General features: G+C 40.7%; 1 protein-coding gene across 1 annotated transcript; it reads right to left on the reverse strand.

Annotated features, from left to right (window-relative positions):
- Positions 1–31489: 31489 nt before the first annotated feature.
- Positions 31490–100959, reverse strand: TRDN (triadin). The gene is made up of 7 exons (XM_077811726.1): positions 100755–100959; positions 85688–85846; positions 83801–83830; positions 59923–59979; positions 50360–50425; positions 35809–35868; positions 31490–31752 (listed from the first exon to the last, which is right to left on the reverse strand). Exons 1-7 carry the CDS (start codon positions 100957–100959, stop codon positions 31490–31492), a joined length of 840 nt encoding a protein of 279 aa, XP_077667852.1.
- Between the last annotated feature and the right edge of the window lie 43220 nt (positions 100960–144179).

The raw sequence follows: 144179 nt of genomic DNA on the forward strand, positions 1-144179 counted from the left end.
TGCCACATAATAGAGAGGAAAATATGAACCACAACAAATACTAGCTGATATGAGCACACATTACATACAGTATATTGATTTGGAATGCTTTCTGTTGTATTTAAACTGTTGGTTCACTTCCATTAGAATCCACTTGTTTTAAACGTAAATGATTTCATTGTACAAAAGGAAAAAAATGATGTACTGTATTATGAAGTACCATGTGTCTGAAGGAAAAAAAGGTCACTGATAGATGGTGCCCAGACACCAGCACGGTGATTTATACAAGAGAACCACACTTCCATATATCAAGGAAGATTTATCAAAGTTTGTATTGGCTTTAGTAATGTAGATATCCTTAGTTATTTCTGCCAGTGTTATATTCATGGACTGAGGCTGTAAACTGGAATTTCTCCTTGAGCCAGTTAGATGCCATATGTCATATACAGTATGTTAGCTAGATGCACATTTCTAACAAAAGCCACTCTCATGCTGAAACTCAAGCATGAGTTTCAGCATGAGAATCTGATGAGGTTCAACAAGGACAAGTGCAGAGTCCTGCACTTAGGATGGAAGAATCCCATGCACCGCTACAGGCTGGGACTGACTGGCTAAGCAGCAGTTCTACCAAAAATGACCTGGGAATTACAGTGGACGAGAAACTGGATATGAGTCAGCAGTTGCCAAGAAGGCTAACGGCATATTGGGCTGCATTAGTAGGAGCGTTGCCAGGAGATCGAGCCAGCGTTGCCAGCAGATTATTCCCCTCTATTTGGCACTGGTAAGGCCACATCCGGAGTACTGCATCCAGTTTTGGGCTCCCCACTACAGAAATGAAGTGGACAAATTGGAGAGAGTCCAGCAGAGGGCAACAGAAATGATTAGGGGGCTGGGGCACATGACTTATGAGGAGACGCTGAGGGAACTGGGCTCATTTAGTCTGCAGAAGAGAAGAGTGAGAGGGGATTTGATAGTAGCCTTCAACTACCTGAAGGGGGTTTCCAAAGAGGATGGAGCTAGGCTGTTCTCAATGGTGGCAGACGAGAGTACAAGGAGCAATGGTCTCAAGTTGCAGTGGGGAAGGTCTAGGTTGGATATTTGGAAACACTATTTCACTAGGAGGGTGGTGAAGCACTGCAATGGGTTACCTAGGGAGGTGGTGGAATCTCCATCCTTAGTGGTTTTTAGGGCCAGGTTTGACAAAGCCCTGGCTGGGATGATATAGTTGGGGTTGGTCCTGCTTTGAGCAGGGGGTTGGACTAGATGACCTCCTGAGGTCTCTTCCAACCCTAATCTTCTATGATTCTATGATTCTATGAAATGCAATTTGTGGGAAGAAAACAAAGCAAACTGGTGAGCAGAAACAAGAAAACCACACACAGAACAGCAGGGAACTGAACACATGTGGCAGAACTTCTATTTTGAATGAGGATGCACAAAAGAAGAAAGTAAAGCAACAGAGTTAGAGGAAGTGGACGAGAATACAAGAGACAGAAGCATATTCAGGTCAGAGCAAACAGGGCCATGGATAATGGGCTTGTTCAAAGCACAACCAGTGCCCCTACTTTCTCTAGATGGCAATATATGGAGTTGAGAGCAATGCTTCAAATCCATATGAAAATTCCAAAGGCAGATAAAATATAAGATTTAAAAGGGGCTTTGTCACTTCATGCCATGGCTGAGGAAGCTCTTGAAGTACATAACACTAGTTGACTATGTACCTACCAAGACCTTCATATTTTCTGATTTTTTTTTAAAACTCAGTGTTGTTTTTTGTTCCTCAGTCCTGGTTGCTCCACTGCCTTTGTAAAACTGGCCTGAAACTGTCAATTTCAAAATTCCCCATTGCACTTTGGGGAGTATTATCCATAATAGCATTAACTTTTTAAAAAGAGCCAGCCAAATCAGCAGAGTAATTATTTGGTCTTTCCCTTCCAGACTGGATTAGCAGCCTGGTCAGTTGCACCCAGAAGTTAATATCAGAGGGGATTAGCAATGCCCACCCTTGAAGAACATAGAAGGGTTTGCAATGCCTAGCCTTATTTCCCCCACATCTGAGACTTGCAACAACAGGTTAGATTTTTGTCGGGGGCGGGGAGGACGGGAGAGGTGGCAGTGACAGGCAGGGATGGATAGAATTTAATATATAATAACACTTAGTAATTATCCAAGGTCCACTGAAGAAAGTGGTCATTCTTTTCCAGTGGACACTGGATCTGGCTGAGACAGAGATTTTCATCTGAAAAGATCAAAATGCTTGACAAAGAGGGGTAGCTACGTCCATTTTTTCCAATGAGGTACCTGAAGTACAAAGAGGTTGAAACTGGGGCGAGATCACATAGTATGTCAGTGGCAAAACTGGGGACAGAACATAGATACATACCGACCACCTCAATCTAGGGAATTCATAAACCATATTACTTCCCATCAATTGTTGGATTGCCCCATGCCCCTCTTCCGGTGCTGTCTTTATCCTAACATTGACATTTCAAGCCCTGAACAATGGCTAATCTACTTCCAGGCATAAACAATAGTTTGGATGAGTGGATTCTCAGTCTCTCTGAACCAGTGTGCTGAGCCCTACAGTGTGCTCTCTTTACATCCTGAGAAATTGTGATAAATGAAGTGGTGGGGTGGGGGATCCTTTTATGGATGCCCAGCCAGCCAGTTAGCTATAAAATTCCTCTTAGTAGCTGTTCTCTACTTGCTTTACCTGTAAAGGGTTAACAAGCCCACAGGTAAAAGGAAAGGACTCAGCATCTGACCAAAAGAGCCAATGGGAGGGCTAGAACTTTTTAAAATTGGGAAAATCTTCCCTTTGTCTGGGTGTTGTGGGTCTCCTGGAAAGAGGGGAATAGGGAGCAGTTATGCTGTGAGAAACTGAAGGCCAGATATACAAATCATCAGATCATATCTAGAACTACTTATTTAACAACCCAGATATGTAAGTAGATTAGGAATGTTTAGAAAGATGTGATTAGGTTTATTTCTGTTTATTTCTTATTGGTTTGTGGACTCCTCTGTGCTAATCCCAAATGCTTTTGCTTTGCTTGTAACCTTTAAACCAGACCTCAAGAAGGTTATTCTTCATGTTTAAATTTTGTAAGTGGGGTATTTTTAATCTAGCAAAAGCCTAAGTTCCAGATGTATTTTCTCTCTTTTTGGTTTTAATAAAATTTACCTTTTTTAAGAACAGGATTGGATTTTTGGTGTCTTAAGAGGTTTGTGGATGTTGTTTAATTAGCTGGTGGCAACAGCTGATTTCCTTTGGTTTCTTTCTCAGCTCTTCCCCGGGGGTGGGGGGGTTGTGGGGGGGGGAGGTGAAAGGGCTTGAGGGTACCCCACAAGGAGGAATTCCCAAGTGCTCCTTCCTGGGTCCTAAGCGGTTTTTTGCCCTTGGATGGTGGCAGCATCTACCCATCCATGGTCAGAGAGAAGCTGTAACTTTGGGAGTTTAATACAAGCCTGGAGTGGCCAGTATTAATTTTTTAAATCCTTGCGGGACCCCACCTTCTGCACTCAAAGTGCCAGAGTGGGGAATGAGCCTTGACAGATGTATTCCTCTACTTCTACTCTTTTTCTTTGTTGTCAACCAGGTTTTAGGTATATTCCTGCTAACTGGCTAACAAATTTCCTAATCTGCTTCCTGTGTGCCATTTTATCAGAAGTCCTACATTAAATAAATGATGCACTAATTCTTGTTTACGCCAACATCTTAGTTAACACTTGATTTCAAAGAATTAATTATCATTTGCAAAGGCCTCTCTGGTTTTTCCTTATCATATAACACTCATGAATTGGTTAGTGCTTATTCAAGTGCTTTGCAAATTTAAAGTCCTAAATTTGTACTAGTTATTCTTACTGTCACCTAGGTCAGTGGTTTATTACTCAACGATTTCCTCCCAGTTCTGGAATAAGACTTCATGGACTACAGTCGCCCTGAGCACCACTGTCTCCTTTCTCAAACATAGATACCATACTGGTGGCAAAATATCAGCTATTTATATCAGACTTTTGTTAGTAGCTCTTCCTTCTTCATTTCCTTAAAAATTCTTGAATGAATACCATTCAGTCCTGGTGACCAGACCCTGAGCCTTAAAAAGAAATGAGTTGTGCAATTCTGTGCATACAATATGTCCCCAATTTGTGTTTGCCAAATGGGTGCCTAATTTGCACTCACAGTTACTGTAATTGCATGCGTAAATGATCTAATGACACACACAAATGACCGGTGAGACACATAAATGATCATTTCCATGTGCAATCTCAGTAATTGCTCATAATTTTGAAAATGAGGAACTTAATATTAATTTGATCCTAGTTCATGTTGTACAACAGTTATATTTAAAGATTTCCCTTATCACACAACAAATGGAGCAGTCTTTTTCCATTATGGTTAATTGGTGGATAACGGCATTTAGTGCTTAACACAATAGGAACCTCTTTTGCTGATAAGCAGGGTTCAAATGTTTTGACTCAAGTAGGCAGGACTGCAATCCATTTATACACTATAATGTGTCTCAGAATAACCACAGATTTATACTCTTGTCAAACAAGGGAACAGTGTATTTATAGAGAAATATTCATCCAACTTCATTTGGGGCAATGAGATAACAAGTCACTTGACTATTTTTGGCCAATCATTTTGACTAAGACTAATCATAAGATTACAAATATCTGTCTAATCAAATTTAACTCTTTGTTCTAGCCATAAATTCCACAGAAACCATTCCCTAGCTTTCTATTTACTAAATTTAGGTAAATTTTAATATGATTTTGTAGTTGTTGTAAGTCATGAGGCTTCAGTCCCATCTGTTTTTCTCTTACACTGTGAAACTTCTAGATTGTATAAAAGTAAATCCCCTTTGAGAGATTATCAGGAAGTGCCATGGTGTGACTGAATGACTGCACAGTATTTTGTGAATGCTGTTATGGTCTTGCTGCCTTGTCAGTTCTAGCATGCTATATCAGGCAACAGAAGCCAATGACATGGAGTTTACTGGTTTCAGAGGCTTTAGACAATAATTAGAAGGGGAGACAGAAAAGTGGTATAGAACCAGAAATGCAAGCTATGGTAATATTTTCAAAGTGATTAAATATAGTCCCATTTTAATAATAGAATTAGTATTACATCAATTTTACTAACATTATTATTAGGTGAGTAAATTACAAAATGCCATGACAGAACAATTAAAGATGATCTTTTTTTAGGGGGGCTGATGGTTTACTTTTACTTAGTGGGGTTAGCATTATGGGGAAGCAGCTGATGTGTAAGTCTGTAAATTTAACAAACATAGAGCAAGATATATTGTTCTCAACTACAATGGATTATATAGTAACATTCCTAAATAACAATTGCTGAAATAGTAATCCACCATTGTCATTTAATAATAAGGATGCTTGTTTACATTTATACAGCACCTTACCTCCTGAAACACCCCAATGCACTTTAGAAATTTAGCCCCACTCCTGCAATCTGATTCAGGCAGGAAGCCCCTGGTGCCCTCTTGTAGACTCACTAAAGTAAATGATCCTCCACACAGGGCCCTGGGCCAATCCATGCAGATCTGATTACACACAGTCAGAGTCTTAGGTCCCGATCCTGCAAACACTTAATCCCTTGAGTGATTTTGGTCTATAGGCTTGAACCTGCTCCATCAAAGTCAATGGGACAGTAGAATCAAGACCATTGAGTGAATTGACAAAGAAAAGAATCAAACTTGCCTTCAACAGCTGGTGCTGCAGGCTTCTTTCTTGGATTTTGTTCTACAAGTAGATGAGGAGGCACTGTTTCCTTTTGTCCTGCACATGAAGGGGTACGAGTTAAACAGTGTAGAAAATGAATCAAAACATTATTTTATATTATTTAGCATATGGGTCTTTAAACACCATGTTTCCCCTCACAGTGTGTATTATTCGTAACTTGGGGTATAAGCTGACATTTTAACAGAGCCACTAGCAGACTAATTTCTCTTCAGAGCTGTTTCTAGCTAAAATATTGCATTTTGCATAAAAATTGTGCATACCCAACAGACATCACTGAAGGAAAAGCATATCTTAACAAACACAACAATCTATTGAAAGAGACATTCTAAGTCTCTGAGGGTGATGTCATTCTAGCTGAGTGCAATCCTATATTTTTCAATATTTACAGTTCAATTCTTCTTCATTAGACTAAAAACAACACAAAAGATTAAAACTTTAATGAAAAGGTCACATATTCATAACCCTGTGTCTATAGTAAAAACATATCTTCTTCTACAAAACAAATGATCCTCAGTTGTTTCCTCATGTCCACTTGTTATGAAAACTGTTTGAAACACTGTTCAAAAATATTGTGTATTTTATCCTCAATTAACCAACATCAGGTGGGTCATGCAGTGTAAACATTATCTAGCTTTTGATCCTTACTGCCTACTGAAAAACCTTCACTAAGGTTTTTGAAAATAAGTTAGGTCTGAGAAAAACTTTGACAGAACACTATCTGCACACAATAAAGTAGACTTACTCTTAGTCCTATGCCTAACAGGTAGGCATAGAACTAAGAGTAAGTCTACTTTATTGTGTGCAGATAGTGTTCTGTCAAAGTTTTTCTCAGACCTAACTTATTTTCAACAAGCATTAACAACCAAACACGATTTTCCTCCCCTTGTTATTACTTATATTTTATCTTTTGTTTTGCAATGTTTGTTTTCAATTTGCTTTTTACCCCACTGTTGCTTTTTCCAGGTACATATTCCTAGAACTGTTTTTTTTGTACTAGTTCATAATAATTGTGAAAACCCGTTTGATTTTGTATTGTGCAAAATAAATAAATATATTATAATACTTATATGGGCACATCCCCCTTCAATTAGCATACCAGCAGCCATTCATTGCTAAGATGTCCAGCCTTATGGAGCTGTAACCTTAGCACTTCTTTTTGGACAGGGTGTCTCAGGGCAATGCTAATGAGCTATAAAGAGTTAATCTAGTTCAGCTCAGTAGGGATTAAAAGTTGTTCCTTCTATTGGATACCTGGTGGCCCCTTAGGTAAAATGAGTTGGGTGGGTCTCCATTCCAGCTTCCACATGACAACTCACAGCCACTCGTTGCACTAATTGATAGATTCAGAAGAGAAGCCAAGAACTGCATGGGACATGGAGACTTTGGCCTTATTTGCACAGTGCATTAGTGCATGCCAGCTGAGGTGTAAATTCTAGTGTGCACTAACTGTCCATGATGACCCTGATGGTGCGCACTAAAGTTCCCTAACGCATGTTGATGTAGTACTGTTTCAAAGAGTACTACGTCAACGTTCACCAGGGAACTTTTAGTATGTACTAGCAGGGTGCACATGGACATGTATTACAAGAATACATCCAGTCAAAATTCACAAGCCTATCAGCACCTTTCAGTAGTGCAGATACAGTAGACTGTGCAGGGGCACCAGTCAACCTTACAAGGTGTTTTGCGGCTGTTACTTCTAAAAAGAAAAAGTTAACTTACTCTCAGCAGAATGGGTACCACTGGATGTATAACAAAGTGACTGTATTGCAGCCTTACCGTGCTAAACAAGGAAAGTATGACTTTGTTTCTAAGATTACAACAAGTAATGGTTATTAAGAATGTTTTGTGCAATAGCACCAAATAGCAGTTATATAGCCTAAAATGGCCTATACCCTTACATTAGCTACTTACTATAATCCTCTTCTCTAATACCCCTGGGCCCACAGGCACTGCCCCCACAGCTCCCATTGGCCACAGTTCCTGGCCAATGGGAGCTGCGGAGTCGGCGCTCAGGGCGGGGACAATGTGAGGAGATGCCCCCACACAGGAGCTGCAGAGACATGCCGGCCACTGCTGGGAGTGGTGCAGCGTGGAGAGAGGGAGGCAGCATGGGCAGGGAGCCGCCTTAGCCCTGCTGTGCTGCAGCTGGCATGTCTCAGCGCACCCTTTAAGAGGAGGGGGAAAACGGGTCTCTGTGCGCTGCCTGAGGCCAGGGCAGCGCACGGAGCCACCTCCCCCTGCCAGGGGCATGCACAGACATGCCAGCAGCCAGCTGCTTCCGGGAGAGGCTTGGGGCCACCAGCCAGGAGAGACTTGGGGCCACCAGCTGCGCCACCAGCCGGGACTTGCGGGCAGGTTGTCAAATGAGATTTGTCCTGCATTTTGGGGGGGCCCTATCATTGGAGGCCCAGTGCCACCGCACTGTTTGTTTCATGGTAAATCCGCCTCTGCAGGACAGTCCTATTACTTCACTGTTCCTTGTTTTACCAAAAGTTCTAATGACTGCACCAATGTTAGTTAGTATAATCCCAATGTTATACCATTTACCACTAATGACTTGTCAAGTTCTTTTTTACAAGTTTTAAGCACATCAGTTATTAAAATTGACCACCTGACCTATGTATGAGGGTGTTTAAAACACCAAAGCTTCAACTCCACAAATCAAAAAGTTTCCCTGAGGCCAGAATGTTTGTTCCGAGTAGGTTTCCATATATCCTGATAAAAAGCTACTTTAATGTTTCCATGTGTTATTAAATGTCTATCTATTCACTTTGATGGGAAGGCAAAGGACAGTAGCCAAATAAATATTTCATCCATTCTTTTGATGAAATATGTTAAAGAGAAATCTAAGTCAAATTTCTTCTTTTCTCTGTCTCTGTGGCAAGACATAAAACAGAAATTTTGCTACTGCACAGAGAACTCAGAAACAGTAATGCAGAATTGGTCATATCTGATCAGACCATCCAGCCTCCCGATTTCAGCAGTGGCTAGAACTGGACAACAATTCATGCTGTAAATGAGGGGCAGGCAGGTGTGTTTTTTTTTAACTGACCACTGGAGGTGATCAGATTGCCTCATGAAGTAGCAGAAGTTATCAAATCATAGCTTAACACCCATTATTATTGGTTATACAATTATCTAACCCCTTTTTCAAAAGCAGCCATGGCTCTGAATTTGAACTTGTATGGCAGTGAATTTTAAAGGCTGATTAGATGTGTAAGAACATTTTATTTTGTTTTAAATATATTAACTGTTCGTTTCAAAGGAGCCCTTTTTATTTTACTGGGGGAGAGAACAAAATGGAAGGGCTGGTTATTTTATTCTTTGTATTCAGGGCCTGCTTTTCCTAAGAGTCAGACATGCAATTACATGCGTAAAAATGTGTGCACATTTGCATGCCCAATTTGCAAATGAGCTTATCATGATCATATCCACAACTGGCTAGTTCGATGGGGAGCTAGCCATTTGTGCACAAATATCTGACTTGGACATAAAATCGCAGCTATTGAACTTGCATTTCTGCATCTAACTTTTTTTTTTAATAATTTTTCAAGGACCAGTTATAGTTGGCGGAAACCAGAGTATGGTGAAGGGTTCTAACTTCCTGCATGCAGTGGAGTTCTTGTAAATTCACATAAAACTCACCTATCAGAAACATTGTGATTTAGCAATAACATCAAGACATTAGAATGTCCTTCTCCACTAACTGAAAGGAAGAAATACTACTGCAAGTGTAATTAGAGATGTCAAGATGCTAACATGGGTGGATCAGTCTGATTAAGCTGAGTCCTGTACTCTACAGTTCAAGCACCGACTTCATAGTTTATAAAGACTTTTAAGGTTAAAAAAAAGGATAAAAAGATGTCTGTGATTGGATTTATGACTATTTCTAAATTTAAGTAATAAATACAAGACATAATTTAATTATACTAATTTCCTTAATCTAGGGAACAGCTTCCTAGATGTGTGAAAACATTTCATGTCCAAAGCAATGATGCCAAACTTTACCTCCTATGATAGTAGTGAAATTTGTTTTTTGCCTACCCTGTTCTCGTGTGAAGCCAGTCCCTTTTCCATCACATGGGCCTTAGCTGGCGCAGAGTGCAGCCTCTAGAAGTACTACCTAATTCAAAATATAATTAACCAAAGAATCTTTTCTCCTAAGAACAGGCAACAGCAGAGAGCATTGCTATTGAATCCATCACTCCCAAAAGCTGACACCGGCACCAATAATGCCACAAGTAAAGCAGTGTTACAAAACACCTCTCCTACTCCTGCCCTGCCATCTCTCTCTCTCTCTTGTACTCAGGCAAATGCTCGGCCCAACAGATGCAACCTTGCAGTGTGCCCTACAGGTCACCAAATCAGGGCTTTGGCACAAAATCTCTTTAAAAGCCTGGTAAAAAGTTTTAAAATATATCTGTGCTTTGCCCACCGGGGACAGTTTACATTTAACACTGTGGAAACAGGTGATCCAGTTTAACTGACATAAGCATTCACCTTGTACCATCAGGCATTGTTAGAGCAAAACTCACACCAAATGTTTGCCGATGCTTGGAATTAGACATGCTAGAACTAGAGAGCAATGAAATCTTGACGGACTCCTGCTGTTCTCACTGGATTTCTAGTTTTGACCTGCAAGTTTCTTAAACTCTCTTCATAAGGCTAGTATTTTCTCCTTGAATGTTAGAATTGTCACTGTTCTGAGGAATGGTTTCTCCATTCAGCACATGTGTGCATTGGGAAAAGTGACTGGGGCAATTTGGATCAGCCTTAGGAAAGTACAGGCAAGTAGAAGTCACTAAAAGTATGTAATTACTTAGAAAAACATATATATGTATAGATTTGGGGGGAGGAGAGGACAGGAGGGAGGGGAGCCAATGAAACGTAATAAGAGGTCCACTGAATGGCCATACTTCTGTTAACAGGCAAGGCTTTAACTGGCATTAACATTACACTAAAAAGAAAATGCAACAGTTTACATCACATTTTTAATGAGTGACCATAATACACCATGAGCTTGATTCAGCACAATGTTGCATGGAATGACAGCACTGTAAAACTGGAGTGATGGGTTAGAGAATGAAGTCCTGTATTTATGGTTGGCTCCTCAGAGGTGCTGAGCACATATGACCCCCTCTTGCAGCCATTAGGAGTGCAATTTTTCAATACCACTCAGGATCAGGCTCTTAATTAAATACGTAATTGCCCAACAGCCAGTAAGCCTCTAATGTAGTATGAGGTCAATGTTTCTGGAGGATAAACACTGTCATAGGACTAGTATTTTCAGCAATTATCAGTAGCAATATAATTAATACTTTAAATTTCATAATGTTTCATTGGCTATCTACCAAACAGAACTATTATGATGTGTCAAAAGAGTGATTATACATTCAGTATCAAATCTAAATGTTCAATATATTCCACTTTAGTTTAAAATTAATTTAAAACACCACACTCAGCTTTGGGATGCTGGATAGAGTCCAGCAGATATCTTTTACTTAAAGCATGCTACCAAAATTTAAAAAAAAAATCTAATATAAATAACATAACAGCCTTGGGAGGTCATCCATCTATTAAGCTAAAAACAAGGGGCAGATGGTATGGGAAAGACGTGTGCAGTTTTGGAAATGTGATATGCTGACTGCTTTTTAAGGGAGGAGGGAAGGGAAAACCTCAGTGATCATCTCCTTTATAGTCATTTCACAATATGCTGAGAGTAGAAAGGAGTAGCAACAAGACCAGCTTCTAGTTTTGATATTGTACAATTTTTGTTTTCAAATATGTTTTTAATGCAAACATACTGAATTAAACAGAAATACTTTATTGGAACCCTCCTCCCCCACCATGCTGCAATCAGTCACCTGGAATCTGAATGGGCATAAGTTTCCACCCTCCCACAGATCTGACTTGGCCTTTATATGCACATTAGATGGTCCAGGAGGTCAATGCACTACCCTTTCACCTAGCCACAAATACTGATTAATGGGAATTAGTTTGGTGGTTTCATCCTACTCTCCAATGGACATTTATCCCATACAGTTTGGCAGACTCTGCAAAGGCAAGGTTCAGGGTATTTAAGAAAGACAGGCTTAAGATGCATTGGCAGACCTTCAGATGAACCTTTCACCAAGCCTGCCTTTAGCTAGTGCCATCAGTCATGACCATAAAAATATCTAATCAGTACAGTGTTGCTCAGCTAAATCTCCTTAGATCAGTATGTTCTTAGAGCTACTTTTTTCCTGAGGTTTTTAACACCGAGCTTCCAAAGTGCTTCCTTGGCTCAAATCAAATATTGTGAAAGCTGTAGGAGGTTTTGCTGTTCAAAAGAGTGCAGAATTCTGAGGAGGGCTTTTGTCAAGATATCGGAGTATCAAATCATACATCCTTCCTTGACCTTAAAAAAAAATAAGGCCAAACTGCTGAGAGACGTACACATTTCTAGCATCCTGTGGGCCCAGTTCTGTCTCCATTACTCAAGCTGAATATGACTGCTCCACAAGTAACTATTTTGTACTGATTTCAATCTAGCTACTTACCGAGTAAGGTATTACTCAGCATGAGTCAGGGTGACAGAACTGGTCCTATATGAGGACTTTGATACAGACATCCAGGAAAGGGTTCTTGGAAATTGACTAACAAGGTCAAGGTATCACTTTTAAAGGAAAAGTACACGTTTCTGTGACAGGTGTTGCACTGGGTTAGCATCTCACTTGTTGAGATATTATATTCCAATCTTGGTTCATAGCACACAAGTTAAAATTAATTTGGTTGTCTTATCCCAGTTACCATATCACAAAACCATTGCACAATTTAGCAGGTCTTAGAAGAGAGTCTTACAAATTATGTTTAGCAATGCATTTGCAGTTAGATCTTGGAGAAATAAAAAACATGGAAACTGAAAACTCTGTGCTTGTATAGTTAAAGTCATTATGATGTGTTGGTCAGAGGGGAGGAACACACAAAAACTCACACAGTGATTGGTAAGTGAAAAGTTACCTTTGCCCAGTGCAGGATGTTTGAGGATTTGGCATCATACAATGAGCCATCGTATAAAACACAAGAAATTCAGCACTTTGCACATATGCATACTTTTCATTATATGACATCTAGCACTCACTATCAGCAATCAAATAATTAAAGCTGAAATAATAGACAGTCTTGAAATACTTAACTAGTAAAAAATAAGCAGATTGGAGGAGACCCATGCCTTGCTGTGATGCGGTATAATATACATCAACTGATATCCTACAAAATCACCTCCCTAACAATTAATGGTTTGTTTGCATTTGAGTTTGCCTTCCGCATATCATCAGTTAATAACACAATTCATTAGTCCAGTCATAACTCAGAAACAGCTTAATGCTAAACAGATGCACCAAATCCAGTATTACCCCAGGAACTCTAAAGCCTTACCTCACCCTGAAGAAAGAGTTTGTCTACAAATTCCTGATGGGCAATGCCAGCCTGGCACTATCAAAGCCAAGTAATGCACACCAAATCCTGACTGGTACCGCTGAACAATGGAGGAATATTTAGTGGTAATAAGCAACATTTTCTCAAATCAAAATAAGTTAATTTGAATCCATATGATTCTGATTATGTCAAGAATTTCTATTTTTAAAACTGTTCACACGGTTTGTACATCTCTGACCAAGTTTAGTTGCGAGAAGCAAGAGAGGAACCAAAAGATAATGGTAATTATGTCACCTATTCTGTACATATTTTAAAACTACCTGAGAGACTGACTCTATAATCTGAATAATTTTCTGAAATTAGTATTTCAAAAATGTCAATTTTGAGTTAAATAGCAATGATCTGACTCAGTAAGCATTCTTTTGCTTCTGAAAGACCTAGGGTTGTAGTATTATTGGAAATCATCAGATGGCAGTGTTACAGACAACCCTACAAGCTCTGTTTAAGTGCCGTGTAGGAGTCAGATTATGGAAAAAATGCCGTGGTGCTAGTTGAGACGGAATTCTTTTTAGAACTGATTGCAGAAGTAGAATGTGTTCTCCCTGAATCTTTCAGACAGGACTATTTCCACACATGCATTGCTGCTGCCTACAGGATATATACCCACCCATAAAAAAGAAAAAGTTGTACTCTGAATGGTAGGGAGGGTAAGGAGAAATGTAAAGGCACAGAAATAGCTCTTTGAGGATATAAATGGTACTTGATTGCAACAGAGTTTATAGTAATTTCTCCATGTGCTGCTAAGCTTCCTCTTGCAGAGCTCTCCTTTCTACAAAGGCGCATCACTAGGGAGGATGGTTCGGTGGTTAAGGCACAGCATGGGATTCAGGAGACTGGAATTCAGTTCCTTGCTCAGCCAAACACTGATGATGTGACCTTAAGAAACTCAGTTAGCCTCTCTGTGCCTCAGTTTCCCATTGATTAAATGGGGATAGCAGCACTTTCCTAACTCACAGCCTTGTTGCAAGGATAATACATTAAAGATTGTGATGAGCTCAAATAATATGAATATGGGGGCTATCTAAGTTCCCAAGATGGAAGAACCCATTCTGAATCTTGATTTGCTTTGAAGCTCTTTTATTTGGGCAAGATTACCCAATAAAGTGGGTAAGTCCCCTAGATATATTAAAGGACCTTATCTCACCACACACCTGCTGCATCCTCTCACCATTTTAACATTTTCCTTTGGTTGAACATGATTTTAAACTTACTTCCTGGGTGTGACCATTACTACACTTCATCTAAATAAATGAATACAGTACTGGAAATATGGCCTCACTCTTTGGCCCTACCCAAAACCATTATGTGGTGTCAAAATATTACAGGAGTAAACTCTGAGGGAAGTGGATCATTTTTGCACAGTATAACTGTTGCCTAGTACCACAGTGCATACAAAACCCCCCTAGCAACTACATGAATGAATAGCATTTGGAAGAACAGGGTTCTGCTGTTAAGCGTAAGTCAAGCAGACAAGCACTGTTTAGGTCTAATACGATGTGTGGGTGTAAGGAACTTTTGAACTGTGCAGGATGCTAACTGCGTGTAGTAATATTGAGTGTTTTACAGGAAGAGGAAGGACACTGAAGTACTGAGGAGGAGGACAGCATTTGGTGAAGAAGATGAAAACAAACTTGACATTTTTTGGATAGGTATCAAGCTGTAGTGACTTTCATTTCAAGAGGCTGATGTAAGCATGTGTGCTAGAGAGTAGCTGGACATCTCTTAAAAAGTGAATGGAAGAGCGAGTGGGTGACAGATAGAAAACAATAATAAAGCCTGCAGGACAGATGTAGGAGGAAAAGACCTTTAAAACAAAGATGAAAGCAACAGAAGACAAGGCAGTGAAAGAATGTGTTACTTCGGCAGGGTAATTTTTCCTAACTCATTTTCTTTGGATGGCACGCCCCCACAGGATAAGAAGGGAGGAATTTCTGCACAAAGGGAAAATGTTTTAAGAAGCACAAAAGATGGTATTTGGTTTGGCAAAACCGTACGTCAGATTCCTTTTTCAGGATTTCGCCCCTTCAAAGTTAAACCCATGTATTATACCTCTCCCTTTTTAATTGACAGCTCTCTGGCCCTGTGAACAGAGACCATATTCTGTGCTGTTCCTTCTGGGCCTGACCCTACACTAGCAAGGAAAAAGCAAGCCTTGCCATTGACTTAAATGGATGAAGAATCAGGTTCTTCATGCAGTAATGAAAATGTAGGATGTGCCTGTGTAAGCTGAGGCTGTGAACAAGGCCAATGGGAAATTATAAGCAGGTAGCTGTGCGGTCTACGTTTTTCATGCTGTCCCGCAATATTCTGGCTTTGAAAGACATGCTTTAAAGATAAATTTGCCTAGATCCTAGCAATCTTCTTCCCTATTCAACTTGAGGGAGACCTTGTGTCATCAGGAAGCTGAACTTCCTTAAGTCAATTTCAGCACGAAGTTGCAAAGTTAATGGATTGGATTTGTCATGACCTCACCTACCTTTTTAGGCAAGATTTGCCTGCATTTTCTTCTCAGTTTCTGGATACGTTTCTTCTCTCTACATTATTCTTCTAGAAAACGGTCTAAATTCTGTAATTTCCATATACTTTTTTTTCACAAATTCCTAATGACCCAATATTCTTCAGAGAATATTGTATGGATATACATGTATGTAGCCCATTAGTGAGTGTGTCTTAGGTGCCCCTCAATATTGATCCACAGAGGATATGAGTTGTCACAGCCACCACCTATGGAGCTTTAAGGCAAGCCTTAGCAGCTCATGAAGTCCCCAGTTCAATTCCTGGTGCACTGCAGCTGTCACAAACATACACAAAATGTAGTTGTGAAATAGTGTAGGTTACACACTAACATACCTACCACAAAACAAGGACTTAAAAGGTTAAGCTTCCTGAGCGTACATATGTCCTCTGGCCACAAGCACATAGCTTATAACTATCAAAATTTATTTAACAATCTGAGGGCAGATGTTGCCAATGGATGGGGTTATTATGGACAAGTTCTCCGAAACACTTCCTACTTCTTACCAGTATCACCTCAACTTCAGCTAGCTGCTCTTAATATAATTATTGATCTCAGAAAGCCATTCAGAAAGCATGACTATGGTCTAAAGTTCACAGAGCCAGATCCAGGAATCTCAGCAATCCCAGGTGCCACTATGAGCCTCTGAGACCAATCACAGTTAGTGTCAATTAGAGCAACCCTCAGGCAACTCTCATTCACATAAAGTGACCAGCCTGGTATACAGCCATTTCAGGATCGCTTACATGAGCACAGCCACTATCTAGACCACTCACTATAAAGCCATCAGGTTAGAGAGAATCCAAAATAGCTGAAAAATTAAAAGGTGTAGAAATAGCAAGAAAAATTCAAAGGTGTAGAAACAAAGGTGGACTACTCAGAGATGTACATTGGCATTTCAATTAAAGAGAATATATTCCTTCATAGAAAAGTTGAATTATTAAGAATTTTTTCTCAGATAAATAACATGCAGATGCTGTGTTTTCCTGAGGATTTCTAGGGGGGAAGTTTGGTATAAATATATTATATTCAAAGAACTGTGTTAAAATAATATGACTATGGTTGAAATGTCAATAATTCAAAAGTTAGTAAATGTCAGAATTAAGGTTGCCTCTGCAACTTTACTTCAGCCCCCTTGAGGGTATACATTATGATACAGTCTTTCATGTTCACAAATTATTTTTTCCACAAAACCCCTGCCTCGTTCAGTGCACAGGACATACAGTGTTCACTTCCTGAGCACCTATTCAATATTTTGTTTTATCCTCATAGTTCAGTGTGTGGCCCCAACCCTTACTAAACACTATTCAAACCCTGCTATGAAGACAGAATTATTAATTTCCTCATGGGCTTTTCCATGGCACTCATCACTTTAATATCTGAATGCTTTACAAACATAAATTTATTTATTTTCACAACACCCCAGTGAGATGAGAGGATGGGATTATCCTCAATTTACAGATAAGGAGCCAAAGCACAGAGAATAAGGTCAAAAGTACCCACTACTTTCAGGGGCTGGGGAGGGGCAATTTGGGACACCTAAGACTCGATTTTTCAAAGTACTTAGCATTATATAGCACTGTATATACTGAAGCAGAGCTCCCATTGACTTTAGTTGCAATTGTGAGTGCCACCCATAAAATGCGGAGCATGCAATTATGATCATCTGTGAAAAGAATGGCTTAAGTGACTTGCTTAGCATTTCATAGAAACTCTGTGGCAGAGGCAGAGATAGAATTGAGTTTTCCAGGGTAGTATTCAGCTGTCTTAATCATCCATTCTCTGCCTCATTCACCACACACCTTCCAACCCTTTAGTTATGGGAAAGCCTAGACCCACCTGTCCTGGTAGTACTAATAGTACACACCTTCCAATTTCCAACAAATGAAGCAAGGATCAACAGACAACAGCCTCCTTTACTACATTACTACATCCTCAGAGCTGATGAATCCAGTGTACAGAATGAGGCAGGGCTCCATGGAAAAATTAGTACGTGAGCATGTAATTACAGATTATCAAAATGCATACGCATAAGGGGGTCAAATTAAAGTTGTACAGACAATCATAGTTCTGGCATTTTCTAACATTCAATTGTTTGACTTAATAAACTTAATGTTCTTCTAATTTGTTTGTATGTAATTTCCGAGGTTTTAAAAAAACATCCTCCTCCCTCCCCTCATCCCGAAATTCCATCATGTAGCTTTGTATTGACATCCATAAGGTTCATTGGCAGGTTTGGAACCTTTAGATCCATCACATGTACCTCTGCCAGTTGAGCTAACAGAGTAACTGATAACAGTAGTAGGGTTCATCCTCTAAGTAATCCAGTACTAGAAGAGGACAATACACACACTTTCACAGGCATTTGTTGACAGAAGAGGCATGGCGAGACTCAGAAATCATGGGTTCTATTCCAGGCTCTAGAAGGGAGTGTGCATTAGTAGATGCAGGTTCTTTTACCAGTTTTCCCTAATCTGGATCTCTTTGCCCCATCCCATCGAACTTCTCCCAGTTCTGTCTCTTTCCCATCTCTGGTTCCTTGTTCCAGTCCCATTCTCCTTCTCTACCCATTCCTAGTCTCCATGCCTTAGGCTACTCATGCAAGTCCCCATCTTCTTGCCCACCCAAGCCCAGTTCCCACTTCCCAGCTCCTCGTTCAATCTGCCTCTCCCGCCACCCCACTCTGCCTCCCAGTCACAATCTCCTTTCCCAGTTTCCTCACCCAATCTCAATCTCCCCCCACCTGTTCTCTGGCCCTTTGTCCCAGTCTCCTTGCCCAGATAGTCCCAGTTCCCCCTCAATAGCCTTACATCTTGTCAAATCTCTCTCTCCTTCCCCCACCCCATCCCTCCACTGGTTCCCAGTCCCAGTCTCCTTACTCAACCAATCTGAGTTTGTCCCCAGTCTTAGTCTTGTCCAACCACTCTTAGTCTCCCCCTCCAACTTCATCAGTTTCTCCTCTGCCATTCAGTTTCACCTGATGCCTTGTCCCACCAACACCTTTCCCTCCTCCCATTCCATCTCTTGTCCCATTGCATTCAAATCAGATGGCTTTCTCCTGCATATTGCCTGGACACCTGGGTAGAGAGTCATTGAGAGCAGAGGAGGGACAGGATCCCTGCTGTGAATCTTATGCTTGGCTTCACCTTGACCTGGAACAGCTGGGAGACGCCCTTTTGAGCCCTCATAGCCCTGGGTTGGAATTGTACTCAGTTTGCTCGGTGGGATTGGTACTTGCACAGTCTGGTCAGCACCAGGAGCTGTGAGTAGATGGATCATGCTCAAGGAGGACGGACTCTTCAGAAATTTTAGCTGCTTCTCAAGTCTCGACTGAGCATGTGCAACTGTGATTTTTTTAAAGGCTTATAACTTGGCCAGATTTGTGTGGGTTTTCACATGAATGGCAAAGGACACATCCCCGACACAAAGGCCTGCCAAACTGCAAGTCCTACCACCATGCCTGAGAGCACTACAACATTTCAAAGAAAAGGCCTTCAGCATTTTTGTCACACAGGAAAAAGTAACATTGTTTCATTATCCTCATTCTCAGAACTAGCTGGACCATTTTGACTGAAACTTTTTTTAATTTTTTAAATAATCAGCCTGAAGCAAATACTTGACGTGGAAAATTTCAGCCCAAATTGCTAAAGTTTCGCATAGTTATAAGTAACTGAAAATAGGGCCTTATAATGGAAAGTATCTGGCAACTTTAATAATAAATGGTGCTACCAGCCCAGCCAATAATGCCCAATTTAAATTCTATTGGTGACCATGCTCCATTCCTACAAATATCAAAACTTTTGTGTTCCAAATAAGGACACTGGCAGCAAAGTGCACCACACCACAACTATTGATGTTGGGGTTTTTTGGCAATCTACTAATCCTGAAATATTACCAGATTTGGGATAGAAAAAGAGGTAATATTTCTTTTGAAGGGTCATATGTTTCCTAATATACTGAAGACTGCTCAGATTTGTGAAAAGAAATGTATGATCTTAAGTGAAATTTCTATCTTAAGGTTTTATGGCCTCAATTTTGTTTCCTTGAAAACTCTGCCTGAGTGAATACGGAGAAAAATAACTTTTAAAAAATCTGATGAAGCTACAGCTATTTTCTGTTGTCAATTAACCTGTCAAGATAATACTGAGTCAGGTATTGAAGACAAGCAATTTAGCTCATTGGTGCCTCCATTTGATTGATTTTTTTAATCCATTTGAAATGCTATTATTATTTGTATTAATATTTCTTGCCAGAAAGCAGTACTAAGAATGAATAACTATTTAAATTTAACAGTGACTTTATATGGCGATTGTCAAGGATTATTTAATCTCTTTAATGTAAACACAGAAATTGTTTATTTCTAGAGCTTTATGGTTTGTTTGGTTTTGGTTTATAAGGTTTGGTTTATATTTTATATATATATATGCACTTGTTCTCCTTTTACCGTCCTCCTCCTCCCCTTCTTTCTAAAGAAGCTGGGACGGGGTGATGGGATGGATCATCACTTGACAATTGCCCTGTTCTGTTCATTTCCTCTGAAGCATCAAGCACTGACCACTGTAAGAAGACAGGATACTGGGCTAGATGGGCCATTGGTCTGATCCAGTATGGCTGTTCTTATGTTCCTAAACGATTTACTTTAAAGACCAAGATTTTTGAGGCCTTTCATATTTTGTTCACAATGTTTTGTTGTCTATGCCATTGTTAATTAATCTTAACTGAAATGTGACCCTGAATTTCAATATTCCTTATTAGGTGATTTATCATATCATATCTCTATATCTATATATATGATTTATTTAATAAGTTATGCTCATTTTGGCATGTATCCCATGCTTACGTAAATTGTTGTATGTCCACTGACTTCAATAGAGCTGCAACAATTTATACCAACAAAGAATTTCTCTCTCTGACTGCTAACTCATAAACAGAAAGCTCTGAACTTCTCAGAGTGAACTATTAAAGCAAGAGATCAGTTCTCCTCTATGGAAGCAGGATGTGAAAGATTCCCTGCGTAGTTGCTTCTGAAACAGTGAAAGTAATTTAGGGAATTTTGGCATCATTACACAGCAGTGCCATGGGAGTGCTGATAGTTATGGCCTAGCGTGCTAGCATCTGGATTGGATTCAAGATGGAATGACATAAGCAGGGAATAATGGGTCTCTGTTTTGTCTCTGTGGGTTGGTGTGGGGATCATGCACTGATAATGTTCCATTAAGGGATCTGTGTCATGTGAGAGACCTCCCAAGCAGATACAGCCTTTGCAGGGCGTCAGAGAGAAGAACCCAGTTTAAATAGCTTCTCTAGGTTTTTGCATAATTGAATCAGAAATTTAAAGAGAGAATATTTGGTTCTGACAGCTGAAATTATTGCAAGAATGGCTCATTAATAAATAACACCTAATTAGACAGAAATTATTCAATGATTAAGCCTTAATTTTCCATGCTTCTCATGTAGGTATTTAAATTACTCCTTAGTATTTCTTCCCTTTCAGACTATTTTAGAGTGTGTTCAGAATTATCCCAGCAGGTTCCTAGAGGAGTAAAAGACAGCTTTGTGTCATCAAATCATCCCCAATTATGTCATCAGCAGGAGCGAATACATCAACAAGTGCTCCATCAATCCAGCATTCTTTGGAAATTGATGTACAGCTACCTACTTATTCAAGGAGATGAGTCTAGTGAGGCCTTTGCAAATTAGGGGAACCCAACTGCTCCCTGCAAGAGAAGATGTGGAAGTTCTCAACGATCATTCACATTTTCAAAAGAAAAATGCGGGGAGGAAGTTTGCTGTTCATTGTATAGGTCTTAGCCTCCCCCGTTAAGCCCTGCTCCCAGTCAGCCATCTGCCAGGCCCCGCATCTGCTTTAGTCACTCTCTAATACAGAGGTGGGCAAACTGCTGCTCGCGGGACCCTCCTGCCTGGCTCCTGAACTCTTGGCCTGGAAGGCTAGTCCCCGGCCCCTCCCCCGCTATTCCCCCTTACCCGCAGCCTCAGCTCAGTGCACCACCGGCGCAATGGGGCAGCGCAGCCGCAGAGCCCGGCCTGACCGGGTGCTCTGTGCTGTGCGGTGTGTGGCTGGCTCCAGCCGGGCGGCGCGGCTGTAGCATCACCAGCCACCGGTGCTCCAGGCAGCGCGGTAAGGGGGCAGGGAGGAGGGGAAGGGGGGTTGGGCAGAGGGCAAGGGAGTTCGGAATGGTGGTCAGGGGTCTGGATAGGATTCAGGGCGGTCAGAGGGCGGGGCACAGGGGGGTTGACTGGGGGCAGACTTCCTGGGGGGGGCAGTCAGGAAGGAGGGGGAGTTGGATGGGGTGTCAGGGGGCAGTGAGGGGCAAGGGTTCTGGGGGCAGTCAGGGGACAGGGAGCAGGGGTGGTTGGATGGGGTAGGGGTCCCGGGGGGGCAGTCAGGAATGAGAGGAGGGGTTGGATGCGGTGGCAGGGCGGGGGTTCTGGGGGCAGTCAGGGGACAGGGAGCAAGGGGATGGATGGGGCAGGGGTCCCAGGGGGGCCATCAGGGAACAGGATGGGTTGGGTGGGGCAGGAGTCCCGGGGGGGGCGTCAGGTGGCAAGAAGCAGCGGGGTGGCGGGGGGGATGGATGGGACAGGGGCTGGGCCACGCCTGGCTGTTTGGGGAGGCACAGACTCCCCTACCCGGCCCTCCATTCAATTTCCGAAACCCGATGTGGCCCTCAGGCCAAAAAGTTTGCCCACCCCTGCTCTTATATGATGGGTGGGGGAAGTGGATAGGAAACAATATAGTGTACATTTGAAGAGAAGAAAAATATTGTCTCTGGCGTTCTCAATGAAACACTGGTTTCAAACAAACAAAAGCCATGTAAAGCTGGAGGTAGTTTCATCATGCTCGATTTCACTGTCCAAGACATCCAAAAGACAAGGGGGAGAGGGTGTCGGTGGAGGAAGAGGGTCTGGCCAGAATCTACTGCCCTTCAGCGATCCTTGGAGATCATTGCAACTCCTGGGAGTGTGCCATTTTACACCAAGAGCCAAAAAGACCCTTGCAGCCTGAAGCTGCAAAAGGTGGCAAAAAGGCACATTTTCTACCTCCCCCTAGCTCCCCTTCCAGCTCTGCCTACTGAGAGGTGCAGCTCAGAATCGAGAAGTACCACTTTCGCCCTGCAGTGCACAAATTAGAGAGCTCTATTTCAAACAGGAATTGATTCAGGGAAGTTCTATGGCCTCTTCTATACAGGAGGTCAGAATAGATTACCACAGTGGTCCCTTGTGGCCCTGGAATCTATGACATGCATTGCCATTGGCATGCAGAGACAGAGGGGAATACAATAAGCCCCTCCCCTTGGGTGACTGCACAAAGGCATTTCATTATAGCAACCCTTGTCTCCCTGCACTCTGCAGAGCACATGACATGTCCATTGGCGCATCCCCATGGGGAACAAGCAGGCAAAAAAGGAGGTGAGGATGAAGTGAGGACATGGCACCAGACAGAGCAGAGCAGCGCCAGTGCATGAAGGGGAGTAATCTGCTCCATTTTAAGAGAGCAATCCATTAGACTACATGTGTGCGCAAGTGCCCATCCACATGAGTGAGGATTTCACCCTCCGTAAGGACATAAAAGGGAAATCAAAGCCAAGTGAAGCTACTAACCCTGAGCATGAACTCTAGCAGGTGTGATATAAAACTCCGAGTAAGTAATAGCAAAGGTGTTATTCAGAACAAAGCTCCATTAATATAAAACTAATTTCAAATGCATCAGATGTCCTGTAGGTAACCCACCCTTTGACAGTCAGTGGGACCCTGATATGACGAGGACTACTTTGTGCCTGATAGTCACTGGCCTGAATGGAATCTGGTACAAAGAGAACCAATGAGAACTAATGTTGCTCAGCATCTCTGAAAATACAGCCACATATTTAGCTACCTAGCTTCAGACGCACCTGAGTTTGAAACTTTTGGCCTTAATTGTCATGTGCTATTCACCTTTAGACGTCTACTATAAGTAAATAGTTACCCCCTCTACATTAGCAATTTATTGAAGACCAGATGATGGACCTGTATTTATGCTAAATAGCACCTTATTCTATGATAGTCCAACAAGGATCAATGGGATATTCTTGGAGGAAAAGGCTACTCAGCGTGAATAAGTTCAGTAAAATCCACTAGTAAACAGTGACCCACTACACACATATGACACTGACAATTACAAAGACTCTCATGTTTCATGGAGCAAGCTCATCAACTAAGGTCAGGAAGGAACTTCCCCCTGTGATACAGTAGCACACAATCGGATAGATGTGTAGATCTCAAATTTTCTCAGAAATATTTAGTCTAGATCATTTTTGGGTACAAGGTACTGCATAAGATGGACCATTGGTCTCGTCCAACATAGCTACTATAGAGATCTGATCCAGCTCCCATTTAAATTAATGACTAAACTCCCATAGATTTCAGCTGTGCTGGACTGAGTGCTATGTTCCTATCTATGGCATTTTTTAAAAAAAATCTGCACAAACTAGAAACTGGTTAGAGCAGCTATAGATGAAACCTCAGTTACTAACTGACAGCAGTGCAATTCTTGAAGTAGAATCAGGATTAGGACCTAAGACAGTGACTGACTAGGGCAACAACTGACCAGTTTGGGGGTATAGCCATACTACAATAGAAACACAGGGAAGTCAGCTAAGGCACAATGGGAGCAGCCACCAGGGAGTGGGTGGGGAGGGGAGAGGGAGAATGTATCTTGGCAAAATATTTTAGTTTCACCAAGAACAGAAGTGTCAGTTTCACTCACTTTCTAAGCCTCCAACTGCAAAGTCTACAGGAAATTGACAAAAGGGACCATGTTTCTCTCTCATTACAAAAATGCCACCTTACAAACTTCAGGGAGATTGCACAGATGTAAAAAAGGGCATACGTTTTTCCAATATATCTTTAGATAGCCAGTCAGGAGGTTAAATTCAAGACTTAGTATTATTTAATTTTTATTTATTTGTCACACTGTCAAACTATATTGAAGGGTACATTTTTCGCTGTTCATTCTAGTATAAAATTTTAAGAAAACAGAAATCATTTTATATTGCCAGTGCTTAACATATTTGCCACCTAACCAGGTATATTAAATAAACTATATATTTTTCTGTACATAAAAATGTCCCATTATAATAAAAATAGACCATTTGGGAACACTGTTGGTATGAATGAAGTCCTCTAAAGCAACAACAAATATTATTAAACAATAATAATGTTTACTATTATTATGAATCCATGTAGTCCACATGATATCTAAGGATAGTACTCTGCTCACACTAAACCTAAGTAGATGGAAGTTCAAATTCAGCAGACATGGAACTTCCATCATATAAATACTAAACACAATTTTTTCTCTTCCATAAACATAAATATTGGATTTGACAGAAATTAGTTTTGGGCTGAAAGTGCTGCTATGCTGGGTGGAGTTGCAGTTAAACTCCTTAGTTTAGCTGTGCTGAGATCCCCTGGTTAGGATAACACATCAGCTATTCAATGTTCTAAAACATGAGCTCATGTGGAGATTAATTAAAATAGGTTTTAAGGTTAATTAGATAATAAGGACATTAAAGTTACTGATAATGTGACGCTGTTATTACTCTATATTTCTATACAGAAAAGGAATTTAAAAGACTGGTACAGTCTGACCACTGTGAAATGAACATGTTGGCTTAGGAAGAGACTATTTGAGCTGCAGCTGGTAGTGCCATTCTGGATGCTTTTTGTGGAGAGTATAGAACTCAGCATATCTGACCTTTACCTTGAATCACCTCATCAGAAAGAAGTGAGGTATGTGCTGGATGTTTCAGTGTTTTTCTTCACTGACTGTGAATGGAATGGCTTGTTTTATGGGAAATGCCTTATTTTACTATTCACAGATACAATTAAAATTGCTTAATAGCTACAATTCACTGGGTCGTACTTGAGGTGGTAAATAGATTCAGCAGGACTAAAAGTAATTGCCACTCAACCAGTTGTGAGGGATAGAGTACAGAACGAATCCCCTCTTAGACACCCTTTAATAAGGCAATAGTCAACATTAAAGAGCTGTAGAGTAACTTCATGAGTGATAAGAGTCATAGAGAAGCTCAAAGTGTATAGCTACCTGACTCCCCCCCAAAAAACATGTTTACACTGTGATGCTGCATCAGTATGACTATCATGATATTTTGAGACAATGCCATGAGGCAAACATGACAGAGTAGCATCATGCCACATTTTGGGGATTTTCAAAAATTCTACTTGATGCAGCCTCCCTCTCCACCCACTCCTAACCCTTCCAACTTCCTGGATGTTGGAAATGTCAAAACAAATTTACCTCAACAACCCTAGTTCCTTTACAGGGCAACCCTGCTCTGCCTCAGGGGTGTGTCAATCAATGTGGGGAGAGCTTCTGTGAAGGATGCTCGGCTTGAAGAGGAGCAGACAAAGCAAAAGAAGCTGCAATCATCCTTGCAAATGCCAGGAGAGCCATAAGTGAGATTTTGAAGAACCCCAAGAAGCTGTCTTAATATTAAAACTTATCAGGGTCTCTGAAACAATGATCAAGTTTTGCTAACCTTTTTGTCAACGTGATTGCAGTTCCAGACCAATGCCCTCCACTTGGATCTGCTTTCCCTGACAGGACCTGGGCCAATGTAATATTTTCCTGTCTTTTAATGGGAACAGGCTCTCTTTCCAGCTAGCCTTCTCCCCATCTTCATTTTTTTTTGGAGCGGGGGGGCAACAAAGAAAGGAGGGATGGGGAGTAACAAAACAGACCCTCTCCCCATTTCTCCAAAATCCTATGAACTTTGCAGGGAACTGAACACCCTACCCCTTCTCTTTTCCTAGCATGAGGCAGGATAACCTGCACATATTCCTCCATTTCTGCTGCTGCCCCTTCACTGCCAGTTGCCTCCTTCTGGGGCAGCTCAGCCCCACAAGGAAAGCACCTGTGTCAGGAAGATTCCTCAGGGCAAATAACGAAACAACAGGGACAATGCATAAAGCACTAATTGATAAATCTAGGTCTAAAATGGATGTGTAACCTCTTGAACAAATAAGCAGTTACACAAAGCTTGACTGAATTTATATCCCTGGATATTCAAACGTTGACTGTTCCCATAAAAACTTCAGCAAATTTTGTTTCATTTAAAGGGTATGTGTCCTCTCTCTGAGATTATGTCCTCTCTGAAATAGTGCCACTTCTATTGTACACTTGGCACCATGATTCTAGAAAAAAATATCAGTTAAATAAGATTAGGACAGTTGAACTGACTTAATGCCCTGGGACCAACTCAGTTCTCAGTCATCAACAGTGGTTCTCTCTTCATTTTGCTACGAAATGAGTGTGTGTTTGAAGAAAAGAGTGTGTGGTGTGTGTGTGTGTCAGAGGGGAGATAAAGCAAAAAAAGTGATAGATCAGATGAGAGATTTCATACATTAAAAACAATGAAGGTTTTCAATGCAGTTTCAGTTCTTGTGAAAATTAAGTATCCTGGAGTTATTGTTTGTGGAAAAAACATATTAAGATATTACTCCATTGTCCTGCACCTTTCTTGGCACAAAGGGATTATGATAGATTTTAGCATTTGCTATAGTTTCCCATGACTACACTTTTTGATTACCCTTAATTTTAATTCATGCAATTGCAGAATGAAAAGTTAAAAGCTCTAATAGTACAGCCATTAGTTCTTATGCTTTATTTAAAAATTCTATTTGCACACTGTTGCCATTTTGCAGCCTTTAAAAAATACAAAACAAACTTTAGTGCATAAAAAGCAGAACTTCTCAGAAAAACAAAGACTAGTAGAACAGAGTTCAACGATGTATAAAAATACCTGTATAAAAATCCCCTTGCGCAAACATGTCAATCACATAGCGACAGAACGCATATTGATCTAACAGAGCAGAAAGGAAAAAGAGCAATGAGGAAACTAAGTTTAAAGGCCTTTTTTTCCATGCAGCAATGAAGATAAAGCTTAGCAGTGACAAATCACATTTTTAGCTATTTTTGTGATGTTTTCTCTGGGTATTTTTTTCCAGCATTAAAGTAATTCTCTCTCTCTCCCTCTCTCTCTCACACACACACAAACACACACACACATGACTGTCCAGGGTCTTATTTCAGGCCACCAGGTCATAGACTTCAGAGTTAAAGCTGGAACTCTGTCTTTAAGTTCTCATTCTGTGTTCAGGTATTGAAGTACAGTTAGGGATGATATTCACCTGCATAAAGTTTGAGTAGTATTAAGGTTCTAAGTGGGGGAGGTTAGAGAAGTGGAATTCACCACTAACCCAGCACCAGCTGCACAGCTCCCCATGCTGCTATTCCTGCCTTTGAACTAGAACAACAGTCATAATCCTTCAGTGCTGGTTTCAACTTTAGGGCCCAATCTGGCAAACACTATCAAGTGTTATGCTTGTGAGCCAGAGTTTTGCTTATGGTTTTGCTTAAACCAGAGTTTTTCCATTAAAGTCAATGAGACTACTCACAGTGGAAAGGTAATGGCAGGAGCACACTCTTAGTTCTGAATTTCCTCACTTCAGTGGATTTAAGACAGAACCTTTATATTATGTCATCTTCAATTTCTGAACATGGCTTAGTGAGGAATTTAAATTTTTTATTCACTGGTTACTTTTAAACAGAAGAATCCAAAGTTCACTCTCACAGGCATGTTTGAAAGTTCAGTCCACCTGTAAACTGAGGAGCTGATTTTGCCGATAGACTCAATGGCTTCCTTAGACTCCATAATATTCCATGTTAAATTTTCTCATTCAATAACATTTTAGAATCATAGAATATCAGGGTTGGAAGGGACCTCAGGAGGTCATCTAGTCCAACCCCCTGCTCAAAGCAGGACTAATTTCCAATTTTTGCCCCAGATCCCAAATGGCCCCCTCAAGGATTGAACTCACAACCCTGGGTTTAGCAGGCAAATGCTCAAACCACTGAGCTATCTCCCCCCCCCCCTTTTCTAACAGAGTGTTTTGTTAATATGATTTTAGAACTTTTCAAAGTCCAATAAAAGAGAAAAAGAGAGAGAGAGAGAGTTTACTCAACAGGAATATAAACAGGGCCCTGTGTACACTGCAATTCAACAGCTGTGGAAGTTGCCACAGAATCATGTTCCAGATGCTAAGCTTTAATTTTTTTTTAAATGAAACTAAGAAGGTCAGGATACCTGGCATTAGGCTTCTCAGGGTATATCTACATCAGACATTAAGGAGTGATTGCAGTGCAGACTGGCATACCCACATTAGCCTTAATCTAGCTGGTGTGAGGAATAGCGGTAGTAAGGCCATGGTGGCATAGGCTCTGGTGGTGGCTAGCCATCCTAGTATGAGCCCATCAGGGGCTCTGGGTACATATTGTGTTTGCTGGCCTGTGCCAGGTTCCAGGCCACTGTTTCTTCACTGATACTGTCTTGTTACCTGTGCTTGTTAGATTAAAGCTATCACACCTTCATTTGTGGTGTAGATGTACTTTAAGTCTAAAAAGTGACCAAGAAATGCTAGCACCAATTGATTTCAACTTTAGGCACCCATTGTGAAAAACCTTGGTCAAAGTTTCTAACATTTGCAGGGGTGAAGAAAATCGTTCAGTTGTGGACTGAGTGCAAACTGATTGCAGGGATGTCTGCTTAAGTCTGCAGTTAGCTTGAAACAATAGCTCTAATGGAAAGGTAAACTGCCCCATTCATCTCAAAGATATGTTAATTTTGAACGCTAATGATGACAGTTTAAATGTCAACATTGTTTAACCATTGATGATTTTAGGACTAACATCCAGTTAGCGTACTTCTCCAATAATCCCAGACCGCCTCCAAACCTTCCTAGCCTAGGAGACCAAACAAAACAAAAAATCCCATTTATCCCCTACTCACCTATCAAACCGAGCAGCTTTGACAACTTCTGTTATGTAATTATGTGTTTTCAAAAAAAAATAAATAAAGATTACGCAAGCTTTTGAAAATTAAAAATGTAGAACCAACATAAATTCAATTAGAAACTTACATAACAGAAATTATAGAGTGCTGATGGTATTGTTTATGTTCATACTTAATTCCCCCAAATCTCAATATTTAATTTATCTCAAGCTGCTGCAAGATTTCCTGCCACTGCCCTGGAGTGCCGCAGAATTCCAGTCCCTTGCTGTAGAATTCAGGTCAAGCTTCCCATGGAGTACAAAGATCCTTGACTATAAACAGTTCTTGTGAAGCCTTTAAAGTCTATTGTATCATTCTGTAAAGGACCGCAAAAAAATAAATGTTTATCTGATAAATCCAAAAGTGGCTGGAAAAACTATTTTCTTAAAAAAATTCTACATATGAATTTATAAAGATATAATTTTGATTGAAAACCTAATAATCCATTCGGATTGGGTACAGTCTGTCTGTCAACAAACACATAGGGACTTTAAGGTATTTGGCTGGCACAAGGGCATTAAGTCTATGCACTAAAATAAAAATATTCTGTGAAACAAGAAAAGGACACATGAAAGAAAAATGAATCCTCCCAAAGGGCCCATCCAAAGCCTAATGAAGGCAATAGACGGGCTCCCATTGACTTCAGTGGGTTTGAGATCAGGGCCTAAAGGCATTAGTCCATTATTGACTAGAAGCCTGCAACATTTCATATATATGAAAGACCATTTTTTAACCTGAGGAAGGCAAAAACAGATCTGAACTAGTTTCTTTCCCCTTTATGTTACTGTAATTTTAAAACAGTCAAAAATGTTTAATTATTCCTAGGTAGAGATATTTTATGCTAAATTTCAGTCCTCGGAATTTTTTTTTAGTTACTTTGCCCCTGAAAATAATGTTTTGTAATGGAAATGCAGTCATAATGTTGAATTGCCATAACACAAATAACACTACTGTTGTATATGAAACAGTAAGATGATCATGTTCCCATTTATGTCAATGGGAAATTTTTGTCAATGATATCAATGCAAGAAACATGCCCTCAGGATTTCAAATAAAGATGCAATTTTCCATTGATACTTGATACTTCAGGGCCAAAGATTCATTTTAAGTGAAGGTTTCCTATTGAAAGAAGGATTTACTTCAGGGTTTCCACCTTGTAACGCCATCACACTGGAGGTGAATTGATTTGGAAACATCTGATATTCACCAGTGTTCTCAGATATGCTGCCGTCACTTTGAATCTGAACCAATTTCTCAGAGCCTGAGCCTGAAAAAGTGTTGAGTGCATCCTGCAATGTGCCAAGCTCCTAACATAGTGAATAGGAACTGAGGTGACTGACGCCTTGCAGGAAAAGCACAGCACCTTGGTGGATCAGCCCACTGGTCAAAACAATCAGGGTGCAGGAAGCTGCTTTAATCTCCTCACGTTCCATTATGCCTAAAAGGTTCCAGTGTTTCATGCGAAAACTAAATTTAGCTGGAATGTAAACAAATGTAAAAAATGCTAACTCAACAGATAATGAGTGTCAGGAAAGGAGCCATGTTTTTCCTAGGCCTCCAAATCTTTTCACAATTATTTTCAGAAGTCTAAAAATGTATATTTTAGGTAAAATATTCAGTAATTGTGAACACTGGTCCTTGTTTTCTCAATGAAACATTCACATGCAAAATGAATCTTTAGCTGTGTCACTAACAGTTGTCATGCTGGCGGCTTAGCTTAAGCATCTTTGTTTGTTTCGTTTCCATTTAGTGATCTGAGACCCAATGGGGATTGGCAGATACTATTTTTTTTTTTTCCATGTCTGCAGTTTGACTTTGATCTCTGCCAGCTTTAAGTTCACTGTCTCTGTTTCTTTCCCACTACTCTTTTAGGATCTTCAGCTGATTCCTCCTGGTTTTGTTTACCTTTCTTTTCTGATTTTGTTTCAGCCTTCACTGCTTTCTCCTCCTTCACTTTCGGTTTGGCCTTTATTAACCCAATGTCCTCTACTTTTGCTTCTGACTGCTTGCCTTTTTCAGCTGTCTTTGTTTCAGCTTTTCCATCTTTCACTTCCTTTTTAACTTTTTCTTCAACTTTGGTGCTCTTCGCTTTCTTCTCTTCTGCACGTAATAAAGAAATGTGTCAAAATCATTCTTTCCTGAATAAATAACATCAAGCACTTTTAAATTCAATTAATCATAATGTATTATTTCTTTAGTGCTAACAATTTACACAACAACAACAAAATACAGGTAGTCCCTGTCATGAACAGCTTACCGTCTAATCAAGATGGACACAGAGAACAAGACAGAATGGGAAGCCCAAAGGAACAAAGGCATATAAATCACTCTAAACAAACTAGTGGATAAAATACTAAGAAGTTCTATTCCTTTTATAAAGTGTATTAATGATATACAGTGCCTTTCATTATGAGGAGGGGAATAATGTTCTTCCTGCCATAGTAATGAGTCAAGTGACTCATTCTGGTGATGCCATGATCTTATTCTGTTACTATGGGCAACTCACAACCAGTTTCTGCCTCAGCTGCTCTATATGTAACATTGGATATAAGGACAGTGCTCTGCCTTGCTGGTATATTACATGGCTTTGTTGTTAAGGTTTGTTAAGTTCTTTGAGATCATCAGATGCAAGACGCTACACAAGTGAAATGTTTTCACTCTATCTGAGAGCACTTAGAGCTGAGCAGGAAATGATTTTCACATCTCATCGGAATTTGAGATATTGAAAATTTGTTACATTCTGAGTTGGGACAAAAAGACAAAAATCTAAAAGAAAATTGCAAACTGAAAAACTGAACAAAATTTCAGATAGATTAATCGACACATTTCATTTTGATAATTTTGAAATTCATTTTGACTGACTTTTTCAACTTTTTAATTATTTTTATTATCAGTTAGTTTACATTTCAATATGAAAAGCCAATTTTTCAAACTTTTTTCCAAACCAACCCTTTCCCACAGAAAGTTTCATTTTTGATGAATCAGTGTTTTCTGATGAAAAAAAATTTTCATGGAAAATTTTCTGACCAAGTAATGAATTAAGCTTCACAACACCTGCCTGGTTGGGAATTAGAAAATTATTATACTTCTTTCAAATATGTGTAAAAGGAGGAACACACAATGATTAAAGACCCTATCAATCACCCATTAAAGTCAATGGAGAGATTCCCATTAATTTCAGTGGAGCCGGATCAGGACCTACATGACTTGCCCACGGTCAGAGTAGCCAGTCAGTGACACAATCAGAAACAATCAGGTCTACTGGATCCAAGCTTTGCAATCCAAGCGTATATGTAGCCAGTCATTAAGAGGAAAGCATCTCTAAGAACTGCAATACGGTACAGTTTCTAGTTTAGTTAGGTCAGGCTGGGTCACACCTACAATACATAAGCTGCAGTTTTCTACAACATCGTATCTTAATAAAATCATTGTGATTATTAATAATATCTAGCCTTATCTGGTGAAGAACTGTTTTTCAGAGTCCTTTTTTATTCTTAAATGGCTCCCTCTAATTAAGAGCACCCGTAGTACACTTCTGCCAGTGCACAAGTAACCTTGCCAACCTTATGATACCTTGAATCTGGAGAGTGAGACCAAGTTTGCTAATAATGAATCATCCATGATTTTGTGTGGTAACGTTGTGACATCATCATAGGTGATGGCTCACTAACTATCATCATCAGGTGAATTCTCACTGCAGACTGTATCAGATTGGCCTCTAGACAATTACACATTAAAGATTGTGGAAGCTACTAAAAACAGTTTTCAGATGCAGTCATCCAGGGGCCAATCTGATACACAGTCCTCAGTGGAAATGTCAGGCACTTTACAGGATGGGGCACCAAATAGAGAACAGGTCTAATCAAGCCACATGCAGTTGTAGCCAGGTCAGTCCTAGGATATTAGAGAGAAGATAGGTGAGATATCTTTTATTAAAGCAACTTCTGTTGGTGAGAGAGAAAAGCTTTCGAAGAGCTCTTCTTCAGATCTGGAAAACTAATCAAGCCATAAGCAGACACTTCAAGCTGCATCAGGAGCATAATAAGTAGTGTGCACTAATTAACTTATTTGAGCATAAGCTTTCGTGAGCTACAGCTCACTTCATCGAATGCATTCAGTGCATTCAGCTGTAGCTCACAAAAGCTTACGCTCAAATAAATTTGTTAGTCTCTAAGGTGCCACAAGTACTCCTGTTCTTTTTGCGAATACAGACTAACACAGCTGCTACTCTGAAACCACTAATTAACCTGGTTTGTCAGAGCCCAAGCTCCAAATTCTGTTTATGTGCCTGTAAATGAAGTTGATGGGAGCTGAGAGCATGTGCCTGAGGGTAGAATTTAGCCCTCTCCAAGTGTGCTGCTTCTGAAACTCTCAAGGTTATTTGACCTTGAGGCAGAACTCTAGAAGTTGCTGCAAAATTCATGTCTCCCATAATGCGGTGGTACAGCAATTCCAGCTAAACCAAGGGTGGGCAAACTTTTTGGCCCGAGGGCCACATTGGGGTTGCAAAACTGTATGGAGGGCCAGGTAGGGAAGGCTGTGCCTCCCCAAAAAGCCTGGCCCCGCCCCCTATCTGACCCCTCCCACATCCCACCCCCTGACTGCCCCCATCAGAACCCCCGACCCATCCAACCCCCCTGCTCCTTGTTCCCAGACCACCCCCTCCCGGGACCCCCCGCCCAGAGGTGAAAGTAAGTCGGTACGGTTCGGTACAGCGTACTGGCAAAAGCTGGTACGCCGTGCCAGACAGGCTTCCCTGGCAGTGATTTAAAGGGCCGGGGCTCCAGCAGCTGCGGGGAGTCCCAGGCCCTTTAAATCACCGCCAGAGCCCTGCCGCCACTACCCAGAGCAGCGGCCGGACCCCTGGCCCTTTCGGCCACTGCAGGGAGCCCCAGGTAGTGACAGCAGGGCTCCCGCGGTGATTTAAAGGGCCCTGAGCTCCCAGCCGCCTCTGCAGCAGGTAGCTCCAGGGTGATTTAAGGGCCCTGGGACTCCCAGCCACAGCTGGAGCCCAGGGGCCTTTGAATCTTGATTTAAAGGCCCCACCTCTTCCGGTTGAGGCCACACCCCCGCTCAGTACTCCAGCATACCGGTAAATCCTTTCACCCCTGCCCCGCCCCTATCCAACCCCCCCCGCTCCCTGTCCCCTGACTGCCCCGACCCCTATCCACACCTCCACGCTCTGACAGGCCTCCTGGGACTACCATGCCTTTCCAACCGCCCCCTGCTCCCTGTCCCCTGGCTGTTCCCAGGAACCCCCCTGACCCCCTTACCATGCTGCTCAGAGCAGCATGTCTGGCAGCTGTGCTGCTGCCTTGCTACCCTGCAGGAGCATGCAGCCCCGCCGCCCAGAGCACTGACCGCATGGCTGCAGGGGAGGGGGGGCATCAGGGGAGGGCCCGGGGGCTAGCCTCTCTGATGGGGAGCTCAAGGGCCAGGCAGGACGGTCCCATGGGCCGGATGTGGCCCGCGGGCCGTAGTTTGCCCACCTCTGCGCTAAACCAACCACGGGGCCTATTAAACTGATTTTAACAATATGGAAACTGAAATTACTGATGACACTAGAAAACTACTGTTCATACAACAGCCAATTCCTAACTCCAAACAAAGTCACAACACTCCCTAAAATTCACAGGTGCTGGAACCAGGGATACTGGAGGTGCTGCTGCACCCCCTGGCTTAGGGTGACCAGATAGCAAGTGTAAAAAATCAGGACAGGGGGTGGGGGTAATAGGTGCCTATATAAGAAAAAGCCCCCAAAATTGGGACTGTTCCTAAAAAATTGGGATATCTGGTCACCCTACCTGGCTTGAAGTGGTTTCCAGTATATAAAAGGCTTACAGTTTGGTTCAATAGCTCTCAGCACCTCCACTATAAAAATTATTCCAACACCCCTTCTAAAATTCTTGGCTGATCTTGTAAGTGACATTTAGTAAGCCTGCTCTCGACTTTCTCTGTGATACAGTTACACATGGTTTTATTCTGATTATCTTCAGCGATCTATTTTTTGTATTATCTTAAAGAAGATCAACAAGTATATTTTATTTACTAAAAATTCCCAGTATACACATTCACTCTCTGCTTACTCAAAATAAAGGTTAAATTTTTCAGCATAAACTGTTGTAAAATTAAAATGTAATGAAAAGGAACAGTTACCTTTAGGAGGAGCTTTCTTTTCAACTTTTTCCTCTCTTTCAGGTTTGTCTTTTTGAATTACTAAAATGAATAAAAATTATACTTTTCTTTACAAAAATTGTTGTGAAAACTGACAAAAAAGAGTTGCCAAAACACAACATCACAGAATCATGACACATCTTGCGAACCTATGTCTATTTCATGTATTTACAGTTTACTTCACATTTCCCTCTTTTAAAAAGAGGTTCTGGGTTGTATGAGTCAGTTACGCACATATAAATTGGTGATGTTTTAGCAGCTATCAAACAGAACTCCGAGGTGGCATGCAGATTTAAATCACTTTTCCATGAGGTTTCATTCTGCAACACGGAAGCATATCAATATTCTACTCTGATACTTCTCTCCCTCCTCTCCCTGATTACCATTAAGCCATATTTTACAGGAACAAAACAGCACTGAAAGTTATCTTCACTTCATTCAAGTGGCAGCTAAATAACAGCAACATTCTCTTTTAACACATTCCACTCTGGAATGGACATTCAATGCTATGGTCTCCTGGGTGTATGCTTTTTAGCTGATGTGTTTAGATGGTGTTCTTGCCAATATACATTCTTGGGCCCCTTTATCAGGGAAAAAAAGCTACCTTGATGTCTGCTTACTCAACCTTCAGATTTCAGAGTAACAGCCGTATTAGTCTGTATCAGCAAAAAGAAAAGGAGGACTTGTGGCACCTTAGAGACTAACACATTTATTTGAGCAGAAGCTTTCGTGAGCTACAGCTCACTTCATCGGATGCATGCACCTTCAGAGGATCTCCTATGAGTAGGGGGAATTTTAAATGGTTTAGAACCATCATAATGGCTCCTACACCACAATCTCTCCCTGCAGCTAGAATTACATTCATTGCCTGGGCATCCTCATGCCCCAGTGATCCCCAGCTGCTGGAATGACCCTTAGCACTACTGGCAGCTGATGTAACACAGAACAAACCTCAGATAAGATGAGAAGTGGCCTGACACACACTGATGCAGGAAATGTGTTTGGGGGAGGGGCAGCTAAAATGAATGAGATGTGCCCTAAGCAGATCCACAGGAACTGCTGATGCACAGAATCCTCCCTCAGGATTTGGGGCTGGTCTACACTAGAAAATTAGGTTGATTTAATTACGTCAGTCAGGGGTGTGAAAAATCCACACCCGAGTGGTGTAGTTAAACCAACCTAAGTCCCCATGTAGACAGCGATAGGTGGACGGAAGAATCCTTTCATTAAGCTAGCTACCACCCCTTGGGAAGATGAATTACCTATGCTGACGGGAGAATCCCTCCCATCAATGTAGATCATTGCTACAGCTGCAGTGCTGTGCCACCGCGAGCGTTTTAAGTGTAGACAATCTCTTAGAGAGAAATGGGATGGAATGTCTCTACCTAGCTACTAATACAGCCAAAGCGCCAACCACTAACCAAACAGAACTCTTCACAAAATACATTGACCAGTCACGGGCACATTTAATACATCAAAAAATAGATGCATAGACAGGCAGAGCATACATTAGGGATGTCTGAACCTCATGGAGTTTGGGATGGAGACAGCTGGGTTTTTTTGCATTCTCAAGACTAAACTGAGTTTGTGAATTTTTATTTTCTATGAAGACCACCCCTGATTTACTTCAGGGCAATTCAATTTAAAAAAAAACATACTTTTCTAGCTAAGGAAAAGTTTGTGCTACACATTTAGGATAGTATATCCCAGCCGTATCCCTTCCCCCAAAGAGATACCAGATAGTAGCTGCCTTTTATTATTATAGTCACGTTTTCATTCACATTTTTCTCTCCACTCTCATTTCCTTTTTCCACACCTTTCCTTAGTGGAAGGTGAACCTAATAAAGTCTGATTCAAGCATTCCAATCCACTGTGTCACTGTGTTTGAACAGCTTCAAAATCAAGCAAAATTAATTTCCGAGAGCCCATTTTCACTCCATTAGCATATTAATGGTTCCAGATCTAATCCTAGTCTGACTAAAAAATAAGGAAGAGACAAAGATTAGAGACTACGTCTTCATTACAGAGTCAACTTGGGTGATCAGCACCAAAGTCTAAGCACCTAGGTTAATTTAGCATGGGTGCGAGTGTCTGCACTACAAAGCCCTACCCATGTTATCATGTCCTCACTCATTCTGCACTCACTTGTGTGTGTCTGGGGCATATCCCATGGTTCTTTGGATACACTCTAGCATTCATTTTCACTCAGTTGTGCCAACTGCAGGAGACACTGTCTGTCCTTTGGAGGGAATTTTGGGAAGGCCATTGGAGGACAATCAGTACTTGACGGATTTTGATTGAGTCATCATGGCGAAATAAGTGGGTACCAGACAGAGTTAAATCAGAGCCCAGGCTCAGTCTAACTGATATTCCCAGCCAAATCAGATAGCCCTGGATTAATGCACGTCTAACCCCAAGTCAGCTGTTTTTCTGTGTGGGTGGGAAGGGAGAGGAGATGTGGCTAAAACCTGGTTATGAGCCCAGCTTGTCTATGCAGTGAAGATGTACCCTAACCCAACCCAGTACAGCAGCATCTGGTCCCCAAAAAGCAAAGTCTTTAACACAACAGTAAATATGCAGGAACCCACAGTCAATCATCAAAGATTTATAAATGCTATGGTCAACAAAATGAATTGGTGGAGGAGGCTAAATGAATTCGGAAAGTCTCCTATCTGAAGTGTATTTAAAGATAGGATTTTCAATTGAAAGAATACCAAAAACCCACCCACACATGCCCTGTTGCCCCAGAATATGTGTGGTAATTGGAAGATACGTACATTTTATCCAAGGCATATTTGCCTTGCTAGAGAGAAAAAGTGCAATTTCTATCAGTGAAAAACTGCACAGATCATGTGCTGGAACAAAAAGGTTGTTGCAATAAATAAAAGCAAGAAAATGAACAGCTATTTTTGGATATAAGAGAAGACACAAAGCAAGAGATGGTAAACACCATCTCAGAAGAGTCTCCACTAAATTGAAAACTGATACAAGTGAGAAAGCCTTTGTTACAGTCAAATCCCTGAATCCAGTTTTGGAGAAGAGGACAAGAAGAAACAAAAACACAATACTCAGTTGCTCATTACTCTAGCTACGCAAGAATGGTTCATGGACTCCTTGTATTACAAAACAGTAGAACTAAGCAAGAAATATGTTGTACAAAACTTAAGATAGGAACTGCTCAAGGCCTTTAGCCAAATATAGGATTGCCAAATTTCTAATCGCACAAAACCGAACACCCTAGCCCTGCCCCTTCTCTGAGGCCCTGCCCCTTCCCCGAGGCCCCTTCCCCTGCTCACTACATTCCCTCTCCCTTGGTGGTTCGCTGTCTCCCACCCTCACTCACTTTCAGTGGGCTGGAGCAGGGGGTTGGGGTATGGAAGTGGGTGAGAGCTCCCACTGGGGGTGCAGGCTCTGGGGTGGGGCTTGGTATTGAGGGGTTTGGGGTCCAAGAGGGGGCTCCAGGCTGAGGGGTAGGGCTGAGGGATTTGGAATGTGGGAGAGGGCTGGGGGTTGAGACAGGGGGTGGGGTGCAGGAGGGAGTACAGACTCTGGGCTAGGGGTGAAGGCTCTGGGGTGGGGCCAGGGATGAGGGGTTCAGGGCATAGGAGGGGTCTTTGGGCTGGGATAGGGGGTTACGGAGTGGGGGGTGAGGGCTACGGCTGGGGGTGTGGGCATCTGGGGTGGGGCCGAGGATGAAGGGTTAGGAGTGCAGGGGGGCTCCAGGTTTGGGGGAGGCTTAGGTCTGGGGCTGGGGCATGGGGTTACCTCAGAAGGCTCCTGGTTAGTGGTTCTGTGAGTCTAAGGCAGGCTCCCTGCCTGTCCTGGCTCCGCGCTGCACTCCGGAAGCGTCCAGCAGGTCCAGCTCCTAGGTGTGGGAGCCGACAGGGGGGCAGGAGGCTCCACGCATTGCTCTCACCAACAGGTACTGCCTCCCCATCTTCCATTTGCCACAGTTCCCAGCCAATTGGAGTGCAGAGCCAGTGCTCGGGGCAGGGGCAGTGCGCAGAGCTCTGTGGCCCCTGTGGCTAGGAGCCAGACCTGCTGGGTGCTTCTGGGATGCAGTGCAGTGCCAGGACAGGTAGGGACTAGCTATTAGACTTTTAACGGCCCGGTTGGCGATGCTGACCAGAGCCACCAGGGTCCCTTTTCGACCCAGCGTTCCGGTCAAAAACCAGACACCTGGCAACCCTAGCCAAATAGGCCCAAGGAAAGATTAGTTTATCATCAAAGAAGTCATTCTGAAACAACTACACACTCTAAACAGACCTCCACACCCCAAAAAGGAAAAAAGAAAAACCATAAAATAATACTAAATCTAAAACTAATCAATAATTACCTTTTGGAGGTGCTTTTTCAGCTTTCTCCTGTTTTTCAGGCTTGGTTTTGTGAGCAACTGCAAATAAACAGACACAATATTGTACTTATTTAAAAAGACAAAGAGTTCAGATGAAATGAGTAAGCAAAAAACTATTTCAACTGACACCTGGATGCTGGGGCCTGATTGTGTGAAGAAGGAACAGGGCACATTCAGCTACCATTCACTTCAACTCACAAGGTTGTCCCCAAATTAGAGAGCTCACATTTTGTGACATTTATGGATGTAGTTCATCGGAGTTCTCATTTAAAGCTCTACTCAGGAGGAATGTTATGTTTCACTGACATTGCATGATCCTTTGCAAGAGGGCACACTGAAGGCAGCCTTGGAATAGAGTTCCACGGCCTGAGACACCTCACAGCTGAGAGTTACACTCAGGGCTTGTCTTCGATATCGGGGTAAGTCGACCTAAGTTACGCTACTTCAGCTACGTGAATAACGTAGCTGGAGTCAACATAGCTTAGGTCGACTTACCCCAATGTCTTCACTGCGCTGCGTCGACGGGAGATGCTCTCTGGTCAATTTACCCTACACTTTTTGGGGAGCTGGAGTACCGGGGTCGACCGGAGAGCGCTCTGCCATTGATTTGGTGCGTCTTCACTAGACCCACTAAATTGACACCCGCTGCATCGATTGCAGCAGCATTGATCTCCCCGGTAGTTAAGACAAGCCCTCATTTTGGTTGGAAGTAGTGCAAAGTAACAACAGTCATATAGTACATCATTAATATATGGAGATGGAGAGAGAACTAGCCATAAAGAGGCCAGGCACTACATGGAACTTCTCTTCTTTTTCTTTAGCCAGTAGCCCGAGTCACATTCTGTAGCCCCAAAGGTGGTTGTAGAGTTGGAAGTTCCAATGTGGTTCCTCTCTCTACCAGCAGCCAAAAAACCCCTTGTGGCAGTTTTAGAGACTTTCATTTCACTGTCCATTTACATTATAAGATTCTTATAAGGACTGAGTTTTCCCCCAGTATTGAACAGCACTGATCACACAATTGGCTTAACAAAAAAATAAAAAGTAAAAGGATTTACTAAGGAAAAAGATGTATTGATATTGTAAGTCAAGTAACATGAAATTGGACAGTAGATGTTTGTAGGACAGAACCATTACACTGTAAGCTCTTTACAGACACACAATACAGGCCCCTACTCTAAAAGCACCAAGCACAGTTTGGAGCATAAAATAAATGAGTAGTTCTACCTCAACTAGAAGTTATGGGCCTGATGCAGGAAATTCTGAGTGAAATTCTATGCTCTAACTTATGCAGGAGGCCAGACTAGATGATCATAATGGTTCCTTCTGGCCTTAAAATCTATTACAATCTTAGATCTGCTCCAATAGTAATAATAGTAAGAATGCAAACACTGAGGTTCATGCAAAGTTTGACAAATTCACAAATTGTGCCCAGATTGCAATTTTGCCATTCTTACCACTGCATAGACACTTTCGCAATAAAAATATTGGGAAAATGAACACATTCACCTCAGGACATCATTGTGCTATTTTCAATGTGTAAACCCATGTTAAATGAAGATAATAGCAAAGCTCTGTCTCAGGCTGACTTGTTTTTAGAAGGTGAAAAAACAAAAAGTGGAGGTGAAATAAAAGAGTGTTTAGTTTTCACCAGTCGTGCCAAAGCCGAAGATGTGATTCTACTAAATGCCAGCTTCACTGCTGGTGAGACTTGTTGACTCTTGCTAAGCTTTGTTTATGTGTTCAAATTATTTCAGCCAAAAGCAGTTTTGTCAATAGCACATCCATAGCTGGTTAACCTCCAGGTGAAGATCTTTAAGAACTGAAAGTCCATGAAATCACTGAAATCTAATTATACTGGAAGGTACCTATACATTTTTATATGGAAAAAATAGAATAATCCAGACGTACAAATATTACCTTCCCACTCACCTCAGGCAAGTATTTTTTTGGGACTGTCAAGTATAATAATGATCAGGGATTTATTATTATAACTCATCAACATAAAGGGCATGTGAGTAGATTTTGTACTTTGGATTTATTTTAATGGCATTTTCATAGAACAATCATCTCCTGGACTTAAAAGGTACCAATGAAGTAGTTCATATGACAGTGGGCATCTGGAGAGATCACGGAGACCACTCAAGATGTCAAAATGTATGCAGCATGAGAGTAGAGTCTGTAAACAGATGTACGCACCATCTCTAAGGTCTCCCGTGTTTGTTTTCATTTCCCATCCCTATCGAAATACAGCCTGCCTTGATGGCACAACAGTGGTACCATGAGAGTAGCTAATCAAGAAAAGCGAAGCTAACAGAGTTGACAAGTTGAACAACTGCCCTAGGAATGCTTCAGTTGGGTAATTTTGTTGTTTGTGTTTTTTAATTATGCGGTTGCTTCTGAAGCATGGATAAAAAAACAACAACATTTTTTATTGGCTACTAATGATAAAATCACCCTCTGCTTAATTACACATGTAATTGTGAGGGCATAATAATACCATGCTTTGTTTTATTTTAAGCTTCCGTTTCACAAATAAAAATAAAGTACATTCTTATGAATGGGTTTCTGTCTCTCACTTCTCAACACATCCAGGTCAGGCAATAATCCCTTCACAATGCACCCACTGGAATATTTTATAGTGTGGGATCCCATGTTTCGAAGTTAGGCATGCACAATTGCACCCATGCATTTGTGCATGCTTAACTGACCTACACAAATACCCAATATGCCTACGCAAATCTGACATCATGACCAATTGCATACCAAACTGGGTACGTGCATGTGAAAACACCTGTACACATCTGGTATATGGGGGCATATCATTATTCAGGCATACAGAAATGTATGCATGCACTTGTGTGCCTACAAGACAGCACACACACACTTGTATTTTCAAAACCTGTTATTTTTTACTGATGTTTCAAAATAATGTAATGATTTACATTTATTTAGCACTGATTCATCTTCAAAGTGTTTTTCAAACTAATTCATTAGTCCTATCTCTAATACTTATGTTGCAGATCTGCTTACTCCTTATCTAATGTTAAACATTTTTTCATGTTTCCCACCTCACTAACTTTATTTAAATTTTATCTTTGAAAATAATCAGAGAATACGCCATGTTTTACCTGAATACCCATATTTAATATACTTTATACTTGCAGGTTATCGTATCATTAAAACATACTGGGCCTGATTCTCCACTCCCTTGCATCTGATGCAGGCATCATCACCTGTGCAACATGTGTAACCAAATCAGGGTATTTGGGCCAGACATTCAGCTAGTGTAAACTGGCATAGCTCCACTGATTTCAATGGAAATACGCTGCTTCGCACCAGCTGAGGATCTGGCCCACAGTGCTTACGCTGACTTTTCACAGGTTTAAGGACTATATGATGTGCAAGGGAGTGGAGAAATCGGGCCTGGGGTACCCTGAAAAGTATTGAGAGATCATGAAGAGAAATAATTACCTATGGGTTTTTCTTTCTTTTCAGGTTTTTCTGGTCTTTCAGATTTGTCTTTCACTATGAAGAAATCAACATTTATATTTTTAGTAACATATTTCACAAACTCAGAAATTAAAATAATTCTACTGTAAAACACAAAACCAAACAGTGGCTCTGAGCTGCTAATTTGTACTATACCTGTTCATATACTCACCATAACATATTCTCAGAAAACTGCCAAGTGCAGGACTCAAACTCACAGTAAAGGGGTGCTGTGTGGCTCCAGTAACCACAACTTATCACCTTCAGCTCCCTACTTATTCTGAGGGCAGGCTGCCTGCACATGTGCAGATGACTTTCTATGATTTACCAGCTCAGCTTGAGCCACATAGTAGATCCAACTTTTTCTTGGAGTACTTTTTAAAATATTCCTCCCTCAAAGGGGCAGTGGGTTCTGGAAACTAGTTGAGACCAATTCTGAGCAGATGATATCAGTTTGAGGAAGATCAGAGAAATAGTTACATACACATACACACACACATGAAGATCAGAACAATAGTTATACACAAACACACACACACCATGTGCGCAAAAATAAGCACTGTAACATTTTGGCGTTCCATGATTTTTTAAGATGGCTGTATCTTGGAAACCCCTTGTTCAGATGACCTTAGACTAGGACCACCGACCCTACCTTGGACCTCTATGCAGCAAAGTAATTTTCAAGACAACCTGAGTAAGCATATGGATTTTGGAGCACTTAGAAAAGTCAGTTGTTAAACAGTGACCTAGTCTCGAGCTTAACTCCAGTGGACCTACCGCCAGACTATGATAAAGCTCCTTTGTCAAACAAGAGGAAACAGACGAGATCTGTTAGGGAATGTTAATTCCATATCTAACTGGAAACAAAAGTAAGAAAGCAGGGAGTATTGAGCCTCTTGCTTCCTTCAACAATAGGGTGATTGCTGCAGAATACGGGAGAACGCAAACTCCTGCTGTAACTAAATGACAAAAGATTTATGTGGGTGGCTAATTATTTCCCACGTCTATTCTATCTTTCCCACGCCCCCTCATTAAACATTTTCTTAATCTTCAGAATGGAAGATAATTAGAAATTAGAATAGAATATTGTGTTTTTGCCACAGATTCAAATCTCACAGATGAATTGTATTTAAATATATAACCATGGACACAGTGGAAATCACAGGGATCTCAGATATGCCACAGTGAAACTGTGTTTAGAGTAAACTATACTAGCAGTCCAGAAGTGTTTGAATATATCCCAATGTGAAAACGGCTATTTTAAAAACAGTGAACCTCCATTTATAGAGAAGTTTTTCATTAATAAAACAAACAACAGATTGACTTCACAGTAAATATGTGACATAGCTACAGCTATAGCTCATTAGCTAGACTATTTATTTGGAGCTAAACTGTAATTTGGACTACAGGTGCAGGGAAGTAAGTAAGAAGTAAGAATCCCCCTTGTACTGCTGTGTGGGCTACCTAGCCCTTGGCTCTGGCTTCACAGTACCCACTTACTTCCCACCCAGCAGTGGATGGAGCTTTGATTCTGATTCTCAACATACTAGAGTGCACAGGGAGTTCTGTAATTTGCTGTTGGCATAGGCCACATAGGTCATGGAACTAGGGGCTCTGGGGTGCTGCCACACCCCCTGGCTTGAAGTGGTTTCCATCATATACAGGGCTTACAGTTTGGTTTAATGGCTCTCAGCACCCCCACTATACAAATTGTTCCAGCACCCCTGATAGGCCAATAACAAATTACTATTCCCCAGTGCAAGAATGAAGAAAGGAAGAAATTCTTCCACAGAGGGATGTTGTTGAGGCACAGTGTCTCCAGGGGCTACTGCTATAATCTACTCATCATCCCTAGCTCAGGACTGGGCAAAAAGGCACAATCTAGCACTTAGATTTACAGGAACTCCTCACTTAAAGTCATCCCAGTTAACGTTGTTTCATTGTTATGTTGCTGATCAATTAGGGAACATGCTTGTTTAAAGTTGCACAATGCTCCCTTATAACGTCGTTTGGCAGCCTCCTGCTTTGTCCACTGCTTGCAGGAAGAGCAGCCCATTGCAGCTAGCTGGTGGGGGCTTGGAACCGGGGTGGACCGGCAGCCCCCCATTAGCTCCCCATTCCCTGTGCAGCAGCCAGCCACCCAGCAGGCTATCAATTGCCGGCAGTTCAGCTGTCCCTCTCCACACTGCCATGTGCTGTTTCTGCCCTCTGCCTTGGAGCTGCTCTCCAGAGTCTCCTGCTTGCTATGTGGGGGAGGGGGGGAAAGAAGGGGACTAATGTCAGGGTGTCCCCCACCACCCTGCTCCTGCACCCCGCTTTCCCCATCTTCCATAGAGCAGGGGGGACACACAACAGGGCTCAGGACAGAGGGAGCTTCCTGGCAGCAGCTGCCATCTCAGCTTGCTGATTAACTTAAAAAGGCAATGTACTTAAGAGTGGGGTCAGCATACTTAAAGGAGCAATGCGCATCTCTCTCTCTCATACACAGGGTGTGTGTCTCTGTCTCTCTCTGCCATGCTGTCTCCCCTCCCTCCATTCGTGCTGCCTTGTAGAGTGTGAGGCTACATTAACAACAATGAGTTAACCCTTGAGGGCTCAGCCAATTGCTAGATCATCATTTAGCACTAAGGCATCCCCTGGGAAATATCCCACCCTCTGACTTCATCACCTCAACCAAGCTTCACAATCATCATCACTGTGTACCAGTATTAAATTGTTTGTTTAAAACTTATACTCTGTGTGTGTGTGTGTGTGTATATATATATATATAAAAATATAGTCTTTGGTCTGGTGAAAAAATTTTCCCTAGAACCTAAACCCCCACATTTACATTAATTCTTATGGGGAAATTGGATTCGCTTAACATTGTTTCGCTTACAGTTGCACTTTTCAGGAACATAACTACAATGTTAAGCAAGGAGTTACTGTATATAGTACAAATGAAATAGAAACCTATATATTGCTCTAGGTACCATTTATATAAGAACATCAGAGCAGCCACACTGGGTCAGACCAAAGATCCATCTAGTCTAGTATCCTGTCTTCTGACAGTGGCCAATGCCAGGTGCCCCAGAGGGAATGAGCAGAACAGCCCATTCCCAGATTCTGGCAAACAGAGGCTAGGGACACCATCCTTGCCCATCCTGACTAATAGCACTGATGGACCTATTCTCCATGAATGTATCTAGTTCTTTTTTGAATCCTGTTATAGTCTTGGCCTTCACAACATCTTCTGGCAAAGAGTTCCACAGGTTGACTGTGCATTGTGTCAAGAAATACTTCCTTTTGTTTGTTTTAAACCTGTTGCCTATTAATTCATTGGGCAACCCTTAGTTCTTGCGTTATGAGAAGGAGTAAATAACACTTCCTTATTTATTTTCTCCACACCAACCATGATTTTATATACCTCTATCATATCCCCCCTTAGTCGTCTCTTTTCCAAGGTGAAAAGTCCCAATCTTATTAATCTCTCCTCATATTGAAGTTGATCTATGCCCCCAATCATTTTTGTTGCCCTTTTGTGAACCTTTTCCAATTCCAATATATCTTTTTTGAGATGGGGTGACTGCATCTGCATGCATTATTCAAGATGTGGGCATACCATGGGTTTATATAGAGGCAATATGATATTTTCTGTCTTATTATCTATCCCTTTCTTAATGATGCCCAACATTCTGTTTGCTTTTTTGATCACTGCTGCACATTGAGTGGATGTTTTCAGAGAACTATCCACAATGACTCCAAGATCTCTTTCTTGAGTGGTAATAGCTAATTTAGACCCCATAATTTTAGATGTATACTTTTAGATGTATACTTGGGATTATGTTTTCCAATGTGCATTACTTTACATGTATCAACACTAAATTTCATCTTTTTTTTGCCCATTTTGTTGCCCAGTCACCCAGTTTTGAGAGATCCCTTTGTAACTCTTCACAGTCTGCTTTGGACTTCACTATTTTGAGTAGTTTTGTATCATCTGCAAATTTTGCTACCACATTGTTTACCCCTTTTTCCAGATCATTTATGAATATGTTGAATAGTGCTGGTCCCAATACAGACCCCTGGGGTACACCACTATTTACCTCTCTCCATTCCGAACTCCTACCCTTTGTTGCCTATCTTTTAACCAGGTTACTGATCCATGAGAGGACCTTCCCTCATCCCATGACAGCTTAAGAGCCTTTGGTGAGGGAACTTGTCAAATGCTTTCTGAAAATCTAAGTACACTATATCCTTTGGATCCCCTTTGTCCACATACTTGTTGACCCCCTCAAAGAATTCTAATAGATTGGTGAGGCTTGATTTCCCTTTACAAAAACCATGTTGACTCTTCCCAAACAAACCATGTTCATCTAGGTGTCTGATAATTCTGTTCTTAAACCTGATACTGAAGTTAGGCTTACTGGCCTGTAATGGCCAGGATCACCTCTGGAGCCTTTTTAAAAAAAATTGGCATCACATTGGCTATCCTCCAGTCATCTGGTACAGAAGCTGATTTAAATTGTAGGTTACATACCACAGTTAGTAGTTCTACAATTTCACATTTGAGTTCCTTCAGAACTCTTGGGCAGGGGCTGCAGGTTTGTAGAAATTTTGGTGGTGCCCAGAATATGCAGAGCCTGCACCCCTAAACTCTGCCCCCCCACCTGCGTAAGGCTCTGGGAGGGAGTTTGGGTTGGGGGGAGGAGGTCTGGAGTGCAGGTCCTGAGTGGGGGCAGGATATTGGGGTGCAGGAAGGGTGCAGGCTCTGGGAGGGAGTTTGGATGCAGAAGGCGTGAGAGGTTGGGCTCCAGGAGGGAGTTTAGGTGGGGAAGGGGGTCTGGGAAGCAGGCTCTGGATGAAGTTTGACTGCTGGGTGCAGGCTCTGGGCTGGGGCAGGGAGTGAGGGGTGCAGCCTCCGTGCTCTGCTACCCCCGGACACTGCCCTCGCAGCTTCCCTTTGGCTGCAGGGACGCTTGGAGTGGGAGCAGTGCAAGTAGACCCAGACCCACCCCACCCAGGGGCCACAGCGATGGGCCGGTAGCCACGTGAAGCTAATAGGCAGGAAGCCACTCAGCTCACTGTGCTGCCAGTGGTGGTGGGGGGGGGGGGCGGCCCATTCTAAATCGCTCGGGGATGCGCAGGGTGGAGTGCCTGGGGCGGAAGGTCGGGCCAAGGGAGAGACACAGCCTCAAATATTGCTGGAGCCAAGCCCGGGCCAGGAATATTCCTTGTGCCCAGGCACCACGGGCCCATAGAACTCACCGCCTATGCTCTTGGGTGAATACCATCTGATCCTGGTGACCTATTACGGTTTAGTTTATTAATTTATTTCAAAACCTCCTCTAATGACACCTCAGTCTAGGACAGTTCCTCAGATTTGTCACCTAAAAAGAATGGCTCAGGTTTGGGAATCTCCCTCACATCCTCAGCTGTGAAGACTGATGCAAATAATTGGTTTAATTTCTCCACAATGGCTTTATCGTCTTTGAGTGCTCCTTTAGCACTTCAATCGTCCAGTGGTCCCATTGGCTGTTCAGCAAGCTTCCTGCTTCTGCTGTACTTAAAAAATTTTTTGCGATTACTTTTTTGAGTCTTTGGCTAGCTGTTCTTCACATTATTTTTTGGCCTTCCTAATTATATTTTTTACACTTCATTTGCCAGAGTTTATGCTCCTTTCTATTTTCCTCAATAGAATTTAACTTCCACTTTTTAAAGGATGCCTTTTCGCCTCTCACTGCTTCTTTTACTTTGTTGTTTAGCCACAGTGGCACTTCTTTGGTTCTCTTACTATGTTTTTTAATTTGGGGTATACAATTAAGTTGAGCCTCTATTATGGTGTCTTTAAAACGTTTCCGTGCAGCTTCACTTTTGGCACTGTACCTTTTAATTTCTGTTTCACTAACTTCCTAATTTCCATATAGTTCCACTTTCTGAAATTAAATGCTACTGTGGTGGGCTGTGGTGGTGTCTTCCACACCACAGGGAGGTTAAATTTAATTATATTATGGTCACTATTATCAAGTGGTTCAGCTACATTCACCTCTTGGACCAGATCCTGTGCTCCACTTAGGACTAAATTAAGAATTGCCTCTCCTCTTGTGGGTTCCAGGACAAGCTGCTCTAAGAAGCATTCATTTAAGGTGTCAAGAAACTTTATCTCTCCATCCCGTCCTGAGGTCACATGTACCCAACCAATATGGGGATAGTTGAAATCCCCCATTATTACTGAGTTTTTAATTTCATAGCCTCTCTAATCTCCCTGAGCATTTCATAGTCACTATCACCATCCTGGTCAGGTGGTTGGTAGTATATCCCTACTGCTATATTCTATAAGTTTAAAAAACAACATAAAGCATCCATCAATCCATCAGCATTCATATTGCACTCGCCATCAGTACCCGGCCTGGGCTGGGGAAGCTAATGATCCAACCAGTGGATCAAATTCAGTGATGAGTCCTGGTCACGTGCCACCTGAGAAATGCTGCACATATGATAAGAAGAAGACGATCTCAGCCTTTATGTTCAATAAAACCATACAGATAGTTGATATATCCAAAAGTCCTTTAAAATCTCCACTCTCCATAGAGTCATCCTTCATTATACTTCCTCCCTCCACAAAAACAAATGGCCTTTGCCCTGAACATCAACAGATGAGGCTATTTTGGACCAAAGAGGAGCCAGGATGAATGCCAATCTCAAGCTCTGGACACCTACCTTTTGGCTGTTCCTTCCGTTCAATCTTTTCTTGTTTTTCAGGTTTCTCTTTGTGAATTACTAGAAATACAAAATAGCGACATAGTCATCTCTGTTACATACGCCACAAATCTAACTATTCCTTCAAAATGATAAAGGGAAAGTATTTGCAAGATACGCTAATGGATTTCAGCTCTGAATCACAGATGCTAGCTTCTCATATATAACAGCAATCTTTCTTAAATTTTCCTATTTGCTTACATGTACAACAGAGATATGGATCTTTTTTTCTAACAAATGAGCCTGTTTATGCTTGTGAAAATTGTTGGATCGTGTATCTGCACCGTAACTGACTATTCAGCTTAATCTCATTTGCAGGATTTGGTTTTGCTCCATTGCATAAGCATGCTGCTCTCGGATCCCAATGTGGGAAACTATTTTGACAGCAGCACTTTCTATTCTTAACAGAAAATGGCTCACACATTGCCTTCCAAGCTGTTCTTTATTTTTGGATGTTACTTCAACCACAAAGACGGATTAGCAAGGATACACGTCTGTAATAAGAACATAACATCAGAAGAATAGCTGTTTAAAACACAGTTAGCTGCACATACCTCCTTTAGCAGAGAGACTTGATGCCTGTAAATAGCCAGCTGCTGACCGACAAGAGTTTGGATATCAAGAGTTTGGATATCATAGTATCCCAGCTCATAAAGAACTGCATGTAAAAATGCCCACCACCACAAAACCCCCATGAAGGACTAAATTGGTGGCGTTTTATGGAAAAAGGAAGAGACATTTTCTCTCCTCACCTCAATTTTCTGGCAAAAACTAAAATAGAGTCATGCCAAGTGGATGACTTGTCACTTTTGCATGCATATACGTTCCTGCCCTGCTCTACTCGCAATTATTTTTTAGCAAATTTTACTTTATCAGAAGTGCTAAGAAGCAGCACAAATGACATGATTTTCTTGTTTAAATATTTCTTCCTAAAATCATGACTCAGTGCGTATTTCGTTAAACCAAATGTTTGTTGCAAATGTTCCCTAATTTCATCATTTCCTCACATGTGAAAATGTTAGCAAATAAAATGTCAATAACAAGCAAACAATTTTTATTACTACTCACTAGTGTAATGGGAAGAAGTAGAGGACTTTTCAAAGCCACCTAAAGGATTTGGAATCCCAATGTACACTATAATGAACAGGAACTGAGGATGGGATCCAACTTTTAGGTGCCCAGAAAAATCACAGGAACAATATCATGATCCACAAAGCGAAGTTAGGCACCTAGGCTCCCTACACAATGAATGAGGAAAGATAAGTGCCTTAGAATGAACCCACAAAAGCCCACACACTAGTTGGGGAGCCACCTAAGCTAACCAATGGGAGCAGCTGTCAAGAGGGGTGTGTCCTAAATCCTATTCCTCATTGGGAGACAGCCCCTAAATTTGGGCTGCAGGGAAGTGTCTATTTCTGCTTAGTGAACAGGAACCTCCTGGACTCAGGCAGCTTAGGAGTCTCTTGCAGGAATGAGGAGAGGTGGTGGTGATGCAGCTGCTGCCATCCACCTTATAACTTTTAGCCCAATGACTAGAGCACTTGCTTGGGAAGTGGAAGCTCGAGGTTCAATTCCTCTGTCTGCCAGAGGTGGGAGACCCCTGTTTAAATCCTAAGGAGAGTTCTCTAACCACTGAGCTACGAGGGGGCCCCACAGCAGACTGTCCCAATCTCTTATGCTGAAGCTGTTCCACTGTGGATGTGGATAAATAATAAAAGTGATTGGAGCAGGGAGATTGGACCCTGGACCTTCCATCTCCCAGGTGGATGCCTAACCCCTGAGTCATTCTCACTCTCTCTCTGGCCTAATAACTATTTAAGTATTTATCCATAGTGAAACAGTCATTTGGGCCAGAGAGAGAGAGAGAGAGAGCAAGCAAAAGAACGACTCTGTAGTCCAGTGGTCAGGGGAAAAGCTTTCACAAGGGAGATGGAGGGATTCCCCACATCAGACTATCCAATAGTTCACAAGTTAGAGCACTCTTCTGAGATGTGGGAATTGAACCCACATCTATCACATCCCAAGCAAGCATCTACTCACGATGTTAAAAGTTTTTAAAGGTGGGCACTGGCACCTCCTCCTCCAGCCAGATTTTGAATGGGACCCAATCCAGTAGGCAACCTCTGAGCACAGCTACCAGACTGGGCCCCGTATGTGACTTAGGCAGACTAATGTCCATCTTTCTTCAGAGGGGGAAATCACTCTGAGGCTTAGTGAGGAGATATACATCCAGACACCTAGAGGGAGGCAGCAGGGCACACGCCTAAAGGGAGAAACATAGGTGTCTAGGGAACTTTTATCCTAAAAACTTAGGTGCCAAGTGAGTTTAGGTGCCTAGTGGGTTTGGCAAGAGTTCAGTGGAACACAGTGGATCCAAAACTGGGACTTAGATGCCTATGTCTGGGGTTGAAGTGCTAAAGTGTCTTGATGGATCTGGGCCGGGGTGTCCAAATCCCTTACGTGGCTTTGAAAACCACATAAGTAATGTACTCTCACAGGCTTTTGGGATTCAGTGTGTGTTTTAGGATGCTCAGTCGTGTAACAAGAAAAAGTAAGGTGGTGTCCCCTGTCGTTACCCCTTTCAACAGGGGTAAGGATATTGAAGCAGTAACAGGACTACATGCTCTTGCATGATGGTTGCATGTGAAAAAAGCAGCAAATTCAATTAAGGTGCACAACTTTTCATAGAGCTGTGCTGCCAGCTTTTGAGGGAAAGTCAGCACAATTCTGCTACTGACAGCTTTCCTACTGGTTGTTCATCCTCTGTGATGCATGAGCTTTTTTCATTTGATGACACTCCTTGTAAATGCTAGAAAGAATAGCTGAACTATGTAGACAGGGTGATGACCATTCATGTGCTTTTTTAGCCATCAATGAAATGGCTGCATATGACCTATTAAGACTACTTAAGGTGTCATACATGTATATAGGAGATAAATCATCCTTCACAAAGGCCCCTTTCACTCCACTTCCCTATGGCATCTCCCTATTTCATGTTTTGGCATCAGAGACCAAAATGAACCTTGAAAGAGACATGCTGAGTACAAAGACACAAATTATGCAGAGAGGACCTGTTTCTCATTTACACTAAGGCCCATGTACACCCTCATGGTAGGCTGCATAAAGGATCCTTAAAGTAGTTATGAATGTAATTTATGCCCATTTTAAAATCCTTTTGCATTACCAGAGTGGTACAAAGTGACCTTAGCATAAATGAAAAATATGTATGCTTCTGTAGGCCGCAAGGTAAATGGGGGGAGTGCAGACAAATTGGCTCCTTTGTGAGGGATTAAAAGTAGTTTGATGAAGCTGGGCACGTAGCCTGGAATGTGGAAAAGCATTGTGGAAGGCTGGCATAAGCATAATTTGTTGGTTTTTTTTTACAGTAAGATGAAGGAATGTTCTAATTAGTCTGAGAGTCTTATCCTGCATGCTGGTATCACAGTAGCCTCAGAATATGGTAATCTCAGCTTGTAGAGTTTAGCACTACCTCATATGGAGACGGTCAGAGCTATGACTTCAGGCAACAAATTTATCTGGGAAGGGCAGGTGTTGCCAAAATTAAAGTGATCACATTCCAGGGCTGTGGTGATGAGGCATTTTTGACTCCTCAATCACAATGAAGGTCTGCAGCAGTCAGGCCACCTGACTCCACTGAGGCCTTTTGATCTAATACATTTAAATGTCACATTTTCATAAATTAATCAAATTAAAATAAACTCATTGCTTTTTATGGAATCTCTCATGTTCAACTTTAGAAGGGAGGCCTCAAAGCCATATTACATACAATATCTCAAGTTCTACAGACCTGGAGGCCTGGATGGGTAGGTGCCACATTTTTTCACCACTAGCAGGAGTCAGACTAGAATAATGTGAGTATCCTTCTCTTCTAGCATGCTTAAATCATCCACTTAACAAAGCTCTCAGTCTCAGTCTGACCAGGGCTGGGCAGGTGCTAAAATCAAGATTGAGTCTTTGCATAGCAATGCAGTTATGCTACTGGGAGACACATCTGGATTTATATACAGCACTTCTGTATACAAAATTGGGAAATGCCAGGTTTAAGGTTGCCTGTGCAATCTTAATTTGGCCCACTTGTGCCTAGGGATTATGATATAGCCCTGGATCTAAAAAGGGACTTAGGTATTGTGTGACATGTAGCACCTAGAAAAATGACTGGACTTCACAAAGCTTGAGTTAGGTGCCCAGGCTCCATATAGAATGCATGGGAAGAGCTAGTCATTTAAGAATGGGATCCACAAAGACCAGTGAGCTAGGCAGCTTCCTGCCTATGCTAGCCAATAGCAGATGCCGATGAGAGGGTTGTGTCCTAAACTCTGCCCTCTCTGGGAGTAACGCACCTAAATCCAAACTGCAGGGAGGTGTCTAACTATGCTTGGGATCCACAACTAGGAACCCTCTCCTGGATTTACACAGCTAAGCCATTTTTTGCAAGAAAGACCAGAGGAAGAGGTGGTGATGGTGCTACGGCTTCCCTCATAGCTTTTAGTCCAGTGGTTAGAGCACTCAGCTGAGATGTGTGATCCAGGTTCAATTCTCGTTACGTCTGACAAGGAGAAAAGATTCAAACAGGGGTCTCCCACTTCTCAGGCACATGCCCTAACCACCGGGCTATGGGATAGTCCTGTATAAGTGTCTCTCAATCTCTCTTGTTGAATCTGGTCCACTTTTGATAAATACTCAAACAGTCATTGGGCCAACAAAAGAGACTGACTCTGTAGCGTGGGGGTTTGGGCACCCACATGGGAGAGCCAGGGTCCAATTCCTCTACTCCAATGACTAGTTAAGTATTTATCCAGACTGGAGCAACTTCAACTGGGGGTTGAGAGAGAGAGAGAGAGAGAGAGAGAGAGACTTTACTAAGCTCTGTGAGATTCAACACCATTGTTTTTCTTTTTGCTGTTCCCTGACTTGCTCACCTTCCAACTTCTGCCACGAAGGAGGTCCCACAGACAGTCTCCTTCATTACACATCCCTAATACATCATTCCCTGAGCACCATCTGTCCTGTGTACTGAATTCTTGACTTTGCAATTTTAACATTCCTTTCATGTAGTGTTTGGTAATAGCTTATGAACAGTAGATATAGGCCCAAAACAGAAACACTGAGCAGGTCCCACAAAACTTTGGGAAGATTACTGATCCAGATATGTTTCAGCAATCCTGATTCAGCATTCAGGATCATCTCTATAATAAACGTACATTAGGACCCCCAAATCTAAACACTTCTGCCAAGAAATATGCTCCCTAGCTGGGGAGATAGGTTGGCTGCCACAGAGCTGTGGAACTTGGAAACCCAGAGAGCCCTGTTTCTCAAGCTCCCCACCAGCCTGGCTGCCGAGAAGCTGCAGAGCTCAGGGAGGCAGGTTGATGGGCTGTGAGGAAACCAGGCTGTCTGGCTGGCCAGCCTGTCTGGTTTCCATCAAATGTTTTTTAAAAGATTTTCGATCAGCTCTAACATTAAGGTTGCAAAGTCAAACCCTCGGAAGTTAAAAAAAGCCAGCATTAAGCCTTACTGTACAGCCTTAACTAAACTCCTTTGTGCATGTGCCATTATCATATGGTCTTCAATTATATGATCACATCCTTTTTTGGGGGGAGGAGGTGAGGACAAGATCCCTAACTCATCCAGTGCACAATATATTCCGAAAATTAAGAAGCAAAAGCAAAACTAGTTCTGCTGCATTGGCACAAATTGTGATTTCCCATAGTTTGGGCAAATCTGGCTGATTTCCATGTGAATAGAAAAAAAGCACTTTTTATTTTCCTCCTGCCAAATTTCAAATCCCAAACCATGGAGATGTTGGAGCTGTTGAGAAAAACAGCTGGAATGTGTTTTTAATAATACTGACAACATTTCCTCTGTCCCTAGTCTCATTTTTTGAAATTGCTTAACCATTTTTGATGAAACTTTAAAAGAAAATTTAGACTGGGGCAGAGAGCAAGCATGGAAAATTTCATCCTGAATGGTTAAAGTGTGGCAAACTTGTAAGAAATTGAGCACAGGAGCTTATAATGGAAAGTGTTAAGACTCCTTAACTATATACTATTCTAGGCATTGCTACCCACTTCACCGACAATAAAAAACAGATGTGAGGAGCACATTTCTGATATTTTCCAAAACACTAATCATCTGATAGTATATTTAAACTGCACCAAATGAAAAAAGAAAGTGCAGGGGAGTCAAATTTAGTCTGCTCAGTTAAAAAGTTGGAGAGAGTGTTGGGTAACATTTCTGTGCCCAAAATGAGCAAGGGAAAAAAGAGATTAAGGAGGCATTAATTCCATATCTTAGCAAAGTAAAAATAGTTCTCAGCTCAGTAAGACTTAGGGTGATGAGTGTAGTACTGATGAAGAAGAGAATGTTTGCTCCAATTAACTGAATTAGGGCTTGTCTACACAGGGACATCCAGGAAATGCTGAATTAACTAAAGCTGTGAAGTTAAAGCACATTAAACTTCTGTGTGGACACTCCATTCAGAAGTAAAGCAGCCTTAGTTCATTATAGCTTCTTTCTTCAAGATTACAATATAGTGAACTAAGGCCACTATACTTCTGAATGAGAAGGTGCACACAAGGGTTTAATGTGCTTTAATTTACATGCTTTAACTTCAACACCTTTAGTTAATTCATCTTAACATTCCTGAGTGTGTCTGTGTTGACAAGCCCTCTAATGAAGCTTAAAATTAGATTTGTGCGAAAGTCACACTGAATGTGAAACCCACTTGAACTGAGACTTGGGCTTGAGGACACATTCATTTGTGAACCGCAGTGTATTCTTAACAAAAGTTTATGAATTTACAGTCTTGGATTTTGTAGCTGTGCATACAACTTCAGAACCTCTCTCTCTCCTCCCTTTTCAAATTAAAGTGAGAGCCCTCTTGCTCTTTTCCCTTGGGATACCTCCAACGGGTGTTCAAGTGGAGCTGGTTGCCAACTCCTAGCATGTTATTATTCAGAGGGTTGCCAAGTTACGGCTTATGTCTTCTCCTCAGTCCTAACATATCATCTTATGAAGAGGGTAAAAATTCCACTGTCATCATAGGAAGTGAGAATAAAGAAAGACCCCCTTCTCACACTTGGCTTTATTTGAGGTAGCCTCATAATCCTTAGCATAATTTCTACTTAAAAAGCAAACATACCCAATGCCTAATATTGTGGTTATGAGCTTCCATGTTAAGGATTATTGATGTTCTTTCAATCCCACCCAAGTAGAGCCTGCTGGCAGTGAGAGCAGGAGTGGTCACTGTGCTCCTGCTTCTCTGCTTTGGGAGCCAGAGGGAAAATGGCAACAGCCCATTCTGGTGGATCCTAAAAAGGGCTGATGAGGGAGAGAAAAGCCCTGGTTCCCTTAAAGTCCTTAGGAGATGGGAGTGGGACATCAAGTCCCAGGAAGAAGGTACGGGAGGATGAGAAGTAAGAACATAGAATCATAGGACTGGAAGGGACTTCAAGAGGTCATCTAGTTCAGTCCCCTGCACTCATGGCAGGACTAAGTATTAGTTAGACCATTCCTGACAGGTGTTTATTTAACCTGCTCTTAAAAATCTCCAATGATGGAGATTCCACAACCTTCCTAGGCAATTTATTCCAGTGCTTAACCACCCTGACAGTTAGGAAGTTTTTCCTAATGTCCAACGTAAACCTCCCTTGCTGCAATCTAAGCCCATTGCTTCTTGTCCTATCCTCAGAGGTTAAGAACAATTTTTCTCCCTCCTCCTTGTAACAACCTTTCATGTACTTGAAAACTAAAACTGTTATCATGTCCCCTCTCAATTGTCTCTTTTCCAGACTAAACAGAACCCAGTTTTTTCAATCTTCCCTCATAGGTCATGTTTTCTAGACCTTTAATCATTTTTGTTGCTCTTCTCTGGACTCTCTCCGATTTGTCCACATCTTTCCTGAAATGTGGCACCCAGAACTGGACACAGTTCTCCAATTGAGGCCTAATCAGCGCGTAAGAACATAAGAACATTTGTTTCTTAAAATAAAGACAGGTTTAGCCCGTGATGTTATCTGGTTTATCTTCATTTGCTATAGTTGCATACTGCTACTCTGTGTTCTGCAAAAGAATTCCTCTCTATGAGCCAGGTGTTACCAGGGCACTTACCCAGCTTCTGACTTTGATGCATTTGAAATTTAGTGAGTTTCCTGTCCATGTCATATAAAAAGATCTTCAGTTTTTGTACACCCATTATTTCATCACAACTCCAAATCAGAGTTGGATTGAATTATTTTCATAAATCAGAATGGTCTTGTAAAGGAAAACTCTATATGGATGCTCTCAGTATTCTTACTATACAGTCTTTCTCTGATATTTTGAGTTATATCATTCCTAGGGAGTGTGCCCCACAACATGGGTATATTCCATAGAAGGACAACACAAGCTAATGCTAATTAATAAATACTGTGACATCATTCCTTAAATCACTGTGTTGTTAAGGCACTACTGTCAGAATTAGTGCTTTGTTGGATCTGTTCTCAGATTATTTCCTTTCCTTAAAATACATTTTTCTAAGTACAGTAACTGTATTTTACTTTGCAATTAGTAGTTTCAGAAAAGATTTGAATAAAATGTTTAATTATAGGCAGAGCTAACAGTGTAAGGTTGCCTAATACTTTTCATTATAAGACCCTCTTTTCAGTTGCTTTTGGCTTTCCCAGATTTTAAATATTGGGCTGAAATTTTCCATGCCAAGTGTCTGTTTCGGGCTGAATTTGTTTTTGAAAATTACAGAAAAATTGGTTCAGTTGTTTCAAAAATGAGATTATGGAAAAATATATTTTTTGCCCATAATAAACAATTCTTACAACCATTTTTATTGAGAAGTTGTAATGCCTCCACATGCTTCAGAAGAGAGACTTGAAATTTGGCAGAGAAATTTCCCTAGTATCAGAAAAGTGTTTTTTACTCTCTCCATGAAAATTCACAGAAATTTGGCCAAGTTATAAACCTCTGAAAATTGCCACTTGCACATGCTCCAGATAGGTTTGTTAGAGGCCGACAGCAACATTTTCCAAAGATTTCTTTGCACTGAACATGCTCCAGCCTGGGGCTGCAGAATCTGAACAGGACTTTTCTGGCTGCCAGGGAACACTGTGGTGATGGCCGTAAGAACTGAGAGTAGGACATCTGTCTTTCCTGTAACATAGTATAGGATCTTGTCATTAAAAACTGAATTTTAATACATATATAAGAGACCAAATCAAGGCTGCCTGGGCAATTTTTATTTTGACAATTTTTAAACTTCTGAGTGCTTGACTATGCAACCCTAATGTTCTTTTAATGTAGGTTTTTATGTAATTATATTTAGAGACAGATGAATAGGTAGACTGGGACCTATTGGGGTCAAGGAGTATGTCTTTATATGTGGCCATACAATGCATAGTTCAATAAGGCCCTGATCCTGATTAGGAACTTCCTGAATGCTCCTGCAATATACTATAATTTTAATAAATATGTTATCTATTACAAACACATATATAAATAGTAATTACCTTTTGGTGCTGGTTTTTCAAGTTTTTCTTGTCTGTCAGGCTTGTCTTTACGAATTTCTGGAAAGAACACAATTAATAGTTTATTTATGGGGGGGGGAACTCTCAAATAGCAATAAAGAAAATAAATTATAATAAAAATAACAAATACATTATAAAGATATATTAAAGATTCATGGATCTCTAAGCTGTATATTTGGAATCATATGTGACAAAATTCTGGCCATATACAAAGCATTATTCTCAGTGTGTACTATTGTTTCTATAATTCATAGCTTTTTATTCATTCCTAAGAGTAGGAAAAAAGTATATCCTTGTTTTAAAAAAGATCTTCCTGCCATTAACTATTATGGATTCTACACTGTAAATACCTTGCAAAAGGTCACACTTAATATTAAGTGCCTACGATAAGGATTCAGTTTTAAATATAGTAATACAGTTATCAATTGTTTTGTTTATATGTAAAACTATATAAAAATACATAAAGAGTTATTGAATTTCAATAAAAATGTTCTTACTAAGCATTTGTGATTATATTTAATAAACATTGAATAATTACTGAAACTAAATAAACATCTTAGATTGATCAAGACAGACATTTCATGTTAAATATGAATTCCATTCACTTAGGTGTATATTTAAAATTCAAGTTCCTTTGGGGAGAGAATGTAGTTTTTCTGTAGTTTGGATAGGCCCAGGACACCATTAACATTGGAATAACAGGTAATAATGCTTAGATTTTATAACATATAATAGAGATAAGTTTCCAGAATTGAGGGTCAGAGCCCATAGCAATGACTAAGGATATAATATTATACCATAATGGGCAAACTTTACTGATTAATTTAAATTAACTGATTGCCTGGGACTTGTTTTGATTGAAAGAGTGAAATGCAGTGATAGGAAATTCAAAGAATGCAGCTGTATCAAAATGTTTAACTGGTCTGTCTTCAAGTAACTTTTAAAAACTGCAATTAATGTTGAATGGTTGATTATGGTATTCTAATTTATACATCCCAATCAGGACAGGCTATACTACATTTTACCTCACTTTTCTATAATAACTCAATGTACAGATCCTAGAATTATTCCAACACTATCAAATCTTAAAAATCATGGGCAGCTTGTTTATTGTACTTGTCTTGCCCACATGAAAACAAACACAAATTCAGAAATACCTCACAACGTTACCTTTTGTGTGCTTTCCAGTATTTACACTGGAATATCTCCTTCCCCAAAATCGGCATCTTCCACTTTTTTGGAGGGCTTGTATAACCCAAATAACAAAGCACAGCCCTGTTCCACAGTCTACATCATGAGTGCTGAGTCTGTGGGTTCTCCAGGGCTCAAACACCCACAGGAAAAAATAGACAGTGCTCTGCAACCACCAGCCACAGGTGTTCAGCAGGGCCCTGGAGCTGGCCGCCGATCAGCTGTTCAGTGGCTGACGGGTGGCACTTGGGGGAGGGTGGAGAGGAACCAGTGGCGGGCGAGTGGGGGGGCCTTGTGGGAGGGGCTGAGAGCAGCAAGTGAGGGGCAGGCGGGGGGAAATCTGGGGGACGGGGCAGAGCAGGGTGAGAAGAGGCTGAGAGATGGTGGAGCCTCAGGGAAGGGGTGGAGTGGGGTGGGGCCTCCATCAGGAAAAATAAGAGTCAGCACCTATGGTCTACATAATTTAGAAGTTAACTTATTTAGGAACTGGACTGGAGAATGCTTGTGTAAAACCGACAGACCCTGGTTGTCGGCATGCGGGATCGAACCTGGGACCTCAGTGCACAAGCCTCTACTGCATGAGCTAAAAGCCATTTGGCTCTTAGCTAAAGCTGTAAAGCAGACTCATTAATCACTCTCTCTCTAAGTGCCACTAGATGGGACAGAACACCACACCCAGGAGGTGTGTGGATTACACTTGCTTGTCTTAATGTTTTAGCAATTGTCTGCTCTCCTGTCAGCCCACAAAATACTGTGCCATTTCTTCTGTAGAAAATTTCATCTGTGACTTTGGTACTATACTAGTGCCATAGGCCTTATACTTGATTTAATCTCATGTATCAAAAATACAGTCATGGCAAACAAAGAACATTTATATTATACAGACTTTAAAAACAGATCTTCCCCTCCCGCCAAAAATCAAGGTTCTGGTTGCTAACATTTGGGAAAAAATAACAAGTGATATCAAAGTGGACATTTGGTAAACCCATTAAGACTATGTAGACTGTCTGCATTAGTGTAATATGAGCACACCTCCTGGAATGTGAAACTGATATCAGACACTAGACCAAATTAATCCCTGATGTGAGCAGGTGCAGCTCCTACTAAAGTCAATGGGAGGTGCATTCCCTTACTTAAGGGCTAGGTTTGGCTTTCCTGTTTCCAATTACAAGATCACTCACCACAAAATTAATCCAACAGAGAGACAGAGGAAAAAACATACTGCATCTACTGGACAGTAAGGGCCCAATCTACTGCTCTCTGAAGTCGGTGGGAGTCTTCACATTGTCTTCAATAGACACTGGTTCAGGACATAAAATCATGTGCATTGCTTAACAGGGTAAATGGGAAAGATAAACTTCTACATTCCATTAACAGATTGATCAGCTGCACAGATTTGTCCACAGACTGCTGAGAATCAATACCTATCCGTCAATTTCAAGCAGTATTTGCTATCTAAAATAGAGTTTGTGCCAGGTTTAGAAAAAAGCATAATAGTGCTATATCACCAGTCTCTACTGCCTTCAAATCAGCACTCATTCTTTCTGCAAAGAGGTAGAAATACCTATTAAAGAGTAGCAGAGGCCTAGATATGCATCATTACCACTCATAAATGCAGAGTAAGAAGATAAACTGCCATAAGATCCCAATGACCCTGTACTTCCCGTCTTCATATGTAGAGCATTTTGGTTGTTCTATAGGCCTCCAAATTCTGACTACAAAGAAATCACCCAATTTATAGACTCCTGTTACAACTGAGTTTGGTTTGTTTTCTTCCTGCAATTATATCAGTATTTCTATCCCAGTCACTGCTATTGTCGACAAGTTTTACACATGGCTTCTAGTGCATTCTAACTTCTAGTGCTTCTAAAATGCTTCTAGTGCATTTTTGGCTCTGTTTTTACAGTTCTTTTGATAATTTAATGTACATGAAAGATGTTAATGGACACCATTAGAGACATGAAATCTTTGAATCTATCCACAAATTAAGGACAACAGGGACAGAAGGTATTTAACTTGCTCCACACAGTCTCATCACTGTCTCTCAGTCCTCACATGTAGGGACTATCTCTAATCATGAGAGGATACAAAGGATGAACTACCCCATCATGTTTACAGAAGAAAAAAATTATAAGTTAAAGTAACACCCACCCTAATTTAACTTACATCTTCTTGCTTTTGTGATTGCTCCTCAGCATGTTAGATCAAGTGAGACTTCCTTACGTGTACAGGATTGTCTACACCGGACCTTTTTTTCTCAAATTAACAAAAAGTAGGCAACACACTGATAAAGTCTAGTGCAGACAATTCCCCAAAAGTTGTTTCCAAGATATATTTATGCTTTCCCCTAAGCTAAGTCTAGTGTAGATATACTCAGGGAGAGCAATGGGGATCCACAAAGAGACTTAGGCATTGCAGTGCTTAGAAAATTGCTGGAACACCACAAACCTGACTTAGGTGCCTAGTCTCCCTATAAAATGCACAGGCAGAGATAGGCTTCTAAGGTTACGTCTACACTACAAGCTAGGGATCTGGTTCCCAGCTCATGTAGACATACTCATGCTAGCTCTCATCTAGGCTAGCATGCTAAAAAGAGTGGCGTAGCCACAGTAACACGGGCAGCGGTAGCATGGGCTAGCCGCCTTCAGGACATACCCACAGAGCTCAGGTGAGTTGGCCTTGGGGTGGCTAGCCTACGCTGCTGCTTGCTCTGCCTGTAATACTACTATTTTTAGCTCAATGCAAGCTATCATGAGGATAGCAAACTGGGAATCACTCCCCTCGTTCCTAGTGCAGATGTAGCCTAAGAATGGAATCCACAAAACCAGGACACTAGGCGGGGAGCCGCGTAAGCCAGACAATGGGAGATGCTGATGAGAGGGATGTATCCTAAGCCCCACCTCTCTCATGGAGACACACAGGTCCAGGCTGCAGGGAGGCACCTCTGTCTGCATGCAATCCACAGCCAAGAACTCCTCTCCTGAAGTCAGACAGTTTAGGCACCTACGCCATTTCTTGCAAGAATAAGTTAGGTACCTGCCTAACTCCACCTACACCAGCCGGGAGCAAAGGTAATGACACCTTTATACCCTTTAGCCTAATGGTTAGGGTATTCAATCTGGACATGGAAGATCCCAGTTTAAATTCCCTCTCTGATTGATAAAGAGAAGGAATGTGAACAGAGACCTCCCACCTCTCAGGTGAGTGTTCTAACCACTAGACCAGTATTTTGCAGCCTGGCGGATCACAAACCCCAGGGGCCTTGAAAGTGCATGGCCAGCATGACTCCATGCCCCATGAAGCTAATTTACATGCTTGAGCCCCCCACAGTGGGGCTTGGGGCTGTCAGTCCCAGTTAGCCAGGCTGTGATCCCCTCAGTGGCCGGGCTCCAGGTTGTGAGCTCTGGGCAGCAAGGCTTGGGCTCGGGCTCGAGCTGTCAGCCCTGCAGTGGGGTTCAGACTGTCAGCCCCCATGAGGCAAGGCAAGGCGAGATGAAGCTTGAGCAGCAGCTCAACCCTCCCCCCGCCATGGTGGGACTCAGGCTTCAGTCCCGGGTAGTCGGGCTCGGGCTTCAGTCCTGGCAGCAGAATTTTGGCTTCAGGCAGCAGGGGCTTAGGGAGGAAGCACCACCTCCACCCCCTGACTCACCTCAGGAGGCCACCCAGCCTGTGGGTCAATACACCTCGGTGCCCAATACTGGCTCCATCTCCGAAGATCTTCACATGTGCCTTCTGTGAGGCCCCAGCAAGTTGAAGGCTGGCCCTGCTTCAAGCAAACATATAACTTCACAGAACCACACGCTGCTTCCCGTCCAGACAGCGTTGTTGTTCTTCGTGGCTAGCAAGTAGTACTGTATGCACATTTTTCAGCGAGACCTTCTTGTGCAATGGATAAATTTTTAAAGACAGCTCAACCAACTACTTCACAGAATGAAGGAGTAAAGAAGATGAAGTGCAGAAAATACGATTCCAGCTCTTCAATGTACGGTTTTACAGCAATTGAAAATAAACCTTATTGTGTTGTGGGTGGTGAAGTGCTAAGTGCTGAAAGCATGAAACCTTCTAAATTAATTCGGCATTTGGAAAGTAAACATCCATAATTAAAGAACAAGCCTCTTGAGTTCTTTAAGAGAAAACTGAACAGCTTGAAAAGACAGCAAACACTGATTTGGAATACAAGTAATGACAGTAAGAATGCTCTTGAAGCTTCATATCTCGTGTCCCTTCTCATATTACCCAAACACGTAAGAAATATACAATAGCTGAGAATCTCATACTTCCTGTTGGCATTAGCTGTGCTTACCAGCCTGCTCGGCCATGAAGAGGCAGATAAGCTTAAAGCTATTCCTTTATCAAAGATACTGTTTCAAGGCGTATTAAGGAAATGGCTGGTGACATTCATGAGCAGTTGAAAGAAAAGTTAAAACTATGTTTAGTTTGATGAATCAACAGACGTTTCAGGCTTAGCACAGTTCTTAGCTTTCGTTCAATATAATTCAGATGCTACCATTGAGGAAAACGTGCTCTTCTGTAAACCACTGCCTAGCCACACAACTAGTGAATGTCTATTTAACCTGTTTGTTGAAGCTACCAAATATATTGAAATAGATTGGGGAAAACATATTGCTCTATGCAATGATGGTGCCAAATCAATGACTGGCAAGAACAGCGGGCTTGTTTCGAGATGAGAAACCATTATGCCTCATGCCATTTGGACCCATTGCTTTTTACATCGGCAAGCACTCACTGCAAAAGGAATGCCTTCTGAGTTGTGTCAGGTGCTTGACGAGTCTGTAAAAGTTGTGAATTTCATAAAAAGTCAGCCTCTATCAGCTTGCCTGTTTGCAGTTTTATGTGTGAAATAGGTGCACTTCATAAAATTCTTCTCTTGCACACTGAAGTGAGAGGGCTTTCATGGGGAAAGCGTTAAGCAGACTTTGTGAATTGCGAGCTGAAGTACTTGTGTTCCTACAGGATCTCGGGCCTCCTTTTGCTAAATTGTTCAGTGACCCACCATGGGTTCTTCAGTCAACTTACTTAGCAGTCATGTGAATGAGTGGAATATGAGTTTTCAAGGACCACACAAAAACATAATTGTGTTGAGAGACAAGGAAAGAAGCTTCTTTGGAAAGAAATTTGGAGCCTGGTCTGCTCAGCTTCAGAGTGAAAACTTCAAGTAATTTCCTCTGAGATGTGAGTACATGAAACTGATTGCTGATGACAAGAGTGTGGACATTAAACAATTAAAACCATTATGATTGAACATATATTTAAACTTAATAAGCAGCTCTGGGATTACTTCCCACCTGACGATGAAGAACTTGGCAGGAGGTGAATAATTAATTCGTTCAACAAAAGAGTAGTTGAGTCTGTCGAACTCACAGGGAGCCTGCAAGATAACTGGTCAAGCTTTCATCTGATAAAATGCTTCAGTGTTCATTTCCTTCAAAAGACATGTGCATATTTTGGATGGCACAGAAGCATAAGTTTCTCAAATTTGTAACTGAAGCTTTGAAAGTTTTAATCCTGTTCACAACGTCATATTTATGTGAATTGTGATTCCCATCGATGGTTGCAATAAAGAAAAGCAATTAAATAAATAATCTGTGGAGAATGACCTGCTGCTGATTGTCTTTAATTCAACCCACCATAAAAATTTAGCTGGTACAAAAGCACAAGTGTTTCATTGAAGGACTCTGTAAGACTTGTAATTTGTAAAAAGTGAATTTATAGTTTCTTTCTATGTAAAAATAAACTTTGTCTGGCACACGCATTTGTTTTCTAACCTTCAATTATTTGCATGGGTTTTAAATATTAGTTTATTAACACTAGTGGGCCAGTATTATTTATAATTTACTTAATGCTATTTAAGGTATGGGGTCCCAATTTTTTCAAGTCTTAGTATGGGGGGGTCCCAATTTTTTTTTTAAGTTCAAAGGGGATCGCCAGCACAAAAAAGTTGAGAAACACTGCACTACACTATGGGACACTCTGATGTGGATCTCTGTCTCTCTTCTTGAAGCTTCTCCACTTTAATTAAATATTATATGGGCCACAGAAAGTGTGAGAATGCTTTGTAGCCCAGTGGTTAAGGCACTCACCTGAGAAGCAGTAGACCCTATCCAAATCCTTTCTGCTCGTCAAGAAAAAAGAGGAATTGAACCAGGTCTCCACATCCCAGGTGAGTACCCTAACCCAGTGTTTCCCAAACAGCAGGCCCGGACCTACCAGTGGTTCACGGGAAATTCTAGAAGCGTTGCTGGATTAACCCGTCATTGTTCAAACATACACGTCTCCCAGCCCGGTGCAGAGGGGAAGCCCCAGGGCAAGGGGAGCCAGCTGGAGAGCAAACCCACCCTGCAGTGGCAGTAGGATTGTCAACCCTCCCGGTTTCACTGGGAGTCTCCGGGAATCAGGCTCTAAGTCCCAGAAGCTACTGAAGCCAAACTGGGAGATTTTAGGCACCAAAATTTTGGCAGTGCAGCAGAGCTGCACCTCCTCCCACACCCCACCCCCTGTCCCTGCCCAGTGAAAGTGAGTGAGGGTGAGGGAGAGCGAACAACGGAGGGAAGGGGGATGGAATGAGCAGGGTGGGGCCTCAGAGAACGGGAAGGGCAGGGTGCAGGGCAGGGGTGTTTGTGTGATTAGACAGTTGGCAACCCTAAGCAGCGGCTTCTGAACTATGGGGTTGGGCCCAGCTCCACACACTAAGTATTGTGACCTGGTGCATAGGGCCATAGTACCACTCAGGTTTAGCCCAGCCACTCCCTCTATCATGAGGAAGAGGTGGCCAAGCCAAATCTGAGTGTCACTGTGACCTGTATGCCAGGTCTCAATGCCTGGAATGGGAAGGCAGGCCCAGTCGTGCAGGACAGGACAGGACAGGACTGTGGGATGACTGCTAGTCAGGCTCACTCTCCAACTTCTCCCTCTCACCCCTCCATTCAGGGCCTCCCCTCCACACCAGGATAAGATTAGAGTTGTAAAGGATGCATGTACATAATGGTGGTTCACAAAAAGAGATGAAACACAGCTGGTGGGTCATCTTAGTAAAAACTTTCTGAACCACTGCCCTAAGCACTAGGCTAGAAGTTAAGGGAGGTCCCCACCTCTCCCTGGTCATTTTGTGTGGAGTTAGGCAACCTCTGAGCATGACTACCTGACAGGGCCCAAAAGGGAAGATGGGCATTCCTCCACCTAGCTCCCCCCAGTTTGTGGTTGCTCTGGGGCTTAGGCCTGAGATAGGAATTTGGATCCCTACAGTAAGGCACCAGTGCGCACGCCCAGAGGCAGGAAGTTATATGCCCAGGGAACATTTACAGCACAAATTAAGATACTAATGACCACATTGCACCTTTAAGCAGGGGGCGGGGGATTTTTCTGGCTGGCCAAATGAAAGAAACAGTGCTTTATGGCCAGGCAGTGGGAGAGAGTTCAAACTGATCCAAAAGGGTAAAAGACACCAGTGTTTAAAAGGGGCAGCCCTGTGTGTGAAGTCCCATTTTACACAGAGCAGGCAGAGGCAGCACCCACCTTCCTTCCCCTTTAGGTGTTGAAATACCAGGTTTGGTAAGACCTGCTATGGGCACTGTATTAGCCACCCCTTTTTTCAAGGGGGGCTGAGAAGGAATTTTTCCCTTACCACCAGATTGACCTTCGCCATAGTGGGTTAGGGAAGGCTTTGTTGACTTGTGGCATGAAGAGCGGTAGACTGTATGTCACAACTCATGATGTAAGTGTAGGGCGGATGTCCAGTGCAGGTCCTCCATAGAGAAGAGATACAGTGACCAGATATATGGCTTGGTTGAGGACTTAAAAAGGAGGTGTTGGTTAAAGGAATGGAGCTGAGGGGCAATGAGGTTAGGGCTCCTATGAATGGTACAGCAGTGAACCAACTCCCCTGTCTTATAGCCACCTTAACCCTCCTACAAGGCAGGTGGATGGTAAGGTCCAAGGAATGGGTTGGCTGGGGTACCTGGATGGAAAAAGTGGGCAGTGGCAGAAGCCCCGTAAGTGGTTATTGAATGAACTTGGGGTTACCTGCACTGTGCATTTTTATCTGCCAGATAGTCCCATCTAATGATAAAGTCGCAACCTGTTAAAACCACATCAAACGTCTCCTGTCCTTTTTTCGGTATAGCTGGACAAGTGAGTTTAGACACCTACAGGGTTAGGCAGCAGCTGAATGGGGCAGTTGTGGATTATAGTGGTGCCTAAAACTGGGCCATACAAGCCTAAATCCCTTTGTAGATCTGAGCCAGCATGTGTACGTAGCTCTAGAGCAGTGTAAGGAGAGCATATTTTACGTAGTTTCACATAGCATTTCTGAATCGGGCCCATAGACTGATAAATTTTATGCTATTAGCAGAATCATGCACACAAGTTCAAACATTGCGGACTGTTAGGAGATCCTCAACTGGTGTAAACTACCATAGCTCCACTGACTTCAAATTATTCAAATACATTGCTTGCCTCCCCATCCCATCCCTGTCAAAATCCAAGGAAAGCCTTGTGTTTCAGATATAGTCTTTGTTTGGTTTTCCCATTGTAATGGTTTAAGTGGATCACACAGTAATTTATTTCAAAAATGTTCATATACCCAATATACAGCAGATAACCTAAATTGACCCCATGACATATCGGAGGCAGATCCAATCTGACATGAATATTTCTGAACAAACTATTTAACTGAGATAACTCCCAACAAGAAACATTCAAGATTTCTGAATGGATTATCTAACCTACAGCAACGCTTACGACACAACATATGCAAAGTCCTTAAAGAAATTGAATATATAAAATACACTCTGAACTTGCAAAATTTGCCTTCACTAGGATTTTTTCCTTAATCTCTGTAGGCAGTTGGAGCCAGCAGAAAATATGACACTCTAGAATACATTATTTCTGCACATTACAAGTTAAATGTTACCAGCAGAAACAAGTATACGTTTCTATGTTGATTGAATTTGATTAATTTACAAGCCATAAAATGGTAACAGCTAACTCCAAATATTTAAAATAGCGAAACATCAGATTTTTCTATTGAGGATTTTTTCTCTGTCGTTTTGATACTCTGTGTCTTCCCTTTATGACAAATAGTTTTAATTTTCTAGTAATCACATCATATCTTATTTCTGAGTTGACAAAGCAGCTGTAATATCATAGAAGACTTACATGGCCAGTTTAAAGCACACAATTTATCTCTATCAACGTGACATACTGTTAATAAATCCTAAATATTATGAATTCATGTTGAGAAAAATGACAGAATCAAGCAGCAGCAAGGATAATCTTTGTCACCAAGGCAACCATCCTGATTCTTGATGAGATGGCAGCACAGTTTATTAAATTATTGCAAAGGAATATGTATTTTAAAAGATTTATTTCATTGTTAGGTTTTTCTAGTTATCAAGCAGACTTTAAAAATTATCATTTCCCCCATGTTGCTGGCTTTTAGAAGGGACAAAGAGTTTATTTCCTAAAATGTGGGCACTGCTTGACTTATCTAGCATTCTGAGGATATACAGAACATGCAGTACAATTGTTTTAAATGCCTCCGAGAAGAAAAGCTAGCAGCCTGCTCGCCAACCATTTTCAAACTCTGACAGGAGCTACATTCACTGACTATATTGTTAGGAGGTCTGCACAGCTATATGCTGTTGACCCAAAAGAAGCTGATAGTCTGATGACAGTCAGATTTACATGAGCTAAATCTGCAGCTTGATTGAAAATCCCTGCTGAACAAGCAGTTTAGAAGCTCTGCTTCTCGTCCCTCCTTGCTTCCTCTCCACCCAGCCTTTACCATGTTAATTTTCTTTATCAAGAGTTTATAGTGTCTACTAATAGCCCTGCTCTCCCTGTGCACTACAAAGACCAAGCATTAGTAAGAGGAGGGAGGGGGAAAGAGAAGTAAATTATAGTTTCCTGAAGCACTTTATACTAGAAGTGCCCTCTCAGCACAGTTCAGCCTCACATTAGTATGAATAAAGACCCATAGCCTCTTCATGATGAGGCAGGAGGAGGTTTTTACTCTTCCATCAACAAATGGTTCATTTCCTGTCTGCTTATTTTACTGTGCTCTTGTTTGGCTGCTCACTGTTAATAAGTATTCAGTTGTAATAACGTGAATTATGGTACCACCTAAAGGACCAAACTGAGGACAGGGCCCATCGTGTTAGGCACTGTACCTGCACACAGTGAGAGACTGTCCCTTCTCCAAAGAGCTTACAATGTAAACCAACCAAACAAAAACAAAGAAGAAGAATATGGTTGAAAGGAAATATTATTGTTCCCATTTCTTAAATAGGGAGTTTTATGATTAAATGACTTACCTGTGGTCACAGAGGAAACCAATATCAGAGCTGGTGACTGAACTCTGATCCTCTGAAGCCTAGTCTGGTCCCTTAACCACCATCTCTCTGCTTTAATATTAGCCAGTCACTCTGAGAGTGAATTGGGGTTTTAATATCAACAATTGTTTTAAATTTCATCAGTAGAGATTGGACTGATTTTAAGGGGTTATATTTGTATGTGTCTTTTGCTGAGTACACTATACCAACTGATCCTGGTTTCAGGCTGTGTTTGTTCTCCCCCCATACCTTTTGCTATACAAAACAAAACTGCTTTTACAGGCAGTGAGGGTAAACATTTTGGCCCAGATCTACAAAGGTGTTTAGGCTCCTAACTTCCACTGAAATCAATGGAAGTTAGGAGCCTAAACATCTTTGTGGATCTGGTCCTTTGAGTGTTTAAAACCTTCAGTTTCTCAAAAATGTACATATGTGAAAAGGGGAATGGACCCCACCCAAAGGGCCTGCTAAAATTAGGGTTAATTACTCTGCCTCCTGCAGCCAGAAGCCCTATAGCTGCTGCCCACAACTAAGCTGGACTATATCCCTGCCGGTTTATCTAGCCTACCTAGCATCAGGTGCATGATTAACTTGGCAAGTTGCTAGGGGTGTAAACGAACCACAAAGCGAGAGCTGGAATGAGCTGGGTTAGGAGCTTCAGAGGGGTCATTTTTAACTTGCTCTTAGACATTGTCTTTATAGAGAATTGTAGTCAATTCTCCCCTTGTTAGTCTCCTTAGCAGACATTCAAAACTGTACAGCTGTGGTCTAGCTCTACTGTAGGTGGAAGAGGCTGGTTAGGATGAAAGCTATTTTAATCAGGGGGGGTAGGGGAGAAATATTTTGTACAAAAGACTCATTCCCAACAAAATGTTAACATTTCATGGAGCCACAGTCTATGCAAAACACCAAGTCTTTATAGTAGCCACAATACAAAAAAATAAATTGCAAATATTTCTGCCTGTGAGAATTAACTCTGAGATTACGTCTACGCTATGGGCCTAGGTTTTGGGACTGGCCAAAGAGTTGATGGTGTAGACTTTAAAATAAGCTATACCTTTTATGCTCCCCAATCCTTGGAGCTGCCAGGATTAAGTTGAAGTTGCCTCACACATGCTCTAATTTATAGCGAAAGACAATAACTCCTGGAGGGCTTTTATGGCAGCTGGAGATAGCCAGAATGCAGTAGTGATCGAGCTATGCCTCCTTTCCTTGAGATAGTCCCCTCCACTGAGTGGTATAGGGCCAGACCTAGAGGCTTTGTGCTACTGTACACTTTAAGCAAATCTTCAGATGGCCACTGAAATCAGAATTAGGCCTGCTTTGTGCTGCAGAAACAGTGCAAAACAAATTTAGCATCGATTAGGATCTCACCCCACACATTTTAAGTAATCTCTTAGCATTGGTGGAGCTCCACCCAAGCTATCCATGGTAAAAACATTAGCATAGACTGACCAGCAGCATCTCTATCATCAACCCAAAAGAGTTTTGATCATGAGGTGATATTTTGATAATTGCCAAATTTTCCAGCTTGTGGCGAGAGAAACATAATTATCCCCATTCCCCACAACCTCTTGCATACCTACGGAGAAACTAAAGCTAAATTTGATATGACCATCTCTGTTTATACGCTACTACTATGGGATCAATGAAATATATGCCTTTTTCCATCTGCTATGACTCAAATCATATTCTTTCTGCTACAAAATAAAATGTTTTTGTTCTGGAGTCTCAAGGACAGATGGGGTGATAAAGCAATACATTGCTATTTTTAGTTATTAAAGGAGAATTTTATTATTAAGTCATGGAACATTGGCACTGATCTTTTACCATGGTAATGATGTGCCTGGGCATTTTAGAATATATAGTAGGTCAGTCAAAAATGTTCCACTCTAAACGGTTTCCATGAAACATTGGGATTTTGAGTAAATACAATTTTTCAAAGTGTCTGCTTTCCATGGAAAATATTAGATTCAGCTATACCGCCTTGGTGTCTCGTGGAAATTGTGGTTCATCATGATGTACCACCCCCCCCCCACATCACAAAGTGAGAACATGGTGCATCATCTGATATGTAGACCAACTAGGGAGCCTGGCCTAGAGAGGGGATGCAGCTTGAGGCACCACTGTAGCATTTCCAAAACTATTTTGTTTTTTGGCCAATCAATTTTTGATTTTTCAACAGGAAAAAATCTTCTGATCAACTCTAATATATAGGGCAATTTTTCATCTAAGGGAAGGCAGCATTTTACATTGTCTCTGATTTGAGTAATCCCTTCTGGCAGATGTTCAAGAGCTCTGATGTCCAGCAAGAAACATGTAACCTTTCTCGTATGAAGGAGCATCACAGTGATTGAAGGCTTTGAAAGGATAAATTAGGGAGAAATGGGGGATACTAGAAGAACTCTTAACCCCAATTAATTTTTAATACAGATTTATTTCTCCCCCCAACTCAAAAATATATAAATCTTTTTTTCTGGGACCCCGCTCAACATGTCCAACGCAATGTACCTCATTCTGGGCATGCTTTCAGCACTTTCCTGATGTTCGAACACTAATAAACTCTGAACCTGTGTCCAACAGAAGAGGGCAGGAAGAGGAATAAAATTCCTATAGGAATTTTGCACTGTGCCTCTCAAATGAAGAATTAATGAGTCACAGATGGAACCCTGGGTCCAACCAAAAGTTGGTTAAATTTTCCCAGGGAAAGTAAAGTTCATTTAGAGTCTTTTCTTTTTCATGAATTCTATCTCACTGAAGAGAGATTGGACAAGTTATTGCAAATTATGGGTTTTGTAATCAATCTAGAAATAAAGAGGCTATTTTATCATGGTCTGTGGTTAATTACATCTAACATTATATTCTGTCTAAAAGTCTCTTTTGAGAGCATTTCTGGGGAGGATAAGGCTTTAAAAATGTCAGCTTTATTTTTTTACAATACTTAAAGTGAGGAAAAAATGGTGGAGGGTCTTCAGTTAAGCATGAGTGCCAGAGCTTAATTACCTACCCTATTGCAAATGAAAAAAAATCTTACTCTGATTGAGGTAAAACAATGTGTGTGCTAATAAAATAGCTGCTAAGTTTTGTTACCATCAAGAACTGCTCTTCCATTATAAATCCATTCAATCTTCTGTGCTATATAAAAATATAGGACCAAACCTGAAGAATATTTCTCAAGCTCCTGTCTTTTGAAAACAGCAAGAACATTTGTCCTACCCTAACAATTTTCTACCAAATACCATCCGGAGTATTACCATATCTCATCCTTCTTAGATTATTAATAAGAGTACAGACATCTGGCAGGGTCCTTGTTTTGCGGCAGCTACTCAACTGGAAAGTCAATGTAAACACACCACTGTTATTGGATTCACTTACCTCATTCTTGGGGCCTGATGTGCAGAATAAAGTTCCTATATATGCTAAAAGAAAAGGAGTACTTGTGGCACCTTAGAGACTAACCAATTTATTTGAGCATAAGCTTTCGTGAGCTACAGCTCACTTCATCGGATGCATACTGAAGTGAGCTGTAGCTCATGAAAACTTGTGCTCAAATAAATTGGTTAGTCTCTAAGGTGCCACAAGTATTCCTTTTCTTTTTGCGAATACAGACTAACACGGCTGTTACTCTGAAACCTATATATGCTGTGCATTCTGGGGTACAAAAATCTGGAGAGTAAGAGAAGAGACTGCTTGCCACCTCTCCTACCCCTGAAATCAATAGGAGGAGGTGAAGAAGAGCCATTGGGTTTGCTCTGTAGAAAAAATACAGGACCCCAGGATCTCCTGAGAGAGGATTTTGATCAGAAGGACGCACATGTTATTCTTATGGAAAGTAAGACATTTCTTCATGTCTTCCCCTAACTCCCACCTACTAAGTCTGATTTTCAGGCTCTCTTCATTCCAACTGTGGCACAATGGACCCCCAACCAGAAAAGAGATCAGATTCACATCCTCCTCTTCCCTCTTTAACAGCAACAAACTCAGCTACCCTCTGCTGGGGCAGGAGCATAAATTAAAAGAGCTCAGTAGCGTCATTTGGACTGTGATATGCTGGAGGGAAGCTAAACACTCTGAAACCCCAAGTGCTACTACATTTCTATCCAAAGGATCTTTAATGACCATTGGAGTCAGGAACTCATTTTTTGTGCATCTTTCACAAGAAAGCAGTACATTTTGGATTGGAATGCCCTGTGATATCATCCCAAGTTAAAAACCTTTCTTCCCACAGCAAAAAGAAAAAAAAAAGAAAAAAGAAAGAAAGAAAAAGAAAACCCTGGAATTGAAAATTCACTCTTGCTTAAGGGTAGGTAGTTGTGTTTTCTTTAGATAATCTGAAAAATATTTTCTTCATATTTTAAAATGTTCCCCTTATAGTGGATATGCTATTGCTGTTTTGATCAGTATAAATAGCAAGATGGCATTGTCAAGAGAACATTCATAACAGAAATTGATGATAACAAAAATCAAATAAAAAACTATCTGGGGAAGTAGTTTTTTTGTGTGTTTTTGGCATTCACCCAGTTCTGAAGATATTTTTTAAAGACATTGCTCCTTACACAAAAATTCACAAAACACTTTATAGTGAGAAGAAGCTTAGAGAGAAATAGACAACACTTTACAGAGCTGGGAAAGAAGAACTCTTATGCAGAAAAATGAATATTGCCATATGGAGATACAAAAGAAAACACTAAAGATGCAAATAAGTATATACTCTAGGGATGAGTGCATGGAATAATTAATTTCCCAAATCACAAACTTCAGCCATATAGGCAAATTCAATAAGGGGCCATACTTTTCAGGTTGCATTCATGCTATTCAAATATTTGCTTTCCTAGCCTATTTGCAGCTTGAAGGAAGAAATTTAGGTTTAGAAATATTTTTATTTTCTAGTCTAAATATTTATGAAGCATGAATATCATCCAAAGGATTCTTGCCCATCCTCAATATTCTTCCAGATGAGCTACTGGATAACATTTTAAAAAGTCACTATATGATTTAAGAGCCTATGGTCCTAATCTCAAAAGTCTATACTAGAAAAGTTATACCATGATAAGTAAGTTGGTTAGCAGTGTGAATTTTTACCAGTATAAACTCTGATGTGGCTGAACTTATATTGACATAAAGGTACCTTACATTGGTCTGGATTGTTTTGCTTCCTGAACTGGAATAAGCTATATTGATATATCACTTTTATTGCATATAAATGAGTCTACAATTTTTTTTATGTTGATAAGCTCTTAGAAGAGGGAAAGACAAAAGGGCATGGTTAACTATCAGTTATAGCTATGTGAAATTTTTGGAAAAAAAATTGAAATATGCAAAATGTCTGCTTTCAAATCTTGATATGAAAACTAACTGTTCACAACAATCTAATGAGATAGTAGTTTCACTCACCTACTGGTATTTATACATTGAACTTTTGGCCCTGATCTTGCAGTTCATAGTATGTGGGCAGGCAGACTGTATCCATATAGTGCATAATTACTAAGACAGTTCTCTAATATGTTTTTAGTCTCCTAGTATCCTTCTGTCCCACCCCCCAAAAAAGCATGTTATTTCATTAACTCATTTGAATTTGGAGAATTCCAACTAAGCTGGTTGTCAAGGAGCTTTATTTATCTGCATAATTAGGCTAGTTTCTCCCAATTTTCATGAGAAAGTTCTAGTGTTTCTTGCTTCACTACTGTGAAAAATCAATACGTCTAGGGAACAGGGAGGATGGAAATCCCTATACCATATCTTTTCTTCTTCTCCAGATAAATCACTGCCTAGAATTTGAGGTTCTACAAACTAGGAAATCACATGATTATCACACCCTGAAGACTAATATGAAACAGAAACATTGCCATTTTCCTCTATTTGATATCTAAAATTTCTATTTTTAATGTACTAGGTGGAATGTGATTTAGTTTTTAGAAAGACAGGGCTAATGTGAGTTTGTGTTTGCATAAGAACAACGGGATCAGGCCCTTGCATTTATGTATCTGTCTAGGTGTATGTAGCCTCCATTATCACAGTATATCTGAGTGCTTCTGTGTGTTTCAGAAATCCCAAGTTTCCTCTGTTTTTATAAAAAGAAAAGGAGTACTTGTGGCACCTTAGAGACTAACCAATTTATTTGAGCATGAGCTTTCGTGAGCTACAGCTCACTTCATCGGATGCATGTTTTTATGTATATCAACATCTGTTACACCAATAAAAGTCTACTAAATAATATTCAGCCAGTGCCAGCATCTACTGCCATGTCAATGCTTTACTTGCATAGATAATTCGAACTTAATTTATTATTAAACTCATTCTTTTTTATTAAACTAAGATTGCTTTAAAATTTACTCACCTCTTTTTTTGCTCGCAGGGTGAATTTCAACTAAAACAAAGGAAGAATGTTAAGTTAAAACTGTGAAATATAAAATAAACCCTGATCAAAGACCTATTGATTTCAATGACCTTTGGTCATACCCTAAATTCCAAAGATTGAGAATAACTTCCATATGTAAAAATATTAATTTGTACATAGTATCACTAATCTATATATTTGAAAATTAACTTTAAATTAGCCTTATGTAAACTATTATTCTATTCTACAGTTCTAGAATGTTGAAGAGTAATAACATTGCTCTCTCCCCCATCCCAAAGATTCAAAAGATTATCAGTCTCATTTTGCTTTCATCAATAAATATCCTCATAGAAACAGACTATGATACCGGGCTTAGACTGCAGAGGCATAAGCATATAAGATGTGATGAATAAAACTCTCCTGTTATTACAAGAAATTTTAATAAAAGAAGCATACAAAAAAACTAAACATACAGTTGTCAAATAAATTGATTTGTCCATAAATGTTTTACTAACCCTGAAACATAAATCAACATTATCAACTATAACCATTGATTTAGAAAAATGAAAGCTAAAACATATTAAGTCTTGTAGAAACCATTATTAGACTTCTGAATAGTTTTCATGGAAACGCTGAACAATTTTAGCATGCACTGAGTACACATTGTTAAACATTGCAAAGCTCTTTACAGAATACTTTTTCACCATGTCACCTGATGGTTACATTTTTTTTTCTGCACAATATAAAATGTTCAGTCTTCTCCAGTGACTAAATATAAATATCAGTGATAATGCTGAAGAAATTAATTTTGGCAAAGAATGTACTATGATAAGCCTTTCTAGTGGCTACTGACACCAATATTAGCCCTGTTACATGTACCACCTTCATTGTCATTATTTGTATCCCTATTATCTTTGCCTGCAATTTGCATCCGTGTCAAGGTTATCTTTGCTTTCTTCAGGCTCATAATTATCATTATTATTCTTCCTTTCTTCTTCTTTCCTTATCATTACTGTGGTGTCCTTACTATTCCCTTGAACATTTTCTCAGTAAATAACTTGACTGTGGTATCAACTAACTTTTAGCGTGTTTGCAATTATGGTACTTCCAAAATAGTGCGAATTTTGTGTAGACTGTTAGTGCACACAAAATACGCTGGCTGATAGACCTGAGAACTGAAGAATATTCAAGGAGCTCACTGAGGAGATATGTGAGCCGTTAGCGAGTATCTTTGAAAACTCATGGCAGACGGGAGAGATTCCAGAGGAGTGCAGAAGGGCAAACATAGTTCCAATCTATTAAAAAGGGTAATAAGGACAACTCCTGGAATTACAGACCATTCAGCTTAACTTCAGTACCCAGAAAGATAATGGAGCAAATAATCAAGCAATGAATTTGCAAACACCTAGAAGATAATGTGATAAGTAACAGTGAACATGGATTTATCAAGAACAAATCATGTCAAATGACCCTAATAGCTTTCTTTGACAGGGTTACAAGCTTTGTGGATGTGGGGGAAGTGGTATATGTGGTATGTCTTGACTTTAGGAAGGCTTTTGATGCAGTCTCGCATGACCTCCCCATAAACAAACTAGGGAAATATAACCTAGATGGAGCTACTATAAGATGGGAGCATAACTGGTTGGAAAACCATTCCCAGAGAGTAGTTATCAGTGGTTCACGGTCAAGCTGGAAGGGCATATCGAGTAGGTTCCCACTGGGTTCGGTTCTGGATCTGGTTCTGTTTAATATCTTCATAAATGATTTAGATAATGGCATAGAGAGTACACTTATAAAGTTTGTGGATGATTCCAAGCTGAGAGGAGTTGCAAGTGCTTTGTAGAATAGATTTAAAATAAAAAGGATCTGGAAAAACTGGAAAAATGGTCTGAACTAAACAAGATGAAGTTCAATAATGACAAATGAAAAGTACTCCACTTAGGAGTAATCAATTGTACACATACAAAATGGGATGTAACTAGGAAGGAATACTCCGGAAAGGGATCTGGGGTTATAGTGGATCACAAATTTGTAAGTTTCAGAGTAACAGCCGTGTTAGTCTGTATTCGCAAAAAGAAAAGGAGTACTTGTGGCACCTTAGAGACTAACCAATTTATTTGAGCATGAGCTTTCGTGAGCTACAGCAGGTAGGAATAATGCCTCCAGCTTTCACCCTGACCACACCACACGATCCATCGTCTATAGCCAAGCTCTGCAATACAACCGCATTTGCTCCAACCCCTCAGACAGAGACAAACACCTACAAGATCTCTGTCAAGCTTTCTTACAACTACAATACCCACCTGCGGAAGTAAAGAAACAGATTGATAGAGCCAGAAGAGTTCCCAGAAGTCACCTACTACAGGACAGGCCTAACAAAGAAAATAACAGAACGCCACTAGCCGTCACCTTCAGCCCCCAACTAAAACCCCTCCAATGCATTATTAAGGATCTACAACCTATCCTAAAGGATGACCCAACACTCTCACAAATCTTGGGAGACAGGCCAGTCCTTGCCTACAGACAGCCCCCCAACCTGAAGCAAATACTCATCAACAACCACATACCACACAACAGAACCACTAACCCAGGAACTTATCCTTGCAACAAAGCCCGTTGCCAACTGTGCCCACATATCTATTCAGGGGACACCATCACAGGGCCTAATAACATCAGCCATACTATCAGAGGCTCGTTCACCTGCACATCCACCAATGTGATATATGCCATCATGTGCCAGCAATGCCCCTCTGCCATTTACATTGGTCAAACTGGACAGTCTCTACGTAAAAGAATAAATGGACACAAATCAGATGTCAAGAATTATAACATTCATAAACCAGTCGGAGAACACTTCAATCTCTCTGGTCACGCAATCACAGACATGAAGGTCGCTATCTTAAAACAAAAAAACTTCAAATCCAGACTCCAGCGAGAAACTGCTGAATTGGAATTCATTTGCAAATTGGATACTATTAATTTAGGCTTAAATAGAGACTGGGAGTGGCTAAGTCATTATGCAAGGTAGCCTATTTCCCCTTGTTTTTTCCTACCCCCCCCCCCCCCCAGATGTTCTGGTTTAACTTGGATTTAAACTTGGAGAGTTGTCAGTTTGGATGAGCTATCACCAGCAGGAGAGTGAGTTTGTGTGTGTATGGGGGTGGGGGGGTGAGAAAACCTGGATTTGTGCTGGAAATGGCCCACCTTGATTATCATGCACATTGTAGGGAGAGTGGTCACTTTGGATGAGCTATTACCAGCAGGACAGTGAGTTTGTGTGTGTGGTTTTTGGGAGGGGGGTGAGAGGGTGAGAGAACCTGTATTTGTGCAGGAAATGGCCCAACTTGATTATCATGAACATTGTGTAGAGAGTTGTCACTTTGGATGGGCTATCACCAGCAGGAGAGTGAATTTGTGTGCGGGGGTGGAGGGTGAGAAAACCTGGATTTGTGCTGGAAATGGCCCAACTTGATGATCACTTTAGATAAGCTATTACCAGCAGGACAGTGGGGTGGGAGGAGGTATTGTTTCATATTCTCTGTGTGTATATAAAGTCTGCTGCAGTTTCCACGGTATGCATCCGATGAAGTGAGCTGTAGCTCACGAAAGCTCATGCTCAAATAAATTGGTTAGTCTCTAAGGTGCCACAAGTACTCCTTTTCTTTATGCAAATTTGTAAGTGTAACACTGTTGCAAAAAAAGCAAACATCATTCTGGGATGCATCAGCAGGAGTAGTGTAAGCAAGTCACGAGAAGCAATTCTTCCACTCTACTCCGTGCTGATAAGGCCTCAACTGGAGTACTGTGTCCAGTTCTGGGCACCACATTTCAGAAAAGATGTGGAAAAATTGGAGAAAGTCCAGGGGAGAGCAACAAAGATAATGAAAGGTTTAGAAAAAAGGACCTATGAGGAAAGATTGAAAAAAATGCGTTTGTTTAGTCTGGAGAAGAGAAGACTGAGGGGGGACATGTGTGTGCTGATGTTTTATTTTGGTAGAGTTTGGGGATTTTGTTTCTAAAAGTACATGCTATTATGTGTTTATGTTAGAGAAAGCAGGTCAAAGAAGCACATCTTGCACTTGCAGCAGATGGCGAGTAGGTTTCTGATGGTCTTTAGTTCCTGGGGGAGTTCATTCCATAGTCTCAGACCAGCCCCCAAGAATGTGTTGTCTCCTGTTCAGATGAGCTTTATAGCTATGATACAAAGTTCCATAATGCCCAAGGAGCAGAATTGTCTGCCTTTGTCTTCATCCCAGAGCTTCTGGCAAATCTTTCAGAAATGCTGGGCCCAGGTCATTGAGCACGTTGAAGATAAGGATCGAAACCTTTAACGTTTGACTCCATATTCCAGATGAGAAGCCAGTGTAGACAGCAGAGACAGGTACGATGTATTCTTGGTAGACTATGTTGCTGAGGAGACATGCCGCAGCATTCTGCACTGGTTGGAGTTTAAGGGCTTGTGGCTTTGGTCCCAGGTATATTATATTGCTGTAGTCCACACGGGAAGTGACAAAGGGGTACATAACAAAGTCCAGGTCAACATCCACCTGGGCCAAAGTCTCCTAGCGAGCTGGAGATGGTAGAAAATATTGTTTGTGGATGCTGCTAGCTGAAAGCTTAGTGTCAGTGAGCAATCCAGGAGCACTCCTAAACTATGGACTGAATTAACTAATTGTGAATATGTCCCCTTCAGCCGAAGAGGACTGCATGATGGGGTGCAAATGCTTCACAATGCTTTTCTGCACCCACGAGCATTACCTCTGCCTTGCTGGGGTTCAGCTTCAATCAGCTGTTTTTCATCAAAGGCATTGGTGGTAGCGCGATAGTCATATCAGTTGAAGGATAAGTAATGCTGTGCATCAGTGGCCTAACTGCTTCAACTGAAGTCAATGGACTAATTCCCAATGGTTTCATTGGGAACTGAGTTAGTCCAACGCTGAAAAAAATCCCACCCCTAAATCACAGGTAACAGGAGAGCAAGCTTTCCCATACTGCCTACCAGTTTGCCACAATTTTGACAGGAAGGGATCGCTCATAAGGATGCGTAGATGATCCTGTTCTCCATGCCCATTCAGTTCTTTACCTCTCTGCTGAGACTGCCAGAAAAGATGCTAAGGGCTTAATACAACTCCAGGTAATTCAGAGAAAGCTGGATTGCACCCTTAGTGTGGCAGTGACAGTTTCCGTGATACGGACATTTATCTATTGGAAATTTGATAGATATTAAACTCGTATCATGTAGATCACTGAAACATCAACAGGTGGTAACGATTTGTGTTATTATTACCAAACTGTGCTCAGTCTGAACAGTAAACTAGAAATGAGGGGCTCTATATCCTATTAACAATATCCTGGGTCTTCCAACAGATTTTCCTTTTGAGTTAACAGAAGCTGAACTTAAGTTTTGTGTTTCTACATGGCAATATTTAGAAAGATTTGTATCACAGTTCTACTTGCTTCCTCTTTGTTTTCTACCAAACTCCAATGGTAACTATACAAGTTATTTTCAGAAGTATACAGACAGCCCTTACTTCAGCTTTTACTATAAACCTGGCCAAGAGGTGAATACTTTTATTTTCCCTACTGCTTCCTCACAGGTGTCTGTTCTTTCCAGGCATGTATGCAACACAAATGAACATTAATACAAGTCAATAGGCAGAGAATACATTTAAAATAACACTGTAGTAGTGTTGTTGGGTTTTTATGAGCATTTTTAGATGCACAGCATGATGAAACAATTAAGACTTCTCCTAAACACGCTGCACAGCAACAAACAATACTTCAAACCATATTGTAATTTGACATTCCTAACAATTTCAATTTCCATACAGCATATACAGTTAGTAGAATAACAAGCAATTAGTGACAGAACCAGTGGTACAGAGACAGTAAGTTTGTACTAATTTAATAAATTTAATAATAAAAGTACCTAATAACATTTAACACATCAAAGCGTGTGTTATTTATAACAATGAAAACCAACCTTTTTTCTTCAATGGAGGTTCCACTTCACCTAGATGGAAAAAACACAACAGTCAGATATAACGGGTAGCAATGCCACTAATTTTTTCCATGCTAGTTTATTTTCATTTTTAAATACATTCAAACTTTATACTGAACATGTGGAGTAACAAGAACTCTATTCTGAGATTTTAGATTTACACCCACACTTCTGCTTCTATGTGGGCTTTCTAAGAAGAAGGATGGATACGTTAAATGTATTGTAGACACCAGAAAAAGTTCTAGAACTTATAGTTAAACATGTGGCCGGATACTGACATGGGAGTGGAATTTGTTTAGTTATAAACCTGAATCCATATTTTAAAAATGGGCACAGGGATTCCATTTTCATTGACCACAAAGAAAACATTCCAAATGACACTTCTTGCGAAGTTCAGAACAAAAGAAACCTATTAATGCTTTCAATGATGTCAGTGGCAAAAGTCCCATTGACTTCAGTGGGAGCAGGAACAGTCTGTTGCCAAAGTCTAATGCTGTGGCTCCACTTGTGACGTGGCTTTAAGCATTGCAAAGAAGCAGACCCATACACCAGACTCTTAGGGCCTAATACTGTGAGATGCTGAGTCCGTCCTGTGATTCTTGGGAGGTGCTGACTGTTCTCCACCCTGAGTACTGTCAATGGAGTTAGGGTTGCCAAGGTCCTCTCAGAAGACATTCAGAACCTTGCAATTTAAATGATTTAACTTTTTATATAGGAATTGGTATAGGCTAGCTCATTTTATGATCCTTTCAAATCCTCATGTAGGTGTGTCCACTCTGACTCAATCCACTCTCGTACTCAAAAACGTTTCTCATTGCATGGTTTTGACCACCAGCACAATTTCAAAAAAATTGACAAAGAAACAACATTGCACCCTTTTTATTGCTCAACAACACAAAGAACTGACCTTATGGTGGCTGTAAATCACATCTCAGAATAGGGTCCCCAAGTCATAAAGCTACATATAATAGCATATCTGTTAGTATTTGTACACAATACTAATATGAAAGCCCATGCAGACATCTTGCAGTGGCAGAAATTAGGTGATACTTCTAGTTTATGAATACAGTAGGTGAATGATTCAGTTTAAGTTCCTGTTGGGTTTTAATCGTCTTTGTTATGATGGAATGCTACACAAAGCAATAGGAATATGGTATGACACTGTTATGAGCATCATGCCTAACTGCATATATGCGTACAGGATGATAAACATAATATGAAGTACTTGTGCATCTGTTACCACACCACATGCTACTGAACTGATTATCTGTTTACAAAAAGATGGTTCTTTCAAAAACTATAAAAATAGACTAACTGTTGGGTGTTTGGTTTAAGATATCTGACTGCTCCATGAGATGATGCATATTAGTAGCATTTCCAAGACCATACTGTTAAATTATTGATGTTTGTTATCCAAACTTCCCTTCAGTCCAGTTACAGTGTTTTGTCCACCAATACTATCCCCTACTGTTCAAATATCAAATAAAAACGTGTCGTCGTAGATTTCTCAAGTTTTGACTGTACGTTTAATTCTTTCATTTTCTAGATCCTTCCATTCTTATAGAGTAGAGAGAAACCATGTAGAAGAGCTGCTGCCATTCTTTGAAATATCATCTCAGCCTAAATTAGTCCTCTTTACTTGGAAACACCGCTAGTAACATTTAAATCTGACACATTTTCTGTAATTGCCTATGAAATGAGAGATGAAAGCTAACAAAAGATATCAGTTTTCTAACCCTAGTAGCCAGCTGATTCCTTATTAGCAAAGGTGTTCACTTCTATTTGCTTTCCCTGACTTCTTTGACTGTGAGGTTAAAAATTAAGTAAGTCAACATAATGCAGGTAAAACATGAGTTAGCACAGTTACACAAGTCTGTATATCACAAATACCTTCATCACTGTCATCATCATCAGTTGATACGATGTCAGACAGTAAAGAAATAAAACCATAAAGCCAATCAGTGGATTCTTCTACGGTCTGATGTATGATTCTCAGTGGCTCCTTGCTGAGCTTGTTAACAGAGCTTCCTGAGTACATAAGTTAAAACAGAAAACATTTGAAAAGATATTTTTCTGGGGGTTAAAGGTATTCTGCTTTATTTCTTCAAATACAGTGCTAATTATGCCAATTTCTTCACCAAAAACAAAGGTTGTGAATGTTAATTTTGTATTGCTCAAGAGCTTAAAGCACAGCTCTCTTTCCTCTGAAGAATTATGTTCTGAACACTTTCAGAGCAATACTTTCAATTATCAGAGTGGCTCAGGGCCAGGAGGATAACTCAACTTTCACACCCCCTTCTTGTGCTTGTGCGGATTAGATTAAATTTAGATCTGGATCTACCAAATGTTTTCCCCTCAGACTCTCTTCCAATGCCTCACCCCGACATAGACATCCCCTCCATACCATACAAGATCTTTGTCTCCTTCTCATTCCCAAGTCCATAACCTGCCTCTACAGTGTGCAAATTCAGCACTAATTCACAGTCTGCCAATCAACAGCAATCAGTTGTGTGCTGTGCTTCCACCTGCTACTCTGCCTGACTCAATGCTCCATCTGTCTCCACTTCTTCCTCCATATATCACCACAAGGATCCTGCACTACTGGCCCAGGAACTTGCTGCGGCTTGGTGGCAGTGCAGGCTGGTTGCATCGTTCTTGTGGAGTACACAGAGAGGACTCAAGGAAGAAAGGATGTACATAACTGGGATGAAAAATGGAGATTACAATAAAGAGGAGAGTGAAAGCCCCAAATGCTTCTGGCACACACACTCTTAATGTCACTTTATGAAGATGTAAAGTACTTCCCCTTGCCATATGCACTAGTGTGCAGGGAATCACACCTGGATAATAAGAATATTTTTTAAATGTTCATCCAATTAAGCTTTCACTGGCTTTCTTTTTCTTTACCCACAATTGTCCTTTTGATCTATTTCAGGAGAACTTTTCAGCTTCTTACAAATCATTTCACCTTCTTAGTCTCTCCAGCAAACCTGAATTATCCTAAGATCTATATCAAAGTATTATTTAAGAAAGAGAAAGAAAGAAGTGTTTTATGCTAAAACATACTTTTCCATTAGGAGTGTAGCCACAGTCCAATTAAGATGGACAGAAATCCGGTCCAAGCTATTGTCCTCTTTATTTCAAATTAACTGATAGACTGAAAAGTTCCCCTTATCTGCCTGGCACTAGTGGAGACTATTTAATATATTTTACCTAAGACAGTCAAAGTTAAATCATGAACAGGATTGTTATGCCATTTAAATGGATTTGTATAATACGATCCGGCTCCTATTGAGTTCAACAGAAGTATTGCAATTGACTCCTATTGTAAAAAGACTAGGCACCATAGCCTTGGTTACCACCACCTGTTTTTCTAACAGAATTATAATGTTATCATGTAAGTATTTTCATAAGTCAAATTAAATTTAATACAACTCTGTTTACCACCGTTTCTAACTGCAGAGTTTGCTGGTAAGGTTTGTGCTGGCAAAACACAATCAGAAGCAGACTTACATGAAAATTTCAGTTACAAAGGTAGGCAAAGTGCAGGCTTTAAGCAACCTCATTGCTGGCAACAATCTGAACAATGATCTATAAGTGCTACAAATAAAATGGACGAGGAAAATAATTATTTGATGCATAAATAAGACAGCTTTCCCCCCTTATTATATTTATCTTATTACCAATGAATTAATCTAAAAACACACTATACCACATAGAAGACCAGGACAGCTTTCTATAATTTTAAGTTTGCCTGTGAACAATGTGTAAAAAAAGCTTTTGACTTTGAGCAGTAGTTAGATTAAGTATATTTGGAGATATATCTAAGTTACATTATATCGCTCATATCATACTATAAATTCAACATGTCACATTGACATGGTATTGCACAGAAATGTGCAACGTTTTTTCACTTTTTGCCCAGTACTGTTTTATACCCTGGGCCAATACAAAAGATTTAAGAGCAAATTTTAGCGGTATAAAGAACCACAAAGTATTTACTTTGCTCACAAAAATTTCTTGCATCTGCCCCATCCGCCAAGTCCAGAGATTTTTCAAATGAATCATCACAAATATCCCTCTCAATAGTTTAACACTTTTACTAGACAATCAAAAAATAAACACCAACTTGCCTCCAAATAAAGTAGCCTCTGAAATGTAATTAAACTTCTGGGGGCTTATTGTCATTTACACTGAGACTTACTTTTGTACCAATCTGGCAGTATACAAGATACTTCAAGTGAGTAAACAATTTACACCGCCAGAGTGGTGTAAAGAGGTTACTGCATACCTGAGAATCAGGTCCTGGTTTTTAATTAAGCACATTTTTATAGAAAACCTTTGTATAATGCTGTGAAAATGGACTAAAAATTTTAAGAGACCAAAGGCAAAATTCCCCATTCTCATCTCCACTATGAGGCACATGTTGCAAATCCTCCTTACATTAAGGTGTGCAAAAAAAAAAAATCTATTTGGGTTTGCAAAGATGTTCCTTTGGTGACATTTGTAAAAATCTGAAATTGGGCTGGCGGGGGGAACCACTGCAAGTTTCGCTAATATCCCTTGCAGTGTGATGCTTTCGACACAATTGTGCCAACTAGCCTCCTATACACCTTTTGTTATGCTCTCTGTCATTTAAAAAAACAGTTTTAGCGGTAATTATGCATCTTAATGTACTTAAAATCCCATGCCAGATATTCATGAAGTATAAAGAAATTACTGATCAAATCCTTGCTCTCAGCTTTCCCCAGAACTTTGCCAATATCAGGCTGGTGTTTTCCTATTAGAATAAAATGCATATGAAATAAGGAAAGGAAGAGCAATCCAGGGTGAATTAAACAGAGAGGGAGATGCTGTTTGCCTCAAGAACATGCAAGAATATGTCTGTTTTCAGTGGATTAGTGTGTTCCTTGCATTCCTGAGCATGACTGACAAAATGCAAGCTCGCAAAACAGCTTAAGCTTGTTATTTTGATATTATTTAGACCATTCTGTCTTTTTTTGGTCTAGCGAGAGAGAATATGTTGATAGTTTATTAGAATACATCTGAAACCAAGTACACTCAAACTGGAATAACTACCCCCTGCATATCACTTGGGAACTTTTCTCTCTTTGGCCACACACAGAATATACTCATGCTTTAAACCTGTGCTACACAGCACACTACATAATACAGAATGTCCAGTGACCTCAGTGGGAGCTGCTAGGTGCTCAGCACTTTTGAAAAATTGGGCCACTTATTTAAATGGCTAACTAGGACTTCAGAAGCTTAACTTCAGGCATCCAGTTTTTTTAAAAAACCTGGCCAATATCATTAGGCAGCTTGAACATTTCTCCATTCTATTTCACATGGTCACACTCTTGGTTATCTCAGATAGGGACCAAATCATGGGCCTCTCTTATCCCCTAAAGGAAGCCAATTTAATAGCTGAGTGGGTGGCAGAGTGAATTTGAAGGTGTCATCCTCTAGATTCAGGTCAGTTGCTAGACTTACCATAATTTGAGTACTGAGAATAGCCAGTGTGAGTGCCTTGAATTTAATCTGCATGGTGTCTTTACAGGATTGGAAGGTTGCTGAGGGAGAGGCATGCTTTGAAATTTGGCATTTTGTTGAGCTGATGAACACTTTACAAACTGAGCCAAAAAAAAACCTAACATTTTTCTCTAAGACAATTTAATACTGGAACAACTGTTTTCCAACTGTTTTGTTGAGGGGAAAACAAACCCTGTACTGTAGCTGAACTTTGTCTGAAAAGCACATACAATTAAATGTGTAGAGGCTTGTTTTTATTGATATCTGCTGCTGTTTTTAATAAGAAAAACACACACACATACCTTGGTGACTTTTGTTTTACATTAAATTCTCTTTTAGTCCTTGTCCTGTTAGGTCCTGATCCTGCAACACTTACACCTCTGAGTAACTTTACACATATGAGTAATCAGAGCTCAATATGACTATTCACATGAGTAAATTACTCTCATACCTTAGTGTAAGATTGGGACTGTAAGATTGGGACCTCAAATAGAAGCAAACCACAGCATTTGTCCATTTATTGTTTGCTACTGTATAAAGGCTGTCTTTCAATTCATTGAAAGCGTAGTACTACTGGTACCTACATCTCCATTGCTATGAGAATAATAGCTCATTTCACCTATCTTCTCTCATACTGACCCTAATGAAGCAGTTTATCACTTGCAAAATTGTTTTGCAGATGTTTAAAGCTGGATGACTTCCAGGTGACTGAAGCTAAATCCCAGTCAAACGGGAAGATTTTATACATTACTTAGCAGTAAAACCTTATCTAACCAAAACCCAACTGAATTCTCTAGGAGGGTCTTTGATACCCGTTTTATATATCTACAAGAAATTTGGGAATTTGCTTGGATTTTCTTTGATAAACACATTTAAAATGTGATTAAAATAGCTTATTTCATCCTCTAAGAAGTGTTGCAGGATTAAATCCTGCTGAGCCCCCCATAGATTTGGAAACTGGTTTTCATGCTTATTGCATCCAAACTGGATTACTATCATTCTTTGTTTGTAGAGTTCCAGCATCAGTGTTGCTGGAATTTCAATTTGGTCCAAAATGCAAGAATAAGAATTATCGCTTTTACTCATAGGAATCAACAGATTTACCTAACTCTGAATGATGGGATAACATGGTTTTGGTAATTAAATATTCATGGTAAATAGGCCCAATGGCCTGTGATGGGTTTTAGATGGGGTAAGATCCAAGTTACCTGGGAAAGAATTTTCTGTAGTATCTGGCTGATGAATCTTGCCCATATGCTCAGGGTTTAGCTGATCGCCATATTTGGGGTCGGGAAGGAATTTTCCTCCAGGGCAGATTGGAAGAGGCCCTGGAGGTTTTTCGCCTTCCTCTGTAGCATGGGGCACGGGTCACTTGCTGGAGGATTCTCTGCTCCTTGAGGTCTTTAAACTACAATTTGAGGACTTCAATAGCACAGATATAGGTGTGAGGTTTTTTTTGTAGGAGTGGTGGGTGAAATTCTGTGGCCTGCGTTGTGCAGGAGGTCAGACTAGATGATCATAATGGTCCCTTCTGACCTAAATATCTATGAATCTATGAATCTATGAATTCTCTTTGGCTTACAATTTCTGCTCTCATTGATTTGAAAATTGTGCCTTTTAAGGTAATTAGTAGCTCTTGCCTGAACTATATGATGAAACTTCCATGATGATACTTTGAAGTTGATGAAAAATCTTTTGCTTTCTGAAATCAACCCAACACTGGATTTTTACATGTCCCTCAATATCTTTTCTATATACCCTTTGGTCATAAAATGCTGTACCTGAAAGTGTTGAAGTAATTTCAACTGTGTCAAAAATTTTAGACAAGCTTTTGAGAATAGATAAAACCTTATTTCTTATCTGAACTGATACTAAGTTCTGTAACAGTGATTTTTCAGTATATGAATGAAGTGTATGATATGATTTGCAGTAATGATTTGAGCATATTTGTTTAAATTTTACGGTTGGTGTTACTATTTATTGCTGTAAAGCACACAAAAGGTACTAATTGACTTGTCTGTGCAGGTTGCTAAACTACTTCCTACTTCAGTTGTTTGTCTAGTTCTAATAACAATGCTAATAACAAGGTCTGTCGTCAGTCCTTTTGCTATCAAGTAGTTGTACCAATCATATTTTAACCTATTTAATGGATTTGTTTACCAGTTGTGTTTTTAATTCAATTACATGTGATGGCAACAATATACTGAATGTAATTTGAAATCACTGTACAAATAAAGGTAATTATCTGGTGTACAGATTGATTTATTTATGAGATATCTAATTCATTGATAATGACAAGGTACAGGATGTGAAAACTTAGAATTTCTGACATGTTTGATAATATATAAAAGCCTCACACTAGTTTAAATGCTCATAAAACATATCCTAGTTTGAGTAAAACATATGTACATGTCAGAAAGTACTGTAATTTGACTTCAGAGTTTGCATATTGCCTAAGGGTCTCCAGACTGCTAGTTGTCTTTGAAATGAACTTTAACTTCAGCTGCTACTGCATACTTCTATTGCTTCTGAAGACCAGAAAGAAATTATATAAAAAAAACTCTTAATATAGCAGATGAGACATACACCTTGTTTCCCAACACTAACACCAGAATCCATTCAACTCAGGATTCCTTATGGATCACTTTGGTATTCTAGAGCCCTGATTTTCTTCGCACGTACTCAAGTGTGAGTCAGGATAAACTCTGGTATGTATCAATGATTTACACTGATATAAAGCTGCTGGGAGAGAAAACTCAGACCCTCCATTTCCCTTACATGCCAATTTATAGATATTGAAAATGTAAATATGAAATTAACAGTCTACAGTATAAAACCTTCTCTGGTTACATTATTTGCCTTTCCTACCACCATTGCCCAGTAATTATAAAGAGGTTCAGCTCAAGGATTTAGCAAAAACCTCAGTTGAATGTAGAAAGAGGCATTTTCATCCAAAATGAATTACAAGCAAAAAAACAGTTCTATTACAGTAAAATACACTTAATTTCCCAACTAAATAGTATGTCTGCTTAATTGGGATACCTGCCAGAAATTGAAAATAGACTAAAAATAATCCTACAAAGTGCTATGCAACTTCAGCTATCACAGACTTGGCTCACACTGGCACAACTATACATATATGTTTAGCCTTGACTCTACAAAAATAGTTAAATGACTCGAGGGGACTTAGACGTCTATTGACTTCACTTGGAGTGGGTCAGGTTCTGATTATACAAAGTTTGCTTAAATGTCATGTCATGTATTAGTCACATTGTAGTGAAGCAGAGTGGCCTCTCTGCGAGCCTGAGACAGAGGGACCATTACACTCTTCTTGGTGGGTGGAGCCAAGCTGACCTCCTCCCCTGCACCAAAAGTAGAGGGGAGGGACAGGAAGTATAAGAGGCAGGCCCTTCTGCTCAGTTGGGCTGGAGCTAGCAAAGGAGGCACATATATCTAGCCCACTGCAGAACTCTGGATCAGACCCTGAGCTGTGCATGTCCTGACCCTGCAGGAGTCTGAGAGGGAGAGGAACTGCTGGAGCTGCTGTCTACCACTTACCCTGAGGAGACTGAGAACCTGCAGACCACAGAGCCACACCAATGGACTGGAGTATCAAATAGACCAGCGGAACCAGACATTAGTCAGGTTGTGCTATCACCTTACAAGTCAGTGTGTTTTGGCAGGATCCTCACTGACCCACAGGCAGGATCCCCTGGCACTGTTAGAGCCCTGGGCTGGGACCCAGTGAAGTAGGGTGGGTCCAGGTCCCCCTACTGCCAACCCCAACCCTCAGATGGCAGCCTATTTACCCTAGGGTGAAAGGCCTGTGCCTTGTTTGTGGCTTGCCTGCTGCCAGCAGGCTGCAAGCCCATAGACGGTGTGTGCTGTCTGCCTTAGCCAGGAGGCTACGCTACAGACTGCTTAATTGCTTATTGCTCTGCCCTGCCCACAGGGTTAGAGCCACTGACTGTGTTTACTGCCTGCCTTAGCCAGGAAGCTTGAGCCCAAAGATTGCTTATTGCTGTGCCCCGCCCAGAAGGTCAGAGCCCACACTGTGATTACTGTCTGCCCCAGCCAGGAGGCTTGTGCCAGAAACCACTAATTAACTTCTGTTTATTGCCTGACACAGCGAGTCAGACAATGGAAAATCCTGATATGGAGGGACCAACACACACATGTTTTTGCATAATATTTTAAAGTTATCAGCTAATGATTTGCACAAAGCTTATTTTTTGAAGCCATTCATGAAGCAAAAGTGAAGATCTCCCAGCATATCAGAGCCTCCTGAGAATCTGCTGATTGGGACAATATCTTAAACTGACAAATCTGCTTTGACCGGATGCTACTGTAATTAACTTCATTCATTATAGTCAGCTAGATTTAGTTGTTAGCAAAGAAGTGGCGTTACTGCTTGCTGGCGGTCAGCGATTGCCCATGCTTTGTTATCGTAGTTAAGTAGGCCACACACACAGACACACACACATATTTAGAATACTGCAGGCAAATGTCTTTACCAGGTGGTAAACAGGGATCATCACAATGTTGTGAATAGGTGGCTATAAAGGATGACAACAAGATGTACCAAGGAATGGCCAATAAAAAAAAAGTGAAGAAACATTATTAGCAATAATGAACGTTATAGGATGGCACTTGACTAAATAAAGCAGTTATGTCATGAGGATTTATTTCATCCCTGTGTTATGAAGTAGAAATTGGATTTCAGAAAACAGAAAAAAAATACACTGTAAGGTAATACAGCAAGAGCCAACCAATGTAAAGGTACAATTAAATACTACTGTACAAAATTATTCACAAAGATTACAAAATGCAAACATTCTTTTGCTCAAAAGAAACAATTGATTAATTCTACTGAATTATTCTTGGTTCCCTCACCATCAAAAGACCAAAAAAATTATATCACTGATGATACCTTGTGCAGTTGTTACCAGTGTGACTTACCATTATTTGTTTAAAATTAGAACGTTAATAAGCATGACCAAGGACCTGAAATTTGGTTGGCATTTTGTAGTAATCTGAAACACTTAAGCATGAAAGACTCGTTTCTCTTCTTAGAGCCTTCCCTATTATCCAAGTCAGTTTCTGAAACTTCATGTTTTCAACTTCATGAGGTCTGTCACAATTTATCATATTGTACACTAGACCCACTGGGATAATAGCAAATCTAGCTAGCACCACAACAGTACTTCATGGTCTTGTCATTGTTTCCAATATAAACTCCATTTTACAGGGGCTTATAACTCAGCTGTAAAATTTGCTACAGGGTGAAACATGGCAAATAACATGTCAGCTGGGCAGCCCTTTTTTAAACCTGAATTTGGTTTAAATCAGTTTGACTGGCTTTAGATTGGGGGGGGGCTGTAATTTTTGTGGATTTAGGGGACATTTGTGGAGTTCCCATATAACTCAAAACTGTTTCAGTTGAGAACTTGGATATTTGTAGGCTGTTCATTCATGATGTGGACCGGTGACATTGGGTACAGTAAAAATGGTCTTTCAATAGGCTGTGATACTGTGATTTAAAGTTACTGCACACAAATAAGGCCAAACCCTACTGTTCTAACGCAATCCTTACTCCGGAAAAATTGTCCAAGGCCTTCTCTACATGGCAAAGTTTTTTTTTTAACCAGTTTTTCCAGTGCAGTTTTAACAGTGTAAGTCCCTGCATGGACCCTCTTATTGCAGTATAAATGTGACTTTTTCCAGTTTCTTATGTTACTTGGGAAGAGGTTTAAGCTAAACCAAAAAAAAAAAAAAAAGAAAGAAAGAAAGAAAGAAAAGTCATTTCTACCAGATTAAGAGTGTGTACAAGCAGTGTTATACCAGTATAACTATAAATTCACATCTTAGTTTATACAAGTAGAATCTTCCCATGTAGACAAGCCCAATGCAATGATTGCAGGCTTTGCTCCCAAAGGAAGCTCATTCTATGCGCATGAAAATGCACAATTTGCCAATCATACTTACCAAAGAAAAATACTCATTTTATTTACTGCTGAATTCAACATATCTTATATTAAAGGACACTTTATGGAAAGCAGCTTCTACACGTTGTCCTGTTATGAGCACATGTAAACCGAGGATTCCACAATTCTTAGTCTTTCTGCAATTTTTGTTGTTTTTTTGCGGAATATATGCTTTGGTTAGAAAAAGCTAGATTTGTTTCTTTTTTTCTCCCCTCATTGCCTTATCCACTCTCGGGATAAACCCAGGCCTACAGGAAACTGTCAATGACTAAACAGCAGCACCAGCGGCAATTGTGAACTAATTTAGGAAGATGTTAATTTCAAAGTGTTTTTGAGTCAGCAGCTGACAGCTGCTATCCTAAAGTAGCACAGCCAGGATTCAGCTGCTTTTGACATTGTACTGCAGGAAGCACAGAAGAGTCCCCTCTGTGATTGGCTGGGATCCTGGGTATTTCCCATGGTTCCCCAGCATTCTGATGCCTTTTCCTGGCTCCACCCACAACCCACTCTTCACCCATGCCAGTCACACAGACACAGGAGAACTGGAGAGAATGAACCTGTGCTGTAGTTTTCTTAAGAGCCTCCTCATGCATTTGTACCAGAAATGAATGAATAATTCACTGTGAATAATTTATTCAACAATGATAGGCTATTTTTCTGGTCATGAAACAACCAAAAGAAGATTGAAACCTCTTCACATGTTTTGCTTCTTGAAATTACTGAGATTATTTTGTGAGGTTCTTTTTGGTTATTTGTTTTCTTTATGGATGCCTGAATCACTACCAATTCACTGTGAATATGACACTCAGGAGTTGAAAGCAGAGCTGTGCTGATTAGCTGTGATTGGTCACATACATTGTTATTGTTATTATTAGGAATGCTGAAACTATTCAAACATGTTGTAAGTAGTCCATTTATATATTTGGATCTTTGGCCAATTCATCTTTGTAAGGGTTAAAACAAACTTAAATCATGTGGTCAACTGGACCAATTAAAACCATAACCAGTTATTTTGTTTTGTAATGTGTAATACACATTAATGACTTGTAAAACAAGTCAGCAAACTGCACTTTAAAAGACTGCAAAAATCAAGCAGGACAGTGCTGCAAGGCTCAGATCAAACCAAAAATGAATAATCTTTTTTACATTTTTGAAGATACAAGTATGAAAGGCAATTCCTAATACAGTATGCTATTCACTTATTCATATCATATTCACACACTACATAATGCATGAAATTTGTAGTGTCTTATCTCAGACTCTTGTAGCACATCAGCTTCATATTGCATTAGAAATTTTTCAGTCATGTTTATAACTGTACTATAAAATGTAGTAGGAATATAAGCTTTCATTTCTTTCCCTTTCACATGAATGAGTGTAAGAATGAATCTGAAAGACTGAAAAAATTGAATTCCATACCTTTGGAAAGAAGGATTTGGAAAAAAGAATTTACCATTGATCTAAATTCTTGGGTCATCACAGGATTCTCAAATCACATAGCCAGACACAGTTGACTAAAAGGTGGCTCTTATTTTCCAGCCCCTGCACGAGCCCACTGGTACACATACACTCAAAGGGTAAGCAATTCTATTCATACATACTGCAGTATTGGCCCCCATTAAGGCTATGTCTACGCTACGAACGAAAGGTGGGATTCCTCTGTTCGTGTACACTTTTGTACGAGCTCTCATTCAGCTAGCACAAATATAAAGAACAGTGGAGCCTCAGGAGCATGGGTAGCCACAGCAGAGGCTCAGCTTAGCCATGCAGAGTGCACACCCACTGGTTTCAGGAGGGTTTATATGTGGCAGAGCTAAGCGGTGCCTCCGGTGCAGCTCCCCAAGATACCGCGGCTACCCTATTTTATACTCGTGCTAGCGCACCTATGTGTACACAAGCCAGGGAAATGACACCTTTACCTCGCAATGTAGATGTGACCTAAAATAATATCCATCCAAACCACCGCCTTCTGACTTTGTAGAATTTACAACAAAATTAGTCTTGCCGGATGTATACAATTACAATATACACATATACACGCACACCTGATCCATATGATATGCGTTGGACTTGTGTAATAAATTCCAAAAAAGCAAAAACTTGCTACTTTGTTCCTCTAATCAAGGATTCGAGACCATGGTAACCAAGAACAAAGATCTATGGGCATTCTTTTTGGAGAGTTGCAACAAAGGTTTTGTTCGAAAAGTGAATAAAAACAATGTTATTAAACTGAATGCCCTGACATTTTCAGAATCTCACTGTTATTTTTCTTCAAGGTACTAAAAAAATATCATGAAAGCAAAATTCAAGTTAATCTTTCAAATAAGAAGTCATATTAGTTCAAATTTAAACTGCCTGCTACTCCTTTGAGGCTAGATTCTCTTATGATTCTGTTAGTCCCATTAAAACAAATATATCATCCCACTGAAACTAACGGAACTGCTCATAATGTACTACACAATGGGTGAAATCCTGGTCTCATTAAAATCAACGATAAAACTCCCTTTGATGTCAATGGGGCCAGTTTTTTCACTCAATGATGTTTAATGGTGGGAGAATCTCGCTTCTACTAAGACCTCTGGACAAAAGACACATAAAGACATTATAAGGGCTTTAATAGGGCTTATGCTGCAAAGAGATAGTTTAAACCATCTTTTGGGATAGATGCTGTATATTTGTAAGCTGTGCACAACTCCCAAAGGCAATCTTCGAGTGGATAAGGAAATAAATTGGAGGGAAAAATCTATAAAACACAAAAGGTACTAAGGAAAAAAAGACAGGCAATTGTAGAATTAACTCTATTTTCTACTCTACATTTCATTTGTAAGTGGTAGCAAATTAATGTAGATCATGTTTGCAAAGCTAAAGCAACAATACTGAAAATAACAATTCCCATTTTATACCCATGCCTAGATGCTTCAGGCAGAGCCTCAAACCAAAGGGAAAATATAGTGCATATTCCTTAAGAAGTCTGTCAGTGGTGCCAAATTATGAGCCAAATCACAGTACAATAATCCCACTGAAGTCAAGGGGCCAGATCCTCTGCGGGGTAAGTCATTTCAGCTCTGTGAAGGCAAGCAGGTTGGACTATGTGACACCCTTTTTACTATTACACACAGATTAAGCAGCATGATTTACTTAGAGAACCAGGCTAAATAGGAGTCTAGTAGTTGAAAGCCACAGCTCTGGCTGAGGAGAAATATGTACCCATTGTTACATTTCTGTAAATAAAGAAACCTGGTTAATAAATCCATGAGAAGAAGCAAAGGAAGGAGAGGATTCCTCTTCCTAATAGTGCACCATCTGACATCCAGTTTAAAACTTGTGTTCCTAATGAGTCAGAACACCAAGTCTCTTCTGAAGAAAAGAGAAAGACTCATCAACTGGAAACACTAAGGTACCATTTTTCACAGAATTCCACAAAATATACGCAGTCACCTTTCAAATAAAATTTTACATTATTTTATTCCAACTGCCTGAAGATGTCATTTTCCATTTAATTCATTTGGAACCACTCACTTAATCAGTGAAGCAGAAGTGTCAGATTTCCATTTGACTGATTCAGCTTCCAGTATGAACATAGTTATCCATGTCTTAATGTTTCTTCAACCAATCTGCCCCCCTTCCCCAGTAGGCACAAACTGGCAGCTAAATCCTTCAGTTCAGTCCTTCAACCTTACTCGAGAGCCTGGACTGAGACATGCTCAAGGACTGCAGGATCGGGATTGCTAAGTACTATCAACTAGGTATATTTAATTGATGATTTATGCAAAAGAAAAAAAAAACATTTTAAAATAGTGCTTTATGGATAATACTAGTTTGTAGGTTTAGATGAAATTAAATATAGAGACAATCAAATTGTTATGTATCCCTTAGAGAAATCACTCAGTAAAGATACTTGTTGGGACTGAGGTTGCCATTGTTTCCATCTGGAAACCAAGGAGGCCAGATGACAGTCAAGGGATTCCAAAGAACAAAATACAGTTTCTCTACATTCTAAGCTTATTTGCCATCCATTAATCCAACACTGGAAGGTTTGTGTCAGGCACAAAACCTTTAGGTCAGTAAATCAATATTGATATTTAGCAGGACAACATCAATATATCTGTCAGTAAACCAATAAACTCTGGGAAATTAACTTTGAATCTTAACTCAATTTGTTCTGACTAAAAAGACTCAAGTTTGAATTTGAACTCCTAGTTAAAGACAGATGTTGTAACATTAGAACTGGAGTTCTCACTTAAGAAAAATAATTCTTTCACCTTTATTGGTTTTTCTTTCTTTATTCTTATGTTTCCCAACCACACCACTGTATTTACACCTAAAAGTCTTACTTTTGTAGTAGCTTACTTCTCACTGGGACTCTTCGGAACACAAAAAACTTTTACTTTGTTAACAACATATTACAAGAGTTGTCTGTATAAATTTAATGTATTAAATTGCTAAGCACAAACCATAAATAGCAGGAAGTAATGAGTTCAGTAATTCAATACCTCTTCTAGACTTCACTTCCTCTTCTCAACCTCAATTACCATTCTTCCACCACCCTCAGAGGTCATGTAACCCCACTCATCTTGTACAACCAGCTTGAGCTTGGACCATACTTGGACCAATACTCTTGAGCTTGGACCATATTTACTGGTTATTGGCCAGATCCTAAACTGGTGTAAATCAGAGTTGCTCCATAGAAGACCATGTAGCTACTCCAATTTATGCCAACCAAGGATCTGGTTCTATATGGTAAAGTATTAAAGTTTACATGGATTGCATAAATTATATTATATGTGTGTTTTTATTGGTTTCTCTAGTGTCAGATTGCATGTGATTGCTATATTATGTTTTCTGTAATATTAAGGAAAATGTATGTGAATTAATGATCTGTTAGTGAATGTTCTATGTTTAGTAGTAATTTTTATGTAGAACTGAAATTTTAATGTGTTGCATTTATGCTCAGAGTTAAGGCTACACACTGTTTCATAGCTCAGATATACCCATGCTCATGCTGAAGAACCAGAGGGGTCTGGGTCCTGCTTTAAATGCAAATCTCAATGCAGCTTTAACACTATCATTGCTAGCAAAGCCTCCATAAAAACAAGGTTTACAAATGCCCATAGGATGAGTACTTCAGCATAAATTGGATGGCTAAGAGAATGACAAACAAGACTTTTAAAGATTACAATTACTTTTTAAAATTTAATCTCCTTGCAATTTAAAAATGCAAAGCTGTATGGAATATAAACTGAATATATGGAATATAGTCTAGCATTTCTTACAAGATCAGGGCTTTCTTTTTTCACCTGACTGGATCAAAGAAGCTGAGGTGCATCCAAGTGTATATAATATACAGTGTACATAAAATATAAACAGCACATTTTGGTCATAAATATATGAGATGTTAAACAGAATTTGAGTGGCCTTACCTGCAAAGGTTTTGTAATCCACCAGGTCAAACATGATAATAGCTACTGCTGACCAGGTAACAATCAGAGCAACAACAAGAAGCCATGCTGCTGGCGAGCTGAATGTCGTCATTAGGTCCTCTGTAACTGACTTCTTTCCCACTTTCACTGGTGGCGTAAGAACTGACCCATTCTTGTTGTCCATCACTGTAGTGGTGGTTGACATATGTCCTAGTCAAACATTAAAAAAAAAAAAGAGAGCAAATAAATATATTAAGCTAGGTACCTATCAGTCTAAGCTAAAGAACATGTATGTAGCTTCTGGTCTGTTACAGTTGTTATTAGCTGTCAAGTTTTCTAACAACTTAGGCCTTCATTCAGGAATGCACCTCTATTCAGAACAGTAGTTAAACATGTACTTTACTTTGCTTACATGCTAACCTGAACAGGGACAGAGTTAAATACATTGAATCCTAAAACGGGGCTTGTTTACACAAACATTTTTAGTTCATAACAAGATGGGTGGGGGGGTGAGTCCAACCTGCACTAGCCTTCCAGACTGTGTGCGTGCATCCTGGTGAGCTAATCCTCTTTGAAACAGGACAACATCAAAGCACATGAACTGTTAATGCACATTAGCAGGGCCCACAGGGACAGCTGGTCCATGGCAGGATAGTGCAGAGTAAATTCACACCCAAGCATGCCTCAGACTGTTTAGAAAAGCCCTTATATTGCTTTCCTGAACTAGGCCCATAATTAATCATTTAAACGTATTCTTAAATCCATACTTATTCAGTACAACATTTAAGCAAGTGGTTAACACTGACTTCCATGGGACTTACGTCTGTTCTTTCATTTAAGCACTTGCTTTTAACTGAATAAAAATGCCTTCCTGAACTGAGGACACAATCAAAATAAGTTAGGATAAAACATATAATAACCAAAGAAAAAAAAATAATATATAGCTTCATTGCTCACCACAAGCCACTTTGCTGTGACTAGCTACACACCTAAAACAGTGGCTGATATCATAGCCCTCTAAAAGACTGACTTGTTATGGACTGTGATGAGGCGTCTGCCCCACACTGGTGGAGAAAAGCAGCCCTGGGGAGCCTGCACAGCAGACAGCCAATCAGAGAGGGGCTGCAATGAGAAGCCAATCAGGTCAGAGCAGACCCATATATAAAGAGAGCTGGAGAGCAGAGGAGGTAGTTCCTGCTTTGGAGCCTAGGGAGAAAGGACTGGGTGCCTGAAGGGCTGAGGGAACCACCAGCACTCTGGATGGAGCAGTGCTGGGCCTGGTCTGGGGAGTGAGAGAGAGCTCCAGCTTGACTGGCCGAAAGACTGAAGCCCTGATACAGGGGCAGAGAAGGTGCTAGGGCTACGGGGAAGTGGCCCAGGGAAACAGACTGCAGGGGTTGAAGGAGACGCAGCATGTGGCTACCGCCTACAGGGTCTCTGTGTCAGGACCTGGAGTAGTAGGCAGGCCTGGGTTTCCACCATGCCTCACCCCCACTTGCCACTGTGGGGAGTGGCCAGTGAAGGGCTGCAGTTTGCCACTGAGAGGAGTGGCTGGACAGAGGACTGTTGTTCCCCCGGAAATGGGAGAGAATGGAATGAAATGGCTGGAGGGCTGTGTCCTGAAGAGGATGCCATGATCTTTGAGGCAACGTGGGTCTGGAACAGAAGTGACAGTGGTGAGACACCACTGGAGGAGGGCGCCCTGTGAAAAGACTGAAATAATTCCCAAGCAGGAGGCACTACGGTGGTGAGTCCCTGCCCTGTTACATGGACACTGTGCCAGATCCACAGTAAAACAGCCTACATCCATGGAGCTATGTCAGTTTACACCAGCTGAGTATCAGTTTTGAATTCTGCTGTCAAGGACACATGACAATGAGTGTGTTTTATACTATATTCCATCTCGCCAGTCAATAGCAGAAGAAATGTTCTATAGCTGTGCCATGTCTTTTCTAGACAGTGTCATTACAATTTGTGAAGAATCATATTTTTGTAAATAAATTTGTTTTGAGCATTTTCACTTTCATGAGATGGCCTTCTAAAAGCCCGTCTTTTCTCCCAAGAGTTGCAGTGTCAAATGGGCTTAACACTGAAAGCTAAAGGCTCTTTAGTAGGAAACGGAGAGTAAGATGAACACCTATGTCAATTCTCATTCAGCAGATACCACCTGTTTACTGGTGAATAGCTGCATTTTTAAATACAAACTACTTAACTAACTTCTCTGTGGCTGTTAAGAACATCTTACACTGCACACAGCTCAAAACAGCTTTTAGAAGCTTAAGGTTTCATTATATTATGTTTCAAATTGCTGAAATTTAAAACCTGAAAATATCTGAGAAATTATTGAACTCAAACAAATAATAAACGAAATAATCATTGCTTTTGTTTGATATCCAGATATGAAGCTGCAAAAAATCAAATCATTCACTCCTCCCTAGTCATCAAGAGTGAAATGGCACTGTTACATGCTGAGCTCCCTCTTTTGGGAGACACCAGGCTGCAGTATGGGAACTAACCCTTGCATCCCACATGCTTTTAAGCCTACGGGGTCAGCGTTTGTATGCAGACACTGTTTCGAAGTCCAGCCTTTTTGACACACTCATGAGGTACCGTTCTCCCGTCTAGCACCACTTTCTTGGGAAGTGGGACCCTATGGTCTCTCCTATACTGAAGTCCACCAGAGCTCTACCCTTGTGGGGACTTTGGTTTATTATTTAACCACTCAAGAAACTCATGACAGTTAAATCAGGGGAACACACAGACTTTGCCAAGGAACCTCTACACCAGACAACTTTACTCAGACCAAGCACGAGAGTTACAGACCTACGCAAAAATAACAAACAGCTGCATGGAAAACCCCTCCCTTCAGTGTCTTCTAAGCTCCAAGATCCTTTTGCATTTTGGTTAGTGACCTTTCAGGGCCCCAGGACCCCACCTGCACCCCACTCTTCCTATTGTAAGCTGATGGATGGCTGGTGAGAGGGTCCTGGCTCAAGAAGATCTGGGACTTATATAGTGTTCTGGCCTCCTATGTCAGGTGCCCCTTGCCAGTGCAGCTTCACCCCTGCCACACACATCAGATCAGTTGCTCGACTCTGCTTTCCCACCCAGCCATGTTCCCAACTGGGAAAACTAGTTTTCCTGGACTACAGCCAGTCTGTTGTTCTAGGGTGTATTCATTTGAATGATGGACCATCAAGGCTGAGGCATGTTGATGGTTTTGCCATCGTTAGCTCCTCTACTAGGTGTCAGGATTTCATCTAATACCTCCCAGGTGTCCAGCTCAAGATGGAGGCTACAGTGAAAAAGTGAAGGGCACAAGACAGTTCGGAACAGTGTTTCAGATTGATATAGACATACACAGACATATACTAATCTGTACCTGTGACATCATCTTTGGGGTAACTTCTCTAGCAGCTAAACTAATGCACTATTTATAGTGCTCACCAAAAAAAGGAATCCAAACAGATGTTACATATTTGCATAGTTTGGTTAAATTCATCCTGATCCAATTCTTATTAAAGGCTCCTCATTGAGTTCGGGGGGCATTAGATCAGGCCCTGTATGATTCTGAATTTCCAAAGAATCCCTTTTATTGCTAAAAGAATTAAAGAACAATGCAAATATGAGAGTGAACTTGTACTCAGTCCCTATTTATCACCAAAGCAAGAGCAAAGTGAGTTTTATATCAGAGTACAGTAGTGCTGCCTCTGTCTGGGTCTTCTCATGCTAAGGCTATAAAATTGCTGCCTTTCTGGTTGGGTCACTGAACATTCAGGTAAGAGAGAAAGGGGCATGTGATGAAGCTCTAACTAAACAAAGATAAGCAAACTCAGTCTGTTTCTGACGAATACTGATCTGGAATCTCTACCCTTAGAGACAGGTTACAAGAATCTTGAAGAGAGAGTTTAAGAACCCCAGATGTTGTGCACACTGTGAGTAGCTTTTATTTCACAGTCTATCTTGAGATACCTACAGAAATGATAAATACATAGGTTGTGGTGAATGAGATCTTTTGTTTTGTCCATCAATTTATATTTTTTTAAAATTAGAAAAACGAGATGGAGCACAAACTCTCACAAGCCTGAGACTGATGAAAAAACTCTTTTGTTCCCTGTACAATGGAAAATCAGTCCAAGAGTGATGTGATAATGAAATCATCATTACATGTCTTGCAATGATTTGTAATGTGAGCAAGGTCAGTGTCAGCTTCAGCAGTGATATGATTTACACTCAAACACCATACATTAGAACAGAAACTAAAATAATTCACACCCTTGACTGTTCTACACTTTTTATTCATTGTGATTGTATATAATTTTCCTTATTTTTGTCCCCTTTTTAGATTGCATTCACTCCAAACTTCCCTATACTGATCAAGTGTCTCATTTCAAGCCCTAGAAACCTGCATTGTTACATAGTAATGTTGTATAAGCAGCACAAAATTGGCATGTTACATGATTTTTGTAACTTACATGAAATTTGCTTTAATTTATGGATAATGTGTTCAGTTAATGAACAGTGTCATCTGTTAAGATGCAAGTTTTATACACTTTTCTATTTTAAAAACATCACTGCTTCCATTTCCCTGAACATAAATATTGGATCAAACATCACACTGCAGGAGAGAAAAATCAAGTTGCAAAGATCAGCTTCCTAAAATCAAATTCCAAATCAATAGCATTATGTTATGTAACATTCAAATTCATTCATACAAAAATAAACGAACGTGTGCATGCAACAGGTCATAAATGACACATTATGCATTTTCTTTCCTCTGGAGAGACCAGTAGGAGTTTATGATGTAAGGGGGAGAACAGAAAGGTACTATCTTATCTTGACAAGTCTAATTGGCATCATAACATAACTCAAATGACATACTAATGAAAGACATTTGCACAGTAAAAGCAAAGGCAATTAAAACTACATTGTAATGGGGTGATCACCCCATACTAGCACTGAAAAGGTTAAGGAAGCTGAGAAAGAATGAGTTAGGCAACACGTGAGGCGACTAGTCTGGAGAAGCAACCCCTGGTGAAGCTGAAGATGAAGCTCCGCTGAGCAGGTGTGGGCTGGACTAGTATAAAGCCAGGAAGCTGGCAACAGAAAGTGTGGCAGTGAGGAAGTCTGCAGTCATCCTCTGTGCATTGGAGAGGGAATGAGAGAATCCAGAGAAAGAGTAGAACCCTGGGACCCTGGCCCTGAGGGAAGGGTGGATAAGAAAGCCCATGGGAATAGGAAGTAGCCCAGGGAGAAAGCACTCAGGTTTGGGACTGCACAGACCTTGGCTGTGTGTTGTAGGATGCCTGGGCTGGACCCTGGAAGAGTGGGTGCACCTGGGTTCCTCTACCAGCTACTGACAACAGGTCCCGTGAGACACTATACCCTGGAAGGGGAAACCATATAGTGATCTGGCCAGAGGCCTGAGTCATGGAGAGGAAGCTGCAGCTCCTGGAGTGAGAGGAGCCCTGGGGTGAGAGAGAGGATAATGGGTTAAGATATGCAAGGGTAGGTTTCTGACCTGGAAAAGAGCTAATCCCCAGAATAACCCACAATATTAGTATATATTTATAGTATATAATTACTATATAAAGTGCTGTTTTACTGGGGAAAGTGACCATGTAAAAATAGCACCTTTTAAATTCAATAAATCTACACCTTTTGTATTTGAATCATATCTGTTTACTTTAATGACAAAATAGGTTATCAAAACTTATCAGTCTAGTGAGCCTTCCAGAGCTAGTACAGTTACAGTTGTTATTATGAAAGGGCCTAATGGTTACATTAAGTCTCATTGGTCATTGTTGTTACCCACTGTAAGAAAGCAGAGATGTCATACAACCCTGCAGCCAGAGAGCTATTAAAGGGGTATTGTGTGACTATTGATCCGGGTTGACATCACAGCCATCACAGCATTGCAAGCTAAGGTACATGCAGCTTTAGGGTTTCCCAGAAGATTCCTGACACAGGCACTAGTTGTTAGAAGCTTCTTCTTGGGTACATGGCTGGCTGGGAGGGGTCGCTTGGGATTTCTGAGTCAGGAAACTGCCTGTGTGGTTTTTGCCCCCATGGGGGTTCACCTAGAATCCATCCTAGGAATGTGAGAACAGTGCAGCTGGGAATAGTGGCAATAAATCAATTTTCCTACTATATATAGGAAGGTGGCTGAAAGTGGTGAAAATCTCATGGAAGGAAGTGGGGTTGGCTGACAGCTGGAGGAGACAATAGAGGACGATTAAAGAAGCTTGAGCCCCTCTGGACAAGACTTGGACTCCCACTAAAAATATCTAATAGCAAGATGATTGGTAACACTTCTAAAATACTGAGTCAAATACTATATTATCTATATTGTGTGGGCCCTAAATGCACATTGGGCAAGATTTATTGATTGCTGAAATTTCTATATTATCTTAACACATCTTGAAATAATTAATCTATCCATAATTTAAAGATAAAGTTATTAGAATATGGTGTATATACTTGAACCTCTTTCTTGCAGTAAAAAGCATATACATAGCATTCCCTTTGAATGGTACTTTGCTTTACAAGTTACCAGTGCAACCTTGTGAATGGAATTTCTTTGACAATCTGTGCACATCGCCACCCACAACACAGCCTCTCCACAAAGACTTGTGCTTCTCCCTGTCTTCTGCCATACCCACCTCTACAGCTGTAGTGTCAGAGGTGCATATATCACATTTGGATCTCACTACCTATGCTGTACATAGCACATAGGCTGAAAATGAAGGAACGGGAACAATCTAGAATGGAAAGGCTCAAATTATAATGGAAATTTCAGGTCTGTTCTGGAACTGTCAAAAAAATAGAAATACTGGGGTGTTCTACTCACAGTTAGTTTAACAAAAGCTTCAAGAGAAAAATCCCCCAACACCTAAAATGTTTGTTAGCAGAGAAAGTGGCATAAAAAAGCTGCATAACTATTAAAATAATAGAAAGAGGTAGTGGGCTTGCTTGTGAGGGAATGAATTACAGACTTATCAGTGACTGACAGTTATAAACATGTAAAATTCATTATAAAATAAGAGGGGGGGGATGAAGAGACTATTTCTAAATAACAAAAGAAATAGAATCAAGATTATAGAACATGGAAGAAGATGGTACACGAAAATTAAATGAACTGAATACCAAAAAAGTAGTGACAACTGTGTACTGTATTGTGTACTCAATTCCCTATTTTTCTTATTATTCCTGCACTGGTTTTATTTTTGATCAATATAAAATATGTAATGGCATAAAAACTGTATTGTTTATCTTGTCCATTCATACTCAGAGATAATGTACATCAATTTTTAAAAACATCACATTGATTTCAATGGGAGTTTGTGGAATAAAAGTCACATCTTTCCTAAGCATTCCATTAAGACATGCAGTTCAAAGGAAATGGGGAATCAGGTACAATGTTAATAACAGAGCTACATGTACTGTATGTTATGAATTGGCATAGGTATTAATTCTAGATCCTTTAAACATGTACATTTAAGGATCCCAACAATGGTGATGCTTCCCACAAAGTAGTAATGACTACTCCTGCAGAGTCATTACACAATCAATCACTTAATGTGGAGCAGAGGGGAAGAAAGAAAAAATTCTCTCCAAAATAATTGTTTATACTTGTCATAAATATAAAGGGAAGGGTAAACCACTTTGAAATCCCTCCTGGCCAGGGGAAAGCTCCTCTCACCTGTAAAGGGTTAAGAAGCTAAAGGTAACCTCGCTGGCACCTGACCAAAATGACCAATGAGGAGACAAGATACTTTCAAAAGCTGGGAGGAGGGAGAGAAACAAAGGGTCTGTGTGTCTGTCTATAGTCTGTCTTTGCCGGGGATAGACCAGGAATGGAGTCTTAGAACTTTTAGTAAGTAAGCTAGCTAGGTACGTGTTAGATTATGATTTCTTTAAATGGCTGAGAAAAGAACTGTGCTGAATAGAATAACTATTTCTGTCTGTGTATCTTTTTTGTAACTTAAGGTTTTGCCTAGAGGGGTTCTCTATGTTTTGAATCTAATTACCCTGTAAGGTATCTACCATCCTGATTTTACAGGGGGGATTTCTTTATTTCTATTTACTTCTATTTTTTATTAAAAGTCTTCTTGTAAGAAAACTGAATGCTTTTTCATTGTTCTCAGATCCAAGGGTTTGGGTCTGTGGTCACCTATGCAAATTGGGGAGGCTTTTTATCCAACATTTCCCAGGAAAGGGGGGGTGCAAGTGTTGGGAGGATTGTTCATTGTTCTTAAGATCCAAGGGTCTGGGTCTGTAGTCACCTAGGCAAATTGGTGAGGCTTTTTACCAAACCTTGTCCAGGAAGTGGGGTGCAAGGTTTTGGGAAGTATTTTGGGGGGAAAGACGTGTCCAAACAGCTCTTCCCCAGTAAGCAGTATTAGTTTGGTGATGGTAGCGGCCAATCCAAGGACAAAGGGTGGAATATTTTGTACCTTGGGGAAGTTTTGACCTAAGCTGGTAAAGATAAGCTTAGGAGGTTTTTTATGCAGGTCCCCACATCTGTACCCTAGAGTTCAGAGTGGGGGAGGAACCTTGACATGAACAATCCTCCCAACACTTGCACCCCCCCTTTCCTGGGAAATGTTGGATAAAAAGCCTCCCCAATTTGCATAGGTGACCACAGACCCAAACCCTTGGATCTGAGAACAATGAAAAAGCATTCAGTTTTCTTACAAGAAGACTTTTAATAAAAATAGAAGTAAATAGAAATAAAGACATCCCCCCTGTAAAATCAGGATGGTAGATACCTTACAGGGTAATTAGATTCAAAACATAGAGAACTCCTCTAGGCAAAAGCTGAAGTTACAAAAAAATACACAGACAGAAATAGTTATTCTATTCAGCACAGTTCTTTTCTCAGCCATTTAAAGAAATCATAATCTAACACGTACCTAGCTAGATTACTTACTAAAAGTTCTAAGACTCCATTCCTGGTCTATCCCCGACAAAGACAGACTATAGACAGACACACAGACCCTTTGTTTCTCTCCCTCCTCCCAGCTTTTGAAAGTATCTTGTCTCCTCATTGGTCATTTTGGTCAGGAGCCAGCGAGGTTACTGTTAGCTTCTTAACCCTTTACAGGTGAGAGGAGCTTTCCCCTGGCCAGGAGGGATTTCAAAGGGGTTTACCCTTCCCTTTATATTTATGACAATACTAGTATTAATTAAAAACCCATACAAAAACGTAGGTAAAAAAGAGTATTTCACTGACCTGCAAAGCACTTCCTAATAGTTTATGGTCAGATTGTGACACCTTTCCTTATACTGAGTAAGTACCTTATTACACAAGTAGCCCCACTGACTTCAACAGGACAGTTCATGGTTTAAGATACTGTTCAGTGTGAGTAATATCACATCACAATTTGGCCCATAGCAAAAATTCTGAAAGTTTTTTTACATACTTTATATTCAGTGTTGCTTCTCCCTTGTACCTTATTTTTAAACATATTTGCATGGAAACAGTGTCTTTCTTCTTTAAGAGTTCATCAGCTCCTGCTGCTTATACCCCACTGGAGTCATAATCCTTCTTTTGTGATATCACAATGATTTCCACATCAATCTATTGTGAAGATTATGATGACTTCAAATGAGAAGGAAGCAGCAAAAGAAGATGAACTCTTAAGAAACAAATATACTATTTTCATGCAAATGGCCTTCATAATAAAAAGAAAAATAAAATATATGGGTGGCATTTTTCTAAACAGAATATTTTTCAAAGCCTTCATTGAAATGGCAGGTGCTGTTTAAAATAAAAGCAATAAAATTCAGGGAGAAGGCTCACAACTTTCTTTTTTTTTAGTTAGACTCACATTCTAGTCAGTGAGTTCTTATGTAAACTAATTTTATCATTGAAATTAACTTTCTGAACTATTTAAACACAAGAAGAACAGTTGTTATTGGCCTCCATTCACAGATTTCAGAGTAACAGCCGTGTTAGTCTGTATTCGCAAAAAGAAAAGGAGTACTTGTGGCACCTTAGAGACTAACCAATTTATTTGAGCATAAGCTTTTGTGAGCTACAGCTCACTTCATCGGATGCATACTGTGGAAAGTATAGAAGATCTTTTTATATACACAAAGCATGAAAAAATGGGTGTTTACCACTACAAAAGGTCTTCTCTCCCCCCACCCCACTCTCCTGCTGGTAATAGCTTATCTAAAGTGATCACTGTCCTTACAATGTGTATGATAATCAAGTTGGGCCATTTCCAGCACAAATCCAGGGTTTAACAAGAACGTCTGAGGATGGGGGATGGGGGTAGGAAAAAACAAGGGGAAATAGGTTACCTTGCATAATGACTTAGCCACTCCCAGTCTCTATTCAAGCCTAAGTTAATTGTATCCAATTTGCAAATGAATTCCAATTCAACAGTCTCTCGCTGGAATCTGGATTTGAAGTTTTTTTGTTGTAATATCGCAACTTTCATGTCTGTAATCGCGTGACCAGAGAGATTGAAGTGTTCTCCGACTGGTTTATGAATGTTATAATTCTTGACATCTGATTTGTGTCCATTTATTCTTTTCCGTAGAGACTGTCCAGTTTGGCCAATGTAAATGGCAGAGGGGCATTGCTGGCACATGATGGCATATATCACATTGGTGGATGTGCAGGTGAACGAGCCTTTGATAGTGTGGCTGATGTTATTAGGCCCTGTGATGGTGTCCCCTGAATAGATATGTGGGCACAGTTGGCAACGGGCTTTGTTGCAAGGATAGGTTCCTGGGTTAGTGGTTCTGTTGTGTGGTATGTGGTTGCTGGTGAGTATTTGCTTCAGGCTGGGGGGCTGTCTGTAGGCAAGGACTGGCCTGTCTCCCAAGATTTGTGAGAGTGTTGGGTCATCCTTCAGGATAGGTTGTAGATCCTTAATAATGCGTTGGAGGGGTTTTAGTTGGGGGCTGAAGGAGACAGCTAGTGGCGTTCTGTTATTTTCTTTGTTAGGCCTGTCCTGCAGTAGGTGACTTCTGGGAACTCTTCTTGCTCTACCAATCTGTTTCTTCACTTCCGCAGGTGGGTATTGTAGTTGTAAGAATGCTTGATAGAGATCTTGTAGGTGTTTGTCTCTGTCTGAGGGGTTGGAGCAAATGCGGTTGTATCGCAGAGCTTGGCTGTAGACAATGGATCGTGTGGTGTGGTCAGGGTGAAAGCTGGAGGCACGTAGCTAGGAATAGCGGTCAGTAGGTTTCCGGTATAGGGTGGTGTTTATGTGACCATCGTTTATTAGCACTGTAGTGTCCCGGAAGTGGATCTCTTGTGTGGACTGGACCAGGCTGAGGTTGATGGTGGGATGGAAATGTTGTAATCATGGTGGAATTCCTCAAGGGCTTCTTTTCCATGGGTCCAGATGATGAAGATGTCATCAATATAGCGCAAGTAGAGTAGGGGCGTTAGGGGACGACAGCTGAGGAAGCGTTATTCTAAGTCAGCCATAAAAATGTTGGCATACTGTGGGGCCATGCGGGTACCCATAGCAGTGCCGCTGCTTTGAAGGTGTACGTTGTCCCCAAATGTAAAATAGTTATGGGTAAGGACAAAGTCACAAAGTTCAGCCACCAGGTTAGCCGTGACATTATCGGGGATAGTGTTCTACAAGCCGTCAAGAATACTATCCCCCATAATGTCACGGCTAACCTGGCGGCTGAACTTTGTGACTTTGTCCTTACCCATAACTATTTTACATTTGGGGACAACGTATACCTTCAAAGCAGCGGCACTGCTATGGGTACCCACATGGCCCCACAGTATGGAGAAAACCTGGATTTGTGCTGGAAATGGCCCAACTTGATTATCATACACATTGTAAGGACAGTGATCACTTTAGATAAGCTATTACCAGCAGGAGAGTGGGGTGGAGGGAGAGAAAACCTTTTGTAGTGGTAAACACCCATTTTTTCATGCTTTGTGTATATAAAAAGATCTTCTATACTTTCCACAGTATGCATCCGATGAAGTGAGCTGTAGCTCACAAAAGCTTATGCTCAAATAAATTGGTTAGTCTCTAAGGTGCCACAAGTACTCCTTTTCCATTCACAGACTGTCAAGACAAATAAAATACAACTCAAACTTGAATATTCCATCTGTCTGCATCTCCATATGAGTTTTGGTTGGGATTTTTTTTGGAGGGTGGGGAGAGAATCATTGTTTAGGGCAACTGCACCTGTATTTCCCCCTCATGGTCCAGCAAGGGCACTCTCGCCCCGGCTTCCAGCTCCCCAAATGTTGCCTCTCTTGGTCATAGACATGTGAGTCTCCCTCCTGACTGGGGTATTTCCAGGCTGCAAAGGTCCCTGCTTACCCCGTGAATCCTGCAGCAAAGTCAGACTGCCTAAGCAGGGCTTCTTTACTTTTCTCCTCAGAGATAGTAAATGGAGCAATTGCCATAGTTAAGTTGTCACCAGCTCTTTCTTAATAAGCTCAATTTATTAAGGTAAAATGATTACAGAGAAAACATAAAACAATCAAAGAAACTTCACGCTTGCTAATAAGCTTACCAGAGATTACCTCAACTCCAGCAATGGCTCTGGCCTATAAACAGTCCTTCAGCCCCTACGAAGTGGTTTTTCTACGGTTTCCAACCATTCCCAGGAAGAATTGGGTGGCCCTGCTTGAACAGAAGGTCCTATCCACTGGTTGCAGCAGAAAAGGCCTGGAGCCAGTTTTAACTGAAGCTCTTTAACCAAAAGTCCTTTTTTTCGTCTGTTGGTCCCCGGAGAATCCAGTTTGAATAAGTGTATGCAAGTTTCTCTCCAGGTGCACATGTTACAGCCTGAGTTAATTTGCCTAACCACTGCCCACTGTTCTGAGTTCCTGGAGCACTGTGGTCCCTCTTCACCATGGAATTACATAAAGTCCCTGGCCCACAATGATACATAAATTTTATTCAATAAGGTTTGCCCAGAATATTGCATAAAAATGTCATACCTGTCATAGGGGCATATACAGAATGGGTGAGTGTCACAGTGTGGGCTAGCCCTTTAAGGGATATGGCTTCAGCCCCATCTGTGCTTTGTCATGTTGTCCCAGGCCATTGGTTTGCACCAGTGGCTGAGGTCAAGTGATCTGGAAGCATATGATGGTAGCCCAGATAGGAGACTTCAAGCCAGCTCCATCTCAAAGGGGAAGACAAAGAGCTAGAATGTAGTTAGGGGGAAGGCTTCTCCAGAGAAGTCCAAAGTGGATCTGGCTGAGATTCCCCTACTTAGAAGGATCTGGGGAATTGAGAGCAAGCTGGAGTCTGAAGCCAAGATACAAGGATAACTGAGGAGAGAGAGCTGTGGTGGACCCAGGAATCACAGAACACCAGGAAAATTGCTCTCCACAGCAAGCAAATAATAAGGCCTGCCTGGAACTACCTGGAGGGAAGGAGGTATAAGAGGAATAGAAACCTGAAGACACTTGAGGAAATGCCAGCAGCAGATCTTGTTTTTTGGAAAAAATCTGTTCCCAGAATAGGTGCTGGAACTAGCATTGCGGGGGTGCTGCCACACCCCTGGCACACTCCATCATATACAGGGTTTACAGGTTGGTTCAATGACTCTCAGAACCCGCACTATAAAAATTGTTCCACCACCCCGGTTACCAGCCAGGATCTGAAGAAACTGTGAAGCTGGGGAAAGACTAGTTTTGGTTTAAGACAAAACTTAAACTGTATTATCTAATAGACCAGACCCAAAGAAGAGTCTTGGGGCAGTCTGAGAAACCCAAATTGGCACCAGTTTCCCATGGGAAGATGACTCTACAGAGAGATTTTTCAAGAGTATTCAGCATGAACTAACTCAGGTCCCACTGAATTAACAGGAGTTTTATAATTTATTTAAATGAAAGCAGAGTTAAGTCAATGCAGAGTAGTTTTGAAAATCCCACCCTACATCTACATTGTGGCTTTACAGCTGATGAAGTACAGATTAAAGTTTCAAATGTGTGTGTGATTTAGGAAATCCCTCTGAAAGTCAATTCTTGAAAATTGGACAGGTTTCTAGCATTCTGAAAATTCTGCCCTAATTCACCTAGTAGCATCCTATATTCTCAGTAGATCACCAATCCAGCGTATATTCATAAACCCTTAAAACCCTGATATGTTTTCTTGTTAGAAAATAGGGCATACATATTAACTCAGAGAGATGATTTACAAGGATGTCTTAACTTAAACTATGGGAAAAGAAGTCTTTTGTGTCTTGCAAGTGATGGTAAAAAAAATTTAAAAAAATAATAAAAAAAAAACCCTACCCTCCCTTTATTCTGAATTTGTTTGTAAAGGCCATTACGCCTTCAAGACATTTAGCCTTCTCCTTGTGTGGTTGTTTCTATTGTGCGTAATTTTAAAGAAAGCTTTTATGTGATGCAGCTTATTCAAGCATTATAACTAAGGAAAGCATTAGCATTGAAAAGTCTTCAGACGATATTGTTGATCCTGTCAAAATAAGTCGTGTGTGACTGAGATTGCATTGTAATATCCTACACCGTAATTTATACCTTAAGTCACTGCAGAAAGAAGGAAAGTAGGGAAAGTTGTAAAGGTCAGATTTCAAATTCTTACAGAAAAAGGTAGTGGATTTTAATGGGATATTTTATACAGCATATTAAATCTACAGCCATATCCCTTTATGCAGTAATTTTCTGAGAATTCAAAAGACCAGCAATATTAACTATGAGAACATAAGAATGGTTATACTGGGACAGACCAATGGTTCATTTAGCACAGTATTCAGTCTTCCAATAGTGGCTGATGCCAGATGGTTCAGTAGGAATGAACAAAAGAGCACAATTTATAGTGTAATCCATCCCTTGTGATCCAATCCCAACTTCTGGCAGTCATAGGTTTAGGGACACTCAGAGCATGGGATTGCATCCCTGACCATCTTGGCTAATAGCCACTGATGGACCTATCCTCCATGAATTTATCAAATTATAGTTTTAACTCAATTATACTTTTGGCCTTCACAATATCCTGGCAATGAGTTCCACAGGTTGACTATGCATTGTGTGAAGTAGTATTTTTGGATGTTTATTTTAAAATGTATTGCCTATACATTTCATTGAGTGACCCCTAGTTCTTGTGTTATGTGAGTGATAAATAACACTTTCTCCACACTGTTCATGATTTTATAGATCTCTATCGTATCTCCTTTCATCTCTTTTCCAAGCTGAACAGTCCCAATCTTTTTAATCTTCCCTCAGATGGAAGTTGTTCCATGCCCCTATTCATTTTTGTTCCCCTTCACTGTGCTTTTTCCAAATCTAGTATCTTTTTGAGATGAGGTGACCAGAACTGCATGCAGTATTCAAGGTGTACGCATATCATGGATTTAGAGAGGGACATTATAATATTTTCTGTCTTATCTTTCCCTTTCTTAATCATTCTAAGATTGTTAACTCTTTTGACTGTTGCTGCATATTGAGCAGACGTCTTCAGAGAACTATCCACAATGTCTCCAAGATCTCTTTTTTGAGTGATAAAGCCAATTTAGACCACATAATATTGTATGTATAGTTGGGATTATGTTTTTAAAATGTGCATTACTTTGCATTTAACAACACTGAATTTTATCTGCCATTTTCTTGCCCAGTGACCCAGTTTTGTGAGATCCCTTTGCAAATTTCACAGTCCACTTTGGACTTAACTATCTTGCATAATTTTGTATTGTCTGCAAACTTGCCACCTCACCGTTAACCATTTTTTTCAAGATCATTTATGAATATGTTGAACAACACTGGCCCCAGTACAGATCTTTGGGGAACCCTGCTATTTACCTCTCTCCACTGTAAAAACTAACCATATATTCCTACCCTCTAACCACTTACTGATTCATGAGATGACCTTGCCTCTTATCTGATGACTGCTTACTTTCCTTAAGAGCCTTTGGTGAAGGACCTTGTCAAATGTTTTCTGAAAGTCCAAGTACTCTATATCCACTAGATCACCCTTGTCCACTTGTTTGTTTGGCCTCCTCAGAAAATTCTAATAGATTGGTGAGGCATGATTTCAGTTTACGAAAGCTGTGTTGACTTCCCCAGCATACCATGTTCATCTGTGTCTCTGATAATTTTGTTCTTTACTATAGTTTCAGCCAATTTACCTGGTACTGAAGTTAGACTTACCAACCTGTAATTGCCAGCATCTCCTCCAAGCTTATTTAATCAATATGTTACATACACCAGCAAGTAGTTCTACAATTTAATATTTCAGTTCCCTCAGAACTCTTGGTTGACCAATATAGAATATGAGACCTTCAAAGAATATCAATACTAGAACTGCGTGAAGTTTTTAAGCCAAAACTCTCCCAACAAAAAGGTGCAGATTCAGGTTGCCCAAAACATTTCACAAATTTATGTTGAATGCACCACCAATAGTAGGAAAAAATTCCAGAAAACTCAAAGTTTCATTTTTACGTTTTCTAAGTAAAACACTGATTGAAAATTACTTTTCTTTTTGAAATTTGCTTCAATTTCATTTTAAGTTAAAACTCAAAAAACAAAACATTTAGTTTGACCCAAACCACATTTTTGCATTTGTTTGGATCAGTTAGTGAACAAAAAAAAAATATATCAGTTATTTTGTTTTGATTGGAGCAATGTGAATAAGTGGTCAATACATAAGCAGAGACTTTCTAAGAAAAGGCAAGGTGTTGCAGTAAGTGAGGTTGATTATACTGAGTAAGAAGGGTGCCACTTACTGCAAGTATTGAACTGCCCAAGTATGGTGCTAGGTGGCACTGTGCTGCTGGAGGTGTTCTTCCTGCTAAGTCAGCAAACTTCTGACTTGACCAATTTTTTTTTTCATTTAAGATCTGAGGAATGGAGTTTATAGCTTCAACATCTTGGACAAACTCCAATATGCATTATCGCATTGTCTGTCTAAATTCCCTCTATAGCTAAACTATATTAAACAGCTTTTCATTCCAGGCCAGACATGGATGCACTTCAGCAATGGATGAAGTGATCCCTGCATATGTTCCGTAAAGCAGTTTGAGCTGATCAGAATGAGAAGTGTTATGTACCTGGTAGATACAAACGGATGAGCACTTTGGGGCAGGAAATATGTATGTAACCTTTGATCATTGTACTTTATTTCATTTTTGTGCACCTGCATTCTTTATATTTTCTATATGCATACTTTACCTTCTTTCAAGTTCTGAAATAGTAACAGGAATACTCTCTCTTAATGCAGATCTTAGATATCTGACATTTCTGAGGAAGCCAAAGGGATATTCAGATGTATTTGTGAGATGATAAAATGTATCTCACTTTGTATCTTTTGAAATGTCAAACTGAATGTTGGAGGAAAGTGGATTTCATTCATCTTTAAATAGCATGAAATCTTTTGGAACAGGGTACTGTATATATTCCCTATGTTACTAATGTGTGTTTGGAAACTAAACTCTATATAACTCCTAAAGTCCATATAATGTTTCGGAGTGCAAATATTTACTTTAAATGAGTCAGAATAAATAGTAGTCTAAAAATATCACTCTCCACATTTCAGCAACAGCCTGGACAAGTAGATAGGGCATAATACAAAGCCAAAGTGTAAAGAAACACTGAGAAGAGATTTTCAGAGACAAGGATCCTCTGCTGGAACTATTCTGCCACCAGTCCCCAGACATACAGATGTAGGGACTGACAACAGAGTCCAGTCACTTGATTTCCACTATTGGGAAAGCAAATGGGGAGAGATGCGGCCTTCCAAGAAACTAGGATCCAAACTGTATGTCTTTAAAGATCAATATTGACACCCTGAATTACATCCAAAAGTAATTGAGTGCAGTGTAAGGTCTGCTGATATAATAGACTCTCCACATCAGATACCACTAAGCAGTTGGTCTAACATACTATGTACCTGCTGAGGCTTCCATATGGAGTTTTCATGCGGAGCCCCATGTAAAATGTGTTATAGCACTTAAATCTGGAGATCACAAATGTTTGGATAACTGTGGAAACTCCATATTTGAGAGAAATGGTCATAAATTATTACACTAGGTACAGATGAAAAAAAGCCCTTGTGACCCAGTGTGATGCTGTATGATTGCAACAAATCTTGTACAAATTGTCATGTAAGGTGTCACTGGAAAAGTTATGATTTCCTAAGGATATGTCTTCACTACCCGCTGGATTGGCGGGCAGTGATCGATCCAGTGGGAATCGATTTATCGCATCTAGTCTAGACACGATAAATTGACCCCCGAGTGCTCTCCTGTTTGCTCCTGTACTCCAGCGCCGCGAGAAGCGCAGGCGGAGTCGATGGGGGAGCGGCAGCAGTCGACTCACTGTGGTGAAGACATTATGGTAAGTTGATCTAAGTACGTCAACTTCAGCTACGTTATTCATGTAGCTGAAGTTGCGTAACTTAGATCGATTCCCTCCACCCCCAGGGCTAGACCAGGGCTAAGTGTGTGTATATGCATGTATCATCTTTGTGTCTAATGTTATGAATATTGGCCCTGGACCTGTATCTTATACATGTGTTGTATTCCTGGGTAACACCCACCAGCTTAGATTTGCATCAAGGCCAGACAGTTATGTGTTAATGGCCCATTAAGGACACTTCACTCTAACAATGGCCATAGAAGAAACTCATCCCACCTAGTAAGCCTTCCTGTGGATGCCTCAGCAAGAATATGGGCAATGGTTGCCCCTGTGAGTCATCAAAGCATGTAAGGACATGTGATATGTTCATGTGACCCTGGAGTTCATCTGGGGCCAGTATCTTTCCACAAACAGAGGCTGTGGACTTTGTTTGGGACAGTAAAATTCCATGCTCATGGCAGAGAATGTAAAAAGACACATGAGACATCTCTATGGTGTCTTTATTTCCTGCTTCGTTTCTATGGACTGGATTTTTAACAATGAAGCTTTGAACAAGGACTGATGTCCCTCTGTCCCCCCATATGTTTGGGTAATTCCAGAGGGACATTTGCAAGATAGCAGTTGATTTCATCACTGCTGTGATCCTGATCTATGAACACTAAAAAGTCACTTGTATGTATATGTACCATTAATAACTCTTTTCTTTTATTATTATATCTTTAGCTTTTAGTTACTAAAGGATTGGCATCAGCATGATTATTGTGTAAGATCTGAGTTATATATTGACCTGGCTTAAGTAGCTGATCTTTTGGGATTGGAAGGACCCTATATCTGATTAAATTGGTTTTCAGTAACCACTCATCATGTAGTCCAGTTTCTGGGTGGTGAGCCAAGGGCTGGGATGCCTAAGGAGACTGCAGTTTGGGCCTCTTGTTAACCAGTGTGGTGAGAACAAGTTCACTTTTGTTACTGGCTTGGTATAATCTAATGATAGAATAACCACCAGCCTGGGGCAAGTCTGCCCTATGTCTCAGCAGTTTGTCCTGAATTTGGCATTTTCAGCTCTGACCCACTGAGGCATAGTGACCCTCAGGGGGCCATTGGTGCCAACAGACAGAGTACCCAGGGGTGCACAGAGTTTTACAGGGATCCCCTGGGTCAGATATCTGCATAATAGTTAAAAGGGTGGTCTTTACTGAGTCAGTAGAACCACTGGTCATCAATCACTGCAAAAGGTATGTACAGTTAATATTTAAGGAGATAGATAGATAAAATTATGGTTGTAAGGTCTTGGAGTTAAGGCAAGTTACCAGGAAGTGACATACCTCAAAGATGTTCCCTTCAGGCAGGAGGTAACTGACTCCCATCTCCCTGTCTGGCCATTTGTGTATTGCATGCTGTCATAAATATAAAGGGAAGGGTAAACCCCTTTGAAATCCCTCCTGGCCAGGGGAAAGCTCCTCTCACCTGTAAAGGGTTAAGAAGCTAACAGTAACCTCGCTGGCTCCTGACCAAAATGACCAATGAGGAGACAAGATACTTTCAAAAGCTGGGAGGAGGGAGAGAAACAAAGGGTCTGTGTGTCTGTCTATAGTCTGTCTTTGTCGGGGATAGACCAGGAATGGAGTCTTAGAACTTTTAGTAAGTAATCTAGCTAGGTACGTGTTAGATTATGACTTCTTTAAATGGCTGAGAAAAGAACTGTGCTGAATAGAATAACTATTTCTGTCTGTGTATCTTTTTTGTAACTTAAGGTTTTGCCTAGAGGGGTTCTCTATGTTTTTTAATCTAATTACCCTGTAAGATATCTACCATCCTGATTTTACAGGGGGGATTTCTTTATTTCTATTTACTTCTATTTTTATTAAAAGTCTTCTTGTAAGAAACTGAATGCTTTTTCATTGTTCTCAGATCCAAGGGTTTGGGTCTGTGGTCACCTATGCAAATTGGGGAGGCTTTTTATCCAACATTTCCCAGGAAAGGGGGGGTGCAAGTGTTGGGAGGATTGTTCATTGTTCTTAAGATCCAAGGGTCTGGGTATGTAGTCACCTAGGCAAATTGGTGAGGCTTTTTACCAAACCTTGTCCAGAAAGTGGGGTGCAAGGTTTTGGGAAGTATTTTGGGGGGAAAGACGCATCCAAACAGCTCTTCCCCAGTAACCAGTATTAGTTTGGTGGTGGTAGCGGCCAATCCAAGGACGACGGGTGGAATATTTTGTACCTTGGGGAAGTTTTGACCTAAGCTGGTAAAGATAAGCTTAGGAGGTTTTTCATGCAGGTCCCCACATCTGTACCCTAGAGTTCAGAGTGCGGGAGGAACCTTGACACAAGCCTTGTTGCATACTGACCCAGGTGTGAATGGAATGGCTGTGAAATCTTAAAGAGTGGAAATCTGCAGGAAGAAATAAACACAAGGGGCTGTCTTGTTTATGAATAAAGACAAAGGATTGGGCTGGTATATCCTGGAGTGCAATGGGACACTGAATTCTTCACCGAGGAGGCAAACTGACAGAGTGCTTGCCTCTTGCAGCCAGCCCTGCTGTAAAGCACTGCAAGGATTTGGAGTGAGCAATATTCTACAAGATATGAGTATCTTGTTAAGTCTAGGCTCTAGAATGGCTGTTATGATTTTATTTTATATGTAACCATTTATTCCTAGTACTGCTGCTTGGTACTACTTGAATCTCTAGGCTTTGTTAACTAAACTTAGACTTGATTTCACTATAAGCATCTAAGTGCTGTGTGTTTAAGCAGAGAGGTGATCTGAGGTGGAACTGGTAAGCTTGTGTGTACTACTTCTTTGGAAGCTGTGATTCTGTGAATACTGAGTGTGTCCACTGGATCAGAAGGTGGACATTCTAGGGAGACCCTCGGAAGGCTCAAAGGTTGGGTTGTGCCAATTGCTAACCTGGAAGTGACAGTGTGGCTTGAGAGGCCTAACAAAAAGTGCTCGAGTTGCTGTAGCTGGAGAAGTTGGGGATCTGACACCTGGCAGGAATAGACCAAGGCTACCTAACGCTAAGGGCAGGTGGTGGTGAAGTGCCTCACAACCCTGGATATCCTTGGGAAGTGTAACAGAACTCTTGGGCAACAAAACTACATGAGACTGCAGCAACAATCAAGGATAATATACTAACTATATTACAAACCAAGCTTGTCAAAACCTCTCAGCAGTAGGGGCACACCCACTATCCCCACTATTCTCCCCATTGAACCATCCCTGAATCAATCAGCATCAATTCAGTCTTGCCTACGCTGACCCTGAGCCCATCTCACTCAAGACTTTATCTTGGCCACATGCTGGAAAAAGAGAAACACTGTTCAATCCAGGTTTGATGGGGAAAAAAGACTGTTGCATACAATGCAGGTACAGCGCCACAGAGCCCAAAACATCTCACTTTCTTCCCCACTTGCTTCAGAATGCCAAACAAGAACACCTTTAAGAGAGATGAGCAATTGCCAGCAGGACCCTATTGGATCCCTCTGATGGGAGAAATAAAGCAGAATCACTCAAAAAAAAAATAATGTCCACCCCAGTAACAGTACAAAATCAGCAATAGAGGGCAGTGAACAGATTTAAGGAATCACAGTGGACATCTGACCTTTGTCCATTGCTAAGAGATCATCAGCAAATGAGACTACCAGGCCATGTGTGTCCTATTCAAACCTGAAACCTAAGGAATTCAGATATTGCGAGAGTTGCATCACTTTCTCAATAAACTTATGCAAAAGGATCGGTTGGTGCAAGAGTTACCAAAAATCAATGGCCTCAAGAACACTCATTTCAGGGTTGCTGTTACCTGTGTCCCACCCCCAAATATTTCCTCACTTGATTTTACTGGGGCATAGGTCCCACTCCATTAGCAATCTGAAGTTCCTCCAGCACATTTAACATCCCAGTAAATTCAACTGGAGAAAACAAAAAGATGCCCTAGTGTGGTGCTACTCAGATTGCAGCTCATGAGCCACAAGTGGCTCTTTAATGCGTCTCCAGCGGCTCTTTGCAGCACATGATATTAAAACACTGTGATTTAATTATTAACCAATCTAAGTTATTAACCAATAAGGATGCTCTTACTATGTTATTAACCAACTGTAGTTGATAAAATAACAATAATACTTGGTCTATCATAGAATAGAATATCAGCGTTGGAAGGGACCTCAGGAGGTCATCTAGTCCAACGCCCCGCTCAAAGCAGTACCAATCCCCAACTAAATCATTTTGCTGTGAGAATAATATATAAATAAAAACTAAATATTTCCCATCATATTGTTTAAATATGAATATATAGTACTATAATAAATGAAACAATGAATTCACACTACTGTGGCTCTTCTGGGTAATGCTGATCACTAATTTGGCTCCTGAACCACAGAGGTGTGAATACCTCTGCTCTTGTGTTTGTTCCTTCCATACACATTGCCCTAATTGATATTAACCCAGTCTAATTCTGAATGATTTAGGAAATCCATATCAATGAGATACTCATCTATGCTACTGGAAAATGATGACCTGGTTTCACTAAGCTATCCAGAACTGGAACAGTTCAGATAGAGGAGATTTCTGGATGTCATTATGGAGAAGAGAAAATAGTCTTCACTTCCATGTCAGATCCAAAACAGGATTTTAAATACTCCCTATCACACTTGGCCAGTCTCAAAAATCATAGAATCATAACATTGCGGAAGGGATCTTGAGAAGTCATCAAGTCCAGCTCCCTGCGCTGAGGATGGATTAAGTCACCCTAGACCATCCCTCAGGTTTGTCCAACCTGTTCTTAAAACCTCCAGTGATGGAGCTTCCACAACCTCCCTTGGAACCCTTTCCAGAGCTTAACTATCCTGAAAATCAAAGTTTTTCCTAATATTCAACCTAAATCTCCCTTTTTGCAGATTAAGCCCATTACTTCTTGTCCTACCTTCAGTGTATATGGAGACCAATTGATCACTGTCCTCTTTATAACAGCCATTAACATATCCAAAGACTTATCAGGCCCCACTCAGTCTTCTTTTTTCAAGACTAAAAATGCCCAGTGTTTTTAACCTTTCCTCATAAGTCAGGTTTCCTAAAACTTTTATCATTTCTGTTAGTCTCCTTTGCATTCTCTCTAATTTGTCCAATTTCCTAAAATGTTTGTGCTCAGAACTGGGCACACTACTCCAGCTGAGGCCTCACCAATGCTGACTGGAGTGGGACAATTACCTCCTGTGTCTTACATACAACAGTCCTGTTAATAAACCCCAGGGTGGTATTACCCTTTTTCTCAACTGCATCACATCATTGACTCATTCAGTTTGTGATTCACTATAACCCCCAGATCCTTTCGAGCAATATTGCCACCAAGCCAATTATTTCCCATTTTGCAGTTTTCCATTTGATTTTTTCTTTCTAAGTAAAGTACTTTGCATTCGTCTTTGTTGAATTTAGACCAATTCTCCAATTTGCCAAGGTTGTTTTGAATTCTAATTCTGTACTCCAAAAGTGCTTGCAACCCCTCCCAGCTTGGTGGCATCCACAAATGTAAATCATGGCACCAGTATTGCCTCTGAAAGCAGTAGGAACTTTAGATTAGCAGATGTATATATGCAAACATGTAACTCTGTACATCTTCTTCATGGACTACCCATCTGCAGTAAATGTAAAAGCCATGTTACTCCTTTCAGGTTCAGCTGCATCATGGGCATTCAAAAAAGGGGGGGGGGAAGACATGATGGGCCATAATTTGATAGATGACATTTGGAGAAGTCCAATTTTTTTTCCTGTTTAAAGTTCTGAAACTACTGATTTAGAAAGGTTACACAAATGGAGTTTTATAGTGACGCCAACTTGACTGAGAACGTGTGAAAAATAACCTGTGAAAATATGTGTGGGAGATGCCATTTTATGAGAAAGCATTAGAAATCAGCTTCTTGCCTGAGATTCACAGTAGAATTTGGTCCACAATGTATACATAAAAAGCATAAAAAGGCACAGAGATGTTTCATCTCACTCTTTCATGTTGTAATTTTAATGTAGAACACTTTTTGAGCTACACTACATCAAGTCCTTTGGCTCTATAGAGAACATGACTAAGGTCCTGGACACAGAGCCATATTCATGCTTGGTGTAACTCAGTGGAGTTACAGCAGGCATGAATTTGGCCCAATTTATAACGCCGCTTGCTCTTTCATAGCTCTGTCAGAGTACATTCAAATCTAAAAATAATGTATTTTTCTTTACAAGTTTCTGTCACAAGACATTATATGCACATATTCTACAAGAGGTGTTGTGAGGATAAATATATTAACAATTATAGGGCATACCAATACAATGGGAGCCATATAAGAACCTAAAATAGAAACAGAATTTGAGTTTGAATATGAATTTGAGATTATATGGGAGGTCATTAAATAGAACACATTGTCTGTATATGGTATGCTTGAGGATCACCAGAAGATTTGCATAATGCAGCAAGCAGGACTCTGAGATTAGTATATAGACTGAAAAATGCTTCTTTCATTTGACGTCATTTGTATTTCACCTATGTGGTACAAAGTGAATCAAGGAATGATGGAAATTTTGAGGGGACGAGGGTTGAGGGAAGTAAGACAATTGTGCAAAAGATCTTTTACAAAATCAGCAGGTTTGAAGAAAGGAAGGAAGAGTAGCCTTATAGTACAAATATACATATTCAAATCCTGTTCTTCTCTTTCCTTTCCCCATTGGGAACCAATCGCCTTGAACACAGCAGAATTGGCGTCGTCACGCAAAACAGGGGTGCTGCACGCCAGAGGGCTCATAGTGGGGTTCTCCCTGTGAGTCACTGACAGGAGCTCTCAAGCCTGGAAAGCACTTAGAAGGGCTTCTTGGTGTGGATCTGAGACTAGTCGATCTGCCAGTGCACAGATCCACCATTACAGTACACACAGGACACTACATCCTTGAGGCTACATTAGAAGCAGCAGACTGGCTCTGCAGCAGATAACTTTTGGCCTGAAGGAGTGGATTTATTTTCCATCCCCCATGGCATTTTCATTTTCACAGTTTGAGGCAAAGATTGGTCTTGTAGTCAGTGATATGAGGAAGATGGAGGAACAGGCCTTTTCATCAAGGTAAACCATCTTCAAACGATCTACTCTTTCAAGACTTTAAGTCCTGGCCTTCACTAGGAAAATAGGTTGGTATAACTACATTGCTCAGGGGTCTGAAAAATCCACACCCAGGAGCAATGCAGTTAAACTAACCTGAGCCTGGTATAGACACCACTAGGTCGACAGGAAAATTCTCCCATCAATCTAGCTATTGCCTCTTAGGGGAGTGGACAGGAGAAGCCCTCCTGTCAACATAGGTAGCATCTTTGCAGCTGTACTGCCGTAGCATTTCAGTGGAGGTGTAGATGTGACATACCAAGGGTACAATCTAGACTAGTAAGTAGCTGTACCATCCCCACCCTCTAATCTGGGGTGCCCTTTGTACTGTTTTGCTGCTGTAGCCTCCACTCAGGACTGCTCTCAAAACAGCCTCCAGCAGGCAAGTCACAATCCCAGATCAGAGGGAAGGGATGGCAGAGCTATTCATTAGTAAGGCTGCGTGTCTGTCACGGAGGTCAAGGATTCCGTGACTTTCTGTGACATCCATGACTTCTGCAGTGGCCGGTGCCAGCTCAGGGGCAGCCTCTGGGCCACCAGCAGCAGTTTGGGTGTGGGAGGGGGCTCAGGGCTGAGGCAAGGAGTTGAGGTGCGGGTGGCGCTTACCTGAGGGAGGGCTCCCTGGCTCCCATGGGCATATCTCTGCAGCTCCTAGGCAGAGGGGCCATGGAGCTCCAGGCACTGCTGGCACCCGCAGGCACCACCCCTGAAGCTCCCATTGGCTGCGGTTCCCGGCCAATGGGAGCTGCAGAGCTGATGCTTGTGGCGGGAGCAGCACACGGAGCCACCCTGGCTGCCCACCCCACTAGGAGCTGCAGGGACATGTGGAGCTGGGTAGGGAGCCTGGGAGCCCTGCCATCCCTCTCCCAACATACCCAGGGGGGTCCCAGGCCTCACGCTGCTGCCCCCCCACCAGCACCAATAGGGGTCCTGGGCTGCGCACCACCGCCCACCACCCCTGCAGCACCAGTGGGGGGTTCCGGGCCATCCCCACATCACCCGCGGCATCACCCCCCCACCCAAAGTTTTAGTTAGGGATATATAGTAATTCATGGACAGGTCACGAGCTGTGAATTTTTTTTTACTGCCCGTGACCTGTCCATGATTTCTACTAACAATACCTGTGACTAAAACGTAGTAATGTAGTCTTACTCATTAGTCTAGACTGTACCCTGGGTATATCACAGTAAACAGGCCCTAACATTGTAACTGCCTTTCAGACTGACTGAGTCTCTTAAATTTGGAAGGCAGTCAAGCATTATTTTTGTTATCCAAGTTAGGTTTGCAAACCACTTTGCTGAAGTCCACTCAGTAGCAATTCAGTCTTTTGGACTTATGTAGAATGCCAATCTATTTTGTCCAGGGTCTTATTTTTTTATTCAGGTAATGGAATCTAGGGAGGCTACGGATTTCAGAAAAATGCATGTAACTAAAGTGTAAGTAAGTGGATGCCCCCGTTTGTGAATAGGGCAATTACAGCCAGGTGTTGTTGTTTTAAGCATGGAGTTAAAACATGGAGTTAAGCATGGAGTTGTTTTAAGCATGGTCTATGGCCTCATATGCATGCTAGTGCAGTTTAGCTATATACCTGATGAAGTGAAATAATTAAATAACAATTATTTGGTAAGCTCTCTATTCTGCATAATTATGTAAGGTTCGGATGTTTTCAAATTTTTAAGTAAATCAGTTACTCTTACCATATGAACACTATTACATGAGGATGCCATGTATTTGGCATTATTTACTATACCATGTATGTTGAAAACTTTCTTGGACTGGGGTATACATTTTAGAATCTTAATTCAAGTACTGTAGAGAAAGTGATGTTTTAGATATGATATAATCATTAAGATATTCAAAATAAACCATCTTCTATTTTAGATATATTTGAATTCAAAGGATTTTTATCTTACCTTTCACTGAATGTGTTTAAAGCTTTGTTATCCTACCAATAAATCTTCCAGATTAATCTCTTTTAAGATTAAAATGTCACTCTTCTGAGTCACGCCTACAATTAAACTGGATCATAATCTTTCCTTTCAAAGGACTGAGTACTGTAATGAAAACTTCTTCCTTAGGTAACACGCCTTTTAAATAGATAAATATTTAACTGTATTTTGGAGAAAAAACATACATTGTTTACTTTCTATGATTCAATGAGTCATGACTTTTTGAGAAAGTGAAGATGTTAGTGAAAAAATTATATTTCTTAGTAGTTCATTGGTAGTTCAGAAGTGTTGCTTTATAACTTTGGCATTCTATTACTTGTAGCATATGTGCATATAATGTCTTGTGACAGAAACTTGTAAAGAAAAATACATTATTTTTAGATTTGAATGTACTCTGACAGAGCTATGGAAGAGCAAGCGGCGTTATAAATTGGGCCAAATTCATGCCTGCTGTAACTCCACTGAGTTACACCAAGCATGAATATGGCTCTGTGACCAGGACCTTAGTCATGTTCTCTACAGAGCCAAAGGACTTGATGTAGTGTAACTCAAATGTTCTACATTAAAATTACAACATGAAAGAGTGAGATGAAACATCTCTGTGCCTTTTTATGCTTTTTATGTATACATTGTGGACCAAATTCTACTGTGAATCTCAGGCAAGAAGCTGATTTCTAATGCTTTCTCATAAAATGGCATCTCCCACACATATTTTCACAGGTTATTTTTCACATGTTCTCAGTCAAGTTGGCGTCGCTATAAAACTCCATTTGTGTAACCTTTCTAAATCAGTAGTTTCAGAACTTTAAACAGGAAAAAAATTGGACTTCTCCAAATGTCATCTATCAAATTATGGCCCATCATGTCTTTCCCCCCCCTTTTTTGAATGCCCATGATGCAGCTGAACCTGAAAGGAGTAACATGGCTTTTACATTTACTGCAGATGAGTAGTCCATGAAGAAGATGTACAGAGTTACATGTTTGCATATATACATCTGCTAATCCAAAGTTCCTACTGCTTTCAGAGGCAATACTGGTGCCATGATTTACATTTGTGGATGCCACCAAGCTGGGAGGGGTTGCAAGCACTTTTGGAGTACAGAATTAGAATTCAAAACAACCTTGGCAAATTGGAGAATTGGTCTAAATTCAACAAAGACAAATGCAAAGTACTTTACTTAGAAAGGAAAAATCAAATGGAAAACTGCAAAATGGGAAATAACTGGCTTGGTGGCAGTATTGCTCGAAAGGATCTGGGGGTTATAGCGAATCACAAACTGAATGAGTCTGTGTGGTAAGGAAGTACTATTACCCCCGTGTTATAGATGGGGAACTAAGGCACAAAAAGGCTAAGACCCTGTCTACACAGGGACGCTCTGGAAAGTTTATCCAAACTAACTACAGGCGTGAACTAAAAGTGGATTAAACTGCATTAAAACTTTGTGTGCACACACTCATTCAGAACTAAAATGAACTGAATTAAGACTATTTTAAAATTAAGCTAAACTGAATGAAGGCCACTTTCTTACTAAATAAAAGTCCACACAGTCCACACAGGAGTGTAATACAGTTTAACTAATCTGCTTTTAATTCACACCTTTAGATAATTAATTTACCAGAGTATCCCCATGTGGACAAGCCCCAAATCAGTAGCTCTCAACCTTTGCAGACTATTGTACCCCTTTCAGGAGTCTGATTTGTCTTGCATACCCCAAGTATGACCTCACTTAAAAAATACTTGCTGACAAAATCACACATAAAAATACACACGTGTCACAGCACATTATTACTGAAAAATTGCTCACTTTCTCATTTTTACCATTATAAAATCAGTCAACTTATATTGTACTTACATTTCAGTGTATAGTATATAGAGCAGTATAAGCAGGTCCATTGACTGTATGAAATTTTAGTTTGTATTGACTTTGCTAGTGCTTTTTGTGCAGCCTGTTGTAAAACTAGGCAAATATCTAGATGAGTTGATGTACCCCCTGTAAATACCCCTGGTTGAGAACCACTGCCCTAAGTGACTTGTCCAAGGTCACAAAGGAAGGCTGTCATTATCCCCCCACATCTCAAACCATTTGTACCTCCCCCCATTTTTTTTACTAATATGCATAGAAGCAATCCTTAAACTTTCTATCTTTAGGATTTTAAAATATCAAAGATACTGGCATGTATTCTTCATTGTTTCAGCAAAGTTTGAAGCAGTTCTCTGAAGTTTCGTTAATATTCATATAGCAGTCTCAGGCTCATATTTTTGCCAGTGTAATGAAAACAGATATATATATCCTTTGCAGATTTAGAAGTTGATAGTCCTTTCTGAATTTTCAAGAAAGCTTCAGAGAGATACTAAGTTATTCAATTATTCAATGTACATCTCTAAAAGATTTCACAGCCTGTTATAGTCTGGTCAAGGGACTATTCATCATCGGACCTTTCTGTATTAATTTCCTTTTCCTTTTCTATTATATAAATAGAGCGCAGTTCCAATGGTAATTAGATAAGTGCTAATAACAGATAAAAAATGCATACTTCCAACTTTATTGAAGCTGAGCATTTACACTACAGTTGTTATTGCAGCTTTTCTTGCATTGACTATAACCATACAGTTACATCACTGACAATTTCTCTCACTAATACAATTCTTCATCACTGCTCCTAAAAAGGAAAACAATTGGGAACTAACAAACACACCAGATACATGAGTCTTACAGTGGCTGCATAGAATATACAACATGTGTGAAGCAAAAGTATGAGTGACTAGTGATCTGTACAATAGGTACAGTGTAAAATAACTAAAGAGGTGGGGATTTATTTCCCAAGCCATTATGTTTTCTTTTATCAATTAATCCTAGCACAATTACAATCAAAATAAAAACACAAATAACGACTAGCATACAGGGAAGATTTTGATATAGAAGTAATCAAGGTATCTGAGTATAGCAAATCATAATAGAGTGCCACCATTGGTAATTTATAGTTACATATTTTAAGAAAGTCTGGGAATATCAACATTAAAAAAAGATGTAGGGCTTAGGCAAGTATATTTTAGATGATTTTTAATTAACTGATTTGCTGAGTTCCGCACAGAAAGCAGTAGCACATAATTATTCAATGCCTTTAAAGAACTGTTCCTAGATTCTTTATACTAATAGAATACTACCTGCTGGGTGCTGGCTACTGCAGACTCACTCACCACAATTGCGTTGGATCAGATTACTCTGATAGCTGTGCCTTTTTCAGGTCTTTGTTCTGTCTGGCCCATTGGGTTTTTCTATCTCACTTTCAAGTGTTACATCTGTTTTGCCTCCTTCAAAGTCTTGTTCTCTGATCGTTTATTACAATGAGGTCTGCAAGCTCATGTGAGCTAGCTGTGAATCTGTAACTTCTCTTATCCCATGACTTAGCAGGTTTTTCTGTTGTTTTGGTGTTGTTTTTTTTTAATTTGATCATATCATATGTTAACACCCAGATAAGAATAAGTTATTGATTAAAGTCTTAAAAATGTTTAAAATATATTCTAATATCTGTCCATTTTTAGAACTCAGGTATAAATTAAGAGTACATAAAAATGTACTAGTATTTTATTTAAACTGAATTCAGAATGCAAGGTACAAAATTGAAAGCACATTAGACTGAAGTCTTCTGTGTCCGTGACAGTCCAGCCTTCCCTATGCTTCCTCTTAAATGTGCTTAACTGTGACTACAGAAGCAGTGTTTCCAGGGATGAGAGGATAAATTCAGTTTCTACATCCATTTGGCCCTTGTTCTCCCAGCTGAGATTGCAGACAAGATAACCAAGTCATGGTTTGAGATGTGGACACCTGTCCATAGGAACTTGAATGAGAATCAATACATTTCACAAAGTGATTTTCAAACATCTAGATGGATAAAATTTACTATCAAAGAAATCTGAGCCACATTCAAACCAGTTCCCAACAGCTAAAAGCTGTTATATTCTCTATCAATGTCTTCAAATGGATTTTTTCTACAATGGGAGAAAAATTCTATTTGTTCATCTGACTTACTATACAATATTATGAAAAAAGAAACCATAATTTGGTGCTTCTTCTTATCAATGTGTTTGCAAAAACACATCTTAGGTTTATGTTCCACGCAGTGGTCATCAAAGAAACCAGAACACTTGTTCTAGCTATCATTGAAGAACTGCCAATCAGTCAAAATCCAAGTGCTCAGTAGTCAAAGCCAAGACATTCATTAATAAGCAAACTTGTGTTTTCATTGTGAATTTGCATAGATACAGAGAAAAGCAAATTAAAATAATATGATGAAAATGTAAAGAGCAGAATTAAGTGGCTAAAGTCAACTATGGAATAACTGGAAAACAGACGATGATTCAGTCCAGGAAAATTTGCAATTAAAGCTGAAATTATGCCTTTCATATACCCTGTGGTGGTTCTATTTTACAGGGAAACACAGGTTACCTTAGATTGCAGATGTCATACAAAACTTGTCATGTCTATGAACAACAGGGCACAGCATGAAAGAAGTTTTAGGCCTTAATCCTGCAAAAATGTATGCATATCCTTAACTGTAAGCACATGAGTAATCCCACTGATTAATTATTTGCAGGATCAGGGCCAAAGTTTCTAAAATTCTAATTAAAGACGAACAAAAGAGCATTTGAGGAAGAGCTTGGTGCAGCAGGAAGAACAAAATAATTGCATTAGGATATGGAGATTTTTGAGATTTAAGATTGGAGTAAAAATGACATTAATTACTGGAATTGAAGCACCTGGTGATAACCATACATACACACTTTCCCTCTGCTGGAAGGATTGACTTCCCAATGGCAGGACTGACAAATACATGAAGTTATTATTTTTTTATTGTTAGTGGTAGGTTTCTATTAATAGGATGTGATCCAGCAGATGTTACCTGCAGCTTTCTAGGTTATGAAACCATTACAAGATTAATAATTTTGCATTGATTTACAGTTAGCATAAATCCTCAGGAACTGAAACCATGTCCCCATTCTTGAATTCACATGCCACCTCTTCTCATGATATTTCCAGGTCTACTGAAATCAGGGAACAGTGGAAACTGATAAAAGTCTGTGGTTTACACACTAAAGGCCAGTTTATGCTCCCACTGAAATAAAACAAAACTCCCTTTGATTTCCATGAGAACAGGAGCTGGACCCAGGAAGTTGATAGGACACACGTCTGAATCTCATAAGTAATAAAGTGGTTATTAATAGCAGATCTGCCAAGTCATGTCATTTGATCAGGAATAACAATATTGTTATATATTATTATTTTTATTAGAGACTCAGACCCTGGTGTTCTGTGATTATATGAGCATCTCAGCTTTCACAATAAGTTTCTAGGCCTCACTGTTGCATAAAGATTGAAAATGTGAACTTTATAGGCTCAAACACCAGGTAGGGGGAGAGGGCAAGAGAAGAGACCCAGAATTTATTATTTGTTGGGCCTGACTGTATAAAAAGCCAGTCAGCTGCGAACCAGCTGAGCAGCGAACAGCAGAGTGGCTAACAGAGGGAATTTGCCTGGGATCTGCCTGAGAGGAGGTACGCTAAGGGCTGCATGAAGGGGGCTGTGTTGGTGAGTATCTGAGTGTCTGTTGTGGGGACAGTTTGACCGTGTGGTTTGAAAAGTGTGAATTGGGAGTGCTTGGTTCCAGGTGAGCCTTGAGTGGGCCTGACTGTATAAAAAGCCAGTCAGCTGCGAACCAGCTGAGCAGTGAACAGCAGAGAGGCTAACAGAGGGAGTTTGCCTGGGAGTTTGCCTGGGGAGAGCCTGCTGAGGCTTACATCTTGCCGGCTTCTCTGAGTAGTTACTACAACTCCTGAGGAAGCTCGTACGAGGAAGGTAATATGGATGGGGGGGTTCAGCTGTTGTGACCTGCACTGGATGTGCCATGTTTGTCTTTCTTCCACAGGACAGAAGCAACTTTGTCTATACAAAGTGCAAGCTGGTCTCCATATTGGAAGAGAAGGTTCAAGGTCTGGAGCAACAGGTATCAACCCTGCGTTGCATAAGAGAAACTGAAGATTTCCTGGACAGACATCAGGATATGCTTCTACGGGCACAAAGTTCTGAAGATTCAGAGCAAGCTGCACAGCGGGGACAGGAGGACGGTGAAGAAATTTGGCAGCATGTGACCTCCAAAAGAAGAAAGGGGAGTATCCATGTACCAGCAACGCAGATACAGGTAAGCAACCGTTTCCATGTTCTCTCCACAGGTACTAATGCAGAGAATAGACTAGGTGATACATCCGAGGGAAGGAAACAGAAGGAGACTCCGCCAATTGGAAGGCATGAGATGCACTGTCCTAGGGATGGGGGATCCATGACCACCGCTCCCACGAGGAGGAGGCGGGTGGTGGTGGTCGGGGACTCTCTCCTCAGGGGAACTGAGTCATCTATCTGCCGCCCCGACCAGGAAAACCGAGAAGTGTGCTGCTTCCCAGGAGGTAGGATTCACGATGTGACGGAGAGACTGCTGAGACTCATCAAGCCCTCGGATCACTACCCCTTCCTGCTTCTCCACGTGGGCACCAATAATACTGCCAAGAATGACCTTGAGCAGATCACTGCGGACTACGTGGCTCTGGGAAGAAGGATAAAGGAGTTTGAGGCGCAAGTGGTATTCTCGTCCATCCTCCCCATGGAAGGAAAAGGCCTGGGTAGAGACCGTCAAATCGTGGAAGTCAACGAATGGCTACACAGGTGGTGTCGAAGAGAAGGCTTTGGATTCTTTGACCATGGGATGGTGTGCCAAGAAGGAGGAGTGCTAGGCAGAGACGGGCTCCACCTAACGAAGAGAGGGAAGAGCATCTTTGCAAGCAGGCTGGCTAACCTAGTGAGGAGGGCTTTAAACTAGGTTCACCAGGGGAAGGAGACCAAAGCCCTGAGGTAAGTGGGGAAGTGGGATTCTGGGAGGAAGCACGACCAGGAGCGTGTGAGAGGGCAGGGCTCCTGCTTCATACTGAGAAAGAGGGACGATCAGCGAGTTACCTCAAGTGCCTATTCACAAATGCAAGAAGCCTGGGAAACGAGCAGGGAGAACTGGAAGTCCAGGCACAGTCAAAGAATTATGATGTGATTGGAATAACAGAGACTTGGTGGGATAACTCACATGACTGGAGTACTGTCATGGATGGATATAAACTGTTCAGGCAGGGCAGAAAAGGTGGGGGAGTTGCACTGTATGTAAGGGAGCAGTATGACTGCTCAGAGCTCCAGTATGAAACTGCAGAAAAACCTGAGTGTCTCTAGATTAAGTTTAGAAGTGTGAGCAACAAGGGTGATGTCGTGGTGGGAGTCTGCTATAGACCACCGGACCAGAGGGATGAGGTGGACGAGGCTTTCTTCCGGCAACTCATGGAAGTTACTAGATCGCAGGCCCTACTTCTCATGGGAGACTTCAATCACCCTGATATCTGCTGGGAGAGCAATACAGCGGTGCACAGACAATCCGGGAAGTTTTTGGAAAGTGTAGGGGACAATTTCCTGGTGCAAGTGCTGGAGGAACCAACTAGGGGCAGAGCTCTTCTTGACTGCTGCTCACAAACCGGGAAGAATTAGCAGGGGAAGCTAAAGTGGATGGGAACTTGGGAGGCAGTGACCATGAGATGGTCGAGTTCAGGATCCTGACACAGGGAAGAAAGGAGAGCAGCAGAATACGGACCCTGGACTTCAGAAAAGCAGACTTTGACTCCCTCAGGGAACTGATGGGCAGGATCCCCTGGGAGAATAACATGAGGGGGAGAGGAGTCCAGGAGAGCTAGCTGTTTTTAAAGAATCCTTATTGAGGTTACAGGGACAAACCATCCCGATGTGTAGAAAGAATAGTAAATGTGGCAGGCGACCAGCTTAACTTAACAGTGAAATCCTTGCTGATCTTAAACACAAAAAAGAAGCTTACAGAAAGTGGAAGATTGGACAAATGACCAGGGAAGAGTATAAAAATATTGCTCGCACGTGCAGGAGTGAAATCAGGAAGGCCAAATCACACCTGGAGGTGCAGCTAGCAAGAGATGTTAAGAGTAACAAGAAGGGTTTCTTCAGGTATGTTGGCAACAAGAAGAAAGCCAAGGAAAGTGTGGGCCCCTTACTGAATGAGGGAGGCAACCTAGTGACAGAGGATGTGGAAAAAGCTAATGTACTCAATGCTTTTTTTGCCTCTGTCTTCACGAACAAGGTCAGCTCCCAGACTACTGCACTGGGCAGCACAGCATGGGGAGGAGGTGACCAGCCCTCTGTGGAGAAAGAAGTGGTTCAAGACTATTTAGAAAAGCTGGACGAGCACAAGTCCATGGGGCCGGATGCGCTGCATCTGAGAGCGCTAAAGGAGTTGGCGAATGTGATTGCAGAGCCATTGGCCATTATCTTTGAAAACTCATGATGATTTGGGGAAGTCCCGGACAACTGGAAAAAGGCTAATGTAATGCCCATCTTTTAAAAAAGGGAAGAAGGAGGATCCTGGAAACTACAGGCCAGTCAGCCTCACCTCAGTCCCTGGAAAAATCATGGAGCAGGTCCTCAAGGAATCAATTCTGAAGCACTTAGGAGAGAGGAAAGTGATCAGGAACAGTCAGCATGGATTCACCAAGGGCAAGTCATGCCTGACTAATCTAATTGCCTTCCATGATGAAATAACTGGCTCTGTGGATGAGGGGAAAGCGGTGGACGTGTTGTTCCTTGACTTTAGCAAAGCTTTTGACACGGTCTCCCACAGTATTCTTGCCAGCAAGTTAAAGAAGTATGGGCTGGATGAATGGACTATAAGATGGATAGAAAGTTGGCTAGATTCTCAGGCTCAACGGGTAGTGATCAATGGCTCCATGTCTCGTTGACAGCCGGTACCAAGTGGAGTGCCCCAAGGGTTGGTCCTCAGGCCGGTTTTGTTCAATATCTTCCTAAATGATCTGGAGGATGGTGTGGATTGCACCCTCAGCAAGTTTGCAGATGACACTAAACTGGGAGGAGAGGTAGATACGCTGGAGGGTAGGGATAGGATTCAGAGGGCCCTAGACAAATTAGAGGATTGGGCCAAAAGAAATCTGATGAGGGTTCAACAAGGACAAGTGCAGAGTCCTGCACTTAGGACGGAAGAATCCCATCCACCGCTACAGACTAGGGACCGAATGGCTCGGCAGCAGTTCGGCAGAAAAGGACCTAGGGGTTACAGTGGACGAGAAGCTGGATATGAGTCAACAGAGTGCCCTTGTTGCCAAGAAGGCCAATGGCATTTTGGGATGTATATGTAGGGGCATTGCCAGCAGATCCAGGGACGTGACCGTTCCCCTCTATTCGACATTGGTGAGGCCTCATCTGGAGTACTGTGTCCAGTTTTGGGCCCCACACTACAAGAAGGATGTGGAAAAATTGGAAAGAGTCCAGCAGAGGGCAACAAAAATGATTAGGGGTCTGGAACACATGACTTATGAGGAGAGGCTGAGGGAACTGGGATTGTTTAGTTTGCAGAAGAGAAGAATGAGGGGGGATTTGATAGCTGCTTTCAACTACATGAAAGGGGGTTCCAAAGAGGATGGATCTAGACTGTTCTCAGTGGTAGCTGATGACAGAACAAGGAGTAATGGTCTCAAGTTGCAGTGGGGGAGGTTTAGGTTGGATATTAGGAAAAACTTTTTCACTAGGAGGGTGGTGAAACACTGGAATGCGTTACCTAGGGAGGCGGTGGAATCTCCTTCCTTAGATATTTTTAAGATCGGGCTTGACAAAGCCCTGGCTGGGATGATTTAATTGGGGATCGGTCCTGCTTTGAGCAGGGGGTTGGACTAGATGACCTCCTGAGGTCCCTTCCAACCCTGATATTCTATGATTCTATGAAAATATCACAATTTTTAAGCTAATTTCATTATTTGGGGGAAGGGAGGGCGCCTCCATGATATTTGAACACTTGGGTGGGCAATACAATTAAAAACAAAAAAATCACAATGGAATTTGAGTGAGCCTGACACTACATCTTTGAGGACTCCGATGTACCCCAGCATAGAAGCATTTTGATTACAGCTGCGGAAACTATTTATAAAAATTTGAGGACTTTTGCCTCCGATCAAAAATAGCAAAATTCTGAAATGTAATCACTAAAAAAAAAGCTATATCTACATTTCTTGAAAGGATCTTTTGCTTTCCTCATCATCCAGAACAGTTCATTATGAATATTTAAAATTTGTGCATTACTAGTTAGTTACATGTCACATGATATTGTCTTTGTTTGGATGATGTATGCAAAATCATCCAATCACCAGACAATAAGAGTAACACAACATATATAGAATGAGCAACAGCTCAAACCACAAATATCAGATTCAATTGTAAAATTCAAAATTTACAATTTGCACCATGGGCTAGTTCTGCAATTCAAAGTTTGCTGTCACAGAATATTCAGGCTTAAAATTCACCTTTCACAAGAGTATGCATGTACAAAGTTTATTCATTAGGATACTGAGGAAGAAAATTAAATACAAGAGGGATGAAAACACAGTTAAAGTAAATCTGTGCAAAATTTTGAATGAATACTCACGGTGAAGTTTGGTTTTGTAGTACTACCATAATTAATTATGATGCCCTATATGGCCATGGCCTGTTTTAGGATCTCTGAAGGGTGGTATTTATTAACAACAAGTTGAATACATTTTAAGCTCTTTAGGGCAGAGCCTGTCTTTGATATATATCTGTACTATGCCCACCACAACAGAGTTCTGGACTTCTAGGCACCAACATAATACAAATAATATATAATAATAATTTTGAAATGGATCGAGTAGTTTTTGTACTCTTGGCAATTTCTGCCAGGCAATGTTATTTCTACTTATTTTTAAAAAATGAATATAGAATGCGGATGAATGGGTGGAAATGGAGAAGTGCAATTAACTGAATCAGTTAGACTGTTTATATCTTTATATGCAGATGCCTTCAGCACTTCTCAGTGTGAGATGCGTTAGCCTACACAAGATGACAAATACAGTATGGCAAATGTAATTTAGCAGGAAACTTTTTTTTCAGTTTAATGAGAAAAAAAACTAATCCACATCACTTCTTTGTTTCTTAAAACTAAAATTATTTTTAAAAATATCATCGTAAGAAAATCATATTTTTTTTAGCCTGAATTTAGTTTAGCTAAAAATCTGGTGCTCATTGAGGGCTGGAGTCAGGAAAGCACTTAAAAACTTAGTCCCTATTGGCAACATGTGCTTACAGTTAAGCATATTTTAAGTGCCCTTCCAAAATACAGATGTTTTCCTGAAGTAAGGTCTGACTTATTTGTAGTTCTTTTCTTACAGGGATTTTCAAAATCAATAGGGTCCCTATTTGACTGAATTGTTTTTTGTTTTTTAAATAGTTGTTTGCAAAATCTTCTTAGTCCTATATTTATAAACTTATCCTTTTTAGCATACTTCTCTGGTCTTTAAAAGAAAACAAAAATAATCCCACCAGCTGCCTAGGTTTCCTGAGCAATTCAACAACAAAATGATGTATGGAGAAAAAAAAAGAAAGGAATCTTTTTCACTTCAAGCACAGAAAAGGTTATGAAATAACAAAAGAAAATATGTAAATCCTTTTGCTTTATGCCCTTTTACATGTTTACTCAGTAGGAAATGATCTGTTGAAAAAATATGCTTGTCATTTATTACATCTTTGGCCCTAGCACAATATATCGCCATCTCTGCAACATAGATGAGTGGCATATAATGTCTATAGCAATCAGTTAGCCAGTAGCTCTCACATTTAGGATTAAAATCATACCACGTCATCCCCATAAATCCTTGCCAAAAAAGATGGTCAAGTGGGAGCATAATTCAGACTGCTTAAAAGTCTATGTATTTCATACTGCAGCTAACACTCTGAAAGGTCTAAAGGGTCTGGTGAGGTCTGGTGTAAAGGGTCCATTTTCGCATATATGCTTATAGACCTTGAGCCAGCAAGCACCTATCTCACATGGATTGTGTCTGTTTTGGGATCTGGTTGCAGGGTCGCAGTAGCCAGGACATGAGTCCATAAAAATAAGGCTTTTGTGGGGTTAGTTTTTTCCACCTAAGCCACAAAACAAAGAATTCCTGAATTTGCTCATGAATGCCTTTTGCTACAAAAGCCTACAGTAGGTTTACAAACATTCTATATTAAGATGACTCTCTCCTGACAAGACAATCTCTACCCGCAAAAGGGCACTTCTCCACTGGCCTTCACCAGGCACCCCTGCAGGCTGTGGCACAATGGTCTGTCAATGCATCACATTAGGAAATTCCCACTGGGATTAGGATTACAACACTATTTAAAAGACAAAACAACAACATAAACAGTAAAATGCACGAGTGATGTTGTGTAGGTGTGGCTTTGCTTTTGCACTGTAGAAATCCATAGTTGTACACATTTTTGGCTGCTACTGTGAAGTGCACAAAATCTCTAAGAGCATGATTTTTTTACTTTCACTTTTTTCTTAAAAACAGATATATTAATATGTATGGTTGCAGTTTTAAACATTCCAGTTGATTTACCAAGGGTGTGTAACCTATGCTCACATTGTATCATACATGTGGTCTTTTAAATTACTAGTTATACTGTTAAATGTACAGCTTTAAGTCCCATTCTGCCTTCAGATATGCTTGCACAGCAGTTGTAGCAGGAATTGGCAGGTGACCAGATTTTATAGGGACAGTCCCGATATTTGGGGCTTTGTCTTATACTGGCACCTATTACCCCCCCCACCCCCTGTCCCGATTTTTCACACTTGCTATCTGGTCACCCTAGGTGAGTCTAAAGGTGAAACTGGGTCCTATATGTAAAACATGTGCAAGTTACAGGCCATATGAGTGCCATAACTTGATAGATATATAGATATAAAATTAGATCTAGAAAACAGGAATGGAATATTTATGAGAAAACATTATGATAGGTTTCTCACAATCAACATAATTATTTGCAAAGATTGAAATGAGATTCAGCTGTTCTGAAGTGCATAGAAAACCACAGCTTAAGTCTAGGTAGTAGAATATAGGAAAGATATTTCATTTACATACCAAAGGATCCAACAAAGGCATAGATTCATTGTGCCTTTGAGAATTTGACTCCAGGCAAAGGTATGGGGATACTTTTGATGTTGAGAGAACACACGCATGTACAGGGAGTAGCCAGTCTTTATTCATTACACATATGCAAAGGATTTCTTTAAACTATCTTTGAAGATAGAAAGCAGAGGCTTCTCCAGATAGAAAGTTTGTCTACATTTCCATTACTTTATATTATTTTTTTTTGGAAAATGGGTTCGAGTAGCACTAAATGGAACTTTAAGTCTAGAGACAAACTCATACTGAGCTCTAGAGCAGACTTCAAGAAGGCAAACTACAGAACTGAACTAGGGCTAATTCTTTCATTGCCTGGCCCAATTGGGGGTTTAAACCAAGAGGACAAGAGACTTCCTGAAACCTGGTTTCTAAGGGCCAAATCCAGCACGAGTTGTAAACACAAGCAACTCCACTTGAATGGAGTTGTGCCGGGGCTGAATTTGGCCCTAAATGGGTTTTAGCAGATTAGACAGTTTGATGTAGACAAAGGCTATGTAATTCCCAGTATGGGCAGACGTACATGTGCCAGCTCCGCTTAAGCCAGCACACTAAAAATAGCCGTGTGGCCATGGCGGTGGCTCAAGCTAGCCACCCAGGTACAACCCTATCCAAGCTGCCACCGCCAAACTGCTACTTTTAATATGCTAGCTCAAGAGGAGCTAGCATATGTATGTTTACCTAGCTGGGAATTACACCTCCCAACTGCTGTGTAGATATACCCAATGAATGAGTATATTAGCCTTCCCTCACCCCACAGAGAGGGGTCTCACTCCTTGTGTTAGATCACCTCTATTTCTCAGCGTTTCTAGTGAGTTTGAAGGATTATTCAATTGACTACCACTTGCCCAACCATACTTCCCTGATAATCCCTGTATTTACAACATGCAGCTGTGGTCTTTCCTCTGTTTAGGGAGTTGCACTACTCTCTGTCAAATCCTGGATGGCGCGTCTAGATTACAGAGCAAAAGATGGGAGAATCTTCTATAAAAGAGATCAGAGGAAAAGGAAAAATATAGGGCCAGACCCTCCACTGGTGTAAATCTTTCTACCCCCACTGCCTACCATGAAGCTACACTGATTGGCTGAGGATTAGTCTCAGTGTCCAGAAGAAATTTAAGACATAATCACACATTACGTTCTCGTTCTGCGGATGCCTGCATGTAACTTCTGGTACGTCCTTTTAGATCAAATTCCACCCTTAGCCCTGGTCTACACTGGGGGGGTGTGGAGATCAATCTAAATTACGCAACTTCAGCTACATGAATAACGTAGCTCAAGTCGACATACTTAGACCTACTCACCACCGTGTCTCCACCACGGTGAGTCGACTGCTGCCGCTCCCCCGTTGACTTTGCCTGTGCCTCTCGTGGCGGTGGAGTACAGGAGTCGACGGGAGAGTGCTCGGGGGTCGATTTATCACGTCTAGATTAGACACGATAAATCGACCCCCGCTGGATCGATCACTGCTCGCTGATCCAATGGGCAGTGAAGACATACCCTAAGATGCACATGTACATAAAGTCAAGGGGTGGTGTTAAACCCACACAAATGTGAACGAATGCACGGAGGCAAGTTACTGGATGCAAACATTTACTGATTCATCCTCTTGCCTAATGGACTAATACATAGTCTTGAAATAATCATGATCCCTAATAAAAATATTTAGAGCAGGTCAAGGACCATGAATGTGGGATAAAACAAAGGAAGAATATAACTCACTGCTGATAGTTTCCAGCTAAGTCCTTAGATGCACAGTTCATATCTGCTTATTCACGTCATGTTCTCTGCTACCAGTTTGACAGGTCAATGTAAAGCCAACAACTAAAAAAGGATAAAGAACATTAGGTTTGTTCTCCTCTGTTAGCTTTTGTTGGCCGTACTTTTTAATTGATTTCAAATTAGTAAAACACCAAAGAGCTCATCATTCTAAAGTCTTTAGGGCATGGAACCACTGCTACTGTCGCTCATCCATCTCTGCATCCTCCTCAGTTTTAAAAGACTGCGGGAGACATCTCTGAATCACAGATTTGACCCTCCTTCATGCACTTCTCTAAAGATGCTACCTTTTGGTTTTACTATTTGGTTGTGTATTTTATGCTATTTGAACTTATCAAACTGCGAAACCCTCAGAACAACTCAACAGGGATGTTGGCAGGGTGAAGGGTTTCTAAATAAAAGTTATTACTATTATGCTATTTCCTAGGAATTAACTTTCTATATTTAGACCATGAATTTTAATCATAAAACAATGAATAAACAAAAAAATATAAAGTAGGAATGAAATTCTGGTCCTACTGAGGTCAAAGGAAGTTTGCCTTTACTTTCATTGGGGCCAGGACTTAACCTGGAGTGTTTAAAAAGCATTTAGCTGATAAAGTGAACATTGTCTACTTGTTCAATCTGCTTAAATAGAGCAGAAACTAGGCAACATTAGCCTCAAAAAGAAAGAGAAAGCTTCTTTCCCTCTGTAAGCAGCTGACCTGCCTCATCTAGGGCAGCTCTGGTTTCTCTGACTTTGATGCAACCTGGACTGAAGCCAGCCCTGTGTTATGAAACCTGCTTTAAAACAGAACTGATTTTTTTACTTTCCCAGGTTTTAGCTCTCAACATTGTCACTAAAGCAGCATGGATCAGCTTCAGTCTCAAACCCGTTTATGCTAGGGGCAATGGGTAATCATTTTTTTAAAATGCTTAATGGACAAATGTTTAAAGGTATTTAAGCACCAAGAGATTCTGTTAGGCACCTCGTGGGATTTTCAAAAGAGCCTATGCACTATGTTCCACTGATTTTCAATGAGTCTCCTCAGCTCCTAGGGTAAAATGTTCAAAATCACCTATGTTACTTAAACACTGAAATCCCATCAACTTTCTCTCCCTTTTGTAATAGCCCAACTTCCATGTTCAGACTTCTGCCAGCATAGCTAGGTTGATCAAGGGTGTAAAAAT

Source organism: Eretmochelys imbricata, chromosome 3, assembly GCF_965152235.1.
Source record: "Eretmochelys imbricata isolate rEreImb1 chromosome 3, rEreImb1.hap1, whole genome shotgun sequence".
NCBI lineage: Eukaryota > Metazoa > Chordata > Testudines > Cheloniidae > Eretmochelys > Eretmochelys imbricata.

Bases quoted from the DNA above. Each gene is read 5' to 3' on its own strand.
- TRDN (XM_077811726.1), bottom strand. From the start codon at position 100,959: ATGTCAACCACCACTACAGTGATGGACAACAAGAATGGGTCAGTTCTT. The intron at 83,831-85,687 runs GTGTAACTGTGC...TTTTCCATCTAG, and splicing joins TATTTGTGATATACAGACTT to GTGAAGTGGAACCTCCATTG. The intron at 31,753-35,808 runs GTAACTGTTCCT...TATTACGTGCAG, and splicing joins AAAGAAAGCTCCTCCTAAAG to AAGAGAAGAAAGCGAAGAGC.